Source organism: Lampetra planeri, chromosome 12 (assembly GCF_965212315.1).
Source record: "Lampetra planeri chromosome 12, kcLamPlan1.2.h2, whole genome shotgun sequence".
In the NCBI taxonomy this organism is placed as follows: Eukaryota; Metazoa; Chordata; class Hyperoartia; order Petromyzontiformes; family Petromyzontidae; genus Lampetra; species Lampetra planeri.
Window position 1 is genome coordinate 7910187 of NC_136118.1, and position 144179 is coordinate 8054365.

General features: G+C 48.4%; 1 protein-coding gene and 1 long non-coding RNA gene across 2 annotated transcripts; one reads left to right on the forward strand and one right to left on the reverse strand.

The window, feature by feature from the left end:
• Positions 1–18490: 18490 nt before the first annotated feature.
• LOC144721827 (ventral anterior homeobox 1b-like) lies at positions 18491–59431 on the reverse strand. Its single transcript, XM_078599749.1, has 3 exons — positions 59188–59431; positions 33044–33231; positions 18491–18886 (listed from the first exon to the last, which is right to left on the reverse strand). Exons 1-3 carry the CDS (start codon positions 59429–59431, stop codon positions 18491–18493), a joined length of 828 nt encoding a protein of 275 aa, XP_078455875.1.
• Positions 59432–70891: 11460 nt separating this feature from the next.
• LOC144721828 (uncharacterized) lies at positions 70892–77253 on the forward strand. Its single transcript, XR_013585982.1, has 3 exons — positions 70892–71123; positions 75211–75416; positions 77111–77253. It is a non-coding gene; the product is annotated as an uncharacterized LOC144721828 (long non-coding RNA).
• Positions 77254–144179: the final 66926 nt, after the last annotated feature.

Sequence of the window (144179 nt, forward strand, 5' to 3'; positions counted from 1 at the left end):
GTTTCGCCCTTCTCGAACATCACGAGAAGTTCAAAAAGTCACCATCATCTATATTGCATGTATTTGATAGATCCTTTTCACGATAGAGTTCTGGTTTGGCATACAGAACACGCACGTGCAATGCATACATCAATTAGCACCGTAGTATTATGTTATTTACATACCGAACATACCGAGTACTTATACTCTTGAGCCAGCGGCAGAAACTCCACATTCCTATGAACGGTGTGAGTCACACCATAAGACGACCACTATTGATTTCCCACAATGCATTGCTCGTTTGATCGACCCTACCGGAACCAAGTATATCCGTACACTTGATCGCACATCTACAGACATCGAATCTTATTCTTCTACCCACCTCGGATTATCTTTAAATGTTCGTGGCATGTTTTTATTTTATTTTGGAACGTTAATGGGGAGAGTGGTGGCGCAGTGGTTAGCGCACGGCACCATGAACCCGGCTACGTGAGTTGGATTCCTGGATAACATCAGTGGCACCTGGACATGGCATGCCCCCCACTCGCCCCCCCCCCCCGACACACACTTTGACACCCTGCACCGACCAGGCAGCAGGGTTAAGTAAGGTCAACATCCTTCACGACCGAAGCGTCCATTCCGTAGTGCGTTGACAGAGGTGCTGTCCAATGTGACAACGTATATTTACATATTAAACATAAAATACATTACGTTACAAAGGCCACGAGCGGTAATATGGACGTGGGTTCGACCCGCATACTACGAACTGTTTAAAGTAAGCTTTGTTCTCAGTGAGGGGAGGAGGGCCGGTGAACCCGTTGTTCCCAGCTCGAGTCCCGTTCACGGCTAACATCAGTAGCGAGTAATATCTGAACCGCGATGACGTCTCCACGGCGCTTATGCCAGGCTAGGTGTGCTTTGAGGCCACGTGAAGTGTCGAAGTCTCGCTGGCAGGGCGCCTGGCACTCACGTGGAAACACCCATTCACACAGTGACACTGAAATCACTTTGTGTATTGTCTCCATGGGTGGAGTCGGCGCACGGCTGCGCTGCACACAGTCACACGCAAAGACAACGCTTCCCATGTAGATATACAAAGACTGTTGCGCCAGGTGCCTTTAGCGAGCGCCAATAAAGGCCTGCAGGGCATACAAGGGAGGGGTGGGGGTGGCCGGCACCATTCCCGGCCGTATTTGTCTCCCCACTGCTGATGTTTACGCACCGCACATCAGGTACTCATTTAAGGCTGAGTCAAACTCGGGGAGGCCCAGGTCCGGTCACACACATACGCGTAAAATCTCGTTCAGTGAAAAAAAAATATTGCGCCAACGTTTAAGACAAACGCTTTTGCACTCTGTTGTTTTATCTCATAACATCGAAAACGCTCGTGCCCAAGTGTAACCTTTCCAGCAGATTTAACAACAACAAAAAATCGCAAAAATCTACAAATCAGGGTTCACTTCCAATTGCATGCGAGGAACATTTTATACTTTGGCAACACCAAGAAATAATACCCGACCTCGATGAGTTGCGTTACGCATGGCACTGACGAGTGGGGCGCGTGGAGCCTGAAAATGCGAACGCGCTTAAAAGCGCTTCGTGGGTGACGTTTCCCCCCCACCCCCCCCCCCCACAAAGGTCACTCCGAGGCCCTTTCAATAATTCTCCTCCTTGATAGAGGCCAGAGCGACTGGCTTGCAAAGCGGCGAAGGATGAGGAGGCTGCGTGCGCATGTCTCTCTGCCTGTGAGCAAGCGGTGTTTACTCATGCAAGCACAAGCGAGCTGCACCTTTAGACTGGACGTCTGAAATTGCCTGGGGTCCCTGCACAGAGTAAATACGCGGACGATATGTCTCCTTTACGTATCAGTCTCTCCGCATAAATAATACAAATGTTTCTTGCATAACCCATTAGCCGCGACGGCCTCCTTCCGTGTGGCAGTCCACAATGTCGGCAGCATTTGATTCAAGACAAGCAAACTCGGGACGGTGGTTTCGAACAGAACGGCAGATGCGGGTTTGCGCGACGGCCCCGTAGACTTGAGACGGGGACTCGTGAAAATTGCATTCGTCCAGCAGTCGATCCACTGCTGGACGAAGGCCTTAGATAATCTGTCGCCACCGCCACCTCTCACAATCCCCCGGCGTGAGTCTGTACTCCGCACCTGGCACCGCTGCTTCGCCTCGGTGTGCGTGCATTCGGACACGGCGGTGTCGTGGTCAGCGCTACGCTGCGCTACGAACCCCACCACCGAGTTCGATTCCCGCTCACGGCCAACACCAGTGGCTATTGTCTGAACTGGTCCTAGAACTCCCCTAGGTCGACTCGGTTTCAGATGAGTACCTGTTGCGGTATGTATATAGCGCCACTGGAGAGACAAAGGGGGCCGGGCATGGTGTTGGCCACCCACCCCCTCGTGTGCCGTGTTGGCCATTATAAGGTGCTCGCTTACAGCACTTGCCCCGTAAATTTGTTAAGGCTACACGGGGGATCTTTGTCTTTGTTCCATTCTTTGGCTGCCACGCATATGTCGCCTTGGCCCATCGCGCCATCATCCCGTCTCGCGAAGTGTGCCATTTTATTAACAGTTGAGTTATGTCATTCACCTTAATAGTGCATCAACTTTAATAATAGAGGTGAAATTTATATGCAGTGCATACATACAGTGTGTGCATATATGTGTATGTTTAAAATCAGGTGACAGTCGACTACGTCTGGACTAAAATGATCTCTTGCAAGGGAGAGGCGAGGTACACACGTGACAGGGTCACCACCTGATGTAACATGGCACACGACAAATACACGGCACCTGAACATGAACTAATGTAAAAATAAACCATACCTTATACACATCACGCAATAATAAGCGTAAAGCAAGCAGTATGCAGTTGGAAACGCAACAAAATAAAGTTCGTAAAATATAATTCTAAACATATGTTCAGTGTGCGATGCAGTGGTTAACGCCGCTTGATTGCGCTATGATCCCGGCGATCCGAGTTCGTTTCCCGTTCACGGCTAACATCAGTGGCAAGCAATATCAGAACCCCTCCTCCACCGCCACACACGAGGCCACACTCGCCGTCCCCACGAACCCGCATTGCACCAGCGTGGTGAAGTACGGTCGAAATTTTTTTAAGCAAAAATCCATTGAAACTACCTGGAGACATTTCGATTTAAAGCTTTCGTGACTGCAGGGATTCATCTTCTTGGTTCTTTCGGTAAAGTCACGTAGAATGGAAATAATAAATAATAAAAATGAAACAATAAAATAATTCTCACGACGTTTCGGCCACAATGCAAGCAGCCGTCCTCAGGTGGAGAACAGGTCTGTCGAGACTCTGTCTCCTCTCCTCGACAGACCTGTTCTCCACCTGAGGACGGCTGCTTGCGTTGTGGCCGAAACGTCGTGAGAATGATTTTATTATGTTTACTTTTTATTATTTTATTATTTCCATTCTACCTGGAGACAATGACTTTGAAGTTTCAAAGTCAATTGACGATGTCGTTTATTTGCGAAGAGCTTCGTGGTAGAAACTGTATTTAACCAGGATGGAAACAAATGAGCTCCACTTAAAGTTGTACATGGTCAGCAGACGTAGCCAATTCGCACCGCGCGTAAATACCCCTCGCCATAAATACAGTGTGCGCGTGTGTGTGTAAACATGTGTGTGAGTATAATAGTGTGTGTGTGAAATAGTCCACCTGTCTTTTGTGTTTGCAGGCGAGTATTCATCACGCCGCTGCATTGTGTTGAAGCTAGAAAACAGCGAATCCGGGTCTTGACGTTCTTGGGTGTCATCAGCACTTGAACGGACGCCGCTGGATAATCGGATGTTATTGGCAAGAGAACTCTATATATTAATATATAGGAGACCTTGCTTGACGCAATCAGCGATCCCATAATGGGCGTTGGTTACAGTTATAACCAGATTCGCGTGAAGATAAGACAAATAATGATATTAAATATTGATGCAACATGTGTAAAATGGTCTAACGTGTATTAACGATTTTTTATTGTATTCATTTGGTCTAATTAAATGTAAATGTCATAGATTGTTTAATGTCAATGTGTGGAACACGTGCACCTGCGCCGTTATCACAATTGTAAAATAAAACTAACGTTGGCTTGTCGTGAAATATCCATAATGATTCATGCCCGTTGTATCTTCTGTTTTTATCCACAATTTTATTTTGATATAAAACATGACACGTTCAGTGTTTTGGGTATTAAAGAATATCGATGTATCACTTTAATAACGCGTTTACATTTCACTAACATTATACGCATTTGCAAACGTTTCCAAGAATCGACCCACATTGAAAATAAATTCAACAACGCGGAAGAGGTTGTAAAAAAACAACAACCCGAAAACCACAACGCGCTCAACAAAATCAAATCAAACGACACGCGAGTTGCACATCGATGACTTCGGAACTTATACAACTTTTTGTTTAGCCACGCGAATGTTCAATGTCAGGCCAAAACTTGTTTGCACACACGCACTCAAACACTCACGCTCACGTATACACAGCGAATCACGCACGCGTGCACACACACACTCGCACGCACGCGCAAAGATACAAAGACAAAGATCCCCCCGATAGCCTTTAACAGACTGTTATGGCCTTCAACATACTATTAAGTGCAGTTAGCGAGCGCCTATATGGGCCGGCACAGTACACGAAGGGGTGATTGGCCAGTGCCACGCCCGACCTCCTTTGTCTCTCCAGTGGCAATATTTGGCCATGTGTGGGAGTAGAACCCGTGGCGCCGGGTTCGTAGCGCAGCGCACTAATCGCTGCGCCACCGCTCCCCACACGCACGCATACAAAAATACACAGACGCACTCAAACACTCCCACTCACGCAGACATGTGCATATACTCACGGACGCGTGCACTCAAGCCCTCCCACGCACGCACACAGACACACGCGCGTGTGTGCACAGCACAAAGACAAATACAGTATCCATCGAATACCCTTAACAGATAGTCGGGGCAAGTGCTATTAGCGAGCACCTATGAAGGCCGGCACGGGACACGAGGAAATGGGTGGCCCGAACCACTTGCACAACCACTCACTCACACTCACTCACACTCACAAAGACCCCGCCGCTTATAGCCTGTAACAGGCTGTCGGGGCAAGTGCTGTTAGCGAGCACCTACCAAGGCCGACTCACGGTACACAACCACTCACAGACAAAATCCCTCACGCGGCCAATCTGCCGCTACAGCGCGCGAACCTCCCCGTGCCTTGGCCACAACAGGCGCGGTGATGGTGATGTCGGTGGTGATGCTGATGCCGGTGGTGATGGTGATGCCGGTGGTGATGGTGATGCACCCTCCAGGAGCGAGGCGCATGCGCAACACGCAGACGGCTCGTCCGTATTGGTGCCCTCTCCACGCACCTCGCACCGACCCAGCGGTGAGTCTCTTACTGGTGAGGGGGGGGGGTCTCACTTTAATTAACCACGTGGCTGCCCCCCCCCCCACCAAACCCCACAGCGTTCAACGTACCCCCAACACGCCAAGGTCCCTGCTCACCGCTCCGTGCTCTCTGATCCCCCGATCTCTCTGAGTCTTGTAGCAAGTTGCATCAGCAGCTTATGCGAACGTCTCCCTTGGTTGACACCGATTTAAAGAGTCGCGTGGCGAATGTTGCAACCAACTTGAGTCGCGCCTCGTTCACGCAGCCTGTGCAGCAATGCAATTGCAGTCGCTGCTTGAGTGGAATTTTCTTGCACGCACAATTTTTCTCCTCGCTGTTTACTCTGATGAAGGGTCATTGCCTGAAACGTTGGCCCCTGATTTTTTGCTTGCGCACCACTGCCGGTGCAGTTCCTTGTTTTTTTTGTGTTTACTGGATGCGTCTTCTATGATGTTGAACTGCTTTAGCCAATCGTGCTACTGCGCTGTGTGAACTGCACAATTTCTTCGGAGTCCAATGCGTTTCCGTAGTCTACCTATAGGCGCAATGGTCATTGAAATGTATTCGTCTCATTTCCCACATATTCTGCTGAATAATACATTGAGGGTAGAGAAACATTTCCTAAGCCTGACGAGTGAGAGTATGTACAGCGTGCGTGAATCAGAGTTTGGCACTGAAAAACGTGATCGTGTGTTCTATGCGTGTTCCCATTATTCTTCGCTTCAGGCTTAAGTGGCAGAGTGAGCGAATAGCAAATCGGATTTACGACTTCAAATAGAATATAATTTTAAATTCACAGAGCGCCTTCACTCAAAGGTGCTTGATACAAGTTTAAAACATGGTAATAGAATATAATGATTTAGATGGCAATCGGTGTGTAAGGATTGAGGAATGAGTGACTGGGATGCGGGCTTGGGGATCACGAAAGGGTCGGGGAGGGGAGGGAGGGAGGGTGTGAAGGGGCGAGGGGAGAGAAGAGAATGGGTTGGGGGTTTTTACCGCACGTAATATTTCTGCGGGGTAGATAAAATCAGTACCACTTTGTGGTCGGGTCAGCAATTGGTTATCTTATAGGTAAAATTGCTCCCGCCATAGGAATATGGAATTTCCACAGCTGGTATAAGGGCTGTAAACGGGACACGAGAACCTCATTAATGTCCATTTGAGCATTAAATCGCTTTGTTTTATAATAGCGGTTTGCGCACTGCACTATAAACACAGCCACCTGAGTTCGATTCGGGGCCACGCGATTAAAGTAGCGGCGTTAATGCCGATTAGGCGCTAAGCAACTTCGGCGTCGTGAATGAAGCATGGGGCCTAGAGGGTGGGGAGCGGTGGCGCAATTGTTAGCGCACTGCCATATGAACCCGGCGGCTACCTGAGTTCGATTCCCACTTTAACAACCCGCACTGACCAGGGTGGTGAGGTATGGTCAAACGACTCCTCGCGACCGACACTGCATGGGGAGGCCTTCATCCAGCAGTGGATGTCGAAAGACGTGAAAGTTATTTCGTGTCATTTTTTAGCGAAGAGCTACACATACAGTGCGGAGTGGTCATCGGTGTGCGCCACCACTCCGCATATACACAGATGTATACATATCCTACAGTTTAATCCCGCTAAATTTATACATATTACGTAAAAATTTTATTGAAAAATTAGTTTTCATAAGTTAATAACAATCTTGATTTGAAGCTTTCGTGACTGCAGGAATCCATACTCTGTGATTCTTTAAGTAAAGTCACGTGGGTAGAAAAAATAACTTCTGGATGAAGATTTCCCCCCACCCAGAATAATAAAATCAATGTTTAGTTTTATTTTCTTCTTTTTCTTCTACCTACGTGACTTTACCGAAAGAACAAAGAGTAAGTTAATAACGGCTTTACTGGTATTAAAACAATACAGACGCTAATATGGAAGGAGGAGGACATGGAGCGATGGAATCAGCTCGAGTGAAAAATTCTGGGGGGGGGAGGTCTTCATCCAGTAGTGGATTGATCATGGTTGATGGTTATGAATGTGATTAGGTTTAGGCCTCCATATCGGTTTTTGTTTTGTTTGTGTTGTAACTTTCTGACCCGCCCTTATTGGACATCTGTGAAAAAATGCTTCATTGCTCATCGGATTCTTCCAGTTTAAAGAAATATTTTGAAAGCCATTCATAGAGCATGTACAACCAGGTAACCTATACGGACATCACAATTGTCATCTTCATGATCGGCCATGACCCCCTGCACCTTCCACCAAGTGGTCGCCGTCTCTCACGATTCTGCGATGTAATATCTCATGGCCACCAGATACAAATTTTGGATGTTTAAAATATAAATTTCGATTTTAATTGGTGGTGTGTGTTTTGTAGGATGTGTTAAGTGGTTTCCTGTGCATCATGTAAAACAGAACAAAAAAACACGCGTAACTTTTCGTTTACAGGAACATTTAATTAATGCAGCCGTTCGTGCTGCCGACTCCCCGCCCCTGGTCGAGTATAACAAATATAGCGACTGGCTGGTGAACTTTCGAGTTTACGACTGCCTAATGTGTATCTGCGGGTGCATGAGATGCCTTTCCGGTTATGCGATATCTATTCAATACACAAATGGTATTGCAGAGTTAAATAGTTCCCTACATTTCGTTTTAGTTTGCGAATCCAATACACAGCAGCATGCGGACTACGATGCAGCAACAAAATCACGAATTGCTTTGCGATCATTTAACGGCGTTCATCGACTGCATTGTAATCAGCCATGGTCAATACACTGCTGGATGAAGGCCTCCATCTTTCACGATTCTGCGATGCAACACGACTGCAAACATTGCGCTACAAAATGTTTTTTTTAATACGCAATTAAAAGTAACGAGTGTTAGATGATTCGTATTATTATTAAGACACGCGATGTGTTTTTTTTTTTAAATAGACAAGAAGTGATTCACCGCCGTCGATTCGATTAATCGCCACGATATTATTGAACCATCTTTACTTTTTCGTATCGTTAGACTGTCCCACCTCGTTCGCTCAAGTTAACTCGACGTCCCGTTCGCATTTTGTACAATCTAAATACATAGAGAAGACAAATTAGACCTTTTGCGACTTCCACCCACCCCCTCGTTCGTCTCGACCACGCGGCAGGCATTCTCCTCCCGACGTTCCCTGCACGAGCTCACGTGACGCCGACGTGACGCGTGTACGTTCATCCGCGTGCTCCTCTGCGTGCGTAGCCAAGTGTATGCACAGTCCAATGCCTTCGCGACCGTGTTCATTATGACGACGACGGCGGCTGATTTGCATGCCATCAGTTTTTTTTATCCTTATTACGGGACTCATCAGTGAACCAACGATGCATGAGTATGGCGGCGTAGCTTTCCCGGATAAGTAAACTGAGAATTAACGTGGATAGGACCCCTTGGATTAAAGGGAAAGTTTAGAGAAGCGGAAAAAAGTTGACAAACAGCTAAACGCGTTGACGCGTCTCCCGTGCAGGATAATTCCACCGCAAGACGGCCTCTGGGGGCCCACGTCACCTTATAATTCCGTGCTCCGGTGAGGGAGGGAGGGGACGGAGGGCGCGCGAAGTGCACGGAGATTTGTGAGCACGACTCTTCCTAAAGCAGACCGCACGTTTCTTTCGTATGAAAATGGAGCAAATTATTCCAAAAGGCCGTGCATTATTCATTTCTCCACAAATTCCGCAAACCTCCTACTCCACTCTCCCCATCTCTCCCCCTCCCCTCGGTCTCCCACGACATCGCTGCCTTTCTTTTTGCCCAAAAAATCCCTTCCTTTCTCCGCTCCCTCCCCACCACCACCATCCCCACCACCATCACCACTAGCAATACCACCCACCCACATCCCGCAACCCACCCACCCTCACCACCACCACAACCACCACTAGCACCACCACCACAACCACCACTAGCACCACCACCACAACCACCACTAGCACCACCACTCACCCACATCCAGCACCGCTCCCACCACCACCACCCCCACCATCACCATCACCACCACTAGCACCACCACCACCACTAGCACCACCACCACCACTAGCACCACCACCACCACTAGCACCACCACCACCACTAGCACCACCACCACTAGCACCACCATCACCACTAGCACCACCACCCCCACCATCACCATCACCACCACTAGCACCACCACCACCACTAGCACCACCACCACCACTAGCACCACCACCACCACTAGCACCATCACCACCACTAGCACCACCACCCCCACCATCACCATCACCACCACTAGCACCACCACCACCACTAGCACCACCACCACCACTAGCACCACCACCACCACTAGCACCACCATCACCGCTAGCACCACCACCCCCACCATCACCATCACCACCACTAGCACCACCACCACCACTAGCACCACCACCACCACTAGCACCACCACCACCACTAGCACCACCACCACCACTAGCACCACCATCACCGCTAGCACCACCCACCCACATCCCGCACCTCACGCACCCCCATCACCACTCACTCGCCGCCTTGCTGACAGTCCATGTAAAACACATGGGGGGTGGGGGGGGGAGGAACTAAATGCGTTTTAAATTGCAGTTGCTACTTTGGGAGTCGATGGTAGTTAGGGGCGACCTGCAGCCACTTAGGCGCGTGCATATCGCGCAGATCCCATTGTGACGCGCCGTTGACGCGCCGCATTTAAAACGCACGATTTGAGATCTAAAATGCACTAAATTACACGCACGGAGAGTTACAGAGCCATCGCATTTAAAGTCTATCTCTTGTACTGATGGGGGAAGGGAGGCATTTCATTTTGCCTTAGAGCCGTCCCGTTTATCACATGTAATGTATATATATACCTACTAAAACCGTGCCGTGCTTATATTTGGATATGCGTTTTTTTATATAAATTTTAGCGGATTATGTGAATTTGTTTGGAGGTTATGAAGAAGGATCGTTGCCCGAAACGTCTCCCATTATGTGTTTGTTTTTCTCTTGAGAAGCAGCGTTATTTAGACGAATATTTAGACGAATGTGTCGATTGCTGTTCGACTTTTGGCGTCCTCTGGTCTAACACTGTTTGAGACGAGGCTCTAAAGAAAGCTGTCTCTGGTGTGGACCAATCCGTTTCAAAGACAATGCATAATAAACTACCAGAGTGTGGTTTTTTTGCATGTTTTTTGCAATGCAGACATCATTCCTTGAAAAAGGTTTCAGTTTGGTGTTTTAACATCCTAACACCTCCTGTTTTATTGCCAGAAAGGGTAAAAACCTCTTCTTATCCTGGCAAGGGAGGTCCCATGGCGTGCTATGTACATTGGCCGAAACGTTGCCTATTATTACATATATCCTTTTTAAACTTTTAAGGCCGCAGTGTTATTGATGAATGTCCAGTTTTCCGTTTAAAATGGATTAGTGCGGTGAGATGACCGCTATGCATTACCAAGCCGTTTAGAAAGATACAACCGTCCGTCAGTGTGTCTGTGTGCTCACGCTTGCGTGGTTGTGTGTCTACGTGCGCGTGGACATGTGCGCGTTGTCGTGTGCACGTGTTGTCCCAACAGTCCGCTAAGGCTACTTGCGGGATGTTTGTCTTTGTCCATGTGGGGGGCGGTAGTGTAGCGGTAATTAGCTGCTCGTCGGCGACGTTACGAACCTGGGGACTCGAGTTCAATTCTCGCTCACGTACAACATCACTGACGATCATCAGTGAACCGGTTATGGGCCTCCCCTAGGTCGACTCAGCCTCAAGTGAGTACCTGGTGCGATGTGTAAACATCGCCACTGGGGAGACAAAGGCGGCCGGGCGTGGTGCTGGCCACCCACCCCCTCGTGTACCGTTCCGGTCTTCATAGGTGCTCGCTAACAACACTTGCCCCTAACGTCTGTTAAGGCTATACGGGTGATCTTTGTCTTTTTTTACGTGTGCATATGTGCGTGGGAGTATGTATACGTGCTGGTTGGTGGCGCACTGCCCTACGAACCTGTCAACCTAAGTTCAATTCCAGGCCACGATTAACTTCAAGCGACGAAAATCTATCTGAACCGGTCCTGCCCCAGATCGGACTCAACACTTAAATGAGTACCTGGTGCGGTGAGCAAACATCAGCCTTGGGGAGACAAAGGCGGACGTGCGCGGGGGATAGCGACGCACCATCAGACACTGTCACGTTGCCGTGCCCCATGAGCGCGCGCTCACAGCACTTGCCTCAGGAGCCTGTGCAAGCCTACACCGGGAGGCTTTGTATTTGTGGGCATGTGCGCATTTTCAAAAACGTGGCTTCAAGTGCAGGCCACTGGTCATGACGTGAATTATTAATCTCTCTCTCTCTACCGCCGTTCTTTTCATACCGCCAAAGTTTGCCTTATGCCCGAACTCGCAGAGTTCAAACATTCACGCCGTTCGCGAGTCGTATTTTTAGCTTCCACCTCCAGGGTCATGGCACAGACGGTGGCCCAACCACTCACCCACCCACACATCCACACATCCACACGTAACATACACACTCTAACAAACACATACACACGCGCATACACGTAAACAGACACGCACAGCCACGCATACTCACACACTCGTACAGAATCAGATTCTGTTATTCAGCCACACAGAGACAAATATCACCCGGATAGCCTCAACATACTGCTGGGGCAAGGACCCATTGCGAGTTGTATACCTATGCAGGTCTGCGGCACGCGAAGGGGTGGGTGTGCCAGCACCACGCCCGACCGCCTTTGTCTCCCGAGTGGCGATGTTTACACATTGCGCCAGGTACTCATTTGAGGCCGTGTCGACTTGGAGGGGGCCCAGTACAGGTTCAGATAATCGTCACTGGTTGTTGGCCGTGAGCATGAATCGAACTGGGGTCGCCCGGTTCGTAGAGCGGTGAGCTAACCACTACACCACCGCTACCCACCCACGACATAACACGTGCCGTGCATAGCACACTGGCTCTATGCACACCGAATACATACAATATTCGGTGCGTACACAATGCATGTTATATTAGTGCTCTCATGAAGATGGCCCATCGGCTGAAACGTAAGATTATTATATATGTTTCGGCCTGCCGACTCTTTATCAATTGCCATAATTTACCCACTGCCTCTGCAGGTTTTTGAAGATTAATGCCATGGCATTGCTCACTAAGTGAACATTACGTTCTGATATCTTACAAAGATGCCCCCCCTCCCTCTCCCCCGTATAGTCTCAACAGAATGTTGGGGCAGATGCTGTTAGCGAGGACCTATGTAAGGCCGGCAGGGTACACGAGGGGGTGGGTGGCCAGCACCTCGCCCGGCCGCCTTTGTCTCCCCAGTGGCGATGTTTGCACATCTTGAAGCACACACGCTCACATGGATTGCACGTCGTAATATACATGCGTATACGGTACGCATATACATGTCTATATAGTACAGAGCATGTGCAAAAATGCAGTATACCTTATAGAACTACAGATACAGTACGTTGTATACATAATTTTTATATGCTCAGGCTTTTTACTTTGGATAACTTTGGGCCAGCCCAAAGTCCTTAATTACTTTCATTGTAATAAATACACTTTTAAAATATTAGTAATTAGTCCATCGTGGAGTGTGACGCGAAAGCCTATAGAATGCAGGCAAAGCCCAATACCGGTCATTATAATCATCTCATATAGAGTACGTTTCAATGTTATCTCTCTGTGAAAGTCTACCGCTACCAGCTACCGTATGTGTACGCATGTTCGAGCCATGTATACATCCAGGACATTTGCGAACAGTTACACACAATACCTGTACCTATACTCAATAACCATCCACTGTTCGGATTCATCTCACCCCTTTACGCCATTACTTCACCACGCTGCCCAGTGCAGGTTGATGGAGCTTCAGGTGTGGATGACACGTGACCGTTTTGGATATCTTGCGCCACTGATGTTAGCCGCGGCGGGGAATGGAAATCGTATTTGAGGGTTCATAGCGCTAACTACAGCACCACCTCTCCGTCTACCCGGATACCATCGACACGCGCCTTAACATATATCACCAACCATGGCTTACACACAAAGACAAAGATCCCGCTCATAGCCTTAATCGATTTTGGGGCAAGTGCTGTTAGCGAGCACATATGAAGGCCGGCATCGCACACGAAGGGGTGGGTGGCCAACACCACGCCCGGCAGCCTTTGTCTCCCTAATAGGCGATGTTTACACTCCGCACCAGGTACTATTTTATTGGGTGAGTAGACCTAGGGGGACTCAGCCAGATAATCGTCACCGGTGTTGGCCGCGAGCGAAAATCGATCTCGGGTCGCCGGGTTCGTAGCGCAGCGCGCTAACCACTACACCACCGCTCCCACGTAACGGTGGGTGCACACAACACACACGACACGCAGCACACACGCGACACGCAGCACACACGCACGTCTACTAGGACTGCTTTACACATTAAGGGGATTACGAATTCCCTTAATAATAAGCAAACACCCCTCTAGTCCGACCCACGTGTGCTCTCGTCTGGGAGTTTTTTTTTATGTTATCCTACTTCTGTGCACCTGGAGCCGCCACCGTAGCGATCGCCGCCTTTACCTGACTCAGTTCCCCCGCCCCCCCGTGAACTCTTCACCCCTAAGCCCCATGCTCATGATCTCATGATTGGCAGCTCCCGTGATTCCGTTTTTTTTATTATTAAAGTCGCGAGGCACCGCGGTTTCCGCTCAGCAATGCGACAGCAGATGTAGCCATCGTTAACTTCACGCGCACGCACGAACGCACCCCACCATGATCATCTACCGATGTTAAATCCACTGCTGGATGGAGGCCTCCCCAAGATGAGAACTTCACGCGTACCCCATCATCATTTTAAAAATAATCATCAATCAACGGCAGTCGTGATCAATGTATTGCTGGATGGAGGCCTCCATTCGTTGCTAACTTCACGCATACACCTCAATCATGATCATCAAACAACAGCAGCCGTGATCAATACACTGCTGGATGAAGGCCTCCCCAATCCGTAATTGCACTCGCACACTATAACTGATCAGTCGCAGCGGTCATGGTGATCTCCTCCCAAAAGCTGCCGTCATATTCCACGATCCTGGGATGTAATAATAATTCCACTGAATGCCTGCAATGGAGCTGAATTAATCGCTCCATCTCCCCGGTGGTGCGTCTTCTCCGACGTGTTCACACACGGAGCGGGGGGTGTTGGTCCGTGTGTGTGTGGGGTGCGAACGCTTGTTTGCCGTGTGCATTTCACATTTTCACCGCATATACAGGATCGCCCAAAAGCCAGGACACGTTGGAGTCATTTCATTTATTTTAACACCGGCATTAAAACATTTTTATTGTTTATTCTAAAAGTGAATATTTTTATCTATTCTCATTATAAACTTCTTCCCGTGGGGGTGTCCCTCCAATCCGTCGTTTACAAAACTCGACCAAGAAAGCCTGCGAATGAATTGAGTCAACCAAACACAGTTGATGATGAATGTTCAAATATTACACCTGTAATTATTTTTTTTGAAAGTAATAAATTCATTTCAAAAGAGAATCCATGCACGACGCATGAATGTTAATGGAAGCCAGTCTGAAAATGTGTTAAGATAAACTTAATAACCCGACGTGATTTGTTAAAATAAATATAACAGTCCTATGTGCCCTGACTTTTTGGGCCACCCTGTACGCACTGCTAATACCCGACCCCTGCACAGTCGACATGGAATGCTGGGCTAAGTGCCGGGTTCGTACCACCGGCACCTCCACTCTGCATCAACACTACCAACCTACACAGCCTCGACATGTAGTTTATTGGAATAAGTTGTGTTAGCGAGCACCGATTATGGCCGTCGCGGCGTACGATGGGGTGATGTAGCCAGAGCCACGCACGGCCGCCTTTGTCTCCTCGCAACGTCTACATGTACTCATGGAAAGCTGAGTCTAACTCTAGAAGGCCGGGGGTTCAAAGACTCATCACTGATCATAACCACGGTCAGGTATCGAACTCGGGGTGGCCGGGTTCGTAGCGCATCGCGCTAACCACTACGCCAGCACTCCCCAATTGACAAACGCATACATACGCACATAAACTATACATATACACCAAACATATACACGGACAGACACTCCCTATATATCTAAATATGTACACACACATATACTGTACACCGTACACACGTGCGTATACTACCCGCATGCCGCACTGCCTACGCATTGCGTAAACAAAACATTACACGCAAAAACACATCGAGTGCACATGAATACACTGCGCAACTCCACAAACTATACGAACACATACACACGCCATATATATACACATACAGACACTGTATACATACAATATACACCATATATATATAAACATACGTACGTACACACTCCACACACAGACACATTGCGTGTACAAGCGCGCTCACACACACAAGCACACATCTACACGTGGGTACGCACCATGTGGCCACGAAGCAGGGCCATCGCCCGAAACGTCGCCTATTACATATTTTAAGGTCACACGCAGCGTTACTGACGAATGTGTTAAAGTTTAGTTTGTGAACTGTGCCTAGATCACCATTGCCAACGCAGCACCACCAAACAATTATATCCTGTACACATACGTCGATACACGTGAGCATGCAACAATATATATACACACACACATATAGGACTACACACACGGATACACGCAATATGTATGTGTGTGTGTTTAAGCGATAGTGTAGTGGTTAGCGCGCTACGCTATGAACCCGGCGACCCAAGTTCGATTCCCGCTCACGGCCAACACCAGTGACGATTATCTGAACCGGTCCCGGGCCTCCCCTAGGTCGACTCAGCCTAAAATGAGTACCTAGTGCGATGTGTAAACATCGCCGCTAGGGAGACAAAGGCGGCCGGGCGTGGTGTTGGCCACCCACCCCCTCGTGTGCCGTGCCGGCCTTCATAGGTGCTCGCTAACAGCACTTGCCCCTACAGTCTGTTAAGGCTATACGGGGGATCTTTGTCTTTTGTTTATGCCTACACAGGTGGAGCGGTGGCGCAGTGGTTTGCGCACTGCGCTATGAGCCTGGCCACGGCACCAACCCGCGCTGATCATTGTGGTGAAGTATGGCCAAAATAACCCCCCACACCACGTCCAGCACGATCAGTGGGAGTGATTGCCTTCATCCGGCAGGGAATTTACATAAAGGTGTAGAATCTTCTTGGTTCTTTCGGTAAAGTCACGTAGAATGGAAATAATAAAATAATACAAAATAAAACATAATAAAATTAAATAATATTTTATTATGTAAAAAAAAAACATAATAGATAAAATAAAATAAATAATATTGTAACATAATGAAATAATAATATTTTATTATGTTACAAATAATAAAAATAATAAAATATAATAAAATAAATAATATTTTATTGTGTTTTATTTTTATTATTGTATTATTTCCATTCTACGTGACTTTACCGAAAGAACCAAGAAGATGAATCCCTGCAGTCACGAAAGCTTTAAATCGAGGTGTAGAATATTTTATTATTTAAACATCTGCAAACTTTCCTCCATATAATAACGTATACAACGTACTGTATTTGTAGTTCTAAAGGTATACTGCACTTTTGCACATGTTCTGTACTACATAGACATGTATATGTGTACCGTATACGCATGTATATTACGACGTGCAATGCATGTGAGCGTGTGTGCTTCAAGATGTGCAAACATCGCCACTGGGGAGACAAAGGCGGCCGGGCGAGGTGCTGGCCACCCACCTCCTCGTGTACCCTGCCGGCCTTTCATAGGTATAGGTCCTCGCTAATAGAATCTGCCCCAACATTCTGTTGAGACTGTACGGGGGAGAGGGAGGGGGGGCATCTTTGTAAGATATCAGAACGTAATGTTCACTTAGTGAGCAATGCCATGGCATTAATCTTCAAAAACCTACAGAGGCAGTGGGTCAATTATGGCAATTGATAAAGAGTCGGCAGACCGAAACATTGCGTAATTTTTTTTTTTTAAGTTTAAACACGCAGACAACACAATTTGCCCTGTGGGATATTTACATCGACAAAGATACAATAAATCATTTTATTTCAATGAATAAAAACCACAAAAAAGAAAAAACACGACGTGAACGTATATAGACACCATTTTTCACTGATCACATATTCACCAAAACCAATGCGTTAGCCACAGGGCACGGCTGTTGTGATGTACGTCTGCCTACATTATATTATCTCTTATTCCCCCCCCCCCCCGCCCGGCGCGTTTGTCTATTCATTAAATGCCATCGAGATATACATTATAATATGTACAGTATTTTTTTTCAATTATATTATATGAGGCGTACAGAAGAGAACGCACGCGCTTGCGTCAAAAAAGAAAATATGTAAAACAAAAACGAAATTATAAACACAGAACGCACCAGTTTTTTCATGACATAAATTATAGCAATACATTCATGTGTATGACGGGTTCTGCATGGGATGCAGCTATATTATGCATCTGATATTATACCTGAGCTCGCAACTTGGACACAAACGGCAAAAAATATACATACATAGGCTACTTAACGCAAGTCTCTGTAAACAATGCATGGACATCCGAAGGAGTGCGCGCACTTTTATTAGTAATCAAATTTTTGTTTTTTTGTTCGACAATTTTAATTACACACCATACACAAACCACAGCAAAACGAAAAGTATGCTTTTATCTCAAACCTCAGCCAATTACCGATTCATATTTTATCGTGTTTTTTTCGACTTGGATCAGCATCCTACCCCGACACGGTCCCTCCCGCCCCTCCCCTTCCTCGCCCCACCCCAAACGAACACCCACACACCACACCCCTAAGCGAGACAACACCAATATACAACATCGATTAATGTTTCCGATTATTGGCTATAACAATGTACGGGATACAACATTAAACTGTCCGCCAAATAAAAACGAGCCTTGGGTGCGTGCGTGCGTGCGTGCGTTGCGCTCCGGGCCCATCGTTCGACGGCCAGCCTCACGCAGCCCGCGCTCGCAACTTTGCGAGTGCCGTCCCTTCCTTGTAAGGGGCGAGACAGGGAAGTCAGTCGTTCGGGACGGGAGACACACGGGTCGAGAAGTGTACAACGGTAACGCCCGGTTAGGAATGCCCCTTCTTGTGATTGACGTTCGCGTCGCTCTTGCCGTTGCGCGAGTACGGCTCGAAAGCCGACGTCCCGTGGAGGGGCCGCACAGCCAACTCGAGCGGAAGGCCCACGTGGATGGGCAGCGACGGCATGGACAGAGGGAACACGGGCCCTCCGGGAAGGCCGGGGCAACCCGGGGCGGTGAGGAAGGCCGGCGGGCCTGGCCGTGGGCCGTGTCCAGTCCCGTGCGCAGATGGGGGTCCCGTGGGCTGCAGGAGACGGCCCTGCTCTAAGAGACGCAGCACGCTGCACGTGGCAGCGGACTCTGAGCTGGGAGAGCGGCCCTCGGCGCTGTCCTTGGTCTGGTCTTTCTTGTGCTTCGTGCGCCGATTCTGGAACCACACTTTCACCTGAGGCGTGCCAGGGAGGAGAGGAGATGGAAAGAGGGAGATGCAGAGAGATGAGTGGGAGATTGTGGGAGGAATAGGGAGAAAGCGCGCGTGATTGTTGGAGTCCTGAAACGGGGGTTTCGTGAGCGATAGGACGGTGCGGTTGAGTTGATGCAATCGTTGATAAAGTGGTGCCATTGCATTGCATCATCGTCGTCAGTCATAATCAATCTACTGCTAGATGAAAACCACGATTCACCGTTCCATGATGCAAACAATCCTCCGAGCAGATGAGTGAATCGCTCCATCTCCTCGGACGACGTGCTCTCGGACACGTCACTGTTCTTCACTATGGACCATAATCCGTTTGCACAACGTGTCCTGCCCAAAAGTCCTCTCGTGTTTCTTAACGTGAAAATGTTCTCTAGGCAATTTGTTCCACTCTCTGTCTCTCAATGTAATTGATCATCACGAGACTACGATCGATCCACTGAAATATAAAACCAGTGTCTATTGATTGTCACTCATTGAAGACTAATTTCTTTAGAAATGTTTTTTTTTGTGTTTAGGCTTGGTGTCCTTCGCACGCACCTCCGATTAGCACGATTGTCTAGGTAGGGTGCGAAAGAAGTTCAACATACATGCGGCACTGTCTATTGGAGTATTTTAGCAACAATCTGCTGTAACAACCTTCCCCAAATGTAAGTTTGTTTTGGGTGGGCGTGACCTGACCTGGAGAGTGGGCAAACACGTTTAACGGTGAGTGCCAAGAGCTCGGCGGTCACCGCCTCACTGCCATCTGCGAATCGCAAAGCAATGGGAATTGAGCGAATAGCAGAGAGTGGGTGGGCGTGTGCGTGCTTGGATTAAGGCGGAGACAGGGAGAGTGGGGATTGCACGTCATTCATCGTTAATCTACCGATTGCGGTGAACATAAAACTTGCGTATTCTAATTGTAATGATTAACCCTCTAACCTGTCACGATGCACCGCGATCCATAACAAATGAACACATTACCACGATTCCATCGATTATTAACCCCTATAAATGTTACTGTCTCGGTCGCATGTTTTGCATTATCCCCGTTTTATTAGTACAGTTGCGTTTGCCCCATTATCAACAATGTATAATAGTCGATGGACTTTTACACAAGTTAATTATTTCACAACTCTGCGCTAACTAAACAAATGGGTTGAGCTGAAGGCTATTGCCCGAAACGTTATATTTTGTGCTAATCACGAGAGCGTTTATATTTGTTGTAATGTGTTTGTAGTAAACGTTAAGGCCCAACCTTTCAGCCGTCCGACCTAAACTTTCCCCTTGATAGAGACAACTTCAATGTTTGCACTCTCTAACCGCCTATTCTAATTAACCACATCCAAGTCTGGCATAAATTGATAACGTCCCGTTTGTATTATTATATCGATAAAAAAAATACGACCAATTATATTGAAGTTGAATTATCATAATTCTACTCAACATTATACAGCCGTACAGAAATTGTTACGAGCATCAATGTCCACTGGCGATGATGAATGCAGTATATACAGTATATCCCCCCATATGTCTACATGCGCCTAGATTGCAGGATGCATTTAAGTTCTGAGTCGATACTAATCCGGATCCTTACACCGCAAGCAAGCATCCTCGCATAACAGCTACAGAAAAACAGCTACAGAATAGAAGCAAGAACGATTCGCTCACTTGCACTATGAATACCGAAAGCAGAGTTCAATTCCCGGACACGGCTAATAACACGTGCGGCGAGGGAGATCTGAACCGGTTGAGGGCTCCCCCCCCCTGATTTCACCAACCCACGTCGACCAGCGTGGCGAAGTATGGTCAAACAACCAAACCCGACACGGGCAGGATTTTTTTTTTTTTACCCGGCAGTGGCTTGACCATGGCTGAGAGTGACTTCGTGTATGTTGAATGACATTCACGGGGCAGTTTGACGAACGCCACCGTCTCACATTGCACGGTGCACACATGCACGCTGTTCCGCGACATATGAGCGAGCGTTCGGCGGTGCAAGTCCCATCAAGTTACCCGCGGTGGAGTTGCTGCTCCGACCGGCTCACGCGTCACGGCGTGCATGGCACGGGGCTGCATTGGTCACGCGCAAAATTACCCCGTGGAGAATGCGCGCACGAGCAACGCGTACGGCGTAGAGCCGCGTGCGTTGAACACCGAGAACCCTGGACGCGAGACGTCGACTCGTGAGTTAAACGTTGCGTTATTTTGTGTTCGCGTTTGATGATTTAAACAAAAAATATATTAATGCGAGCTAACGGCGCGAGCTCGCACGTGACAGACAAAGATCCCCCGTGCAGGCCACACAGACTGTTCGGGTTAAAGTGATGTTATCCGGGACGGCGCGCGGCCGCATTTGTCTTCCCGGTGTTCGGTGTTTACACACCGCCCAAAAGGACTCGTTTAAGGATTGTTGAGTAGACTACGAAGAGGCCCAGGATCGGTTCGGATTTTAGCCGCTGATGTTGGCCGTGAATGGGAATGGAACTAAGATAGCCAGGTTCGTAGCGCAGCGCGCAAATCGCTACGCCACCGTTCCAACTTACATACGTACGCATACATACATATATAACTATGTAATGAACAGGTAAAAACTTTAAAAAGTTATCTAACAAATGTGTGACGTGCTGATGAGTGAAAAAAAGCACGAAACGAGAATTAAAATTGCATGTGACGCATCTGTCAGTTTTGACTTTGAAGGCTTGAGAGTATTTTGTCGAACATTTTATCACAGCGAATATCTTGTTTATGTTTGTGTGTATAGACATATACTCATATATTAAACCATCAAACATTCAACCAAGCGTTCATTGAACGTGTCGCTTGCCACATTCAATGTAAAGCCACTCATTAACGTAATGTTATTTAGTAGTTTATTGACGTAGAGTTAGTACGTTTAAATAATTTTAAAACGAATCAACACCCTTCTCCAATGTGACCTAATGATATATAATATCTCGCATGTTCTTAACATGCCAAATACTCTGACCCATGATGTAAGTCAGAGGCCCATATCCATTTAGACTGTACAGACTTCCCTCGCTTTATGCAGTAGTAGATGCGTTTCAAAAAAAGGCGCACAAAACGAAATCGCGTAGATTAACACAAAATATACACCGCACGAAACAGCTGCCTGCCGAGGAGCGCATACAGCCCCAAGTCCGACAGCATAGCCGCATATGAGTTAAAAAAAACGCATATAACGAATTTCGGGGGAAAAAAGGTTAGCCGCATATACGTGAAATCGCACAAACCGAACCGGCACGAAGCGAGGGAAACCTGCAGTATATACAGTATAGACAAACGCTCAAAATACGAAGCGCATATATTTACACATTTATATTGAATCGGGAGCGAGTATCTAAAAACTTCAAACGGCACGCTGACGTTCATTTATTAAAATCACCGTCAAATAGGACACAAACGCACGCGCGTGCTCGGCACGACAGGGTGCCGCCGAAACGTCGCCGCGTCGCGTATTTACGAATACCCACGTTGTGCATTGTGATTGGCACGTGAAACCAGTCTGGCGTTGCTTAAGTGAAAATCCCAGCGCGCTACACATGCTGACAACAGGATCAAGTCTGAGCCAGACAACACGAATCGTAAGCAAACAGCGGTCGAGACTAACGCCGGAGTGGCAGCCAAAGGGAGGGGACGCGCCCGAGGCTGCCGCGGAGATGGAGCAAATCAAATCAGCTCGCGTGCACGTGCCACGTGAATTGCCACGAACATCGCATGGCCGAGAGAGACGGCGACGACTTGGGACGGCCTTTCATCCAGCAGTGGATTGATTGATCGTGGTTAATGATGCTGATGATGATGATGGTAGTGGTGGTATGTCGGTGTATGCAATCGTGCCAAAACAAGATGAGGCTCGCAGAGAAAAATACCCCTCGAGTATGATACGTCATCTAATTAGTCCTGCAAAGATGTCAGTTGCTTTTATCGCTGATAAGCCCACGAGCTGGGTTCAAGCGTCTCGTTCCCCTACCCGTGCACATGCAGTCCCTCTGTACGTGTGCACATACAGTATACATTATATACGAAGATGCCCCGTATATCCGGAACAAGACCGTTGGGGCACGTGCTGTTAGCGAGCACCTATGAAGGCCGACGCGGTACACGAGGGGGTGGGGTGGCTAGCACCACGCCCGACCGCCTTTGTCTCCCTCGTGAGTCGACCGAGGGCGAGGCCCAGGACCGGTTCATATAATCGTCACTGGTGTTGGTCGTGAGCGGTAATCGATGTGCCTCCGCTCACCAAACATTCTATACAGTCTCCCGCCTACACGCGCGCGCGTACAATCTCTCTCGTGCATAAATGAGCAACGTGAGCTCTTTTGTTAAAGATAGTTTAGTCAAATATTATGTTTAGCGAATTGTCTAATTCACAGCCGGCAAGAAGACATCGATCCCCAACATCGTGATGGTTACGGGGGGGGGTTGCTTGACTATACTTCACCACGCTGGTCACTGCGTGCTGGTGAAGTGGGTGGATTGGGGGCGGGAACACAGGACCAGTTCGGAATGTTGTGATGTTTTTCGTGTTTGGGAATCAAATGTCCGTGGCCGAGTTCGCAGCAGCAGGGTGCGCTAACCACTGCGCCACCGCTCCTATGCAAGACGCATCGAAGGAAAATCTCAACATGGCTTCCCAATGCTTAGGGCACGATGATTGTACTGCGTCCATACACAACGCAAACACACAAAGACATAAACACGCACATAGGTGCATGTTTATAGATTTAAAAAAACATTATGCATAATTATACGTTACCATACTTAGTATAATTAAGGGATTGTGTTGGCAGTGGTGAACCAGCTTAGACACAACACATTCACCAGCGTTGTAATGTAACACTACTTTAGAATTATTACTCCTGTATAAGCTAACGTTTCGAGGAATTACCCATTTCAGCTACAAAAATACAAATTTCCCCCGTACATCCTACGCGGCCCATTGAGGCAAGTGCTGTTGACGAGCACCTATTGCAGACCGATCGGCACAAGTCAAGGGGTCGTGGTGACCAGCACCACGCCCGACCGCCTTTGTCTTCCCCGTGCTGCTGTTTACACACCCCCACAGAATATTCGTGTGAGTCAAATAAAGTGAAGGCGCCCAGGTAAGCTTCTGACATCAACAGTGATGTTCGCCCTGGTTGAGAACCACACCATACAACCGCGTCAACTACACACACACTAACCGCATGCCTGCATGCACACAATGGATGTGGTCCCCAGATTTTCGGAAACAATTCGAAAATATCCGAAAACCGGGACTGGATTGCAAGTTTCGGAATGATCCGAAAAGATTTCGTCAACTTCGTATACTTCGCGGTAACGAAACATGCTGTCACGTGACGTCCTTTAACCATGTGTGACGTCACGATCGATCACATTTAAATCTAAAGATCTTCACGTACAATTATAATTTTACTCGACTTAACTTCATATATGTAACATATGCAAAGCTTCATAATGAACATTATTACGATGATTCAATTCAGAGAATAAACAATGACGTTATCTTAAAGATTCATATATATTTTTTTTTATATCCGAAAAGAGGAATTGTCTAAATTAGGTGTAAAATCCGATAACCGAAAACATTTAATCAAAAACTCATTCCCAATGCGCACGTAACATTCATAGCAGTGAAAGCCCAGCGGTAAGCGCGGCTGCACTGTGAGCGAGTTCCATTCCCGGCCACGGCTAACATCAGTGGCCAGTGCCATCTCAGCCGGTCTGAGGCTTGCCCCCACTTCACCCCCACTGGCAACAAGGACGAGAGCCAACACCTCCCGTGACCCAGCACGGGGGAGGGCCTTCATCTAGAAGTGGATTGATAAAAGCCCGTGCATAAGCATAATCATCATCATCATTTATATTAATCGTTGTATATATGCGAGATGTATCTTCAACTAACTACTGTAAAGGCATTGCAGTTAGACGCACGTAACCACAACTCCCACACCTGCCGTCGCGTGATAAAGGCCGCTGAACGCGCTCTGCGACCACACATAGCGATGTTTAATTTACGGATAATGGGTCTGCGGCCCGCACCATCACGGAACGAGGCGCTCCAAACCCGCCTGAGAGCGCTTTGCTGCTCACGCTGCTTGGGACCACTCCGTGATTCTTCACTCGACGCTCCCTCCCCCACCCAAGCAACACGATGCAGGATCGCGAGACGACGGCCTACGTCACCGACGGCTGCTATGTATAATATTAATACGAATAACAATAATCAGCATCATCATATTTTATCAGCATTTGCTGCCCTCTGTCAACGCGCTTGCTGGGTTTGAAGGCCTCTCTCCAAACCGCCATTCATCTCATCACGAGCCTGCGATGTCAATGATGCACCGAGCACGTGCATGCGTGCTCGGTCGATGCATGATCGCGGTGATGATTTTATTGCATCGTATACAGCATCAGCGACACCACCGTGGCCGTGGCTGAGAGCTCCATGAATAATAATAATAATGATGAACAATGTACTTGTACGGTTCCTTTGTCAATCCACTGCTGGATTGAAGGCCTCCCCCCTCCCCTCCTCCTCATTGCAGCGTCTGTCACGGGCAGGGTCGTCTGGGCGTGCACAGGGCAACTTCACCAGGCTGGGCAGTGCGGGTTTGGGGAAGGGTATCCGTGGCTGGGAATCGAACTCAAGTCGCACGGTTTATAGCGCGAGTGCGCTGAACCGTTACACGACACCTCTGCACCCAAATAGCGGCGGTGTAATATGTAACGGCGATGCAATATGTAACGGCGATGCAATATGTAACGGTGATGCAATATGTAATTACAATACAAAGTGCAACGGCAATGCAATATGTAACGACAAAACAAAGTGTAACGATGATGCAATATGTAACGACAATACAATGTGTAACGGCGATACAACACAATACATACTGTAACGCGAATGGAATATGTAACGGCGATTCATTGCTACCAGCGTCAAGGCACCGTCATACCTCCATATAAGGCATCGTTTCACGACAGTCAGCACACAACGGGCTCTCGATTCAGAATGTGACCATCGTGATGATGCGTCGCGAAAATACACACCGCGAATCATCTGCACCGTCTCACGTGCGAGTGCAGGAGCGTACGCAGCGTGCAGCGTCAAGTGCAAGCTCGCTCGTTTGGCCTGCAAATGGTTGCGAGGAGCAGCTGAATGGGCAGCCTTACATACCACCATCGCATCGACGGTACAGTATGTTCGTAGCATCGTGGAGCAGCTTGAGGGATTGTTGCATCGCAAGATCGCGAAAGACGATCACGGCTTGGCGTGCGGTGGCCTTCATCCAGCAGTGGAGAGACCGTAGCTGATGCTGCTGCTGATGATCATGGTGATAATGTTGTGTGTCCTCATAGCACACGTTGTGTGCACACGTAGCAGGAATAACGGAATGCATGCTGCTTTACACAAAGACAAAGATCCCCCGTGTAGCCGTAACAGACTGTTGGAGCAAGCGCTGTTAGCGAGCACCTATGATGGCCGGGCACGGTACACGAGGGGCTGCGTAGCCAACACCACGCCCGACCGCCTTTGTCTCCCCACTGCTGAAGTTGAAATTAATCCCCAGAACGCATCGGGAGGGTCACAACCGCTTCAGCTACCACCTGCCACGAATGATAACCATGGCCGGGAATCGAACTTGGGTCGCCGGGCTCGTAGCGCCGCACCACGGCTCCAAACGCCACCGACTCCACGCCCCCACTCACGAAAAAAAACCGCAGGAAATATAGACAAACATGTTTACCCTTCTAACACACACACACACACGCACATACCGTCCACCCCCCTCTCGCAAAACACAACACCCTAAACACCCCCGTCATGACACAGGTTCAAACGCACAGAGACAAAGATCCCCTCCCCTATAGCCTTGACATACTGTTGGGGCAAGTGCTGTTAGCAAGCACCTAAGAAGACCGACACGACACACGAAGGTGGGTGGGTGGCCAGCACCACGCCCGGCCGCCTTTTGTCTCCCGAGTGGTGATTTTTACGCTCCGCACTAGGTACTCATTCGAGGCTGAGTCGACCTAGGGGAGGCCCATGATCGTTTGCGATAATCGCCCCTAGTATTGGTGTGGCCGTGAGCGGGAACGAACTCGGCTCACCGGGTTTGTCGCGCAGCGCGCTCACCCCTCTGCCTCAACACACACAGACACACACCCCGCTTAAAATACACACACACCCCAAAACACACACCCTTTAAACACGCGCGAACCTTCACACACACACATATACACCCGTCAGAGAACACACAGAGACACAAGAGAATGGACGGGCGCGTTGTGCAGGTCGCTGCTACTGCTTCACAAAACCCGTGGCCGTGCACATTCGGGTGTCGACCACTGTGCAGGTTTTCTAGGAATTCTTCTTCAAAATGAGGCTTTTAACGGGACTTCCGCTTGCATCATCCCACGCAATTTCTCGCGCATGCATAGTTAAACAAAAGACACAAAAGACAAAGATCCTCCCGATAGCAGGATGATGGGGCAAGTGCTATCGGCGAGCACCTAGAAAGGTCAGCAAAGCGCACAAGCGAGGCAGTGTGGCTGGAACCACGCCCGCCCGCCTTTGTCTCGCCAGTGACGATGTTGACACATCGCATCGGGTACTATTTTGAAGACTGATTCGACCTAGGCGTATGCCTTGGACCGGTTCAGATGAATGGCCACTGATGTGATAAGTCGTGGCTTATTAGGTTGCAAGGTTCACATTGTGTTAACCGTTGCAGCACATCTACAGCCTCCTCACTCGCCCCCCACCCCCCCGGATATGAAAGGCACATACACACGCGGACATACACACGCGGACATACACACGCGGACATGCACACGCGGACATACACACGCGGACATACACACGCGGATATACACAGGCACGCATGCCGCTTACGGTCTGGAAGGGGTTGGTAGCGAAGTGTCGTGCTCACAGAGTTCGATTCCCAGGCGCGTCTCAACATCAGTGGCGACTGATATCTGAACCAGGTGTCGCCCCCCCCCTCCCCTTCCCAAACGCACCCCCACCGCACGTTCTTCACCAACGTGGTGAAGTATGGTCAAACAACCCCGCATGACCGTCACGCGGTCATGGGGAGCGACAGGAGACCTCCATCCATCGAGGGCCAACAGTGGATGGACAAAGCGCTGCCGGCGTTATTATTACGACGTGTTGTAAGCTGGCTCTCTGCGTCGCTCGCTCGTGAGCTTGAGCCACTGTGGCTACTGGAGGTGACAAAGAAATCTGGGTGCCCTGCGCGTGAGTGGACACGGCGAGTAAGCGCATTGACTCGCCTCTCACTGCCGCTCGCTCGCTCGCGCGCGCGCGCGCTCAGAGTTAACGACCTGCGCTGCTCTGTCTGGTATGCAGGTGGCTTCATTGTTTCACGAAGCGAAACACCCAAACGCCGCATAACCCACCCACCCCCCACCACCCCCCACCCCACTCCTATCACCATCACAACCGTCATCCAGCTGCGGATATAGCAATAAAGAGCTGCAATTGAAAGGCGGCATTCGCGCGCTTGTGAGCGCGTTGAGCTCATGAGCCCAGCCGGACGGGATACGTGATTTCGCTAAGATCAGCAGTTAGTCATCTGAACGTCCGGTCATGGCATCCCGGTCATTTACCGGCGCCCGCACTGATCAGGATTGGTGGTGAAGTATGGTCAAACGAAAGATTGCACCGACGTGACGTGGGTGGGAGGCCTTCATCGAGAGGTGGATGGATAAAGGGAATGTGTTTAGTTCCATTCGACACAGGATCTCCTGGACGTCATGTAAATGCTATGCAGACTTTGCACGTGATTGAAATCCAAGTGCGTTGAGTGCATTCATTGCGCACGTTGTGATAATAATCGTAGTGATATTTGGCCTCTGTGTATCCAGCAAAACATCGCTGATTCAAGAAACGATGTTTCAGGAAGGTACCTGCCGCATTGGGATTGTTGGCCCCTTCCCGTGTTAGTGGAGCGTATGGCTTCATGTGCGAGGAAAGCAGAGTAGCTCAGATAAAAACAAAAATCCACCACGCATTTGTAAGCGTTAGTTGCAGAAATATATTATTATAGTAATTGTAACGATGGGGGTGGGGGGTAGGGGTGTGGAAGGGGGCCTGCGGTCACTCCATCAACATTCACTGACGAGCGTGGTCAAATATGGTCTAATAACAGCGCGGGGAAGTTCTCATCCAGCAGTGGATTGACAAGAGGAGGGTGTCGACAACGGGGCGAACAAAGCATCGGAGGGACTGTTGGCAGGAAAGGCCACGACAACGCCACACGCTGTTGAGCACAGTTCTCGCAGTACATTGGTAAACCACAGACACGGGCATTTATTGAGATCGAGGTGCCAATGAGACAATGCACCGTCAAGTCTTTTGTGCAAGCTGCAACAACAACAACAATCCACAAACGCTTTCTTTCCGCGCAAGGCATGAAAGCAAACAGCACCCAGCTGTCTTCTTGGTTCTTTCGGTAAAGTCACGTAGAAGGGAAGTCTTCTTCACCTGAAGACGGCTGCTTGCGTTGTAGCCGAAACGTCGTGAGAATTATTTCATTTTATTATGTTTTATTTTTATTATTTTATTACTTCCCTTCTACGTGACTTTACCGAAAGAACCAAGAAGATGAATCCCTGCAGTCACGAAAGCTTTAAATCGAAAAAGCACCCAGCTGGTTAATACGTTTTTTTTCCGTATATAATGGAATATAACTGACATGACCCCAGCCCTAATGTTAACCCTAACTCTAACCTCTAACCCTACATAATTAATGTGAATGGTCCGTGGCCTCTGACAGGGATTTTTTTGAAAGCCTAAGCGTTTGAAGTAAAAAGTTTGACATCCACGAAAAGAAGGTACGGAATGGATAGATATAAACAATATATATATAACAGGTACCCACCACGGTATGGCTGATATCTGACTCACTCTGGTAGTGATTGATATGAAAATAACAGATCAGTGAAACGATAATGTGCGTTTTATACTATCTCTGGCAGCAGAGTATAGGAACTCGACGTTTCGGCCGACTGGCTTTCTTCAAAAACATATTTAGACTTTTTACCCTTTTATCTGGCAACAAAACTGACACCTTTATACAAGGGATCATGTTTGCATTAACCACAACAGTTGCGGTCGGAATGCAAACAAAAATACAACTCTGACAATGTATGCACTGTCCTTGAAATTGATCGGTCCACACCCGAGACAGCTTTTCTTAGAGCCCAGTCTCACACTGCATACATTATCAGAGCTGTCTTTTTTGTTTGCATTTTGACCGCAAGTGTTGTGGTTAATGCAAACATGATCCCTAGTATAAAGGTGTCAGTTTTGTTGCCAGATAAAAGGGTTAAAACCTAATGCTATGTCTTGCTACTGGCAAAGGAGGTCTCATAATATAATATTGAGACTTACCAAAACTCTTTAACATTCTCTCTACATCTAAAACTCAATGTTTTCTGAAAAGGACCAGGAGGCCTAAACGTTGATATGTTTTGACAATTAGTATATTATATTATTATTTTATTATGTTTTATTTTTATTATTTTATTATTTCCCTTCTACGTGACTTTACCGAAAAAACCAAGAAGATAGTATATTGTTATTCATTAACCATGTATTTTATGCAGCAGTTTGAAAGTATTTCACAGATGCAGCAATATAATATAATTGATTGATACCTATAGCCTAAAAAGTTCAACACATTCGTCACTAACACTGCCGTACAATAAATAAAAACATATATATACACACAAGAAGTGACCTTTTGGGCAGTGACCATTTGTCATAGAAGACCCAAAGGCCCCATTTCATATTTGCTATGAAGAATGGCCATTGTACAAAATGTTGTCGGCGATATGTTTTGTTGAGACGGTGTAATTGACGAAGTTGTTGAGTTGTTCGTGTTGTTAATTGAGCTTGTGCACCCCTGCCAACGCTGCTGCAGCAGCATCAAACGATCTGTACAAAGAGACTCGAGAGCTAATAGACCACGTGTTGCGCGGGTGAATGTTGGTGTCGTGGACTTCAAAAGGAAAGCAGCTGTGATGATTTGTCTTTGTTACAAATGCGCCGATCTTCGCTCCGCCTCAACCAGACTCGAACCCCTGCCTCCCTGCCTACAACCCGCACACTGCTACCCTCCCCCCCCACGCTGCCGGCACGTGCTGGCTGGTGGTCGCTCCTTCTCCTCTGCGACCCCTACAGTCTGAATCTCCCTCCCAATTCCTGTTTGATTGAACTGGTGACTCCTTAGATCAGTGGTTCTCAACATTTGTTGGCTGAATTTCGATTTGAAGCTTTCGTGACTGCAGGGATTCGCCTTCTTGGTTCTTTCGGTAAATTCACGTAGAAGGGAAATAATAAAATAATAAAAATAAAACATAATAAAATAATATAATAAAGTAATAATATACTTTTATTATTTTCCTTCTACGTGACTTTACCAAAAGAACCAAGAAGATGTGTTGGCTGCTTTACCTCCTTGTTGAATTTTGTTTCAACCGAGTACCCCCCTTGCCTAACTCAACGTGGAATACATGTATGCATAGTGAACATCAACATTTTAACGAATTGTAACTGCAAGCGGATAAAAACTAATTCAACAAGACGCTCTGCATGTGTCATGTAATTTGTTCGTGCTCGCTGGTTACTTTTGGAAACCACATTGTTTACGATCAATGAGGCTAGAAAGGTATTTTATATTGTTCGAGGTTACCATATGGATTTAAGTGTTATCGAAGTTATTTATATTGGCAGATTCATACATTATTATTCACCAATGACTCTCATGTACGATACAATTCCATGCATTTATAAGTCATCTCACGTACCGCCTGGAACATTACCACGTATCCCGAGAGGTCTGCGTACCCCCGGTTGAGAACCACTGCCTGAGACGACACGTGTCTTCACTCGTGGACTAACTCACAGCCCATGCCGTATTTGACACTCAATCCACAGAACACTGCAGACTGTGTCGTCGTCCCCCGATCCGACTTTCATGTACATGTTGATGATCCATGTGATGGTGGCGATGATGGTAATGATATTTGGCGGTGGTGGTCATGGCGATGATGATGGTGATGATCATGATGTTGATTTTTCTGGATGATGATGATGATGACAATAATGCTGGGCGGTGGTGGCTATGCAAGTGGTCTATAATCCAGCACTGTGATGATGGACGCTTGTGTTGCGCCCGAAACGTCGTGATTTATTTTATTTTATACCCACGTGACTTTAGCGAAATAACCAAAGAGTATGGATTCCTGCAGTCACGAAAGCTTCAAATCAAAATTGATCACACTAATGTTGTGAAACTCCCTTTCCCGTGGGCGTCGAAAAAATGCCATACCCTGGCTCGCCAGGAGAATGCAGTGCAGCAAGTGGACTAATCACCAGCTGTTTCCATCGTTGCGGGGAGACGGGGGGGGGGGATAGAGCGTTGCCCCCTCGCGCGTGTGAGTTTCCTCCGAGTGCTCCGGCTTCCTCCCGCACGTATAAACACTCGTCATTAATTGGCAGACATCTTCGAATAAAACCCCAATGGAGGAACCCAATTGAAAAAAACAGTCATCAGGCTCAGTGTGGCTGGATAAATGAGTAATTACAGTAATAATGTTTGTGTTCGTGGAGCTTGTGATGGTGATTGTGGTTTTCATTATGGCGACGACCACAATAATGGCAACAATGGTGACGATTATGACATTACTATTATCCTCATACCAAAAGACAAAGATCCCCCGTATAGCCTTAACCAACTGTTGGGCAAGTGCTGTTAGCGAGCACCTATAAAGGCCAGAACGGTGGGTAGCCAGCACCACGCCCGGCCAACGTTGCATCCCTGGTGCAGACGTTAACACACCGCACCAGGTACAAATTTAAGGTTGAGTCGACCTAGTGGAGGAGGCCCAGGACCGGTTCAGATAATCGTCACTGTTGTTGGCCGTGAGCGGCAAATCGAACTGGGGTTTCCAGGTCCGTAGCGCGGCGCGCTCACCGATACACTACCGCTCCCCACGTACCACACACACACACGTGGTCCACAACCCCAGCCACATGCCGCAAAATTTTACGTTTCTCGGCGGCTGCCAAGAAGGGGAGGGAGCACGCACCTGAGTCTCGGACAGGTTGAGCTGGCGCGCGAGCTCCGTGCGCTCCCGGCCCACCAGGTACTGGCAGCGCTGGAACTCGCACTCGAGTCGGTAGAGCTGCTCGGCCGTGAACGATGTGCGGGTCCTCTTGGGCCGCTCCAGGTCCAACCCCTTGGGCAGCACGAGCTCGCGGATGGCGCCCTTGGCGTCTGCAGTGCCGCCCCCCGCGTGCGCCACGGCGAAAGCGGCGGCGGCGGCGGCGAGAGAAGAGCGCGCGTCAGGTGCGGCAGTGCGCTCTCGCGTGTGTGTGTAGGCGCGTGTGTGTGTAGGCGCGTGTGTGTGTGGGTGCGTGTGTGTGTGTAGGCGCGTGTGTGTGTGGGTGTGTGTGTAAGTGCGTGTGGGTGTGTGTGTGGGTGTGTGTGTAAGTGCGTGTGGGTGCCTGTGTGGGTGTGCGTGTGGGTGTGTGTGTAAGTGCGTGTGGGTGTGTGTGTAAGTGCGTGTGGGTGTGTGTGTAAGTGCGTGTGGGTGTGTGTGTAAGTGCGTGTGGGTGCCTGTGTGGGTGTGCGTGTGTGGGTTCGTGTGCGAGAAGCGGTAGTGGAGCAGTTCGCGCGCTGTGCTACGAATCCGCCGACACGAGTTTGATTCCCGCTAGCGGCCAACACAAGTGACGATTATCTGAACCGGTCCTGGTGTGGAAACTTCGCCACTAGGGAGACAAAGGGGGCCTGGCGTGGTGCTGGCCACCCACCTCCTCGTGTGCTGTTCCGGTCTTTATAGATGCTCGCTAACAGCACTTGCCCCAACAGTCTGGTAAAGGCTATATGGGGAATATTTGCCTTTGGGGCGTGTGTTTGTGGTGCCACTGGTGTTGGCCATGAGCGGGAATCGAACTCGGGTTGCCGCGTTTGTAGATAACCGGTACACTACCGCTCCCCATAATCTCAACCGGTCCTGGGCCTCCCCTAGGTCGACTCAGCATTAAACATCTCCACTGAGAAGACAAAGGCGGCGGGTGTGGTGTTGTCCACTCACTTTCTCACGTGTCATGCCAGTCTTAACAGGTGCACGTGCTGATAGCGAGTACCGATTTAGGCTAGACGGGGTACTTTTAGTATTTATGTGTGCCAGTGTGTGTGTGTGTGAAAGAATGTGAATGTTTGTATAAGCGCGTGTGTGTGTGTGTGAGAGAGTTGTGTGCAACCGAGGGAGTATACGTGTCTGTGTGTGGCAGAAAGGTGATGTGTGTGTATGTAAGGGAGTTGTGTGTTTGTGTGCCTCGGTGAGTGTGTACATGGGGGTGTGTATGAGGACGTGAATGTGTTAGGGTGTGTGTGTGCGTGTGTGGTGGTTAGTGCGGCCAACACCAGATTATCTGAAGCAGGCATGGACCTCCCCTACGTCGACTCAGCTCCAAATGAGTAATTGGTGTGCTGGGTAAACATTACCACTGGGGAGACAAAGGCCGCCGGGCGTGGTGCTGGCCACCCACCCCCTCGTGCACCGTCCAGGCCTTCATAGGTGCTCGCTAACAGCACTTGCACCCCAACAGTATGGTACAGGTCATACGGATAATACTTGCCTTCACGTGTAAGGGCTGGCAAAACAACCTCGGCCTCCTCGCTGGCTGCAGATCGGTAACGCTGTGGTGGCTGTGAGCATTGCTATTGGGTGAAAGGCCCTTCCTGGCGCTGTTAGCCTCTATGCAGTGGCCAACGGTGGCTCTGGGCCAGGGGCTGGTAACCCCTTCACCTTCAATCAGAAAGCCACGAATTAAATATCAAACTAAGCTTGTGTAGATGCCTTGGGAGGACAGGCGTCCATGACGTCTGGCTGATGAGTCTTATTCCTTAAATAACCTCCTGACACAGGTGCTAGCTAAAGTGACCCCTCGGGATAGAGTGATCATATTGGATGGCTTTAATGTCCAAGCAGGTCATAATTTAGCCACCTGGGCTGGAGTGATTGGAAGGCATGGGCAGATCAGCTCAATAATAGTAGGAAACTGCTCGTCTTCTGTACAGGCCATGGGCTTGTAATCATCAATATGCCGTCCCGTCATTGGCGCATCCACACACCATCATAGATGCACGCCTCGTCCAAGCAAGAACATCTGCTTGACTACGTAGTGATCGAACAACGAATGCAGGCCCTTGTCCTTGATACCAGAACCTCCCGTGGAGCTGGTCAGCCCAGTCATCATCGGCTTGTCATCTGTAAGATACACCTGCCATTCTTCTACTGTGGTGGTGGGTGTCCTCCTGGGACCCCATTCAATCCCACAGCGGCCTGGTCTCAATTAGCTGATGAAAGTTGCAAGTGAGTATTCAGCTGGGGTTGGCATCGCCCCCACCCCTTCTCCTAATGCTTAGAGGAAATGGGTGAGGTTTGGAACTATGTATTACTTGGGTCTTTCGGTAAAGTCACGTAGATAGGTTCAAAGAAAATAACAAAAATTTAACAAAAAACTACGACGTTGCGATCGCAACACAAGTGGTCATCATCAGGAAAAGGGGAGTTAGCTTCTAAAGACAACTTTAACCAAAGACCCAAATAATTTGAATTCCTGTAATCGCGAAAGCTTTAAGTTTAGAACTATGGTTCATGAAGCCCAGAGTTCCACAGAAACCCTGAAAGATGGAGGTGTTCCAGCTAGCTCCCACCGATTACATCATCCCACGTCGAAGAATCAGGAGGTTTGTGACAGCCTTCGCTCAGAGGTTCGTAGAGCCATCCGGCCCTGCGAGGATGAGTGGTGGTGGTTTACAAGAGGAGGTGGTAAATGCTTCAGTAGATCACGACAACGAATAACTCTTTAATGACATCTAAAAGTAACTTCCAGCGCCATCCCTATTACCATGTTTAAGGGAAATAATGGTGATATTATCTCCGACCCCCAGGAACAACTCTGCAGGTTTCATGAGTATTTAAGTGAGGTCTTGGGGTAGGGCAAACCCCTAAGCTCAGATAACATCACGGGGCAAGGTGGGGATGCCCCTGCTGGGGCTGCAGTGTCTCAAATATTGGAATAAATAGCTGGCTGAGGTGCCATCTGTTCAGGAAGTACCAGGAGCGATCCAGTGTCTGAGACCAGGAAAATCGCCAGGCAGAGATGACATCTTCTTGGTTCTTTCGGTAAAGTCACGTAAAAGGGAAGTAATAAAATAATAAAAATAAAACATAATAAAATAATTCTCACGACGTTTCGGCCACAACGCAAGCAGCCGTCCTCGGGTGAAGACCAGGTCTGTCGGGGAGACAGCGTCAGACTGGTCTTCACCTGAGAACGGCTGCTTGCGTTGTGGCCGAAACGTCGTGATAATTAATTTATTATGTTTTATTTTTATTATTTTATTACTTCCCTTCTACGTGACTTTACCGAAAGAACCAAGAAGATGAATCCCTGCAGTCACGAAAGCTTTAAATCCAGAGATGACCTCCCAAGCGAAATGCTGAGAGAGGGTGGTGTTTGTCTGCAGACTGCCCTATATGACATCATTACAGCAGTCTTCACCACAGGACAGGCTATGCAGGATTGGAAGGATGTCCTCCTTCTTAAAGAGGGGGACCGTACTGATTTTAACAACTATTGGGGCATCTCCTTCCTAGTGTGCCGGGAAAGGCTCTGGCAAGGATTATTCAACATCGTCTTGCCAGACATGCTCAGGAGAGGCGTGCAGAGCCCCAGTGGGATTTTAGGCCTGGGCAGTCCTGTATGGATGCCATATTTTCTGTCCGTCTGCTGCAGCAGAGCTATAGGGAATTGCAATGGGGCCTACATCTCTGCTTTATTGATCTGGTCAAGGCCTTATAATACGATCAATAGGCCATGGCTGTGGGTTGTTCTGCATGCTTTCGGAGTCCATGGCTCTGCTCACAATCAATAAAGAACGGCATGATGGTGAGCAGACCCAGTAAAGCTGGTTGGCTGAGAGTCCCACACATTCCCTCTTTACCTTGGGGTGCGACAGGGATATCATCAGGCTCCTAAATTAATGAACACATTTTTCAACCACATAGTTCGAGAAACATTCAATGGCTGTAGTAGAGGACTTTTTTTTTATTTGGTACAGACACAGTGGGAGGCTGATCGATGCCCGGGTGCAGTCCAGGGACGGTTCCCTATTGGTCAACCATGTTATGTATGCTGATTATGTGGTGGTTGCTGCTCACTCTGAGAATTAGTTGGAGGCTCTGCTGCTAAACCTGGAGCGAGTCACGAAGAGATGGGGCTTTAAAATCAGCCCCACCAACACTAAGCACCTGCCTGGATATTTTGCGTCATCAAATGCTCCACTCTCTCAACTCCCAATGAGTTATGGAATAGTTGTGGAGATAGTGGACAAGTGTCCTTACCTGGGCAGTGCGCTTTTGACTAGCTCTGGTTTGGCAGCAGAGATCGTACTCCGAATCAGTGGAGCAGCATTATATTTGCATCAGCTTCGTAACTCAGCGTGGAAGCTACCTGGCCTGCTGCTTCACACAAAGTTGTGGGTCTTCTTGGCCACAGTTATGCCCTCCTATCTATATGCTTGCAAAACGTGGACTCCTCTGAAGGAATATCTGTGCCAGTTTGAAACATTCAGGCTGGCCTGCCGACGATCCATCCTGGCTTTAAACAGGCTAGATTGTGTGAGGAGCATACAAATCCTTGAACGATCTGGATATTGTCCCATCAGTGAGCTGCTCCGGCAAGAGAGGCTGCGTTGGCTGGGTCATGTAATCCGCATGCCCAGCCACCGCATACCCAAGCAGCGTATGTTTGGCCAGATAGAGGGTGCTAAACGGGCGCGGCACGGGCTGGAGAAGAGATTTATTGATGTGTACAGGATGATGTGGAGCTGATTAGACCTGCCGATGACTGGTATCAGCGGTGAAGGATATTACTGGTCAGTTAGAGGCAGTCACCCTCCAACAATAGCGGAGGGTAGAGAAGTGGCACTCACAACAACGAGCGGAGGGCTGGCCGGCTAGATATCGTGAGTTGGCACAGTGGGGAGTACAGTGGGTGCACATATCAACCATCTTAGTCAGCCGACCTATGGCACCTAGGGTCTGGCCCGTGACGTCCTGCCATCGAGCCCTTGCCATTTCACGTGACCTCAAAGCGCACCTAGCCTGGCACGAGCGCCGTGTTGAGTGTGTGGCAAAGGGGGGGGGGTCTTCTTGTGTAAAAATGAGGGTGTGTCCGAGTGAGGGTGTGGATGTGTATGAGTGTAGGTGAGTGTATGTGGGCAAAGTAGGGGGCATAGGTGTTGCAACGGGCCTGTCATCTCAGTCAGTCCACCCATGGCGACCTGGGTCTGCCCCGTGACCTCCTGCCGGCGAGCGATCGACACTTCACGTGGCCTCAACGTGCACGTAGCCTGGCACAAGCGCCGTGTTGACGTCACCGCCACTAAGGCGTTGTTGTTGTTGTATGTGGGGAGCAGTAGTGTAGCGTTTGTGGCGCTACAAAGCCGGCGACACGAGTTCGATTCCAGCTCACGACCAATAATAGTGGCGAATATTTAAACCGGTCATGCGCCTCCCCTCGGTAAGCATCTAGACCCTGGGGGAGACAAAGGCGGTCTGGCGTGTGTCGTGTCGGCCTTCATATATGCTCGTTCGCAGAACTTGCCCCAACGGTCTGTTACGGGCGATATGTATTATTCTCTCTAGGTTTGTGACTGCCAGGATGTTTATTTTTGTAAGAGTGCGTTGGCGGTACGTATTGGGGCGTGTAAGTGTGAGAGCGTGTTTGTAAAAGTAGACCATATGCGCGTGAAAGAGTTACGTGTGGCAGTGTGTGACATGGGTGCCCGCTAACAGCAGATTATACTGGTAGGAACCCACTGGTTCCACCAGCCCACAGGGGCTGGTCACCCCGTGCTGCCCTTATAAAACTCAACGTTTAACCTACTCACGCAGGCTTGTGCCCGCCCACACAGTCGGGCATATTTGCGGAATACACCACGCCGCCGTTGACCCTGGCCATTGACCGAGCAACCCAACGTTCCTACCAGCTCCCTCCGCAGGAATGTGTTAAACAGGGCTAAACAAAGCGACGTTAGTCCTGTGTACGCATGCGTGTGTGTGTGTGCGTGTCGTCTGCAAGGCCTTCATAGGTGCTCGCGAATAGCAACTAAGTCTGCTAAGGCTGTACGTGTCAGTTGAGCGTGCTGCACACACACACGCTGATCCAACAATGTCTATTGATCAGATCGCCTGAATGATGATGTACATACCTATTCGTCTGAGTACAAACTCACGAGTTCTGGTTAAACTCACGAGTTCTGGTTAAACTCCGTTCAGTGTCTCCACGTATGATACCAAATATGTTAGTCCAGATGCATATTTAATGGCATAGAAGGTTATTTATTTATTTATGTAACAGATTTTTTCTTGTTGTTGAAGCTACTCTGGACGAGTTTCAAACCTTTTGGATCTCATCGGCAGTCAGGCTGGTGGAAAATACTTTTCGAGATTCAAACTCGGGTTACCACTCAACGTTGCACTACATCCATGCTACAAACTAAAAGCACACACACAAACCCACATTCACATGGATTACACTCAACAAAGACAAAGATCCCCCGTATAGCCTTAATAGACGTTTGGGACAAGTGATGTTGGCAAGCACACACAACACGCCTATTACACACACACAACACACTTCTTATACACACACAACACCCCTATTATACACACAACACACCTCTTATCAGAGGTGGGACAAAGTCATTGTTATGCAAGTCCAAGTCGAGTCGCAAGTCATCAAATTCATGACTCGAGTCTGACTCGAGTCCAAGTCACATGACTCGAGTCCACATCTCATAGGTGGGACAAAGTCATTGTTATGCAAGTCCAAGTCGAGTCGCAAGTCATCTAATTCATGACTCGAGTCTGACTCGAGTCGAAGTCACATGACTCGAGTCCACACCTCTGCCTCTTATACATACGCACACACCTAACACAGACGCATAGGCACAATAGCCACATAAAGACAATTCACAGACGTGATTGCAGACACAAAACACACACTAGACACGTACACATACAAATATACTTACAAAGCGCACACATATACGCTTAACATATATAAATATAAATGCACACACAATACACATCTTAAATACTGTCAGGACACATACGTATGCATGCATACAGAAACGCACAGCACACAGACAATGCACACAAAACACACACAAAGTATAAAAACACGGACACATTCACACACCCACAAACCAAACACATATACGCACCCAACAAAAACACTTACACACAAACACGTGAATATAACTTACGCACGTAAGTACAAACACAAAACACAACCTCGACATATTAACAATAAACAAATGCACACAGCAGTACCCACACTTGATAATACTCAGCGCACACAAAGCACACGCATACACACACGAGACGGACAACACCACACACTTTTATATATATATATGCGTACGTAACATATACAAAGACAAAGGTTCTTGTGTAGCCCACACAGGCTTCTGGGGCAAGTACTGTTAAAGGTACACGAGGTTGGGTGGTGTTGGTGGGCAACAACACGCCCGGCCGCCTTTGTCTCCCCAGGGGTCGCCGGATTCGTCGCGTCGTGCGCTAACCACTACACTGCAAACAGCACATGCGTACACCCACGCACATGATACATGCATACATACAAACGCGCACACGTTTGTATACATAGCAATAATCACGGTCAGCCATGATCCGTCCACTGCTGGATGAAGTCTCTCCCCTCACCCCTCCCCCCCTGTCACCGCTCACGTTCTCGCGATTCAATTATAATGATATCATCATTCTCCTGCTCACCACGTCATTTCATCGCTCCATCTCTCTCATGCGGTGGGGTCATATATGGGTTTTTTTTCTTCCTGATAAGGGCCACTAGGCAGAAACGTCGGGGTTTTCTCTTTCATCTAGTAAGCAGCAAAAAAAAACACCGCTTTATTTTTTGCATTCTGTTATGATATAGACCACAAGTTGTGTATTATGTTAATCATAATATGATGTTAGTTATAAGAAAATATAACAATGTGCCTTTAGCGTTGAAATCAAAGTGATGAATGCGTATTGGCGTTAACGTGTTCATAGGTTTGAAAATAGCACCGCCTTACGAATACATTATGAAAGGACGTTTACAAATGTAATTACCTAGAAATATGTTATATATTAGTAATTTTAAATAGCTATTACCGTTAGTAATGTGCAGGAATTTGTTCAACGCGATGAAGGTCTCCCCACGCCGCATCGGTCGTGTGAGCAGGGGGGTAGGTTGTTTGACCATACTTCCCCACAACGGTCAGTGCGTGTTGGAGAAGCGGGGTATAGCAGCGCCAGGACCGGTTCAGACACAAGCATAACCACTCGCCACTGATGTTAGCCGTGGTCTGGAATCGAGCTGAAACTACCAGGTTCCATAGGTAGGCGCGCTAATCACTGCGCCACCGCTCCACCCCGCGCGATGCAGTATTTATAAACTGTGCGCGTGTACTGTCTGTGGCGGTGCAATATCGCAAATTCAGAGGCACCTGCGACTTTCGGGTTCACTGTGAAAGCCGCGTAATCTTCACACAATGCGCTCGCTAACCACTCGAATCGCACGGGCGTATACGTTCACGTTACGTTTGGGATTAGTGGGCACGTACCGGTAATCTTCGTAATGTACCGTGATCTCCACGTGACGATCTTCGCAAGGTTACCGTTACATCCATACGTGACTTCACGCAATGAACAATGCGCATAACTAAACCGGCTTAGCACGCGAGTTACATTCCTAGCGACGGCCAACATCTTTGGTGAGTTATATCGAAACGATATTTTGACAGCCCACCCCCTCCACCCTCTCGTGTCACCTTTAACAACGCGCATTAACCAGCGCGGCGCTGTAGGTCAAGAAATACCCACGGATCGACGCGGCAAGTGGAGGCCTTCATCCAGCAGTGGATTGACGAGGGGCTTGTCAACTAATTCTCGTGAGCAATACAGACACAAAGATCCCCCGTATGGCCTTAACCGACTGTTGGGGCAAGTGCTGTTAGCGAGCGCCTATTAAGGACGGAACGGCACACGAGGGGGTGGGTGGCCAGCACCACGCCCGATCGCCTTTGTCTCTCTCGTCACGGTGTTTAGATATCACTCAAGGTACTAATTTAACGCACGCACCTTGATATTTGCAGCGCCGCTACATGTGATGTGAACTGCAGGTAAAACGTAACCACTTGTAAAATGACAGAATACGGAAAAATAACCGACGCCGTACTGATTGAAGACCATCGAACGAAACCTTGACATGTTGTTACGTTACTCTTTGGGTCTTTCGGTAAAGTCACGTAGGTAGAAAAAAAGAATAGATCGCGACGTTTCACCTGAAGACGGTCGCTTGTTGTTGCGATCGAAACGTCGAGATCAATTATTAGTTCTACCTACGTGACTTTACCGAAATAACCAAAGAGTATGGATTCCTGCAGTCACGAAAGCTGCAAATCAAGAATGTTGTTACGTTGTTGCATTTTCCTGGCATTTAAATTCTGCCGATGCTAAATCGAATTATTACCGCCGAAGAAGATACCCGGCACAATGTGTGTGTGTGTCATTGGACCATCAACAGGCAATATTTATATATTATCAGAGCATGTTCACTACAAGAACGTGTGATTAATGAGGACTTGATTCCTCGCAAAAGGTATCTATTTGGTATTTGAACATCTTAATAATTTCGATTTAAAGCTTTCGTGACGGCAGGGATTTATATTCTTGGCTCTTTCGGTAAAGTCACGTAGAAGGGAAATAATAAAATAATAAAAATAAAACAAGAAAATTCTCACGACGTTTCGATTGCAACACAATCCATCATCATCAGGTGACATCATCACGTGACTTTACCGAAATAACCAATACTATTCTTTGGTTCTTTCGGTTAAGTCACGTCTAAAGATAAAATAATGAATTAAAATAATAGCGACGTTTCGATTGCAACACAAGCAATCATCATCAGGCATAAGAGAAATAGCAACAAAAATCTAATTCATTATTTTATCTTTAGACGTGACTTAACCGAAAGAACCAAAGAATAATTCCTGCAGTCACGAAAGCTCCAAAAATTAAGATTGAACCAATACTATCTTAATAATTGTTTTATTGCCAGAACGGTTAAAACCTCTTCTTATTGTTCATAATGTGTGTGTGTGTATTATGCAAATATACATATTGATGGTGATCCATTAATAGGTACCACACTGCGTTATTATGACCCCAACTTTTTCTCAACAGGTGGTTAAACTTTGTGAACGCCGTTTCTCGGTACCCTACTAGGGAGACGTGTTCCTTGACTTGACGCGCGCATTGATATTGGCGGAGGAGGAGACGTGGAGAGGCTTGGAAATTAAAATGTAGTCTTCTCGATCATCTGCCCATATTATTTTAACGGGGTATCTATAAATGGCTCGCTCCTATACCTCTCAATCTACGTGTGTTTTATTTCAAACATGACCGTTTGTCATCGGTGTAAAGTCCTTGTTTAATATTATACAAAACATTTACGCAATAATTATTAAAATTTATATCTTAACATTCATTTTTTATTACAATTAATATATGGGAAATGGTTGGAAACTGCGTTGAACACGCATAATTAAAAATGGTAGATGCAAATTAGCCATATATACCTATTTCGCAGTAAACTGTAATTTGTGCTAATCTATACATGTATTATTCATGTTTGTATCAGTACACGTGATGACCTGAATACACGCAAAACGCTTTGAGGAATAAATATATTCGGGATAATATAATTAATCTTAATTTGAAGCTTTCGTGACTGCAGGAATCCATACTCGTTGGTTCTTTCGGTAAAGTCACGTAGGTATAAAATAAAATAAATCACGACGTTTCGGGCGCAACACAAGCGTCCGTCATCAGGTGGGAAAAGCTTTTCCCATTTTATTTTATACCTACGTGACTTTACCGAAAGAACCAAAGAGTATTATATAATTACACAATTAGGCTGCCCATCGTGCGCAACAGTTCATACACCCAACGACTTTGTACGATGTGAGATCGAGTGCGAACGCCCCCGTCAATAATCCGCCCATATAAAGACATCGCCGGTAAAATGTTAGACATGGGCGCGGGTTTCACCCTCACACAGGCTCATCAGCGAACCATGCCCATCCATCTATCAAAGACAAAGATCCCCCGTATAGCCTTTGCAGACTGTTGGGGCAAGTGCTGCTAGCGAGCACCTATGAAGTCCGGCCAGGGCACACGAGGCGGCGGGGTGGCCATCACCACGCCCGACCGCCTTTGTCTCCCCAGTGGCGATGTTTACACACCGCACCAGGTACTAATTTGATGCTGAGTCGACCTCGGGGATGCGGCCCAGGACCATGTTCAGATAATCGTTCACTGAGTGTTGGCCGTGAGCGGGAATCAAACTCGGGTTGGCCGGGTTCGTAGCGCGGCGCGCTAACCACTACACCACCGCTCCCTATCCAGCTATCGAGCCATTGTGTACACAGGACACACAGACCCCCCCCCCCCCGCGTAACCTTGCTCGACCGCAGGGGGCAAGTGCTGTTAGCGAGCACCGATGAAGTCCGGAATGGCATACGAGGGGGTGTGTGGCCAGCACCACCCCCTACCTACGTAACACCAGGAACTCATTTAACGCTAAATCGACCTAGGATCGGTTAAGATAATCGTCACTGGTGTTGGCCGTGAGCGGGTCGCCGAGTTTGCAGCACTGCGCTAACCACTGCGCCACCGCTCCCTACACAAACGAACACAGACTCGCACACACGACACGTGTGTATGCTGCGAACAAAAGGTCTGGTTGATCGACGCGCCCATGACACAGCAGCCCGGAATGCGCTCGACCTCATCGCATCTCGGATGGTGAGCAGGTTGGAACCTGGTTAGTACTTTGACGGGAGGCTGTATGGCAATACCAGGTGGTGTAAGGGTCAGGTTTGGATGCGGCTTGGAGATTGCACTACGCCAATGCATTCTCTAATCAAGCTGTGCGGAGTTGGGAGTGACGCCCTCCTCGTGTGTTCGCGTTTCCTGCGGGTCGTGCGGTTTCCTCCCCCGACCACCCACGATGGAATTTGTCCCTACATCCCAATGTAGCAGCACCCTCTTGAAAACAATACAAAAAGAGTCTTTCCATGGTAACTAAATAGTTTTATGTTTAATGTAAGGGTGTGGCTCAATGGTAAGCGAACTGCTTTCCGATCCCCGACCACGGCCAGGCAATCGTCAACCCGTGATCTGATCCGGTTCATTGCCTCCCTTCACCGACCAGGCAACTGAGATGGGCTCGAGAAATCCCCACGATCGACACAGCGTGTGAGGTCCTTCGTCCGGAGCCAGTGGATTGATACGGGACTGTGTGTTGCTGATATTATTATAATAATGATCGTATTGCGATAATAGTTTGTGGCGACGGCGACAGACGCGCGTGATATTTCTCACACCACGTGCGAGCGTCATCTGATGGCGCGCTCGAGATTAAAAGTAGCCGCGCTAATGCCCCGAAGCGCAAAGCAACTTCGGCGCAGTGAGACACGGGACCCATCCACTCCTAGTCACGTATCGGGATATAGTAAAACGTCGTCCGGCAACTTACCGCAGCAACGACCTCGGCCATCCGTTATAGCCTGACATGACGATCAATGTCCAATTCTCCTGGACTTTGATCATTGCATTTTAACCGTAACTACAAAGTGCTTTCCCGTCTCGAATGAGCACCGAGGTGGTGCTCTTCTGCCGTTTAACGGCCCCGAGCCAGCGGTGGGTGTTCCACTTTATCGGCCCCGGATGAACGATGGGCCGAGTCATCGCCTCCCACCGCCAACACGCTGCCCAGACGGTCGCTCTCCTGGCCGAGCCACCAGATCGACGAACGTGCAGGTGGATGACCACATCATGTCCAGGTGGATGATCACATCGTGTACAGGCGGATGGTCACATCGTACACAGGTGGATTGCTACACCTCTTTGTGCCTATTAGGTGGCTTGTCACATCGCAGGATCGTGAAAGGTGACTGCGACTGGGGCAGGCCTTCATCCAGCAGTGGATTGACCGAGGTTGATTTTGCTTGTGTGTTATCGTAGTATTCCTATACACGTGGTGGAGAGACGCGGCGCGTTTGTTATCACGCTGGGCTTGTCAACTCGCATGCTTGAGTTGGATTGCCGGTAGGGTTCACGTGAGTTGCGAGCGAGATCCGAAACGGTCCCTCCCACGCTGTCACCAACCCGTACTAACCAGCGGGGTGAAGTATGGTGGAAATGTAACCCCCCTTTTACTGACACAGCCACGGGCGGGAGGGGCCTTCACTGTAAACTAATATTATTTGTTTTAAAAGGCGTTCATTAGACGCGTGTGTTCTTATTGCTAAAACAAAGACTGATTTAATCGTACGTACTTTTCATATCCGTGTGTCAGTCACAAGAGCTATACACGTCGGTGTATTTAAGATTTGCTGGGTTACGACTTTACATTTGACAACAATAAACATCAACAGTGTTGTCACACTTGATGACCACGTTAGTTTGTGTGTATTGGTCAAATGTTGCGTTCGAGTCGCAAACACTCAATGACATTAATCGCGTCCGAATAGCCTCTTACCGCATCACACGCTGCACCGTATACCCCACACTGCACGATTCGTATGTTACGTTAGCGTTGTGTTTGCGCCTATCGCCCCATGATGCCCATGAACTCTGTTGGCCGAAGAATGAGAACACGCCCGAGACGGACGCCCAGCGGTTGAATCGGCCCGTCGTGATAGCGGCTGCTAGCTCGGTCGATTTGTCGTCGCACGGTGACGTGATTTGGGTGAAAGCCTTCACGCAGCAGTGGATGGATCGTGACTAAAGGACGATTATGAGCACGGCTTCTAAGAGTCGCTGTCAAAGCACGGTCCGAGATCCGCCCGCACCACCGCGGAGATGGAGCGATCAAAGCGACTCGATGGCTCGTTGTGTCGTCTCGTGGCCGCGAGGAGTGACGACTGAATCGGGAGTTGGTTCATTCAGCAGTGGAGTGATCCTGACTGATCGGGGATGATGATGACGATGATGACCCACTCGTATCACCTCGGCTACCGGTAACTCTGAGCTAAGCTCAACTCGGGGCTGAGATTAAGTCCAGTTCCAGGCAATGCACTTGGTATTTGACGCAAAGTAGCGGACAAAGAAAAATCAGAGATGCGATTCATGCAGACGACAGCTGACACAAACCCTCACATCCATTGACAGCGATGGAAGCGCGATTTGCGAAGAACATTCTCATCGCGATAGTAAACGTCGCCACACGTTTGTACGTTTGTATCTCATCATCTGCCTTGATCAATCCACTGCTGGATGAAGGCCTCTGCAACCCCCCCCCCCCCCAAGCTCCCCCGAGCCTCCTTTTCGTTTTCCTTTGTTACGGCGTAATTTGTTTAAACGTTGTAACGTTCAAGATGGATTAAAGACAACCACAATGCGCATCACGTGCGTGCAAGGGCGCTGCATTGAGCGGCAGTAGCCTTCAACTGTGCACCGCTGTACATCGTGTTGACTCATGTTGCTTCGTGTCCATGCCAAATCAGAGCTACGACCCCCCTCCCCCCCCCTTGCAGAGCTGCGGCAAGATTTTCGCATGGCATTGCATCTAGAATACATTTTTCGTCGACAGGAAGAGAGGCACACGGATGAGAGAACGTACACTGCTCAAGTGCATCATTCAAACTGTTAAGGTAGTGGCGTGCAGGCTTGGCCAGGAACACTGCGGATGTCGAGAAGGGTTGATGGGCCATGGTGAAGAGAAATGACGGAGCGGCAGTCAAGGAGTGGAACGAGACCGACGGACAGGACTCTTCCATCGGGGAAGATGGAGCCATGAAATCAGCTCGTGTGTTGAGGAAGAAGCGAGGTATGGATTTTTCCACCGTGACATATCGTCGGCTTTGTGGCGATTGGTAACGGCTGACGATGACTGCATATGCAAACATCGCATTAATAAGACGCGCGCAGTGGGATTCCAAACAACGTCCTTGGGTATTTCACAAAAGCACAGCATCCCCCCACATGCAACTCACCGAACGCCTTCCGCCTGCCACAAAAATGAATTAAAAAATTAAACAACATGAGACCTCAGTTGCACTAAGGCCATCGCATTATCTTTGCACCGCACATCCCGCGATCAACAAAAGGGTAGATTCACTTTAAAATGGCCTTGTGCGGGCATTTAAATGCACGCTGCGTCTGCCGCATGCACACGTTAGAGCATCGCCCTTACTTAGTGTAATAGCACGCACACGTGGGTGGGGATATTTCAGTGGCGTTTCAACTGCGCGCATTGAGAAGCCTTGCGGGCCTATCTACTGTACGTGTTATTACTCGGAGTTGTGGTGGTTAGTGGTGGTGGCGGTGGAGGGGTGATAATGAGCCATCGTCGATTCATCGATCGATCGTTATCGATTCCGGAGCTCGCGATGGGGATGGCAGTGCAATGGAGTTGCGTTCCTCCAAACACGTGCCAGGTGTCAGTAGAAAATGATCCAAATCTGGTCTCCCCACACGCAGCCACCTTAACTTTTCGTATTTAAAATACAATAAACTGCATTTTAAAAAGTATTGCGCAATTGTAAAAAAAGACTGCAGAGAGGGGTAGAGTGTTATTAATTATGCTATTTATAGCGGCCCTTTGAGTGCCGATCATCAATAATTTAGCACGATATTCCGAGGCTAGGCAGTCAGTGTACGTAACTGCTATGATCACGCTTCAACTCACACAAGCAAAGCAAACAATAACAAACACGTACACGTACGACTGTCTATTTGTGTTTAGCTATTAACCTTTAAATAAATAAACCTTTAAATATATTAGCATACAACTTATACTAGAGCTTACACGACAGAGCAAATGTGATCATTTACATGCATGCTATATTTCTAATATCCTTCACCATCGGTCCCTTCTTTATCAGCGTGTCCTGGCGAAGCCCAAGAACAGCAACGGACATGCGTCAAAGAGACGGAACGCGTCCGACAGGACGTCCAACCGAGCGAGATGGAGCGATGATGAACTCAACTCGTGTGCCTGGGTTGCTGCTGGGTGGATGTGTCATATTGCAAGGATCGTGATTGGTTGCGGTGAAGGCCTGGCTACGGCCTTCAATCAACAGTGGATTGACAATGGCTGGTGATGATGCCGATGACCCCTTTTTTAACATACGATAGTGTAACAATAATATCGGCGCGTTTGTGGGTGTCATTTAGCACGTGCGCTCGTGAATCGGCGATACCGTGTCTCGCGTGGCGAACACTTCGAATGAAATGCACACATCGTCATACTTCCCCGCGTTTAGTCCCTCTCCGAGCGAACGGTGAAAAACACGCGCTCTACTGCAGTGCACGTGACGTGACGTCATGGGTTCGCGAGGTCACGTGTGCGACATTCATATTTCATTCGCACGTGCCATTATCTGAAGGCACCACCATATGGCAGTAAAAATTCAATACAATCTAGAGAACATTATCTGTTAAACCTGCCAAAGCATACACACTCTTAAATTAGAATTACACGTTTACACGATGCATGGGAAATTTGTTTTGTTAGAGTGTAATATAGTAACGCGATGCGTATTGATCACCCCCCCCCCCCCCCCATGCAGATATTAGAAAGCATCAACCGCTACTGCGAGCAAATACGACCGGGTCCAAACAATCCTACGAATTGGCACATTTCCGAACCCCGCCTCTCAAGATTCCAGCGAGCGCGCAAAGATCTCCATCCAAGGGCACGCGTCGCCGTGGTTGTGGTGTCTAACTTATCGAGCAGTAGACGGATGAGAAATTGAGATTGACGTCCGTGGCTGTAGGGTCACGGAACAGACAGATATGAGAGCCAACTGGAGCTGCAAGGCAGATGCAGACCACGCACACCGGGACCATCCACCGCCTGGCTGGGTCAATTCTGGGGCCCCCTGAATGAATTGCTTTTGGCCATGTCGCCGCTGTCCACCCATGCTGTCCGTCTTTTGCACGTGTTCAGGCGAGTTAGATGGCGTGCGGGCTAGCACGCGGGCAAGGAGGTTGACTCGCCAGCAATGCGAGTAAACAGGCAGGCTAGAATCGCGCAGGAAGGCGTGTTAAGTGGGCAGGCGCGTGGTTTTCACCGTTCGCTCGGAGAGGGACGGGCTAGCGAGCGGGCAGACGGGCAGGAATGGCAAGCAAACGGGCTGGAGGGCTCGATAGTAAACGGGAAAATGGGCAGGCGGGCTGGGTACGCCGGCGCGCGGCCAGTGAGGCTCGGCAGGCGGGCAGGAGAACCAGTAGAAGTGCAGGCGGTAGCAGCGGCCCTCCGCGGTCTTTTGTGCGGCACCTGGAGCGCCCGGCTGACCCAGGGATGACCTCCCCAGCGAGATTGCCCCCTCCCCTTCCCTGGGGCTCTCAAACCAGGTCAGGGCTCGCTAATGAGCGCGCCTCCCGATAGGATGTGGCGGCGTGGCCCTCCCCCACCTCCCCTCCCTCCCTTGCTTCCCCCCGCAACTCCCACCCACCACCTCCCCCCCATTTCCGTCTCGCGCGACGGCTGGGAGTGAGTGTAGGGGGCCTCCGCATGCACACGGGGCGAGCGCGTACAGTGCGTGTTCCGTAAGGAGGGATGTGCAGTATATGGGTCGCGTTCCCGTGCACTCATCGGAGGTGGCATACACATTGTGCCCACACACACACACATAGAGAGAGAGAGTCACTCTGTACTGCACATGTTGTGCACGAGATATATTGGCACAATGTGGACATATAGGGCCGAAACATGCCGTAGAACCAAGTGCTATACGCTATAATACAACACATCTAACACACACGCTTCTATTCACGGACGCATTGCGTTGGTTTATAATTACACGCATATTACGCACGAACGGAACGTGTCCGAGAGGACGTCCTCCAACCGTCGGGGAGATGGAACGATTAATTCAGTCCGTGCGCTGGTGCCAGGTGGAATGTTGCATCGCAGGATTCGTGAAGAACTCCGGCGACTTGTGGAGGCCTTCATCCAGCAGTGGATTGAACATGGGGCTGATGATGATAACGCACACGTTACCTATGACTAAATCGGCCGGAATTCGCCCGATCGCAGCCGCTCTCGGAAGCTAAGCCTAGTTGAGCCTGGATCGTGCGTGTGTGGAGGACTAACACGTACACAAATGTGCTCTAGGCTGCGGCCACTCTACATGTTGGGGAGTACAGGGTAGTACGGCAAAAACATCCATTGTTGTACCGTACGTATATGCTCCCACGTCTGCTCCGCGTGCATTCACTATACACCGTACACTGACCTGGGTGAAGTGTGGTCTAATAACCCACACGACCTCATCCAGCAGTAGATTGACAAAAGTAATGTATACTACATGTGCGCGGGCTACAGATTCTTTATTCGTACGCGTACAACGTATAGACAATGCATAAATACATTCACATGCCGCATTGCATAGGTTCCTCGCACATGTGCGAGCGAATATTACGCTACATAAGGCGTACGTATTTGTAGGACCTACGTTTTGTATAGACGGCTTCATTTTCATTAGGAGCTGTCTGGGGCAAACTTCCGGATTATCGTTTGCGATTAAATAAATAAATGAATCTGTGTGCGTGTGTTTGTGTATACAAGTACATTCGTGCACATGGGCGATGCATACGGATTGTGGCACATGCTATGCACGTGTTATATAGACTGTAACAAACACGTGCGTTAGGATGGGAGGACGGGGCGACCGTGTGATGTGGAAGGCCATCGGTGTTGCTTTGGCAAAGACAATCCCGTGTAACTCGAGAATTTTACAGCGCCATATCAATAAACAAGCGTGAAAAAACAAACGTGATTATTCACACGCGTATATTAGTGTGTGCGTGTGTGCAGTGTGCACGTGTAGTGGTTAGCGCACAGCGCAACGAATCACAAGACCCGAGTTCGTTTCCCGCGACACGGCTAGCATCAAAAATCATTGATAAATATCCGAACCGGTCCTGAAACTACGAATCGGCCTCACGTGATTACTTGGTGAGATGTGTAAACAATATCACGAGGATGACAAAGGCCGCCGGGTGTGGTGCCGGCCACCCACCCCCTCGTGTGCCGTGTTGACCTTCATAGGTGCTCGCTAACAGCACTTGCCCCAAGAGCCTGTTATGGCTATAGGGGGGACCTTTGTGTGCGTGTACAAATACAATACATTCACGCGTGCAGGTCAATTCGCACGTCAATTAATGTATAGTAAACATTCTAGATTTGAAGCTTTCGTGACTGCAAGGGTTCATACTCTTTGATCTTTTCGGTAAAATTACTGTATCTCACTTGATACAGCAATTTTGCTGTGACGGTTCCACCTGAAGACGGAAGCTTGTGTTGCCTCCGAAACGTCGTGATTTAATTTATTTTCTTTTTTTTACCTACGTGACTTTACCGAAAAACCAAAGAGTATGGTAGCAAACAAACACGATTATTATCGTGAAGGATCGTAATAGGTGGTGGCAGCGACTATACTTGGGGAGGCCTTCATCCAGCAGTGGATTGACCATGGCTACTGCTGCATCCTTCCCTACCCGCTGCTGATGATGCAATACATACCTTGGTATACGATACTCGTAAGCGCACACATGTAGCGTACGAGAAATGTGCATTCGCAAATGCCCGTAGCGGTAAAAAAGTTTGGAGAACTGCGTGTAAGAATTATATCAACAAACGCGCCTCTATGCTACAAATACAATTCATTAATGTCCGTCGATTTTGATATTAATTACAGCTCATCATTCAATATATCGACATCTCTCTATTCAGCGATGTTAATACATTACAGCTGATATAAATATATTCGTGACAATCCTCTCTCCGAGTTTTATTACGATACTGTGAAAAGTTAAGGGCATCATCAATTGTGATATTCATTTTTTGTCAAACATTATTTGTCGATAAAACGTTCAGGTGCACCTTAACCGTACCCACGTCACTTTCGCAATGCAAAGATATAATATAGAGTTCGCTGCTAAATCAAGTTAGCATAATATATGTATAACATTAAAACAATCTCACCGCCTATAACAAGTGACGCGCGTATCGCGATTGACGAATGTGCCCGCTGTCGGCACCGGGGTAAAGATGCACTCCCAAATATACGATTTCGAGCTAATATTTTATTGTCTTACTTGCTACCGGAGTAAATACGTACGTGTGTGTGTGTAGTTTACAAGACGCGTGGTAAGGGGTGAGTATTGTTCTAGTTATTATAAACAAGCACCTATCAAGGGAAATATATTCTTTTTAATCAGCAAAGGCGAATGTTTGCTGGTAGTAATATACGCGTACATGACTATTCAATTCATATGTTATGAGTAATGTCTGTAAATAATTATCGATACGATAATTCGTGTGTATATTAGTATAAATATGAATTGTGAAATAAATTAATTTATACTTCATTATTTGAGTCTCAATTGTGAAATATGAAAATTAATATCCGGAATACATTCATCAATGCAAATAGTACGTTGTGTCGTTAAAAATTATTTAATTCGAAAAAATGGAAACAATTAAACACATGGGGATACGGAGATGAAAGTATTATATCACAATGTTAGAATTATTGTTTTAGATCTGGTATGCGCGTATACACACACGCATTTATATTTTACGTATGTTGTATGTATGCGTGATAATAAAACATTTTCACCCCCACCGAAAATGTGAACGCGTATGATGTTATACATGCACATTACGGAGAAACTGATTAGATAGTTACTTATTAATATATCCTTGTACGTGTGATAATTTTAATTACAACATATTTTTTCGGGTAAAACAACAACATAATAAATACACACGTACTATCGTTAAATTAATTTTCACCAAACCGATATAATTACACTTCAAGCAGCATGATGAGAGCGCACGCACCTGTAATTGTGCGGTGGTAAAATAGTTTGTAAAATAACCTTCTAAAATTTCTTGCCATCTAGCGCGCTCTTCCAATCTTCACGGAAGCATGGCAAATGTTCACCTCCAGTACATTGGCAATGTTTGCGCACATTACGAATTCGCACGTCCGAATAAAATTGCCAACGGTTAGGATTCGCATAAAGGAAAAAAAAACATAAGCAGCCAACTGAACTTGCCTGCGTGGCGAGTCAACTAGATCTGAACAATTAATCACGCGTTTCACGCAGTTGACGTTTGGTGCGACGTCGCCACGTATCCCCCAACCATCGCTTAATCCGCTGCGATCTCGGGACGAGCATGCGCATCGACGCGGCGACGCACGCTCTTCGAGTGAGACGAGTGCGTTCGGTGCGGGTTAGGTATCCTCTGCGCAGGTGACGGTAACTACAACTGGCACTTGGAGCAAACAAAACAAAAGGCAACAGACTCGTCAATAAACACCGCCTGCCCTGCAAGGAAACGCTCGTTTAGTACGCGACGTTTCGGGAAGTGGCCTTCGTAGCACAGTGGCGCCTATGCGGTCATTGCCCAATGCGGTATCAAAGGAACGAAACGGTGTTGAAATAAACAGACATTGCCGGAACTATTTTTTGTTTTATTTCGTCGCGATGTTTCAAATCTCTTGTCCCGTTCACGTATTACGGACGCGGATGAGTACGTCGTGGTATACTTTAGTTAGCACAGCGCGGGAGTTTATGTCAGTCTATTTCAGGTCACGGTGGTACACGTACAAAGTTTGATTTGCAAGAGGCGCGCTGTGTTTGTGCTGCACTCTACGCGTGTCGACATCTATGCGTTCAGCCAAGCTCGATTTCGAATCATCGCATGGACCTACAGAGATGACAAAATAATGGAAATACCCTCCCCCCCCAAAAAAAAAATCTTACGTTTATAACAAAAAGTAAATAAACGAACTGAAAAACGAATTGCGAATTAAGCCGATGTAGTTTTGGGCTATAACGTAATCAAGTGAGCGGGCTACGTCCATGCTGCGACGAGCGACTCACACGATCAGGCGCATCAACTCGTCTGTAAGCAGCGACAGACGGACACTCAAAACTCGCTCGCTCCGCTCCCTCGTTCTACATCTCGGCAGGGCCTCGGCTGTCACAATACGGCAGCAAAGAATTATGCGTGGGAGCCCCTTTTCTTATTTCCCTACAAACAAATAAATGCTGGACGAAAAAGAAGAAAACAAAAGTGAGTGTGAGAGAGAGAGAGGAGAGAGAAGGAGGGAGAGTGGATCGAGTTCATAATTACTGCTAATGATTTGCAAACAACTGCCGGGTTCTTTCACGGGCGTCAATCACGCGGGCGCGTGGGCTTTGTCCGCGCGCGCGGGGCCCGCGTCACTCACGCGGCCCGGCTCGAGAGAGGAGGAGTAGGAGGAGGGCCCAGCACTTAAACCATGCTGCTGCTGTGCGATTGATCATCAACATCATCATCATTCTACCCTCTAGCACAGAGCCCTGAGAAATCGGAGTTGGCCTACCCTCGCCACGCACGCACACACACACACACCGTCGCAAGCGCTGTCGTCCGCTGTCGACGACGAGTTATTATTCTCATCCTCGCGAAGGCGTAAAATGGTAGCACGGCTACAAAACAACAGCGGCGATTAACACCAACGATACAACAGCGACTCCAGCCACCGAGTAGGGCCGTCACTAACCCTATTTACGCGATGCAAGTAGGGCGGTACGGGGAGACATGATGCTTGTATTGAGGGCTTCATCATTCTCGCTCGATATGTTGAGGAGCGCTGATAACTTCGGCTGGCTTGGATTATCGGCGTAAGGCACTACCACTGCAATGCGAAGGTACTCCCCGACCATAATCATAAAAATAATAATCCTGTATTACCGTACTGTACTCGATATTCACGTAATTTTACGAGAACAAAATTAGTGTCACGATGACTTAACAAGGCGAGGCGTGTATGTCTGCGTGGTGTATGAGAGGCGAGTGGTGTGCGATCTACGTGTGATGTGTGAGAGGCGAGTGGTGTGTGATATACGTGTGATGTGTGAGAGGCGAGTGGTGTGTGAGAGGCGAGTGGTGTGTGTGTGATCTACGTGTGATGTGTGAGAGGCGGGTGGTGTGTGTGTGATCTACGTGTGATGTGTGAGAGGCGGGTGGTGTGTGATCTACGTGTGATGTGTGAGAGGCGAGTGGTGTGTGTGTGATCTACGTGTGATGTGTGAGAGGCGGGTGGTGTGTGTGTGATCTACGTGTGATGTGTGAGAGGCGGGTGGTGTGTGATCTACGTGTGATGTGTGAGAGGCGGGTGGTGTGTGTGTGATCTACGTGTGATGTGTGAGAGGCGGGTGGTGTGTGTGCGATCTACGTGTGATGTGTGAGAGGCGAGTAGTGTGGGTGTGATCTACGTGTGATGTGTGAGAGGCGAGTGGTGTGTGTGTGATCTACGTGTGATGTGTGAGAGGCGGGTGGTGTGTGTGTGATCTACGTGTGATGTGTGAGAGGCGGGTGGTGTGTGATCTACGTGTGATGTGTGAGAGGCGGGTGGTGTGTGTGTGATCTACGTGTGATGTGTGAGAGGCGGGTGGTGTGTGTGCGATCTACGTGTGATGTGTGAGAGGCGAGTGGTGTGTGTGTGATCTACTTGTGATGTGTGAGAGGCGGGTGGTGTGTGATCTACGTGTGATGTGTGAGAGGCGAGTGGTGTGTGATCTACGTGTGATGTGTGAGAGGCGAGTGGTGTGTGATCTACGTGTGATGTGTGAAAGGCGAGTGGTGTGTGATCTACGTGTGATGTGTGAGAGGCGAGTGGTGTGTGATCTACGTGTGATGTGTGAGAGGCGAGTGGTGTGTGTGCGATCTACGTGTGATGTGTGAGAGGCGGGTGGTGTGTGTGTGATCTACGTTTGATGTGTGAGAGGCGGGTGGTGTGTGATCTACGTGTGATGTGTGAGAGGCGGGTGGTGTGTGATCTACGTGTGATGTGTGAGAGGCGAGTGGTGTGTGATCTATGTGTGATGTGTGAAAGGCGAGTGGTGTGTGATCCGCGTGTGATGTGTGAGAGGCGAGTGGTGTGTGATCTACGTGTGGTGTGTGAGAGGCGAGTGGTGTGCGTCTTCCGTACGTGCGCGTCTGTGAATGGACGCGTTCGACTGCGCGTTGCAATGATCGTTCGTCCCGCGCGATCTTCGTGATTGGGTCACGTTCGGTCGATCGGCCCGTAGCGTCGTCTTGTCGGTAGGCGAGTGTGGAATACGCCGCGATAAAAAAAAATGGTTGCATTTCGTCGGCTTAAATTTGAATCGATAAATACCGCGCGCCCCTCCCTCCCTCCCACACCGCCCCCCGTGACCGAACTTGGCTGAGCGCCGATCAACATGGCGCTTCTTCCATGCAGCTCTCAGAGACAATGATTCGGCGCTGGCCTGGTTCATACACGCGTAAATGTGCGTGTGTGTGTAGCGGTTAGCGCGCTGCGCTACGAACCTGGCGACCCGGGTTCGATTCCCGCTCACGGCCAACACCAGTGACGATTATCTGAACCGGTCCTGGGCCTCCCCTAGGTCGACTCAACATCAAATGAGTACCTGGTGCGATGTGTAAACATCGCCACTGGGGAGACAAAGGCGGCCGGGCGTGGTGTTGGCCACCCACCCCCTCGTGTGCAGTGCCGACCTTTATAGGTTGCTCGCGAACAGCACTTGCCCAAATAGAACATGTTATGGTCGTGAGATATTTGTCTTGTATACACGGATATACGCACGTGGGTGTATCCAGCAGCATGTACACAACAACATATCCACGTGCAGCGGTGATAGGCATAATGGAACACGAACACACTGCTGCGTTAGCAGTTGTGCACAAATACAATTAACAACAACAATACACGGCTTAGGGTGCTGTTGACAATGCCTTTATATATTTAGAGATCCCCGCTTTAACATTCATAGACTTCAGTTTAAAATATTGTTAGCGAGCGCATATTAAGGCCGTACACATGCACACGCATATCCACGTAGGCGTATAAACGTGAATATGCACGCAAGCGTACAAAGATATTACACTACACATATATACACGTAAACACACACCTACAATTTGCATACTACACAAAACACACAAATACACAACATACAACTACTACACATAACATACACACACCTACAGACAAAAACATACACCCCGACACACACACAAGCATACCTAAACACACCTACAAACCTAAACATACACACGTAACAATCACAACAAATGAACACGTGTACGCGTTCAGAACAACCTGCTGCCAAGTTTCTAACAACGGGAGAAAAAATCCAAAACCCCCGAGCTAAGCGAAAGCTTCTTCTCGAACAGTTTTGCTTCTTAAGACATTTCAAATTATTCTTAAAATGTATTTAAAACGCGTAAAATAACGCATTACGAATACGTCTGTGTGTGTCTTTGTGCCGCGCCGGATCTAATTGGTGCTCGCCAACAGCTCTTTTCCCAACAATATATTAAGAGCTATACGGGGGATCTTTGTCTCATCTCGTCGTACGGTGGGTTGCCGTGACGGCGCTGCGCCGCGAACATGGCCATCCAAGTTCGATCCCTGCTCCGGCCAACATCAGTGACGATTATCTCAACCGGTCCCGGCCCCCCCCCCCCTGGGTGGACTCGGCCTCAAATGAGTAGCCGGTGCGGTGCGTAAACATCGCCACTGGGAAGACAAAAGTAGCCGGGCGTGGTGTTGGATATCCCTCCCCCCCCCACTCATCGTTTGCCGTGCCGGCATTCATAGGTGCTCGCTAACAGCCTCAACAATCTGTCAAGGCTATACGGGGGATCTTTGTCTTTGTAGTATCGCAGTGGGGAGCCCAGGTGGTGCGCCTGTCAGTGAGTCAGTCAACATGGCTCTGTCCCGTGACCCTGTCAACAGCGATACATCCAAATGTCACGTGAGGGCCTCAAGGTGCACCTAGCCTGGCACAAGCGCCGCGACGACGTCACCGCCACTTAGCGGCGCACGTCAGCTGCTGTGCGAGCGTGTACGTGTGTGTGTGTGAAATGAATGAATAGACGCTGCAGTTTGAACTTGAGATTCGACTAAAGTGCTGGAGGGAACGCGTTGATGCCCAGGCGAAGTCACCCCCCCCCCCCCCATTATCCCCCCTCCCACCCCCTACCACCACCACAACCACCACAACCAACCCCGTACCTCGCACAAGGATCCTGCGGCAGTAGTCGGGACCGGTGGGATCCGAAGACCCGTCCTTGGCGCAGTCCTGGCCAGAAGGCGGCAGGTCGGGTGAGGATCCCGCCTCCTCTCGCCTTGCTTTCGCTGCAGTGCTCGACCGACCCTGCTGCTGCTGATGATGATGATGTTGCTGATGCTGATGTTGCTGCTGCTGCTGCTGGTGATGTTGCTGTTGTCCCTGCCCCTTGGCGCTTTCGTCTTCCATGTCCCACCGCGCAGGCGCCCCTCACTCACGGGGCATGGGCCCGCCGATTCGCTCGCCGCGATGAGATTGAGCCGAGTTCCCCGCGGGTCCGTGAGCCAAATCGCAGGCAGAGCCCGAGACACGGAGATAACGAGGGCTGTGCGTGCGCGCGCGCGTGTGACAAAGAGAGCGAGAGAGAGAGGGAGAGCGCGCGGGCAAGCGTGAGCGGGCAGAGTTGGCGGAGAGAGCGAGCGAGAGAGTGAGAATGAGAGAGGCGGATAAATTAAAGAGCGAGAGAGAGAGAGCTGAGAGCGGGGGTTTAGTCGTGATGGAAAACAGAGGGCAGACACAGCGCGAGCGGTCCGGCGCTGCCGAGAAGTGAGAGGGAGAGAGAGAAAGCGGCGAGAGAGAGCGGTAATTTGGAATCTTCGCCGGGCCCCGAAGCGTGGTCGACACCGCGCTCAGCACAGCACTGGCGTGCGATGCGGTCGGGGGCACGGCGGGCAAACCCTGCAGGGGCTTCTGCTGCTACTGCTGCACACGCGGCGCGGCAACGGTAGCGAGCGATGAGGCCTCGGCGCGGCCGCTGTGCGCGGTCAGGAGGAGTGCGAGCGGCGATGATGCCGGCTCCTATGATCATCCGCCTTTTGATTGACTGAATAATAGGCCAACTCTGCGAGAGCAAGCGCCTAGCGCCAAGGCAGTATCCCGCCCTTCTCCCTCCCTCTCTTCCCTACCCGAGCCCCCCCCCCCCTCCACTACACCACCCGTCCCCACACCGACTGGACCCCCCCCCACTCTCCCAAACACTGCCCCCCCCCACCTCCACCCATCCCCCTACCCCCCACGACGCGCGCGTCCGCTCCGCGTGACAAACTATAGATCGGAAATAGAGGCGAATATTTCAAGGCGCTTTCTGCTTCTTTTTTGTCTTACGCGCGCGAAGGGAGCTCCGCTTCCCGCAATTCCACCTCCCCCCGCCGTTTCCCCCCCCAATAGCAACTCGGCGTGTGTGGAGGAGAGGCCCGGGCAGCACCAGCGGCAGCAGCAGGGGCAGGTAGACGTGGAGGCGTGCACCGCGCAGCGAGATCGACTCACTCGCAGAGTTCGCCAGCGTGCGCGTCTCTTTCACAACCACAACCACCGCCAGAAGGTCTCCGAGTGCGACAACTCCACGGCCGCGCGTGGATGGAAACCACGAGACACGCCGCCCCCCGCCGCCGCCACCTAAAACTCAACACATCCGTGAATGACACTGCACTAAGATGCATATCTTATGCACAATATGCGACGTTTCGGGCAATGACCCTTTCTTCATGTCAGACTTTTTTTTTCTCAAGAGGCACCTATATAAACATTACAAAAGTGGCGCACGAGACAAAAAAATTGGGGGACGTCGGCAAAATCGCCGTTATTTAATTATTTATAGACTTTGGCCACTCAAAAAAAAACAATGAATGCGTTTAAGGCGATCGCACAAGGGAAGGAGGGGCGAGTTTCGGGCCAGTTATTCCATTGTCAGAACATCGCCCCTTTCTTTCCGCCGATCGGACAATCATCCCCCCCCTATAAGACCATTGAGAGGGTCGGACAATGCGCCAATTCAAGCGAGCGTGGCGGGTGCGAGTGCGAGGCGTGCAGTTTGAGCCTCCCTGGTTCTGCCGGTAACCCCGGCGAGAGAGAGAGAGAGACGCAGACCGAGTGAAGAGTGCCTCGACGAGTGAGTGAGTGGGGGACGATGCGAGAGCGACATAAACTCGACGAGACTCGCTCCGCTCTCGCTCGAGTCGCTCGTATTCCCGACTCCTCGTCGGGTGCGGGAGCCACGCGGCTCTCTTCTTTGTGCTGCGGTCTTTGCGGGGGCGGGTTTCGTGAGTGAACGACCATTACCTAATTGGGTTATTACGGGGCCCCGAGGCCCCTCCGCGTGTGGCTCTTGGGCAGAGATGAATGGTGCCGGAGGGAGCTGGGAGGGGGGGAAAGGTCACGTGTCGAGGCGAGGTTGAGTGACAGGCGTCACACCCCGCGGACCCGCTGCCCGGCCGGCGATCTGTCAGTCAGAACGCGGGACACAGCCCAAAGTTCGTCCTCTCGACACAAAAGCTCCCCTCTCTCTCTCTCTGACACTCTCTCACACACTCTCTATCTCACACGCTCTCTCACACACTCATCGCACTCTGTCTCTCTCTCTCACGCTAGCCCCCACTCACTGTCGTCCTGTCTCACTCACTCTATCTTCCAAGTAACTCTCACTCACTATCATTCCGTAACTTTCTCGTTCGCTCTCACTCACTCTCCAACTTGCCTTCGCTCTCCCCCACACGATCTCACGATCTCGCTATCTCTCTCACTCGCCCTCTCTTTCTCCCACTCTCACTCTTTCACTCCCTCACTTTACTGACCCACCCTATTACTATCACACTTTCACTCTTACTCACGCTCTCACTATCACTCTCTCTTTCTCACCACCACTCTTTATTGCTCTCTTGCTATCACTCCTTCACCCACTCTATCGCTTTATCGTCACCGGTGTTGGCCGTGAGCGGGAATTGAACTCGGGACGCCGGGATGGAACCACAACGCGCAAACCGCTGCACTACCGCTCCGCACAAATAGTATCACAATCATCATCATCATTAGACGTAACTTCACACATGTACAACATCACACACGTACACGTGTACATCATGCCGCTGTTAAATTCGACTCGTTGCTCATAAAATATATTCAATATTTTGTTTCCACCAAATATTTGATTCATCGATGACTCAGATTGTATGCGTTGCAGTGTCAAGAACAATGCTTCAACGATGTCTTTTTTCTCCGGGCTCACTGCCCTTGCAGTAAACAAATTTAACTCACCGGCAAGTCATATTTGGATGGCCCAATAAAAAATAAATTGTATTTTTTTCTAGTTATGATTGTGTTGAATCTAAGCTCTATACCAGAACATTATTAGCGTATTCGCTTTTTTTACAACACTCACACAACTCACCATCACCTAACGAGCTTTGAATAAAAATTCATACACATGCTCATCCTCGTCATCATTAGTCACGGTCAATCCGCTGCCGGATAATAGATGGTCTCCCCAATCCACTGTCACTTCTAGTGTTGTGTGTCGTGATAACTTAGTCTTAAATGTACTTTACAACCCACCTCGTGCATGATATTGTTCATTTATTAAGTTATTTTTCAGCCAGCTCGCCAGGATTAGGCAATAAATGTCGCCCAATTTTTGCCCAGGAAAATGTAAAGCACCGCTGACTATCATTTGTGTTGTTAATTGTATCGTTCGTACGACGTCATCTGGATTCGAATCAACAACTTCCATTCCATATCGCATCGATATGAACAACAATAGAGTAAACCACTGTGGTCTTTGATAATTGGTTTTTTACCCTTCTATCTGGCAACAAAACTGACACCTTTTACAAGGAGTCATGTTTGCATAGACCGCAATACCTGCAGTCATAATACAAACAAAAGACAGGACAGTGCACATTATCAGAGTTATGTCTTTTGTTTGTATTATGACTGCAGGTATTGCGGTCTATGCAAACATGACTCCTTGTAAAAAGGAAGGTGTCAGTTTTGTTGCCAGATAGAAGGGTAAAAAACCAATTATCATATTTTTACTGGCAAATGAGGTTCCCATAGCACTGTGGTCTTTGATCCTTTAGTGTTGGAGGAACAGCAGAACCACACTCCCTCCTAAAGCCCTCTCGTTGTGGCGAGCAGAGCTCCACATTGGCATTTAGCTCCTGAATATATTGTTGCTATCCGCAAGAATAAGACTAGCCTCTGGTCAATGTTAGTCTACGGGCAGTGTTAGTCTACGGGCAATGTAAGCCAATGGGCAATATATTAACCACTGCAGTCTGCGTCCCTTCAATGACGAAATAGCAACACAACACGAACTCTCTTCTGAAGCCCTCTCGTCGTGACTGGCAGAACTCGACATTGGGCATTTGTCTCCTGAACATACCGCTGCCATCACGCGCAAGGCGAGACCGAAACGTGTCGTGCATCCGCGCCGATTGCACGCTACGCAAACGTTCCTCCAAAGATAAACACCAAAATCCTTCCCGCAACTAAGGAGGTGCCACAGTGGCAGATTGACGCGGTCTTCTCCATCTTTACGTCCCCGTGTGCGCGCGTCCACTCGGATGTCATTCGCTACATGAAGGCACGCACGGTGCTCTGTGGACATCAGCATAGGAGCCGAGCGAGACGCTTCAGCCCCAAATGAAACCCTCGAACTCATAAAAAATAAATACTCAAACAGAACGATGCCTCCTTCCAAACATTATTTCTCCAAATAAATACATAATTTCTTTACAACTTTTTTGCACATCCCCATCGGCTGAACAGTCTTCTGGGAGTGCACTTTTTCATCAGCATTTGGATCAATAGAAGCAAAATTCTGCACTGGTTTCGATATTCATTGTCTCATGAGCAGCCTCCGGCTTTGCTTACGCCCACGCTGGTCGATCAACATTCCGTAGGTGCCTCCCAATCACTCAACATTCGCCCGATCTCGTCACATCTCAGAAGCTAAGCGGATTTACGCCTGGAAAGCTTTCGTGACTGCAGGAATTCATACTCTTTGGGTCTTTCTACGTGACTACCGAAAGACCCAAAGAGTTTATTTGGATGGGCCACCACCGAAGATAAACCAGGTGTGTAAGGCTGCTGCTGGGCTACGTTACGGGCAGCAGAGGGCAGTGTAGAAACACATTCTAACATGTGGCTGACGCATGTTAAGCAACGCATCAGCAAGCGTAATCGGCAGCACCGCGTTCTATCCACCGCTCGATGAAGGCTTCTCCACGCCGTCGTCATCCCTCACGGTGCCGCGATGCCGCAATTCATCTCGCTCCTGCGCGCGAGCCGATCCCATCTGCCTTACCCCTTCGACTTCTCCGCTGTGTTCGCCCCATTGGCAGCCAATCCATCACTCGTCTCGTCCATTGGGCCATCATCATCCTGTAGAGCTCGCCGTGTTGGCAAACCGCCTTCTTCGTGTGCCGTGCCGGCCTTCAAAGGTGTTGCTCGCTAGCAGCACTTGCCCCAACAGTCTGTTAAGGTATGTTAGATGAGGGGATCTTTGTCTGGGGGAGTGTGTGGCGAGCGCTTCCGCGCTGCGAACCTGGCATTCCGATGACGATTTCCACTCACGGCCAACATCAGTGGAGAATATCTTAACCAGGTCCGGGCCTCCACTGCGTCGACATTCCTTGACGGTAAAACACGACGTCTCTGATTTGCGTTTATCCCTTGATCCGCGCGCACCTCTTCCCATCTCTCAGCGGGAATTCCGAGCACGCATCTCTCCTCTCTCTCCGTGCTTGTTTGGACAAATTTGAGCGTTTGTGCATCTGACATTGTCAGGGTCGACGTCCCTCCAATCGTTATAAATTTGAAATACGCAGAACGCATTAAAAAAAAATTATTTGTTTCAATCGCTTGCGCCTGTTACGTAAATGAACGAATCAAAGTGTGCACAATAGGACGTGTTGTAATCCACGTTCCTGATACAATTATTTACAGGACGTTGGGAGAGAGAAAAAAGACGTTGGAATTGGCTGAAGATATGAAGGGAAAAAGGCGAGATAATCGGAGGTGGCTGAGTAGCTCAGAGGCCAGGGCACCTGAGCCGACACCGCTGAGTTCCTGAGTTCGCATCTCCGTTGCAGATGTCCTTCCTTAAACCGGAGTCTCAAGTGTGTGGAGCTGATGGTCTCAGCAGGATTACATTTGACCGCACCGAAAATAACATTCCAAAATATTTGACTGTCACCTGGCGAGCAAATATCATTGCGGAGCGTGTCGGAAAGTGCGACTTTTCGTGTGTGAATGATTCAAATGTAACTTGAAGGATAGCCGGGAGGTGGTGACTATACACGCCTGTAATGTAGCAGCGAGGGGTAGTGGATCGCACTGAGGTTGTGAAACTCCCTTCCCGTGGGTGGCGAGGAGGTGCCATACCCTGGCTTGCGAGGAGAATGCTGTACAGCAAAATGTGGACTCCACCTGTTCCATCCTCTGGGTGCTCAGGTTTAAAGGTCTCACATGTGAACACCCGTGAATTGGCCGATCAGACATTAATATATAGATAGGACTGCAGAGCTTGGGGCAATCGTTGTCGCCAAATCACCACGTGGCTGCCTTCCCTGCTTGTCTGTGACTCCTCGCAGCTCTGGGTCGTTCGTTATACCTCTTCGAGGGCGAGCGAACACTGTGCTCTTTACAAGTTGAAATGATTATTTATTAAAGCTGTGTGACAGCCTCCGAAATCTCTTCGTCTCAATCGCAGGAGCTGTTGGCTTTAGCCGAGACCCCAACGCTCACCCCTCCCCCCTCGACCACTCACAGCATTTATCTAAAAGGGGTGCCGCTGCATGCATGAGGCTAGGGATACCGGGGTGTTAGCAATTCGAAATTGCTAACATTGTTAACATTAGAAGGTCCACAATGCTTTGGCTATTGACACATACCGATATGATCGCTGCTTTTAAAAGCAGCGTGTAACAATATGTATTGTATGCTAGTCTGTGTGTATGTCTGTGTGTGTCTGTATATATGTGGTTAGGGAGCGGTGGTGTAGCGGTTAGCACGCTGCTCTATGGACCCGGCTGCCCGAATTTAATTCCCGCTCACGGCCAACGCCAGTGAGGATTATCTGAACCTGTTCTGGAGCATCCCGTATGTCGACTCAGCCTTTAAAAACACATTCCTGCGAAGGGAGCTGGTAGGAACGTTGGGTTGCTCGGTCAATGGCCAGGGTCAACGGCGGCGTGGTGTATTCCGCAAATATGCCCGACTGTGAGGGCGGGCACAAGCCGGCGTGAGTAGGTTAAACGTTGAGTTTTATAAGGGCACCACGGGGTGACCAGCTCCTCACCACCTAGCCCCACCCCTCCCATCCCCCACCCAGCCCCACCTTCCCCACCCAGCCCCTCCCCACCTTCCCCACCCAGCCCCTCCCCACCCTCCCCTCCCCACCCAGCCTCTCCCTCCCCACCCAGCCCCTCCCTGCACGACGGACGGACACAATAATCCCCTGTGGGCTGGTGGAACCAGTGGGTTCCTACCAGTAAAAGATGTATCTTGTGTGGTGTGTAAACCTCACCACTAGGGTGACAAAGGCGGCCTTGCGCGAAGTTGGCCACCCACTCCCGGTGTGCCGTGCTGACCTTCATATGTACTTGCTAACACAGCACTTGCCCCAACAGTCTGCGTAGGCTACATGGGGGATCTTTGTGTGTGATGGAGGGGAGCACAGGTGATGCATCTGCGAGTCATCTCAGCCAATCATCCAACGGTACCTGGCTCTGTCCAGTGACCTATCAGCAGCGAGCCTTCGACACGTCACGTGGTCTCAAGGTGCACCTAGAATGGCACAAGTGCTGTCGTAACATCACCGAACACTTAGTGGCGGAACGGCTTTGTTATAAAAAAAAACAATTAAATGCCAGATTCCATTGCTAAGCCGTGAACATCAGTAGCAAGTGGCATCTGAGCATAGCATGGGCCTCTTCGACGTTGACAAGGTGTTGAGTGATTAATTAAGCGTTGGAGAGACAAAGACCACTCCCCCCCCCCCCCCTTCGGGGTAGCTGGCTTCACCACCCCCTCGTGTGCCGTGTTGACCTTAATAGGTGCTCGCTAACACACTTGTGTTTCGCGTCTACACTGGGGAGGCTGCGTGCTCTTTCGTCCATCAATAGGTCACTTCAAAGATGAGGTCACACAAAAGCCAAATACATCTACAAGCCGTGCGTCTTGGGCTGATCGTATTATTATCACCATCAGCAGCATCGGCATCACGAGTTTGAAGATTCGTTGTTTGTCACAATAACATCAATAGTGCAACTTATGTATCTAGGAAGGCCTCGCTAAACGATGCTTCAACCGCCGTGTCCGACTTCGCAGGACACAATGGATCAGGAGTGTAGCTACAAGATAAGAGATGGTGGGGGGGGGGTTACATATTTGATTGAACTTGTCCAGTTGTCTGTTTATAGTCTTTCAAATCTTTGACGCTTAATATCTTCGGATCTAAGAAGCCTAATGAGGTGATTTTTTTTATACACACACTCGTCTCGCGTGACAATTCAAGATTTTTTTTTTTTAAATGGTCCAGGTCCCATACTCTTAGGGTTTTTTTCGGTAAAGTCACGTAGGTAAAAATAAATAATAAACCTAAATAATAAAAATAATATAAATAATAATAGAAATAAAATAATAAATCACGACGCTTCGGAGGCAACACAAGTCTCCGTCATCAGGTGGGACCGTCACAGCTAAAATTTACTGTATCAAGTGAGGCAAAATTCCAAGAGACAAGCTCTTAAATACAACTTAAGGGGGGAGGGGCTTATCTGAATGTGGTAGCCAGTGAATGGAACGCGTTGGGGGGGTGGTGGGCGGGACTAAAAGAGAACAATCACTGTACCTCGACTTCGGGTTGTAACCGGTGTTGGCTGACAATCCAAATACAAAAAAGGGGAAAATGTCAAAACTGGGTGGTTTTTAACTTTTGCCGACAAAACTGGATCCCAAATGTCAAAACTGGGTGCACTCTGGGTGGCCAAAAACTTGAGTTTTGGACACTCAGGGTGCACCCAGTTTTGACATTTGTCAAATACACTTGATAATTGTATACTAGCACAGTGTGCCAGCACCCCATTCATCCAAACACTTGGTATTTGTATACTGGCACACTGTGCCAGCACCCCATTCATCTAAACACGTGGTATTAGTATGCTGGCACAGTGTGCCAGCACCATATAACTACACACACTTGATATTTGTACGCTGGCACAGTGTGCCAGCACCCCAACGACCAACATTTCAAGCTACGGCTCGGACTCGGAAGTGAGCTCGGGGCGGGCTTGCGACCAGGCGGGCGCACTGCCACCTTGCTCACATTCGAATGGCAACCCTCCACCCCAAGAAGACTTTTACCACGCGCCGCGAGGCCATCCACGGCATCCAAGACTTTGCTTTGCAACAAGGCAAGCGCGCGGTCCTTGACCTCAAGCGAAGCGGCGGACGGCACGTTGCCATCGTCTGCTCTAGTTCAACACCTTGTTCCTTCAAGGTGAAGCTGACGAAGCTCACGGGGGAACGACGCGGCTTCCGCGTCTCAGCGCTGTGCACGGATCACCACGGCTGCACGGGCACTACCAAGATCACGCAGCGCCAAGTGGAGGCGAACACGACAGCCCGTTCGGCCTTTCGCGCCAACCCCCGTACCTCCGCACCGACTGTCATTGCCCAGGTCGCCGACGTTGCTCGCGTCATTGTCCCGACCCGGATGATGTACCGCGCCAAGGACACGTGCATCGCGGCGAACGAGAGTGCGGCCCATGCAGGCTTCGAGTTCATCAACTCGCTGGTGGAGACGTTCGGAAAGCTCAACGCGACGACCTGCAGTGTGCGAGAAGACGCGGGCATCTTCTGGGGTGCGTTCATCTGCAACCCGATCGCACGCTCGTTGCAGCCAAGTCTTCAACGCGTCGTCGGCATCGACGGGTCGCACATGAAGGCGCGCGCCTACAATGGAACCATGCTCGTCCTCGTTGGACGCGACGGCAACAACCGCAACGTCCTTCTCGCCGTGGCGCTGGTGCCGTTCGAGACGGCAGCGGCCTACGACTGGTTTCTCAACTGCTGCACGACCAACGACATCGAGCTCGACGGCACGCCGGTCTTCTGCGATCGTGGCACGGGCATCCTAGCCTCCGACTGGAAGGACCTCATGCTCATCCACTGCACGCGGCATTTGATCTGCAACGGCGTGGACAACATCGGCTCCGCGTTCACGCCCGACCTCCAAGGCATCATCTACGATGCCCAAGGGTGCGCCTCCGAGGCCGCGTTCCGCAGCTCCTTGGGCTGCTTGGGCGTAGCTCTGCCTGCGGCGGCCACGTACTACAACAAGATCGACCCCCACACGTGGGCGCTCTACCCGCACCTGCACACGACGCCATTGTACGGCTGGCGCACGACGAACTTTGTGGAGTCCACGAACAGCGAGGCCCTGCCGGCTCGCGAGATGGACCCCTTCCACTTCCTCATGCACCACATGGAAGACATGATGACGACGGCCTTTGCCCACCGCAGCGACGCCGAGAAGTGGGCCGCTCAAGGGCGTGTCATTACGCCGTACGCTCAAGGACTCATCGACGCTCAGCAGGCGTTGGCCCCGAGGTACAAGGTCTACGAGAGTACCTCGACGGGTGCATACGTCAAGGATCCAGACGCCTACACCTCTGCCAAGCGCCGAGTCGATCTCAGCTCTCGGTCGTGCACGTGCGGGTACATGAAGCAGATGGGCTTGCCGTGTCGGCACTACATTCGTGCCCTCATGGCGTTTGGGCGGATGCCCGAGCTCTACGACGCATGTGCGGTGTGTTACCAAGTCTCTGCCATCAACACGACATGGACCTCGGTTGCCGGTATCGAGCTGCCCATTGCCGAGGAGCTGCAACGCGACAACACCATGATGCCACCTCCTCGCCAGAAGAAGGCTGGCCGCCCAAAGAAGCGTCGGATTCGCAACCGTGGCGAAGGTGGCCCATTGGGCCTCACGCGGTGCTCCTTCTGTCGCGCCAAGGGCCACAACAAGCGCTCTTGCCCGTCGAAGTAGTTATATATATGTAACAAACATGTTTTGTTCTAAGTGTGCAGCACCATACTTCTCGACGCAAACACTATCTACCGTTGTTCTACTGTAGTAGGTGTAGCATGCAAGCTGGCACACTGTACCAGTATACAAATGGCAAGTTCGTGTATGTTCGCGAGCTGAAAGTGTTACTGTAGTTGCAAGCTGGCACACTGTGCCAGTATACATATGGCAAGTAAGTGTTACTGTAGTAGCGAGCTGGCACACTGTGCCAGTATGCAAACGGGAAGTTTGTGGTGCAAGGTATGAAACATGAGCCACGAGAAACATCATTTGGAACGCTCTAAATCTGTGGCGACATATGGATGAATAACGCAAGGACCTAAACGTGTACAAAATGATACATTAAATCGTACACCTTCTTCACCCAGTTTTGACATTTGTCCACATTGAACATCACCCAGTTTTGTCATATCAAAAAGCACCACCCTGTTTTGCCTGTCGTTTTCCAAGACCACCCAGTTTTGACATTTGGGATCCAGTTTTGTCGGCAAAAGTTAAAAACCACCCAGTTTTGACATTTTCCCTACAAAAAAGGCAGTACTGTTAAACGCTGGGGATGTCAACACTCGGTAAAGTAGAATAGCACCTGTCAAATATGATGGTCCAGGTCCCGCCAATCTTGCGAATCTTCGTGTTTTTATTTAAATATTGTAATCGATACTCATACATTCCACCGCGATCGCCCCCCCCCCCTTTTTTATCCCCAGTCACAAATGGTCACGCCCATCTACGAGGGGAAATACTTTGTCCAATCAGAGTGGCTGTTGTTGGGCAGCCTATGACCAATGCAAGGCGCGCTTACAGCGCCGCTCGTCATGGCGCCGGAGCGGCCAATGTGCTGCCCTCTTCCTTGGCGTGAGATCACCAATTACATTATTAAGAATAATTACTACTATTGCTATTCTTAACATACTTACATAATTATAATCGTCATACATTGCATCATCATTTACTTTGTGACGCCCGTTGCGACACGCTGAGGGCAGCATGGTTATGCTGACGTTGAGCGAGCAGGTGAGAGCCGTGCTCATAATTTTGAATTACATGTCCTAATGTTATCCCTATTTTAATTGGCAGAATGTTCAAATTATGAGTGTTGATATAAATATTTTAAATTAAAGTGCCAACTCTGTGCACGTTGAATACGCTGCCGCGATATCTACACTTGTGCATTGTTAAAGCATTGCAGTCCATGTTGTGCCTTGCCGTCTTCCATACACTTCAATACCTAATGATCGCAAAAACGACAATTTAACGCGCGAAACGTATCGCCTTGTTCTAAATGTTATTTCACTAGACTCTAACAGCAACGGTTGACATACCCACGCTATCATTGTCATCTCTACAGGCTCATACAATAGGTTCCACAGGCACAGTCGTCAGTGGTTGTTAAAGATGGCCCCTGTCATAGGAATGAGGAATTGCCACTGGTGGAGATGGGTGCTGCACAATGCCCGTAGAGAGCATAGAGACCTTTTGTCATGCGACTGCCGCATGGGGGCCTCCACACTCCGCGCTGGTTGTGGAGGCCGTTTGACCATACTTCACCTCCGGCTGGTCAGTGCGAATTGCTAAAGGCGGGCAGCATAGACATATAGTACAACAGCATTTTATTACTTCCCTTCTACGTGACTTTACCGAAAGAACCAAGAAGATGAATCCCTGCAGTCACGAAAGCTTTAAATCGAAAGGATTTACATGTGAAAAACTTCTACGGATCTGGTGCTTATTGGAGCAGGGCCCTCAATAACCTGATTGCTCAAATTCACTGCTTGGGGCCACCTCACTACTTCATCAACTTGAGCTGCAATTATCTGCAGTGGATAGACATGATCAAGGCGCTGCTGAAAGCTGATGGGAACAAAGAAAGGCATCTGATGAACCTAACAATAATGAGATTCAATATTTGGTCAATAATTATCCAATTGTCGGCAGTCACCATTTGATGATCTGATTGAATGCATTCATTTCCTACATTACATTGGAGGAAATATTGACTACTGTTGGTGAATTGAGTTCCAGAATTGAGTTTCTCTCCATCTTCACATGGTCATTTGGGTCAAGAAAACTCCTGATTTTGACACCGAACAGGGCATCAATAGGATCGGTGAACTGATTAGATGTGAAATTCAATTGGATACAGTAATTAAGCAGTTAGTGGACACCTTACAAATTCATCGTCATACTCACACATGCAACAATAACTTTTCAACATCTTGCGGATTCAACTTCCCACGCAAAGCTTCTGATTTGGCTACAATTGAAGCTCACTCATCCGATGAATTCATCAGAAACGGTGGTAGGATTTGCACATTGAAACGGCGCAAAGATGAGGAATTTGTCAACAAATACAATACTCCATAATTATGGTTTTTGGATTAGATCGCGTAAATATAAATGTGTCGTTAAACCCACCACCACCCGACACAGACAATTAGTAAGGTTTATCACGGAGTTAACGACACATTTATATTTACGCGATCTAACCAAAAAAAACTATATTATGGATGATATTGGTCGCAAAAGCCTACGTGTTGAAATACAATGCTAATATGTTGAAGCTCTGGAAGGCCAACGTGTATATCCAACCTTGTGGATCCACTTTCTACATTGTAAAGTATATCTCCCAGAACGAGCCATCAGAAAATAATTCAAGTCTATAATATGCGAGCAACCAAATTCGCCGAGAAGAAGGAGATGTATCTCAAAAGCAATTAAAATTTGCATGTCGATGCGGAATCAATGCCAAGTGTATGCTTGTGATTCTGTTTATCGATTGTGCCACCTTAAAACGGAGAAAGTTAATTAAAAATGTGTTTTTTACAGCCGCAAATCTAAGCAGCGCTACAAAGTTCTTGCATTTATCTTGGATGACGAGGCGTCTGGATTTTGTTCCATCATCTTTCATCGTTACGAAAAGCGACCACTTAAGTGTAGTGGTGGTATTGACGTGCGCCGACTGTGACAGTGATGGATCACGGGGCGGCGCGGGGTGCGGGGTTGGGCACGCGTTGTGGGCGTGGTGTGGACGCGCGCGCCGGGAGTGACAGAGGACGAGGCGGCGCGGAGTGAGTGGTGAGGCACGATGAGATGTGGGAAAAGAGGATCGTAGCCAGCACCCGGCGATTGGTCGAATAAGTGGGTGCTCGCAGCAACGTCCGCAGGTGGGGTATAAAGGGGGACGCGCGAGAGCACTCGGGGAGAGTTACCCAGTTGAAGACCCGAAGACGGAGCTGAAGACCTAGTGAAGCCGAGTAGCTCAGTGGCGTTAGTCGCCGAGTAGCTAAGTGGATGTTGGTCATCCGAGTAGCTCAGTGGCGTTAGTCGCCGAGTAGCTAAGTGGATGTTGGTCATCCGAGTAGCTCAGTGGGCGTTAGTCGCCAAGTAGCTAAGTGGGTGTTTGTCACCCGAGTACTAAGTGGATGTTGGTCATCCGAGTAGCTCAGTGGCGTTAGTCGCCAAGTAACTAAGAGGATGTTGGTCATCCGAGTAGCTCAGTGGGCGTTAGTCGCCAAGTAGCTAAGTGGGTGTTTGTCACCCGAGTACTAAGTGGATGTTGGTCATCCGAGTAACTCAGTGGGCGTTAGTCGCCAAGTAGCTAAGTGGGTGTTTGTCACCCGAGTACTAAGTGGATGTTGGTCATCCGAGTAACTCAGTGGGCGTTAGTCGCCAAGTAGCGAAGTGGGTGTTTGTCACCCGAGATACAAAGTAGGTGTTAGTCACCTGTAACCAAGTTTGATAAAATAAAGAGTGTGTTACCCGTGAAGTCGTCTCCCGTGGAGTTACTACATTACAACATAAGCACCCCAACTACGACTTTAACAACATGTCCCTGATAGTTTGCCATGCTTTTCGAGCCCCATTATACAAAGAGGGCAGATCAAGTTGATCAGGATGACGGAAATGCTGATGCTTATCAATAACCGACTGCACAGATCAACATTCAATTGATTACACTGCAAGATAACGGCAAAATGCGAATTAGGACTCGTCCGGCTTTTGTTAGAGTTCCCTACTTTAAATCCTCATCTGATCCAGAGAACTACTACGACAGCTTGCTAGCACAATTGTCTTCTTTCAGGAATGAACACTAACATCTTGAGGGCTTTGAAACAGCTAAGGCAGCATTTATTGCCAAAGAAGAATTGTTGAAGATGTCCAACACTCACATGGTAATTCAACGGCAACAGCATCATCAGTTGCAAAATGATTTTAATCAAGTGCATGCATTTGAAGAGCTGAAACATGAACCACCTGATAATGATAGCATGAATGACAACATGGAGGACATCCCAATGGAAAATGCTTCTTTTTACACAGCTAAGCAAGCTACGAATATTTCGCAAAGTGATTGATACAATTTCATCACCCGTAAGATCCGTGGTTCATTGGAAGATGGGTCATAGGAGAGATTAAAATTGTTCATAAACAGAGGAGCAGGCGCTAGCAAAACCTTTACATTCAAATTTCATTGAAAAACTGTTTTTTAACCTAATGTATTTGTAGGTTGCATTCTCTTTTCAACGCAACCCACAGCAGTATCGACTACATAAACACCCACGAGATTATCAGCTGTTCAGTAGGCACAAGTAATTCATGATCATTCACAGCCCCAGTTTGACTCATACTCTTGCCGCACGCACGCACGCAGTCAAATGATAAGTTCGTTCACGCGCAGGCAATTCAGATAACTTCCGTTTTACGTGAACATGACATTCGCGACTCAGCTCACGGACAAATCACACAAGGCTCCTGCCGTCTTACGTTCTAGATACACCGCGGAGTGATTACTTGAATGAAGTCGGAAACCGTTACGGCAACTCTGACTGTAGCTGAGAGCAGGGCCGTTACTTGGAGGCTGCTGAGATGGGAACTGCACCACCACGCGTCCCCTTAACACAGCCGGGTTCACTCCTTGGTCAGGTTCACTCTCCTTGTATTTGTATGCACATTTGTCACTCTATCTCTCTCTGTTTGTCTGCGATAGTCTCCACTGTCTCAGTCGCTGTTTGGATCACCGCGTGTCTCTGACTCTCTATCCCCCCCCACTCCCCAATGTCCCCCCCCCCCCTCCACTATCCCCCCCACCCCTTCTGAACAGAACGTGACACAGAGACGAGACATCTGCTCTCAGAACCGCTAAAAAACCTCCTGGAAGTCACAAGTGCACCTCCCTGTGAGCACGAGTCTCAGCAGAGCTCCTGCACACCTGCTCTCACTTGTGAAGCGAAAGGGAACAACGCTGAACAACTCTCGCATCTCACGCACGCGGAGTGCATGGGAAATCACGACCACCGCCATGTGAACGTGAGACCCACGCAAAACGCTTGAGACGCGATAATAGTTATTGGATATTGCTACTGCTTCTAAAAAAATATATACGACTCTTTAATCTGTTGCAGACTAGTGACATAGACACTTGGACCGTAAGAGTATTTGTCTGCTCTAAATCTCTACGTGATAAGCCACTTCATTGAGCTGTCATTTGTGGCTGCTTCTGGAAAAAAATCTATACAGCTCAGTGGGCCTTAGCTGCTAGAATAAAACTAGCTTAGTTTTGAAAGAGGTGAACACGTGTAGACACGGAGGCACATCCGTATTTCAAGGATAAAGGTCAAGAGGTCATTATTGGCCGAAGCCGTCAACGTCACCACACCTCGCCGCCAGCATTTGTCCACCCTCCTCCAGACAACAGGGGAGCTGCCTCAGCACGCAGTACAGGCACGCAACCTCCACGATCTGCCCTGGCAGTCTGCCACCATCTGCTTTCAGCTCTTCCCCTTTGTTGCTGGACTCGTGGAGACCACTCCAATGTTAGTGTGAACCATCGACCCTCCACCATCCTACACACACGTTCCACCCTGCGCAGCCGTTTTTGCCTCGTTATTTTGACAAACAATACACCCGCAATGGTGTTCTCTTCCAGATGTCCCCATGGCTTATCCTGTCTTGCCATGCTTTTCCTATCTTTCGAACATGCCTAACAATTCCGGCGAATTACTAACCCACCCACACGTCTCATTCCGGTGCTGCCTCGGCAGAGACCATCTCTGCGAGTGAAGAACGCGCGCGGATCACGCACATTCACAGCACACGCAGTGGTGCCGCATTGTTTTAGACCATCTATCAAGTTTCTCAATTCCAACACTCACCCCACCGTCCACTCCGACACTCACACCACCAGACATTGCTCCGGATAGAACAAAGAGCAAGAGATAAGTCTGTGCACTGCATCATCATCATGATTGTAATTTGCAGCCATGGTCTATCCACTATTGGATACAGACCTCCCCACGCTGGTGCTGTGATTATGTGTGACATGTCATCTAGCGCCCGCACAGAGGCTACTTTAATTGCTCCATCTCCACGTGCATGTAAGTGTACGAAGTTCCGGCGATTCCCTTGGCCAATTCAATAGGATCAGGTCCACAGAAAGCTGGTGTCGTCGCCATGTAAGCTCGCCTTGTCATATCACAAAGAGATTGGGATCCTGGGCTAACGAGTGCACAGGCAGTGCAACTGCACCGGCGGGGACTCAAGGGTCAGAGGGGCCCATGGGACGGGTTGCAAAGAGGGGAGGAAATTGGATCAGGGTGGTCCCGTTTTTAAACTATTAAACTTTTTGATTTGGAGCTTTCGTGACTGCACTCTTTGGTTCTTTCGGTAAAGTCAACCGGGTAAAACCCACTGAGCTATATTAGCTCTCTTTCAGAAGCATCCTGGCCACAAATGATAGCTCAACGAAGTGGCTTATCACGTGGAAATACTCTAAGCGCATGTTTCTAAATGTGGAGGGAAAAACCGGAGGACCCGGATAAAAATCCACGCGATCACGGGGAGAGAGAGAACATGCAAACTCCAAATATACAGGTGTCAGAGTCGGCATCGAACCCATGGTCTCCTATATATATACACCAGGCGAGGTAGTTAACATTTCGCCGCCGTATATTTATTGCACCAGGGACTATGCCAACCACGCAATTATGTCCCACTGCTCCCAGGCACCGTTGAGTCGGGGGGGCTGAGAATTACTCGCGCAAACCTCGGCCTCGTCGTCACTCTCTCGCTCAGCCCAAACATCCACAGCCAAGGAAGATACCTCCAGGCATCACGCAATCACCCTTGTGCTCAAATGACTGCATTAAAAAAATATATATATACGTATGCTTTCTGCATTTCTTGTGCTCCTCGTTTGACATTGACCTATATTCAAATGTTAATGCGAAAAAAAAACAACAACAACAAAAAACCATCTCCACCCACGGGTAAATGAATGAATACATCCCCGAAGGTCGTTACGGTTCTGAGAGCGAAGGTCTTGCCTTTTAAATTGGGTGCAATTGCAAGAGACCCAGTGTGGTGTGCATACAGAGAGAAAGGCCAACCGTCATTTCATTTCCACAATTTGCGCTTTGGAAAGTCTATCGAGACCAATTCATGACGTTCGCATTATTACAAATGTATGCGGACCGGTATTGATATATATTAATATATGAACCGCGTGTGAATAGACAGTCCATCAATAGAAAGCTGAGCTGCAGTATAGCGACGTAGAAAAAAGAAAAGCATCGAGTCAATTGTTGTGTGGTCTTTTAAATTAGTCTCTGTGTGTACACGTGTACCATAATGGTCTATTGACGAGCAATTGCGACGCTAAATTAAAGTTAATGACCATCACCTGGGCAGCGTCAAACCATGCAGCCCGCTCGTCCATTCAATGCCCCCCCCTCCCACCTCAATTGAGCCGTTGATTGTTCGGTTGCTTATTCATTATGGGAAGTCCATTTAAAAAAAAAGCCATACCTTGCAGAGTTAATTAAATGAGCCTGATTATTCATTGCTTTGCACCCCTGATTGATTGACTGGATGCAAGGGATGTCCTGAAGAGTTTAAGAGAATCATGTAGTGTCGTTCCTGGCGCGAGGAATGCTTACATCGAAAAGCTGAGGAATACTCTTAAATAATTGATGAACGCCTTGATGAGGTCAGCCAAGTGTATTGAATGTTTGTATACGGACTTTAAGGAATATGTGAGCCACAGTCTAATATATATTTATTGCAGATGAAGGAACAACTTAACAAAAACATCAGGTCAACTTTTCAGAATTTTCAGCAAATCCAAATTGCTAGTGCCTGTATTTCACTCAGACTGCAACGCTATTTAAGGCAGTATCAATGCATTTGACAGGCAGTGTTGTGTTTATTTTGTTGTCCTTAAGCCGGAACCTCCGATTCGCACGGTTGACTATGTACAGTGCGAAGTTCAACATATACGTCAGACAAAGTGAATTAACTGTCAGGCAGTCTATGTGAATTCTGTGCTGTCCTTAAACAGTCTGATACATTTCAGTTGATTTGCTTCATGTCTTAGAGCGGGGGTGGCACGGTGGTTAGCGCACTGCACTACACACTCAGCCAATCCTAGTTCGATCCATGGCACCTATTCACAAACCCTCCTGCATCAACGCACATTGTTGATTGTGGTACAGTTTGGTTAAAAACACCCCCACACCCATGACTGACACGGTGGTAGATGCATCAATGCAAGAGTGGATTGATGCAGGACAAAGGGATATTGTTATTTGTTGAATCACATGAGCAAGCAATTAAAGGGACGCAATGTCCGAGTGATTCCACCTAAGTACTGCCCATGAAGTTATATTTCACAATATATGGCTTTGTCATTGATGGAATGTTTTTCTTATTAAATGTTAGCTCATTTACTGTAATTTGCAAGAAGTTTGTCATGTACCGACAAAGTTGGCATGCAGGTTAAATTTTGTAGTATAGTACCTCGCTTTCATAGCCCACATATGAAGCACATTCGTTTTCAATATTCATCTAATGGTAATCGTGTATAAATCCCTATCAATACAATGCTGGATAGAAGGCTTCGCATGCCTTCGTGGTGAATGGTAACTGCCTCGCCTGGTATACAGGGGTTGTGAGTGCGACCCCAACCTTGACGATTGTATATTTGGAGTTTTAAATTTCTCCCCGTGGTCGCGGTTCTTCGGTTTTCCCTCTACACTTTAGAATAAACATGCGTTTCGAGTATTTTACTGCAAAACATTTGCACACAGGATAAGCCACTTCGCTGAGCTATCATTTATGATCAGGTCGCTTCTGAAAAATAGCTATATAGCTCAGTGGGCCTTAACTTGTAAAATAAAAATGAGTTCAGTTTTTTGTACAGTTTGATATCAGTCATGAGTGTTTGACAAAACTTAAGCACGCTGGTCAATGCGGGTTGGTGAAGTGAGCACTCGGACCGGGTCAGACAAGATTCGTCAATTCCGTTTAGCGTGGTTAGAAATGGAACCGTGGCAAGCGGGCTTCATCGTGCAGAGGCACGAAGCACCTCTCCACGTCAACATCAGCTGCGTACCGCGCAAATAAACCAACAGTCACTCAACAAAGCCAATCTTTGCAGCTAATTTCAGCGTAGTCTGCTGTATTTTGCACCATGGGTCTACAACCTAAATGTGAAATACCTTCAAATGAGAATACACTCGCGTGAATATCCACGCAGGAGAGCATTGACGAGTGGAGGAACGATTGAAGAGAAGCATCAGTTGCCTAGAATTGCAATGGGTGGTGATGGGTTCATTTGTAAGCGTGAAGTCGGGCCGATTGTAAGGGGGGCTGAGTGAACGTGGAACATATTTGAGCGGAGAGAACTTCCTCTTTTTTTAACCCACCTGGGATTTGATCATTTTTATCCCATTTTCTCGTGCTATTGTGTATCTCTGCATGCCGCGTAGCTGCCCTGTTTTCATACACTCGAAATGTATTTTCAAACGTATTTTTCTTAGAATTGTAGATACTTAATAATGTAAAAAAAAAACGGACACACGCGCATACACCAAATTCAGCCAATGCATCTCGGACATAGTCATTAACTTTTACACAATGAAAACCATAATCACCTTTCTCGAGTGGAATCACTCCGTACATCACTTGTATGACCTTGCGATTATTCTGTTTTTTTTTTACAACCGAATGTCGCATTCGTGTACCCAGGGTGCTTTTTCTTTTTTGCCCACGTATATAAAGCGATCACTTTTCTTCATGAACATTCTTTTTTACCGGCAGTTGCTGGGTCTTTGTCAGATTTTCAGTCCGTGCAATTTCTCGTGTCTATGTAAAAACAAATATTATAACGTGGGTACATTTTCCAGTCCCAAACAATCACAGGCAAAGATTGTTTTGTGTGTGGAAATTGGTTGTGTGGACGCAATCTAAGGAAGATTGCCACTATTCGAGATTGTGCTATATTTTATTTTAACAAAGGAAATGGTCATGTCCTTTACATCATTAATTTACTATGTTATGTACTTGAGGTATATAATTATCATGAGGCACACAATACAAAGATCCCGCCTATGGCCTTAACAGATTGTTGGGGCAAGTGTTGTTAGCGAGCACAAATAAAGGCCTGCACGGCACACGAGGGATGTGTAGCTAGCACCACGCCCGACCGCCTTTGCCTCCCCAGTGGTAATGTTTACCGCACGGGGTACTCGTTTTAGGCTGAGTCGACCGAGGGGAGGCACAGGACCGGTTCAGATAATTCCATCACTGGTGGTGGCCGTGAGCGGGAATCAAACTCGAGACGCCGGGTTTCGTAGTGCAGCTCGCGAAGCACTACACGATTGCTCCAAAGCACAGACTGTCGGGGCAAGTCTTGTTTGCGTTTCCATACCGCTGCCCACACACATGCAGCTACACAAAGCTCGCTGTTGGGCTTTAGAATGTTGAATGCAAGTTCTTTCAGAGAGCACCGAGATAAGTTCGTGGGATATTTGCAGAACCATTTTTTCCCATTGTGTCCTTTCAGCAACGTTCGGGCATTCTCTGTGTCATGCAACGCCGCAGGAGGGCAAACACACAACAATCGTGTGCCGGTTGTCAATAAAGCAATACAAATCTGATCACCCCCCCCCCCCTCCAAACTTTTGCAAACAAAAAAAACCCGTAAAAAAGGTTCGCCTTATTAAATCAGAAAAGGTGTACCATGATATGCAATTTGAAAAAGTATAATCATCGTCAACGGAAGACGAGAATCTACCAAAAAAAACCCCAAACATCTGCATGTTAGACGAGCACCGACCGTATGCGAGGTCGCGTCGCGGTTGGCGCATTTCACTATGGCCCAAGCTCGACAACAGACGATGGCGAACACCGGTGGCGAGTGAAATCTGAACAGGTCATGCCTCGTCCCACCCGCTGCCGCCCTCTCTCCGATATCCTCGGTGGCAGCGTCACTGCGCTCCAGCCTGGTCCAGGATCTCGTACACGAAACTGCTAGATGCACAATTAAATCAGAATGTGTATTTACACTGGAGGAATCCGATGAGCTATGAAGCTCTTTTTTCACACATGCCCAGTAGTTTCACATTTAACGCAATGCGCATCATTACCGGGACACTAAAACCGAAACCAATCCCCTGTTCGCCAGAACTAGGGAGCCATTCTGCCACCAAATATCCGCAGAGATTTGAAAACGGCAGAGACATGCAAACGGGTTTCTTGCCAACTCCAGCAACCCTGCCCACCAACCAAGACCCCAACAATGTACCCCGCCGCCGACTCGTGCCCCGATCCCCCCCTTTCTGGGATCGTGCCGCTGTCACCATCCTAGAATCTCACCCAGATGCAGAAGAACGCTGGCGAGACAGAGTGGAGCAACGCAGGCGCGTCCAGAATGAGCCTCACATTCGAGACACGAACCTCATCGCCCCTCCTGGCTTCGATACCCCTCGTCGAAGACACCGATGGTGGAGCCATCAACCGCATCAGGACATCAACAGGCGGATCCGCACCGTCTCCTTCGTGAATGAACAATTAAAGACAGCAGCCAGAGTCGTGCGATTGTGTCCATGCAACAACCCATACCGCGGACCGAATTGTAAACCACTGCAGGCTGCGCCCCTTTGATCGAGGAGGAATAGCAAAACTACACGAAGTGAATCCTTCTCGTGGCTGGCAGCAAACTTCGACATTGCCATATAGCTCCTGCATAATATTGCCAATCGCAAGAATCGAATAGCACATATGCCTAGCATCCTACGAAGAGATATTGAAAAATGTAAGTGCAGTATTCGTGAGCACAAAACAAGGTGAGATGGATGCGGTATTGCCAAAATAATCACAGGAACAGTTATCCGGACTCCTCCGGCTGAAATTATGAAGCTGAACAAGCACCACCAATCTTAGTGGGTGCACCACACGGGCAACTCCAGGTTCTTGGGATGGCATTACTTACATTTTCATTGACCGGCGTTGTGAAATACGATCAAACAAATCCCCCATAGTTTAGAAGAGGCTTTTTTTCTTTTATGGCAGGCCGTCGGATACAACAACGCCAAGGTAACCTTGAATGACGGCCAGACGTGATCATAACAGGAGGCGGCAGAAAGTAGAGCGATAGAGGTAACTCATTGCCTGGCAGTTTGGACAAAACGCAGGGAAATCGTTTGCGGTGAACAGAGAAAAAGAGAGAGCTCCCCGTGGGGTGATGCCGGAATGTGCGCGTGATAGACTACGTCTCGAGATTGAACGGTTGAAAGTGGAATGGCACCTTGATGGTCGGCAATTGTACTAAACCCTTACATTTATGCTGCGCGCGCGTATGTGTGAATGTATGGGGAGCGGTAGTGTAGCGGTTAGTGCGCTGCGCTGCGCTACGAACCTGGCGACCCGGGTTCAATTCCTGCTCACGGCCAACACGAGTGACGATTATCGGAACCGGTTCTGGGCCTCCCCTAGGTCGACTCAGCCTCAAATGAGTTCCGTGTGCGATGTGTAAACATCGCCACTAGGGAGACAAAGGCGGCCGGGCGTGGTGTTGGCCACCCACCCCCTCGTGTGCCGTGCCGGCCTTTATATGTGCTCGCTAACAGCACTTGCCCCTACAGTCTGTGAAGGCTATACGGGGTAACTTTGTCTGAACAAACACTACCGTGAGAAGTGGTGGTGCAGTGGTTAGCGAGCCACGCTCCGAACGCGACGACCCGAGTTCGATTCCCGCTCACGGCCAATAACAGTGACGATTATATGAATCGGTTATGGGCCGCCGCCAGGTCGGTTCAGCCTCAAATGCGTACCCTGTGTTAACCTCAACGCTAGGGAGACAAAGGCGGCCGGGCGCGGTGTTAGACACCCACTCCCTCGCGTGCACGTGCCGGCCTTCATAGGAGTCTGTTGACAGGACTTGCCCCGACAGTCTGTTAAGGGGGATCTTTATCTTTGTGTAAACAGCCCAATAAAACAACGTGGATTTATTGTAGACGTAATATTTTATTTATTTATTAAATAGCCTCTATACCTCTGCCACCACTCCCAATACATTTTCTCGGCATGTTAACTTTTCTCCGTAAAATGTGGAGCCTTTCTTTGTCGCATTAATTAATGGTCCGTCGACAAGACAATTACAGTGTCATCAGACATCAATGGGGTATCTCTCAACGCATCAGCATATATGTACGTTATGTATTTACAAACTTTGCATTGTAATAGAATCATCCAGTTCTGCTGCATTTGTTTGCTCAAGGTTATTTATTCGCTCGGATGGTTATTAGGTCGGAGATATCGATGGCGAGAGTGTCATCAGAGGAATTCGGATTATTGTCATTCCCACTTCTTCCGATTCGACGAATTGTCACGATTACATTGACTAATCGATTCTCTTTTTTAAACTAAAACTTTTTTGTATTCTACTAGCTAAGGCCCACTGACCTATATATATTTTTATCAGAAGCGACCTCGCCATAAGTGAGAGTTCAACGAAGTGGCTCATCATGTGGAAATGTATAGCAGCCAAATGCTCAAAACGCGTGTTGATTTAAAATTGTGGAGGAAACGGCTGGAGGACCCGGAGGAAAATCCACGCGACCACGGGAAGGATACGCAAACTCCAAACATACAGGCGTCAGGGTCGGGATCGAACCCACGACCTCCTTGCATGCCATAGTTATCATATGGCCACCGCGGCGTCCCTGCGTTAGATGTGGTGGATGTAGCGACGTCACGTGACTGCAAGTGCCAACGTTAACACATTGCGTAAAACTCTGGCTTCGTTTCAGCCTAAGCCGTCCAGGGTTGAGCTCCGGAAACAAATAAATATTTTCGCCTTACGACACGGTTCTGAATTATGTTTGCTTTATTGTTGTTGTCACAATGTCTGCGGCAGTGTAATCCTGTACGTCGGAAGCTGAATATAGGCACATCGTATTTCAGCACAGTTTTGATATATGTTGCAAGCAACGTACGCACACATTACACCGTTTGCTAGGGAGAGACCAGCGCACTAAATCTTGACTTAAAGATTTCGTGACTGCAGGAATTCATATTCTTTGGGTCTTTCTGTAAAGCCACGTAGATAGAAACAATACTAAAATCAAAATCACGACGTTTCGATCGCAACACAGGCAATCGTCTTCAGGTGAAAAAGAGAGAGAAAAGCTATTTTCACCTGAAGACGGTTGCTTGTGTTGCGATCGAAACGTCGTGATTTTTATTTAATTATTTTTTCTATCTACGTGGCTTTACGGAAAGACCCAAAGAATACCAGCGCACTACTTCAGACGTAAGCACAGATGGACTTGCACGCAGGGGGTGTGCTTATATCCAGCTCCGACTGTATGTATATAAGAACATCACACAACCTATGTGTAATGCGTTGGATTAAGCCCATCCCCCACGCCGCATAGAGGTTGTTTGACCATACTTCACCACGATGGTCAGTGCTTGATTGGCGAAGGAGACTGCCCATGATTGGTCCGAGTATCACTCACCACTGACGTTCGTCGTGGCTAGGAGTCGAACTTAGGTGGTCGAGTTCATAGTGCAGTGCGCTAACCACTGCACCACCACTCCACCGCTAATACCTATACAATAACATTGACACACACTAAGCTATGCGAGATGATGGAGAGTGCAGATATAGTGTGATGACTATGAGGGGCGTGACTACGCATCGATTCTTCCATTACATCAACTCTGACGCATGAACACGCAGTCCGTATCAGACATTGTCCTGAGTCAAGATCTTCCCGCGCCGACATCGCTATCGCTCCAGTGATGCCAACAGTCCGTCTCGCTGCTGCTGCTGCTGCCGCTGCCGCTGCTGCTGCTGCTGCCGCTGCTGCTGCCGCTGCTGCTGCACGTGAACTCTGCAAGCTGCCGACCCCGTCTGACACGTCCTCGTTCCTGTTGGGCTGCCATTCTGTCGCCAGTCTCATCCATCAGCCATTAACCTCTTCGGCGCAATGACATGTGCCCTTCTACAAGCCCACGCACGAACCCCTTCTCAGTAAATTCCGCGCGTGACACCCACGGGGCACACACGACTCTCGCGTGTTTTGCTTCAGTGTCAACATACAAGCACATCTGGATGGTGTTTCTTAGCGACAGCGGCGAACATCGGGCGAGTGAAGTAAGTGGAAAGCCAGCAGTAGAGGGTGTATGTGGAGGCACATCAGATACATCGTCGAGTGGGTGAATGCAAATGTGTATACACGCACAAGGAAATAAGAGACACAGTCGAAGCTTGATTTAAAGCACGCTCGTTTGGAGTAAAGCCAAGTGTGCTTATATCCGAAGTGTACTTGTATCCGAAGTCGACCTTGCATTCCCCCGACCTGCGTTATGTAAGGATGTGTTGCTTATATGAGCACTGTGTTTATATAGGGTGTGCTCATAACCAGTTCCTACTCTAGAAACAGCACTCTATATAAAACGCACATTTCACCGTGAACAATACCAGGTTCCCGAATGGGTGCCTTGGTAAGCTTTGCCGGCTCCCAATTAGGTATCAACACAAAGCAATCAGATTAATAATAACGACACAATCATAGCACGACGGCAACTGCGTGCCGATGAAAGCCTCGCCGAGTCTTCGTTTGTTTTCGTTATTGGGGCGCTGTGACTTGAGCAGTTTGCCCACGGAGCATTCATGAGCCGCGTGGCTTCACGTGGGAGGAATCCCGAGACAATCCACCCAGCACATTTATTTATTTGATAAACCTCCTACGACCGGGCGGATATGTGTTGGACTTCTTTTGCACCGTACGTAGCCGACCGCGCTAAGCTAACCTACAATGTCCATTATTAAGCGTGCTATATTTGCCATCCCGCCAACATTCCCCTTTGTTTGTTTGGCACAATTTGTGTTTCCACGTGCTCTGAATGTATGCAGCCGGGGGTCTCCCGCCTGTTCTCTCTGCGAGTCCTTTGTATTTGCCCAGGGCTGCTGCTCTGGAAGAGAGGCCTATTGTCTCAATGGGCCGTCACCTGGTAACATAAAGGCTGCTACCACTACCAACACCGCCACCTCGACTGCTAAATGACCCTATACGCATGTCGCATACAACAACAACAAAAACTTCTTATGCGATGTTGTGGGGAACTTGTGCAATGTAAGCTTTTTTCACAATCCATGTAGGGGTGCCCACACCGTGGCGTTTACGAGAGCTGTCTGATCATACTTCACCACGCTGGCCAATTTAGGTTGAAGTTAACCGTTTATGGGTAGCAAGGTTGAATGTACCTCAAATCGTCGCTCCACACAAAACCAACATTGAGATTACGAGCGTGTTGACTTCTTCCCAAGGCCATGCTTACTATGTATACTGCCGAGCTTCTACATTTGCATCCAAATCATTCCCTTGACCAAGGCGATTTTGAACAAACCACACAAATACACGCACACACAAGTATACCCACACGCACGTACACACGCGCGCACACACGCACACCCCGCGCATGCACACACACAACCAAAATGTATTCTCTGGCGCACAAAAGCTTTGCAGATGGCATTTGACAGTGAAACAGGCCTTTGTGAGTCTCGTCCTGCGTGAATGGAGTTTTGTGTTCAGGGTGTTAATTCAGACTTGCCTGGTTGGCTTAATTAGCCTTCCTGTGGAGAGACAGTTGACGGAAGACATTATAGTTTGGTTGTATAGCAAGGCACGCAGTTATTATGCCTTTAGCCGAGGAGGTGGGTCCCCACCCCCCCACCCTATTTTTTGTGTGGATTGTGCTTTTTCCCCCCCAGCTCCCCACTCCCCCCAACTTCTCCCACCGAGAAGTCCACCACCACCCCCGCCCCCCCTCCAAATCACAGAGACAGGAGATTGCACGTGCGGATAATAACACCAGCGAGACTTCTCCATAATTCTAGGTGTTTCCGACAAGAGGAATGAGAGAGGATTTAAAAAAAAGGTAAGGCAGGATGATGAACACGCACGCGCGCGCGCGAATATAATTTGTTACTTAAAAAGTATAGTTTGTCATCATGAACATCATCGTCATCGTCATCATCATCAGGCATGATCAATCCACTGCTAGGCGAAAGCCTCCTCAAGCCGTGGGCCATCCGACACGGTCCGACGATGACATGCACTGTTTGTATTCGCATAATTATTAATGTGTAATATCTATGTGTCTAGAATGATGCACTTTCACCCGCTCGGTATCATTAAGGGGGACGTTAAACCCGATTGGTAAGACTGGGATGCCTTCTAATGTTGAAACACACGCGCACTCAACACACGCACGTATAACACGCGAATATGTAACGCTCTCAGTCAAATTGCGCGATGCGCGTTTGCATTATTACGGCGCGTCTGCGTGTCTCTTATCCACTGCAGTGAATTGTTTCGTATTAAGAATAGCACTGCGGTAGGCTAACCTAACGCTCTCGTTATCCTCGCCGTCGCGATGAGTATGCACGCAATACGTTGTCGGCATGGGACGATGACGACGGGGCGAATGGTTACCGCTTACGCGTGCGTCGTTGTGCAGAGCGTTGCGTGTGGGCCGCGTGTCAGGCGCGATGGCTGTAGTTAAGTCCCTCCTCGACTGATCCACGTGCGAGTACTAATCACGCACTCATCACGCACTCGACAGATCGTTGAAACACTCGCGGCTGAAAGTTCGGTGCTTAATAAACGCGAAAAGGGTGTGCGAAGAAACGCGGGGAAGAGAGAGAGAGAGAGAAAAACACGCGCGCGTTTGGAATGCGCCATCAGTAGTGGGCTTGGGGCGAGATGCCCGTCGATGGTCAAGGAATCACGACGTAGAGTTGACACCCGAGGGATGGGACACTCCACGATCGAATGGAGGTCGGATTGGGGAAGGCGTTCATCCAGCGGTGGAACGCCCGCGACCAAAGATGACAGTGAATCAATGCTATTTTATATAGACCTTTGCCAATGCACTGCTGGACGAAAACCGCCTCGCGCCGTGTCGGTCGTTTGGCCAAACTTCACCGCGGCGGTTGATGAGGGGGGGCAGGCACAGGACCGGTTCCGATCTCACTCGCCACTGATGATTGTTGCTGTGGCCGCGAATCGAACCGATTCACCCCCCGAGTGCGGTGTTTTGCTGAGGCACTATTACTGTATAAAGGTACGGATTAGTAACACGGTGATGTTAAGTGAACACATGGTGTGCTCAAGACTGTGAGGGGGCGAGTCGTCGTACGTGGGAACGATGCAATTACAACCGCACTCTGCACTAAAAGCAACGACAATTAATATACCAAATCTCTGTGGGCGCTACAAGTTATTCTATCGAGACAACAAGTCTGCATCGATACAATCGATCACTCAAAACAGACACGCACCAAAATACATTTCCTGCCTGTACATAAAACGTGAAACATTCATTTTACACAAGCCAAGAGAGGAGGGGGGGTGGTGGTAGGTCACGTAGGATCTCCTTGAGTTGAGTCCGCGAGTTGACGCCGGTTGCCAACCGGACTTCAGAAGCGTCCACGGTCGAGACAGATCCTCCTCCTTGCTGGCGAACTCATCGCGACTATCGAAAGCAAATGAATCATTGAATAAGCAACACTCCACAGTCTCTTCGTCCACACGTGCATTAAATATATTGTGTAGTCCACCAGCCTGTTGGCTTTTCAGACCAACGCCATCAAGCAACATTTGTTTCTTGCGAAGCAAACTCCGAACGCTCCTGGTGAGTGAGATCCAAAAAGGTCGAAACGGGTGCAGAGTTTGCTTGCTAAAAACAAATGCCGCGTGATGGTATTGGTCTGTAAAGCCAACGGTCAGATGGACTGAAACATGTTTTCTATATATAAGTACATCGGTGCAGAGACAAATGAGATGTCTGCCTATATTTGCCTTTAGCTCTACAATGCATGACGCGTGAGAGAAGCCCAGATTCCAAAGGCTGTCTTGTCTCTACAATTGGGTGAGGGGAGGGGTGGGAGAGAGGGTGGCGAACAGGAGGAGGTAATTAACATAGTTCAAAGGTGCCCGCTGAGGCCATCTGTGAGTCCTCCTAAGACTCCTCGAAAAACTACCCACGAACCTCCATGCCCCCCCCCCTCGGACACCACTATATCACGGCTATGTCCCAAGAAATCCATGCTGCAACATCCACCCAATGATTACAAATCTATTAAAACGATGCATTTGGCGATGTTGCTGCTGCGAGGCGGCTGTATTGGCAGTGGTGCACGAGCACAAACAACAACAACAACATCCGACACATTCGTCAATAACACCGTGGCCTTAAACGTAAACATATCTAATAGGCGACGTTTCGGGAAAATGGCCCTTCTTTCTAGCACATCTTTTGCAATATACACGAAAACATCTGCACGTCGGTTGGACATCACTATCACAACGACGGCCATCATTGGCCGGCAAAGGCGTAGCCATGGAGTGTGCAGGCGGTGCAACTGCACCGAGCGCTGGAGACGTCCAGGCGCCGGTCTACGAAGATGAGAGACATTTGAAAGAGGGGTCCCATTTCTATATTTGAAGCTTTCGTGACTGCAAGGATTCATACTCTTAAGTTTTTTCGGTAAAGTAACGTAAATTGAGTTATTTAAATTTATTATTCTTTTTTTCAACGTGACTTTACCGGAAAAAACCTAAGAGTATAGGGTCCCATTTCACTAATTGTACCAGGGCCCATGCAAACCACGCTACTACACGTCACCGTTAACATCATCCGTGTATTGTTCAATGTTTTCCATCGAACGTGCACCCACGGTCGACAGCAGAATTGTGTATCTCGCCTACAGAGAGGTGGATCGATGTGAACACGTTCTACTAATAATGAGAACCCCATCTTAATATAGGCGAGTTATAAGGAGCGTGGGTGGAAGAGGGGCTTATGGGAAACCACCAATACCATCACCATCATCATGTCCACCACCACCGTGACATTGTCTACGCATTGCTAGATTTGAGGACTGGCTGAACGCCGCAGTTTCACGAGCTCTGGCGAGGACGCCGCAGCCTCTGCAGCCCTGGAGACAGAGTAAGATGGTCCGTGAGCCCGAAGCAGACATTTCACAGTCGGTACCACCAGAGGTGGCAGAACTTTAGCGGTTCCAATGTCTGTACGTGGCCAATAGCATTGAACCAATAACCGTTTGAAATTAGCGGTTTATCAAGTAATTCAATTCCATTGGCCATATACGTCGGTACTCCTAAAGTTGCTCTGCCGTCGGTGGCACCGATTTCTGCTCTGACCCATGAACTATGAGAAATAATGAGGGCATAATGGAAGCAGTTGAATTGGGAATGCCTACACGGACGTGTATTCATATTCATGTCCTTGGACCACATCGCTACCTTTTTTTCAGAGAGTGCAGTCGACGGCGAGAATATATTTATGAAAAAAACATGCAATCCTACCCGCCTCAAATAAAACAAGCAGTCACGTCGAGCGCGAGTTTCTTTTTTTAAAGATCCGTTAATTAGGATGGGTAAAAAAAAAAATTGGAACGTCACGGTCATCAATCGTGTAATTAAGAGCGATCCGGTGACATCATTAGCAGAGGTGAGACAAAGTCATTGTTATGCAAGTCCAAGTCGAGTCGCAAGTCATCAAATTCATGACTCGAGTCTGACTCGAGTCCAAGTCACATGACTCGAGTCCACACCTCTGATCATTAGAGAGCCACGATGATGTGTCTGACCATAAAGAAGTAAATAAATACATGTCCTCGGTGATAATTACAAAAACAAACATCGTTCAACTCGTGTGCGGCAGTCCAGACACGTGGCTATGGTGTCTAACTAGTAGACAATAGCTGCTCGTTTATATATGTTTTTGTTGTTGTTGTTTAGAAAATGTCCACTGTTGCGTCAAAGTCGGAGCTGGAATCTAATTTCGCAGCAGCGTGGAGAGTTGATGAGAGAATGGTGTTTGTAAGGAGAGTCACCGGGTTGATGTGAGTGCCAGTGTCTGGCAACAGAGCGAGAGGCAATGAATTACGAAGGCGAGGATAATGTATGTCAGCGGAAGAAAGCCGAGGCGTAGATATTGAATACGTAGGGTAGACGCCCGTGTCTGATGAGACCCTCTCTCCCGCGGCCCAGGAAATCTATAATTCAATCGAGGCCCCGCGCATTGCACGAAGGTAAAAGCGAGATGAAATGAAGATGAGTAAATTTAAACGAATGAGACGGTCAGCTTAACACGTAGGCTTTCGCCCGATGATGCTGGATGTTTTTACCAGCGAAACGTCGCACTCAAAAATTATACATGTTGTGGATTCACTCTTCAACACACCGGTGTGGCTAAAGTAGTGAACTATTTTGTCTTTTGTCAACGTGACACATTTTTTAAATTGATTGGCCGTGTCGGGTCGTGGAGGGTTGCGACACATTTATAAATAACGCGATCTAAACCCAATAACCGTCATTATGAAATGAGACGGTGTTGGAGTAAACGCTCCGTGTTTTGAGGAACGCATGAGTCAATATGTACGCGCGTGTTAGGGGAGTGGAGAGCGGTGGTGCAGTGGATCGCCGCACTGAGCTACGAATCAAGCCACATAAGTTCGATTCCCGGCCACGGCTCGCATCAGTGGCGAGCGATGGCTGAGACAGTGTTGGAGAAATGGCATTGTTATGCATTGCATCCGAGCAAATATGCACACATTTGAGGAGTGGAGCGGTGGTGCAATCGATCGCGAACGAACTAAGCGACGTGAGTTCGATTCCTAGCCACGGCTAATATCAGTGGCGAGCGATAGCCCCCCTTCGCCAAACCGCACTGGCCACTGTGGTGAAGAATAGTTACTCATCATGACGGACAGGGCAGACATGCAGAGGCCTTCATCCAGCAGTAGATTGGCAACGGGATGTACATTATGATCATTATAATTATGATCGTTATATGGTTCCCAGAAGAGACCATGGGACATATACCGGCCCGATTCACAAATCCGACGAAAGTCGTCACCACAGCGATGCACGGCTCCGCTGCTCCTGTCACAATCATCTGACTCAGTCACGTCAATGTCATTATTAGAGCTGTTCCTCTACATCAACATCAGCCATACAAAAAAGAAGAATACTATTACCTTTCATAACTTGTTTTTGGGGTTATGCCAAATGTTTGTCGTAAGAGCCTCCACCACCCGACACAGATCAACGACATCAACTTGTCACGTCGTACGAGCGATGAAACACTGAAACACAGCACGAGGCTCAACGGAGACTCACATTCCTGCGTATATTGCCACACAGACACGTCTTATATCCAGTCTGTAACGGCAACCAAAGCTAACACCCTTAGTCAACCTGCGTTGCGTTGGAGGCCGCTCCTTCTCTGCTGCTCCTGCTATCGTCTTGAAACGTGACCATCGATTTCACGTGAAATTTCTGTGTTACCTGCCAGTGCCACTCGAACGGTGCACGACTTTCGCGTTCTTTTTCTCGAATGCCTTTCCCGCTCGGTGTCTGCAATGTTTACGATGCATTTGCCGCTGTGACGTCCTTTGTTTTTCACCAAGGCGCTCCGCGGGTTACTCTTGCAAATCAGCTTACGGCTGAATGTTTCTTACCACGTAAACAAGTACCGCACAATCAAGCAATCAACGTGCAATGATCACACCGCCCAGGCACAAGGCTGCGTTAGCCGTTCTCATCGCTCTCCCCATGCGGCGTCTTCATTCACCGCCGCGGTTCCCTTCCCGTTCTCTGCCGGAGTTTATGCCATTCGAGCCACCGTTGCCGCAGCAGCAGCATCATCATCAGCAGTCGCGAGCTATCCACAGCTGGATGAAGGCCTCCCCAAGTCCGTCGCCTTCCCTCGCCGTCTTGCCATGCAACGAATCCGTCCTTAGCGCCTGCTATAGAGGGGGGGAGGGTTTGAGATGATTTCGATACATGTATAATCTTCAAAAGTACGCATACGTTTATACACTTCTCGCCCATTAGAGTCGTAATGTGTCACAATCAGGATCTTTATTTAGACTGGACAAATCCGATGAGCTATGAAGCTCTTTTTCACAGACTTCGAGCCTGGAGAGCGCTGGGATGGGTGACCACCTACACACAGGGTGCCGCGGGGCTGCGGGGCTGTGTCGCTTGCGTGGTGGGTAGCAGAGGGCAGTGCAGCGAGCCACTTGTTGTACTTTACTTCTATGCTTCTACGTCTACGTTGCTGCTACCCCTCCCCCCCCACTTCAGTTCCACAACGCACACTAAACGTGCAGCGTGGTCAAAAATGGTTAAATAACCCCTATTTGATTCGCCGGTCGTAGGGAGGTCCACATCCATCATTGAACTGACAAAACACACACACACGTGTGCGGCGCGTGTAACGTGCACACGCGCGTGTGACACGCGAGAGCTAGATGACGCGTGGCTTGTGTGTGTGTGTACACGCGTGGCCTGTGTGTGTGTGTACACGCGTGGCCTGTGTGTGTACACGCGTGGCCTGTGTGTGTGTGTACACGCGTGGCCTGTGTGTGTGCACGCGTGGCCTGTGTGTGTGTACACGCGTGGCCTGTGTGTGTGTGTACACGCGTGGCCTGTGTGTGTACACGCGTGGCCTGTGTGTGTGTGTGTACACGCGTGGCCTGTGTGTGTGTGTACACGCGTGGCCTGTGTGTGTGTGTGTACACGCGTGGCCTGTGTGTGTGTGTACACGCGTGGCCTGTGTGTGTACATGCGTGGCCTGTGTGTGTGTGTGTGTACACGCGTGGCCTGTGTGTGTACACGCGTGGCCTGTGTGTGTGTGTGTGTACACGCGTGGCCTGTGTGTGTGTGTACACGCGTGGCCTGTGTGTGTACACGCGTGGCCTGTGTGTGTGTGTGTACACGCGTGGCCTGTGTGTGTGCACGCGTGGCCTGTGTGTGTGTGTGTACACGCATGGCCTGTGTGTGTGCACGCATGGCCTGTGTGTGTATGTGTACACGCGTGGCCTGTGTGTGTACACGCGTGGCCTGTGTGTGTACACGCGTGGCCTGTGTGTGTGTGTGTGTACACGCGTGGCCTGTGTGTGTGCACGCGTGGCCTGTGTGTGTGTGTGTACACGCGTGGCCTGTGTGTGTACACGCGTGGCCTGTGTGTGTGTGTGTACACGCGTGGCCTGTGTGTGTGCACGCGTGGCCTGTGTGTGTACACGCGTGGCCTGTGTGTGTGTACACGCGTGGCCTGTGTGTGTGCACGCGTGGCCTGTGTGTGTGCACGCGTGGCCTGTGTGTGTGTGCACGCGTGGCCTGTGTGTGTGTACACGCGTGGCCTGTGTGTGTGTGTGTACACGCGTGGCCTGTGTGTGTGCATGCGTGGCCTGTGTGTGTACACGCGTGGCCTGTGTGTGTGTACACGCGTGGCCTGTGTGTGTACACGCGTGGCCTGTGTGTGTGTGTGTGTACACGCGTGGCCTGTGTGTGTGTGTGTGTACACGCGTGGCCTGTGTGTGTGCACGCGTGGCCTGTGTGTGTGTGTACACGCGTGGCCTGTGTGTGTACACGCGTGGCCTGTGTGTGTGTGTGCACGCGTGGCCTGTGTGTGTGTGTACACGCGTGGCCTGTGTGTGTGTGTACACGCGCGGCCTGTGTGTGTGCACGCGTGGCCTGTGTGTGTGTACACGCGTGGCCTGTGTGTGTACACGCGTGGCCTGTGTGTGTGTACATGCGTGGCCTGTGTGTGTGTACACGCGTGGCCTGTGTGTGTGTACACGCGTGGCCTGTGTGTGTGTACATGCGTGGCCTGTGTGTGTGTACACGCGTGGCCTGTGTGTGTGTACACGCGTGGCCTGTGTGTGTGTACACGCGTGGCCTGTGTGTGTGTACACGCGTGGCCTGTGTGTGTGTACACGCGTGGCCTGTGTGTGTGTACATGCGTGGCCTGTGTGTGTGTACACGCGTGGCCTGTGTGTGTGTGTGTACGCGTGGCCTGTGTGTGTGTACACGCGTGGCCTGTGTGTGTGTGTGCACGCGCGTGTGTGAAATCTAGGATTCGCATGCGGGGTTGCCTGGCACCGATTTGCCATCCACTCCTTGTTTCATTTGCGTCGCCACAACAAGTGCATGACGCTGCGTGCAACGCCGACAGATAGGCGTGGAGATTGCACAGGTATCGCAGTGCGTGAGCCAAAACAATTAGTCGACAATATAATGCGCAACGGGCGGAGCGGTGGCGCAGTGGTTAGCGCACTGTATTATGAAGACGTCTAACTACTATATTTTGCCTTTTTTATGAGCGTGGGTGACCTGAGTTCGATTCCCGGCTCCGGCCAACATCAGTAAGCGAGTGGCATCTGAACAAGTTCCTAGGACCCTCCCTGCCCGTTCATCCATCCGTGTTCACCAGAGTGGCAAAAAACTGCATTCTGCCGGACAGTCAAACAACGGTCGTGACATTACACGGCGTGGAGAGGCATTCATCCAGCAGTGGATTAATATCGCATGATGACTGAAGCGTCATACTCGTGTGGAGCAGCCCATAACACGCAGCCCAGGTCTGGTTCTACAGGGTCACGATAACGATGCAATTATTTTGGCGCCGCGGTGGCGAAATATCAACTACCTCGCCTGGTATGCAGGAGGTCATGGGTGCGAGCCCGACCCTGACGCCTGCTGTATATTTGGAGTTTGCATGTTCTCCCCGTGGTCGCGTGGATTTTTCTCCGGGTTTTCCATCCACATTTAAAATCAACAACACGCGTTTTGAGTATTTGGCTGATTTAAATGTCCACGTGATACGCCAATGTGCGACGCTATCATTTGTGGCCAGGTCGCTTCTGAAAAAGAGCCACATAGCTCAGTTGGGACCTTACCTGGTGGGATAAAAAAAAACAAGTGTAGTTGTTTTAAGTTCGTTTAGTAGAATTCGGTCACGTGTCATAGTTCATCACTGGGCCCGTGAGCTCTAGACACGTCAAGGGGACAAAACGGCAAAGGTGCAGCCCCGCAATGTTCGCTCACGCCACTATAGAGAGCCCCTCTAGAGAGCATTTGGCCTACTCTTCCACGCTGGCCCAGACGTTGAGGAGGAGGTGGGAGTACCCACACTTTACCCCACCACACGTTACCCGCACTTTACTCCACCACACGTGACCCACACTTTACCCCACCACACGTTACCCGCACTTTACCCCACCACACGTGACACACACTTTACCCCACCACACGTTACCCGCACTTTACCACACGTGACCCGCACTTTACTCCACCACACGTGACCCACACTTTACCCCACCACACGTGACACACACTTTACCCCACCACACGTGACCCACACTTTACTCCACCACACGTGACCCACACTTTACTCCACCACACGTGACCCACACTTTACCCCACCACACGTGACCCACACTTGACTCCACCACACGTGACACACACTTTACCCCACCACACGTGACCCACACTTGACTCCACCACACGTGACACACACTTTACCCCACCACACGTGACCCACACTTTACTCCACCACACGTGACCCGCACTTTACCCCACCACACGTGACCCACACTTTACTCCACCACACGTGACCCGCACTTTACCCCACCACACGTGACCCACACTTTACTCCACCACACGTGACCCACACTTTACTCCACAACACGTGACCCACACTTTACTCCACAACACGTGACCCGCACTTTACTCCACCACACGTGACCCGCACTTTACCCCACCACACGTGACCCACACTTTACTCCACCACACGTGACCCACACTTTACTCCACAACACGTGACCCACACTTTACTCCACAACACGTGACCCACACTTTACTCCACAACACGTGACCCGCACTTTACTCCACAACACGTGACCCACACTTTACCCCACCACACGTGACCCACACTTGACTCCACCACACGTGACACACACTTTACCCCACCACACGTGACCCACACTTTACTCCACCACACGTGACCCACACTTTACTCCACCACACGTGACCCACACTTTACTCCACCACACGTGACCAACACTTGACTCCACCCCACGTGACCCACACTTTACTTCACCACACGTGACCCACACTTTACTCCACCACACGTGACCCGCACTCCACCACACGTGACCCGGCACTTTACTTTACCACACGTGACCAACACTTGACTCCACCCCACGTGACCCACACTTTACTTCACAACACGTGACCCGCACTTTACTCCACCACACGTGACCCACACTTTACCCCACCACACGTGACCTGCCGAGTGACTTTGCTGTGACCCATGTATACTGTGCCGGGGGTGGACGGAGGCGCGGCCAAAGAGAAAATTTAATTCTTGGCGATTGGTTTCACAGCCGTACTTCCGAACAACCTCTACACCCGTGCATTCCTTCGCGTGCCTGCCTGTTGTCAATAGCTATGACGCATGCGAGCGAGGGGGTGGGTGGGTGGGCGGCTTTCATATCGAGTCAATAATTCAAGTCGGCTCCGACCAATGAGACAATGCCGAAGGCAGCCGTTGTAGGCATTTCCGTCGGAACAGTCCGGCACGCGATTCCGACGGTTAAACAAGTCAGCTGATGCTGATGCCGCTGCGTTGGCAGTAGTGCACAAGCACAATTAACAAAACATAAAAAAACCACCAAACACATTCGTCAATAACTGCGGTTTTAAAAGATAATATATATATAATCACATAACGTACACATCGTGTGCTATGAACCAACCGTGGCTGATTATTATACATATTTTATTTTAAAGCAGTGTTATGGACGAATGTGTCTCTTAAATGAGTAACAATAGCGCTGCTTTAAACTCACAAAATATAATTGTCAACATTTAGGGCAATATGTATTATGTTGAACTTCTTTCGCACCGTACTTAACCAACCGTACTAATTGGAGGTGCGGGGGAATAACAAGAAACTAAACACAAAAGCAGTTCTAAAGAAATTAGTTTTAAATCTGGATGATTTAAAAGTACATAGCTCCAGTGGCTTCTTAAATATAGGAAGAGCGTTCCAGACGGCCGCAAGAAGCGCATCTGAAAGCGCGCGATGTGGTGACCATCTCTGTTCGATGGCCAGCAGCCAAAAGCCGTCGCTGCGAGGATGAGCGGAGTTCGCCTGATGGTGAATCTTCCTTAACGAGATCAGCGAGGTATCGTGGTTCATTTGTGACAAGCACCGTGTGTGTAATGAGCCTTCGTCGTCGAACATAAAGGGTCAGGGAGCAGAGGAGAGGTGGATACTGCACTCTGGACACCATGGGGCCTGATGGGAATTCCATGCTTACGATGTTTTCTCATGGCCACTTTTCGAATAGGCATATGAAGAGTTACCTAATAGTAGCTATTGAGAACCAGACAGCAACAAAAAATATTATCCATAAGCGTTTTTTTTAATGGATAATATTGGTAGCGAAAGGCCGACGTGTTAAACTAACGAAAAGTATACTCTTTGGTTGTTTCGGTAACATCACGTAGGTAGAAAAATTAAATTAAAATAATATATCACGACGAAAAGTATTACGTCATAAACTCATTCTGATAATTAGTAGCTCGGCGCGCCAGAACAACTATGAATCTATGCATTTAATATAAATACAGATTCTGATTATGAAACATTTGTATATAATCAGTATGTATACACCTATTCATATGATTCCAGGAATATATGATACAATAGCGTAACATTGTTGTGGATATGCACACCTTGTACTGTGGTGGTGGCGATGGTAGTGTTTTACGCCGATAATTCCTCCCTCCAAACAAGACTAGAAGCGTTCCGGAAAATACCCAGTGAGAATTATAACCCTGCTATGGCTCTGAGTTCTGTCAATTATGCAGCCATACACAATGGACATTGATTGCACATTGGCATACGGTCGTACACAGGTGGGAGAGTCCGTTACAAATATGCTGATTAAATTTCAAATACAATTTTATGCAATAGTATAGTCTACAGGTGGTGGACGATTTATGAAATCGTCGGTAGTTAGGTGCCCCATGGACACGTGCGCCAACAATCGACTTGCGGCAGTTTAGCCAGAGTGGTTGTGACGGGATAAAGCGACGCTGTCATTCGTGGGCTATTTAATCGGTTATTATTGTTGATAATTACACGAAGGCAGGGACGATGATGGGTTGCATGGAAATATCACGAAACGCACACAGCGCTGCACAAGTTTCAAATGTCATCATGAGCCGTGATCGATCCACTGCTAGATGAAGGCCATCGACACCAAGCAGCCGCCAACGCCTCTCACGATCTCGCGATCTAACAATCCATGCCACGCGCCTGCACACGGAGCTGATTTCATCGCTCCATCTTCCGCGGCCGATGTCCCCTCGGCGGTGGTTATTTTCTTTGGCAGTCACTTTTTTTTTCTGAACTAACAATTGCTGGAATATTTAGCAGCAACGGCTAACCACGTGACGTTAGCCGTGTCGTATGGTGCGAAAGTTCAACGTACGTGCATGCACCCCGAGGTTCGTCTCGACTACCGGCCGTCATCCCTTCTAGCAACGTGTTCTTCTAAACAGTAATTAAATACATCTACCCTTCGTATGTTCTCTCATCCAAGTGGCTGCTGGTCGAAGGCCTCCTCCCAACCTCGCGTCGATCGTGGGGGTTGTCTGACCATACTTCACCACGCTGGTCACTGCTCGTTGGTAAAAGGGGTGGGGTACGACTTGTTCGGACACCCATCGCACTTGCCATTCATGTTAGCTGTGGTCTGGAGTCGAACTCAGGTCCCCCAGGTTCATAACGGAAATGCGCAAACCGCACAGCCCACCGTTGCACTCTTTAACCATTCGGGCGGTAACGATTCGATGAATTGTCGCGAGTCAGGTTCGCGATTGAAACAAGAATCAAAATCTGAATATTAATTTATACTGGGTGGAATCTGATGAGCGATAAAGCTCTTTTTCATAGATGTCCAGTATCGAAATTTCCCCTAATATGCTCATTGTAGCGGCCTCCAGTGGCAGCAGGGGTCATGTGAACAAATAACATGCGAGGTATACGAATCCAAAATTGATTATTAGACGTACGATTCGAAACGCGTATCGATTGGATACACGTTTCGTTAACGCAAACTATTTAATTTCTATTTATCGGTATGCTGTCATCTGCATAACTGTAACTGCCCGCGTATGGAATTATATATACATACACGATATAATCAGTAAGCTATTTAAATTATATACTCTTTCATCCAATCCGAATATCAATGCTAGATTATATCGAATCCAATTGTCCAATATCTGCATGTATACCCTGGCGTTGCGGTTCGCGTTCCGCGCTATGAACTCGTGACCGCATGAGTTGGATTCCCGGTCAGGGTTAACATCATCAGCGAGTGCTGTAATTCCTGAGCCGGGTCCTGGACACTCACTCCCTCTACCAACCCGCACTGACCAGCGCGGTGAAGTATGGTCAAACAAATCGTACTGGGGGAGCGCTGCATACAGCTTCGTAGAGCGGTGGATTGCTGTTGTTATTATTATGCACGTGCAGATAATGCTAAATAATGCGTTGTTGTTGTTGTTGTTGTTGTTGTTTTTGCGGGGGAGGACAATTCTGCAGCAGGTTTTAACTCATTTACCATCAACTATCATCTATCCACTACCAGATTAAGCCCCCCCCCCCCCACTCCAGGTCGTTATCCCTCCCTGGCGCCGCGTGCGATGGCTCCTACGCACCGCCTGGATTTCGTGGGCTCCTCCAGCGCAGCGATCGTTCCTTTCGGCTGCCATTCCGTCCCGAGTCTCGCCCTTTTCCGGTGCTTTGCGTGCTGCCAGTGCCGGATTATCCTCGGAGCACGAGTAGCTACATATGTAGTAGTTACACATGTAGTAGCTACATACAGTATGTAGTAGCTACATATGTAGTAGCTACATACAGTATGTAGTAGCTACATATGTAGTAGTTACACATGTAGTAGCTACATACAGTATGTAGTAGCTACACATGTAGTAGCTACATAGAGTATGTAGTAGCTACATATGTAGTAGCTACACATGTAGTAGCTACATACAGTATGTAGTAGCTACATATGTAGTAGTTACACATGTAGTAGCTACATACAGTATGTAGTAGCTACATATGTAGTAGCTACACATGTAGTAGCTACATACAGTATGTAGTAGCTACATATGTAGTAGTTACACATGTAGTAGCTACATACAGTATGTAGTAGCTACATATGTAGTAGCTACGGGCCCCGCACTTTCAAGGGCCCCGCGTTAAATGCTTTCAAGCTATCAATTCCGGTTCAGTGATTCTGCACCTGCTCTATTACTATAGTACGATACTGCCTTCAACTTTTATGAACGACTGGGTGTTTAAGATTAGCGATGTGTCGTTTATCCGGCTGTATAGCAAATGAAAAAATACAATTACTTTATTATGCAAACAAAAAATATACGTGTTTTAATATGTACGTGGTTTTTATATTTAGGGCCTCTTTATAACATATGCTACAGGCATTCGCACTAGCTTCTCTCTCTCTCTCCGCTCAAACGCGTTCTTCGCTCCGTCGCTTGATCGTGACGCGCAGCATTCATCTCTCCGTGCTTCCTTGCGCACTTCGTTCACCTGCAGTGTTCGGTCGCCGTAGTCGATGGTCGCATCGACGATTAACTCATTTTATTTTTATTTTACTTTTATTAATTTAAAATGTTTTACCTACGTGACTTTACAGAAAAAAACCTAAGAATATTAATATCATCACGGACGGTTGTGCGGCGCCGGTTGAAGACTTTCACTCACGAGGCATTTCGGGTCGCGTTTCCTTTCCATTGTCAAAGTTGCGCTCCCCTTCCTGTTTCTCGCTCGCCTATGAATTCCATGATGTTGGTCCAGATCCGCCTGCAATGTAGTCCTAGATGTACATTCAGTATACGCATACTCTTGCGTTTGACATTTGTTTCCCTCCCACGATGATTTGCCTTTGTTGGCGAACTTATTACACGTGGGTTGTCTTTGTTCGTAGTTACATTTAGCCACACTTTCCGAATATTTTTTAATAAAGCAATGTCGTTACCTTTCTTGCACGCATGTACTTAGCTGAGTTGAATAACGTGTATTGCTGCGTTAGCTCCCAGATACATGTTATGGGCATAAATATAGTGGAGACCTACTACATACGTATACAGCTCCCTGTCGTCAATCCACTGCTGGATTGATTTCCCCAACGCCGTGTCGGTTGTTTGACCATACTTCACCACGCTGGTCAGTGCGGGTTGAAGTGGTTTGGGTCAGTGTGGGTTCAGATATCCCCCCCCCCCCCCACTGATCTTAGCAATGGCCGTTAATCGAAGTAAGCTTCATCCGGTGCGCTAACGACTGCGCCACCGCTCCGTGTGTACATACAGAAGGCTTAAAATTAATAAAATAATATAATTGTCCAACGAAATAAAAAACGAGCCTTTATCCATTAGATACACAGCACAAATAGTTAAAGAGAACGTCAACCTAAGTACAATTTTTTTTTTTTTCATACAGAAAAGTCCGGAATTTTGTCCCGGTAGTTATTTTAGAGCGCTAAATTAATATCGCTCAATTATGTCCTCATTGTAACCTATATATCCATTTAAACCTCACAGGAATACAGCAATTCAGGATATAGATGAATACAGGGATATAGGATGCGATAATATGTAATTCTACTTGATAGATGCATCTTGTTGTACTCTAGTTGTAGTGCCTTACGCCGATAATCCCGACCCGTAGTTCCGGAAAATATCGAGTGGCAAATGAATCCCCTGCTGAGTGAGCAACGCTGCAGGCCCGATTCAGTCATCCAACAGCCACTCGCAGGGCCTGGACGAGGAGTTCAAGTCATCCCCTGAAGCTCTATTGACGCGTGACTATCCTCCTCGTTGTTGTTGTTGATATCGCGGTGTGTGTGTGTCTCATGACGTCACCGCCACTTAGTAGCGAATGGCGGTTGTTGTTGTTGTGTGTTTTATAAGTTGTATACCTGCGTCATTTGTTGCCACAGAGGAAAGTGTAAACAAATGACGAAATGCGCAGTGGACATGACCCATGGGCTATCTGCCGCCCATGGCTCATGAAGATGGGGTTGTGTTGGTTGCAAAGAGTAACACGGTAGTTTAACACGTGGACTTTCGCGACGAATATAATTCATAATATAGTTTTTGTTGGGTTAGATCGCGTATATAAATGTGTCGTTACACCCGCCACCACCCGACACAGCCAATGGGTTGTCAGGCAAAGAGAACGTACCAATTAATTACTAGGAGAGCACACCGGTCTGCCTCATGCCGATTATCCCGTACAATCTGAGTACGACGTTTCGCCAGTAATTACAACTAGCTTCATCAGGCGACAGCCAGATTTGTTGTAATTACCGGCGAAACGTCGTACTCAGATTGTAAATGTTGTGGATTTACTCTCCAACACACCGGTGTGCTGCACTCGTAACGAATTTACATGTTTTGTTTACGTGACAAACCTTCCTAATTGGCTGTGTCGGGTGGTGGCGGGTTTAACGACACATTGACATTTACGCGATCCAACCCAAAAATAAACTTTATTATGGAGTAACACAGTAACAGCCTTAACTGTAAACCACCGCCGCCTCGCCCTCTCCTCTGCATCCCCCTCCGTTCCCTGACCCGGCACCGCAGCGCAAGAGGTAACAATAACAACAACAGCAGCAGCTTCTCCGTGCAGGTTAACCCTGCCACTCGCAAGGGCGGTTGTTAAACACGAATCCCGCATATATAGCGACCCTCCCCATAATCGCGTACAGCAAGCGCACGTGTTACTGCTGCCCGTCGACTTGACAGCAGCCAGGCTGCTATGTTTGACCTCACTTCGCCACGCTCGTCAGCGCGGGGTTGCTGATGCGGGAGGCGAACGGCGGCGTAGCCGTCGAGTGTGCAGGCGGTGCAACTGCACGTGGTCGCGCGGGCCGGATGGCGGTGGGGGGGGGTTGGGGAGGTGGCGAGGTGCCAGGCTACGAAGAGGTGGTGACTAAACATGGCATCGGCATTGTATCCCTTGCACCTTGCACGAGGGTCAACACCACTGATGTTTGCCGTGTCCGGGAATACAACACAGGTGTCCGTGTTCCATAGCGCACTGCGCTGACCACTGCAACACCGCGCTCTGCCTTCTTCCAACAATTGCGATATCACTAAAGAAGTATCATGGCACGTCTCATGGGCGACTTCATCGACATTGCGGGGTCCACCCCCGTCGCGCAACACGCCCGACGCGCAGTCCGATTCTGCGGCAGCAGTGGGACTAATTCGTCGATGCCGTTATTCAATCGATAAATTCACACCGATTCTTCTCGGCTCGCGAATCGAGCAACTGCGTAGGGGAATGCACGCGTAGTAAGTCTTGGTTTCGCGCAAGCACTCGCGAGCCGCCAGAGGCCGCTACGTCCTCCGCTGTTTAAGAGAGCAAAGCGATCGATTGTTGAATGTAATCGCAAGGTCGCGGCGAATCCTGAGGGTGCTCACCCGAACCCCGTTTACGTGACCACATTTCTCCGTTTCTCTTATCGCTACACCGGCTACACCGGCCTTGAAACGAGTCGAGTTCGCGAGCCTTCTACTTGTATTTGTTTTAAAGCCTCGCACGGGCTGGCACCGCCGTCACACATTTCACGAGTTAATTCATCCGTTCGTCACCTCAAGGTCGTTGAGATCTGCAGACTCCTGCCCTTCTGCGTGTACCTCGATCACGGCTGCGTTGCTGCGGTAAGCGGTCGACTTCGCTGCGTCTGCGCCTCGGTTGTGGAATTCCCTACGGCTGGAAATTCGTTGCACCGATAATGTGGATATTTTTAATTCTCGTCTAAAAAGCGCGTCTTCGTAAGTCAGCTCATTCTACGTAGCTTCTTCGTCTCTCTTGGCCTTTCCTTAATCTTATTCTTACAAGGCGCCTTGGAGCATTAGTGGAAGGCGCCATATAAATAAATGTAAGTGATGAGTATTATTACCCGCGTTACACAGGCAGAGAGACAGGCGTGTGTGTGTGTGTGTATGTTGACATGTCTATGTATAATCAATTGCATGTGTGCAGGGAAGGCATTTAAGATACAGTATGCACATGCAGTATATGATGTATATACTGCATTGCATTTGTGGCATTGACTGAGCGATCCGCATGAGCAAATTGTAAACATTCCCATGTTTTAACATGCACATGTGTATATATATATATATGTGTGTATGTATGTATATATATATGTGTGTATGTATATATATATGTGTGTATGAATATGGGTATAAATAATGTGGAGCCTGCTTCGGTTAGCTAGTTGTGAAATTGGTCGCGTGTTTGTCTTTGTAGTGCGATTGGTATCACGAATGTTGGATTCCATTCGTTAGGGTGGCTTTTGAATTTATTCCAAGTCCTGTATATTATTCCAGCCAGCAAATTCCTAATAATCATGATCATGATCATGCAAATAATATTAATACAATCACTGTTCTTTTGTGTGTCCATGTGCTTTTTTTCGGGGGTAATGTAGCGGTTAGCGCGCTGCGCTGTGAACCCGGCGACACGAGTTCAATTCCCACTCACGGCCAACACCAGTGACGATTATCTTGAACTGGTCCTGAGCCTCCCCTAGGTCGACTCAGCCTAAAATGAGTACCTGGTGCGGTGTGTAAATATTAGTACTGGGGAGACAAAGGCGGCCGGGCGTGGTGCTGGCCATCCACCTCCTCGTGTGGCGTTCCGGCCTTCATAGGTGCACGCGAACAGCACTTGCCCCTACAGTCTGTTAAGTCCATACAGCGGAATCTTTGTATCTGTGATTTTTTTGTTATAGGCCGATGCCCCATTCACTATCGAAACTGTTGTCCGAAAATAACGTTCATTTCGTGAAATTAAACGCGAAGGGAATTAATGCCATTTCCCGTGACAATGTCCATTCGCACGAGCATCGGAGAGGGCCTCATAATTCACACTCATTCTGTCTGGCATTTAATGACACGTCTCTCAACCAGCATTCATCGCCGGACAAATTACCACCTACGTTTCCATTGTTATACGTAAATACAAATTTTTGCCACTATTTTTCCTTTTTTTTTGGGCCGTAGAAGCCTCGCTCGGGCAATCATCATTCGGGGCAATTTGGTTATTAATGAATGAGATTTGGCATTACGGGTTGTTAACATTGGGTGTTTTTTTGGTGCATTAGCGGTAAAACTTCATTGGAAAGAAACCGGTTAAAAAGAAGCGGTTACCGGTTTGCTGCACACGTACTAATACAAATGATGATTTTAACTTTGTTTAACTGCGAGAAACGAATGGTGCTGCTGCTGGTGCTGCCACAGTGGTGTGATGGGTAACACGCTGTGGTCTTTCAAGCGCGAGGTCATCGGCCCGATTCTATCTCCTGGCGCGGCATTTAAAGATATGGTGCGAGTGTCTGAAATCCGTCACTCTCCCCAACCTCCCACCTCCACCGCAGTATTAATATCCACCACAGTGGTGGGGTAAAGTGTGGGTACGCCCATCGTCTCCCAGGACGTCTGGTCAGTGTAGCAGAGGAGATCAAATACCCTCTAGAACTCCCGCTGGCGTGAGCAAGCAAGCAAGCACTTGCAGGGCTCCACCTCTACCTTTTTCACTGAGAAACGAGAGCGCGTCAGTGCCATTCCTTGCTAAAGGCCTAATTTCTGATCAGTATATGCCAAGTTACTCTGAGAATGAGTCCAATGTTAGTAAAATGACAAACGATGTGTTCATGGTTAATGCTACATGTAGATGGGACATTTATTGATCGTAATGAAGGCCTCCTGTCGGATGGCCATACTTCACTGTGCTGGTGAGTGCGGTGTTGACATCACTCCCACCGATGACAACTGTGGCGGGATCGGAGTGGTGGCGAAGTGCCGCTAACCACTGCGCCACCGCTCCACCCCCAGCTTGCAACAACGCATCACGCAACCTGTGATGTGTACGAGGTGGCTCGACATCCATCGGCGATTCGATCCTAAAACAGGTTCTTTTACGCCTCGTTTGTATTGTTTCTTTTGTATTTTCTTTCTATCACCCCCTACGCCTCCCCCCCCCCGTCTCGTTAGCAGAGTTTGGTTTGCTCTCTGAGTATTAACCAAACATTCGTATTTCAGTCGCATGAATAAAACTAATTTCAAAAATATATAATCGATTCTTACAATTGTCCATTCGTCATGTCGTGAGTGTAAATCGTCTGCATGCGATACACTCCGCCGCTCCTGACGCGGTTGTCCGGCTTGACCGCCTGGATGTGAGATTGTAGTGTGTTGCTCTGCATCCACACCGGCCGTACGAAAGAAGACGAATCTATATGCGTCGATGAATCATCGATCGCTATTCACCTCCGTCGCGTTCGCGCAGGTGAGTGTGTGTGTCCCCCACCTCAAATCAAAATGAGCCGATGAACAGCTCACCGGGAATTCGCCGCATCTCCTTTGATCTCAGAATCTAAGCAGGCTGTCTGCCTGCTCAGCGCGTGGATGAGCGACCACCATCGTGCTTAAACGGATGCTGCTTAGGCTGACGCGGGGCTACGTGGCGAACAGCAGAGGAATGGACATTAAAAAAGAAACAATCCGTTTTTATGCCCCACTCCCGTACTCCCACGCCTCCACCAAGCCGCGCGACCCACGCTGCGTGGGTGAAGTATGGTCACCTGACCCCCAGGACCGCGCACGTGGCGGGGAGTCCCTCGTCACAGCAGGTGGGTTGGCAAAAGGTGTGGGGGGTGGGCGGCGTAAGTAGACGAACCTTGCCGGGAGTCACGGCGCGTGAACACAGAATCAGAATATTTATTTTGACTGGAGGAATCCGATGAGCTATGAAGCTTTTCTGCACAGATTTCCAGCGGTGTAACGGTACAAGTTAATCTCTTGGTGCAAGCTCATCCGAGACTAGAACTCGGTGCAAAGCGACTCGAACAACGTCGCATTCATGTGCGACGCGACGAGTGTCGGAAACTGGCCCTCATCCAGCAGTGGATTGACGAAGGTAGTATAGCATAGTGCAAGTACTCACGAAAATGACCAACACTGTCAACGCGTGTGCTCATGCGCAGTATGCACAATGCCAAACCATTGTGTTCATGCAAAATGGAAACAATATAAAGCCATTGTGTCCAAGGGCAGTGGATGAAATACAAAGCCAATGTGTTCATGCGCAGTGTACACAATACAAAGCCATTGTGTTTATGCGTAATGGACACAATGCGAAACCCTTATGCCCACGCACAATGTACACGATACAAAACCATTGTGCTACGTACGGTGCAAAAAAAGTTTAACATACAGACATGTGAAATTGATACGATACAAAACAATTGTGTCCACGCGAAATGCACACAAAAAACTTTTGGTGCTCACGCACTGTGCACGCTATTCAAAGCCACTGTGTTCACGCGTAGTTCACGCAATACAAGCGACTTTGTTCACGCACTGTGCACGCAATACAAAGCCATTGCGTTCACGCGCTCTGTACGCAATACAAAGCCATTGCGTTCACGCACTGTGTACACAATACAAAGCCACTGTGTTCACGCACTGTGTACGCAATACACAGCCACTGTGTTCACGCACTGTGTACGCAATACAAAGCCACTGTGTTCACGCACTGTGTACGCAATACACAGCCATTGTGTTCACGCACTGTGTACGCAATACACAGCTATTGTGTTCACGCACTGTGTATGCAATACAAAGCCACTGTGTTCACGCACTGTGTACGCAATACACAGCCACTGTGTTCACGCACTGTGTACGCAATACAAAGCCACTGTGTTCACGCACTGTGTACGCAATACACAGCCATTGTGTTCACGCACTGTGTACGCAATACACAGCTATTGTGTTCACGCACTGTGTACGCAATACAAAGCCACTGTGTTCACGTGTAGTTCACGCAATACAAAGCCACTGTGTTCACGCACTGTGTACGCAATACACAGCCATTGTGTTCACGCGCTGTGTACGCAATACAAAGCCACTGTGTTCACGCACTGTGTACGCAATACACAGCTATTGTGTTCACGCACTGTGCACACAATACACAGCTATTGTGTTCACGCACTGTGCACGCAATACAAAGCCACTGTGTTCACGCACTGTGTACGCAATACAAAGCCACTGTGTTCACGCACTGTGTACACAATACACAGCCATTGTGTTCACGCACTGTGCACGCAATACAAAGCCACTGTGTTCACGCACTGTGTACGCAATGCACATCCATTGTGCTCACGCACTGTGTACGCAATACACAGCCACTGTGTTCACGCGCTGTGTACGCAATGCACAGCCACTGTGTTCACGCGCTGTGTACACAATACACAGCCATTGTGTTCACGCACTGTGCACGCAATACAAAGCCACTGTGTTCACGCACTGTGTACGCAATGCACATCCATTGTGCTCACGCACTGTGTACGCAATGCACAGCCATTGTGTTCACGCGCTGTGTACGCAATGCACAGCCATTGTGTTCATGCACTCTGTACGCAATGCACAGCCATTGTGTTCACGCACTGTGCACGCAATACAAAGCCACTGTGTTCACGCACTCTGTACGCAATACACAGCCATTGTGTTCACGCGCTGTGTACGCAATGCACAGCCATTGTGTTCATGCACTCTGTACGCAATGCACAGCCATTGTGTTCACGCGCTGTGCACGCAATACAAAGCCACTGTGTTCACGCACTCTGTACGCAATACACAGCCATTGTGTTCACGCACTGTGCACGCAATACAAAGCCACTGTGTTCACGCACTGTGTACACAATACACAGCCATTGTGTTCACGCACTGTGCACGCAATACAAAGCCACTGTGTTCACGCACTGTGTACGCAATGCACATCCATTGTGCTCACGCACTGTGCACGCAATACACAGCCACTGTGTTCACGCGCTCTGTACGCAATACACAGCCATTGTGTTCACGCACTGTGCACGCAATACACAGCCATTGTGTTCACGCACTGTGCGCGCAATACACAGCCATTGTGTTCACGCACTGTGTACGCAATACACAGCCATTGTGTTCACGCACTGTGCACGCAATACACAGCCATTGTGTTCACGCACTGTGCTCGCAATACACAGCCACTGTGTTCACGCACTGTGTACACAATACACAGCCACTGTGTTCACGCACTGTGCTCGCAATACACAGCCAATGTGTTCACGCACCGTGTACGCAATACACAGCCACTGTGTTCACGCACTGTGTACACAATACACAGCCACTGTGTTCACGCACTGTGTACACAATACACAGCCATTGTGTTCACGCACTGTGTACGCAATACACAGCCATTGTGTTCACCCGCTGTGTACGCAATACACAGCCACTGTGTTCACGCACTGTGCTCGCAATACACAGCCACTGTGTTCACGCACTGTGTACACAATACACAGCCACTGTGTTCACGCACTGTGCTCGCAATACACAGCCAATGTGTTCACGCACCGTGTACGCAATACACAGCCACTATGTTCACGCACTGTGTACACAATACACAGCCACTGTGTTCACGCACTGTGTACACAATACACAGCCATTGTGTTCACGCACTGTGTACGCAATACACAGCCATTGTGTTCACGCACCGTGTACGCAATACACAGCCACTGTGTTCACGCACTGTGCTCGCAATACACAGCCACTGTGTTCACGCACTGTGCTCGCAATACACAGCCATTGTGTTCACGCACCGTGTACGCAATACACAGCCATTGTGTTCACGCACCGTGTACGCAATACACAGCCACTGCGTTCACGCACTGTGTACACAATACACAGCCACTGTGTTCACGCACTGTGTACACAATACAAAGCCACTGTGTTCACACACTGTGTACGCAATACACAGCCATTGTTTTCACGCACCGTGTACGCAATACACAGCCACTGTGTTCACGCACTGTGTACGCAATACACAGCCATTGTGTTCACGCACTGTGTACGCAATACACAGCCATTGTGTTCACGCACTGTGTACACAATACACAGCCATTGTGTTCACGCACTGTGTACACAATACACAGCCATTGTGTTCACGCACTGTGTACGCAATACACAGCCATTGTGTTCACGCACTGTGTACACAATACACAGCCATTGTGTTCACGCACTGTGTACACAATACACAGCCATTGTGTTCACGCACTGTGTACGCAATACACAGCCATTGTGTTCACGCACTGTGTACGCAATACACAGCCATTGTGTTCACGCACTGTGTACGCAATACACAGCCATTGTGTTCACGCACTGTGTACACAATACACAGCCATTGTGTTCACGCACTGTGTACACAATACACAGCCACTGTGTTCACGCACTGTGTACACAATACAAAGCCACTGTGTTCACGCACTGTTTACGCAATACACAGCCATTGTGTTCACGCACTGTGTACACAATACACAGCCACTGTGTTCACGCACTGTGTACACAATACAAAGCCATTGTGTTCACGCGCTGTGTACGCGATACAAAGCCACTGTGTTCACGCACTGTGTACACAATACACAGCCATTGTGTTCACGCACTGTGCTCGCAATACAAAGCCACTGTGTTCACGCACTGTGCTCGCAATACAAAGCCACTGTGTTCACGCACTGTGTACGCAATACACAGCCATTGTGTTCACGCACTGTGCTCGCAATACAAAGCCACTGTGTTCACGCACTGTGTACGCAATACACAGCCATTGTGTTCACGCACTGTGCACGCAATACAAAGCCACTGTGTTCACGCACTGTGTACACAATACACAGCCACTGTGTTCACGCACTGTGTACACAATACAAAGCCACTGTGTTCATGCACTGTGTACGCAATACAAAGCCACTGTGTTCACGCACTGTGTACACAATACACAGCCACTGTGTTCACGCACTGTGCTCGCAATACACAGCCACTGTGTTCACGCACTGTGCTCGCAATACACAGCCATTGTGTTCACGCACCGTGTACACAATACACAGCCACTGTGTTCACGCACTGTGTACACAATACACAGCCACTGTGTTCACGCACTGTGTACACAATACACAGCCACTGTGTTCACGCACTGTGTACACAATACACAGCCACTGTGTTCACACACTGTGCTCGCAATACACAGCCATTGTGTTCACGCACTCTGTACGCAATACACAGCCACTGTGTTCACGCACTGTGCTCGCAATACACAGCCACTGTGTTCACGCACTCTGTACGCAATACACAGCCATTGTGTTCACGCACTGTGTACACAATACACAGCCACTGTGTTCACGCACTGTGTACACCATACACAGCCACTGTGTTCACGCACTGTGTACACAATACACAGCCACTGTGTTCACGCACTGTGCTTGCAATAAACAGCCATTGTGTTCACGCACCGTGTACACAATACACAGCCACTGTGTTCACGCACTGTGTACGCAATACACAGCCACTGTGTTAACGCACTGTGTACACAACACACAGCCATTGTGTTCACGCACTGTGTAAGCAATACACAGCCACTGTGTTCGCGCACTGTGTACACAATACACAGCCACTGTGTTCACGCACTGTGTACACAATACACAGCCACTGTGTTCACGCACTGTGTACACAATACACAGCCACTGTGTTCACGCACTGTGCTCGCAATACACAGCCACTGTGTTCACGCACTGTGTACACAATACACAGCCACTGTGTTCACGCACTGTGTACGCAATACACAGCCACTGTGTTCACGCACTGTGTACACAATACACAGCCACTGTGTTCACGCACTGTGTACACAATACACAGCCATTGTGTTCACGCACTGTGTACGCATTGCACATCCATTTTGTTCACACACTGTGCACGCAATACACAGCCACTGTGTACACGCGCTCTGTACGCAATACACAGCCATTGTGTTCACGCACTGTGCACGCAATACAAAGCCACTGTGTTCACGCACTGTGCACGCAATACACAGCCACTGTGTTCACGCACTGTGCGCGCAATACACAGCCATTGTGTTCACGCACTGTGTACGCAATACAAAGCCACTGTGTTCACGCACTGTGCACGCAATACAAAGCCACTGTGTTCACGCACTGTGCACGCAATACACAGCCACTGTGTTCACGCACTGTGTACGCAATACACAGCCATTGTGTTCACGCACTGTGCACGCAATACAAAGCCACTGTGTTCACGCACTGTGTACGCAATACACAGCCATTGTGTTCACGCACTGTGCACGCAATACAAAGCCACTGTGTTCACGCACTGTGTACACAATACACAGCCACTGTGTTCACGCTCTGTGTACACAATACACAGCCACTGTGTTCACGCACTGTGTACGCAATACACAGCCACTGTGTTCACGCTCTGTTTACACAATACACAGCCATTGTGTTCACGCACTGTGCACGCAATACAAAGCCACTGTGTTCACGCACTGTGTACACAATACACAGCCACTGTGTTCACGCTCTGTGTACACAATACACAGCCACTGTGTTCACGCACTGTGTACGCAATACACAGCCACTGTGTTCACGCTCTGTTTACACAATACACAGCCATTGTGTTCACGCGCTGTGTACACAATACACAGCCACTGTGTTCACGCACTGTGTACACAATACCTAGCCACTGTGTTCACGCACTGTGTACGCAATACACAGCCACTGTGTTCACGCACTGTGTACGCAATACACAGCCATTGTGTTCACGCACTGTGTACGCAATACACAGCCACTGTGTTCATGCACTGTGCACGCAATACAAAGCCACTGTGTTCACGCACTGTGTACGCAATACACAGCCACTGTGTTCACGCTCTGTGTACACAATACACAGCCACTGTGTTCACGCACTGTGTACACAATACAAAGCCACTGTGTTCACGCACTGTGTACGCAATACACAGCCACTGTGTTCACGCACTGTGTACACAATACACAGCCACTGTGTTCACGCACTGTGTACACAATACACAGCCACTGTGTTCACGCACTGTGTACGCAATACACAGCCACTGTGTTCACGCACTGTGTACACAATACACAGCCACTGTGTTCACGCTCTGTGTACACAATACACAGCCACTGTGTTCACGCACTGTGTACACAATACAAAGCCACTGTGTTCACACACTGTGTACGCAATACATAGCCACTGTGTTCACGCACTGTGTACACAATACACAGCCACTGTGTTCACGCTCTGTGTACACAATACACAGCCACTGTGTTCACACACTGTGTACACAATACACAGCCACTGTGTTCACGCTCTGTGTACACAATACACAGCCACTGTGTTCACGCACTGTGTACGCAATACACAGCCACTGTGTTCACGCACTGTGTACACAATACAAAGCCACTGTGTTCACGCTCTGTGTACACAATACACAGCCATTGTGTTCACGCACTGTGTACACAATACAAAGCCACTGTGTTCACGCTCTGTGTACACAATACACAGCCACTGTGTTCACGCACTGTGTACGCAATACAAAGCCACTGTGTTCACGCACTGTGTACGCAATACACAGCCACTGTGTTCACGCACTGTGTACGCAATACAAAGCCATTGTGTTCACGCACCGTGTACGCAATACACAGCCACTGTGTTCACGCTCTGTGTACACAATACACAGCCACTGTGTTCACGCACTGTGTACGCAATACAAAGCCACTGTGTTCACGCACTGTGCTCGCAATACAAAGCCACTGTGTTCACGCACTGTGTACGCAATACAAAGCCATTGTGTTCACGCACTGTGTACGCAATACAAAGCCACTGTGTTCACGCACTGTGCTCGCAATACACAGCCACTGTGTTCACGCACTGTGTACGCAATACAAAGCCACTGTGTTCACGCACTGTGTACGCAATACAAAGCCACTGTGTTCACGCACTGTGTACGCAATACAAAGCCACTGTGTTCACGCACTGTGTACGCAATACAAAGCCATTGTGTTCACGCACTGTGCTCGCAATACACAGCCACTGTGTTCACGCACTGTGCTCGCAATACAAAGCCACTGTGTTCACGCACTGTGTACGCAATACAAAGCCACTGTGTTCACGCACTGTGCTCGCAATACACAGCCACTGTGTTCACGCACTGTGTACGCAATACACAGCCATTGTGTTCACGCACTGTGTACGCAATACAAAGCCACTGTGTTCACGCACTGTGTACGCAATACACAGCCACTGTGTTCACGCACTGTGTACGCAATACAAAGCCACTGTGTTCACGCACTGTGTTCGCAATACAAAGCCATTGTGTTCACGCACTGTGTACGCAATACAAAGCCACTGTGTTCACGCACTGTGCTCGCAATACACAGCCACTGTGTTCACGCACTGTGTACGCAATACAAAGCCACTGTGTTCACGCACTGTGTACGCAATACACAGTCACTGTGTTCACGCACCGTGTACGCAATACAAAGCCACTGTGTTCACGCACTGTGTACGCAATACAAAGCCACTGTGTTCACGCACTGTGTACGCAATACAAAGCCACTGTGTTCACGCACTGTGCTCGCAATACACAGCCACTGTGTTCACGCACTGTGTACGCAATACAAAGCCATTGTGTTCACGCACTGTGTACGCAATACACAGCCACTGTGTTCACGCACTGTGCTCGCAATACACAGCCATTGTGTTCACGCACTGTGCTCGCAATACACAGCCATTGTGTTCACGCGCTGTGTACACAATACACAGCCATTGTGTTCACGCACTGTGTACACAATACACAGCCATTGTGTTCACGCACTGTGCTCGCAATACACAGCCATTGTGTTCACGCACTGTGCTCGCAATACACAGCCATTGTGTTCACGCGCTGTGTACACAATACACAGCCATTGTGTTCACGCACTGTGTACGCAATACACAGCCATTGTGTTCACGCACTGTGCTCGCAATACACAGCCATTGTGTTCACGCACTGTGCTCGCAATACACAGCCATTGTGTTCACGCACTGTGCACACAATACACAGCCACTGTGTTCACGCACTGTGTACGCAATACACAGCCATTGTGTTCACGCACTGTGCTCGCAATACACAGCCATTGTGTTCACGCACTGTGTACACAATACACAGCCATTGTGTTCACGCACTGTGTACGCAATACACAGCCACTGTGTTCACGCACTGTGTACGCAATACACAGCCACTGTGTTCACGCACTGTGTACGCAATACACAGCCACTGTGTTCACGCACTGTGCACGCAATACACAGCCACTGTGTTCACGCACTGTGCACGCAATACACAGCCACTGTGTTCACGCACTGTGTACGCAATACACAGCCACTGTGTTCACGCACTGTGCACGCAATACACAGCCACTGTGTTCACGCGCTGTGTACGCAATACACAGCCACTGTGTTCACGCACTGTGTACGCAATACACAGCCACTGTGTTCACGCACTGTGTACGCAATACACAGCCACTGTGTTCATGCACTGTGTACGCAATACACAGCCACTGTGTTCACGCACTGTGCACGCAATACACAGCCACTGTGTTCACGCACTGTGCACGCAATACACAGCCACTGTGTTCACGCACTGTGTACGCAATACACAGCCACTGTGTTCACGCGCTGTGTACGCAATACACAGCCATTGTGTTCACGCACTGTGTACGCAATACACAGCCACTGTGTTCACGCGCTGTGTACGCAATACACAGCCATTGTGTTCACGCACTGTGTACGCAATACACAGCCATTGTGTTCACGCACTGTGCTCGCAATACACAGCCATTGTGTTCACGCACTGTGCTCGCAATACACAGCCATTGTGTTCACGCACTGTGCACACAATACACAGCCACTGTGTTCACGCACTGTGTACGCAATACACAGCCATTGTGTTCACGCACTGTGCTCGCAATACACAGCCATTGTGTTCACGCACTGTGTACACAATACACAGCCATTGTGTTCACGCACTGTGTACGCAATACACAGCCATTGTGTTCACGCACTGTGTACGCAATACAAAGCCATTGTGTTCACGCACTGTGTACGCAATACACAGCCACTGTGTTCACGCACTGTGTACGCAATACACAGCCATTGTGTTCACGCACTGTGCTCGCAATACACAGCCATTGTGTTCACGCACTGTGTACGCAATACACAGCCATTGTGTTCACGCACTGTGTACGCAATACACAGCCATTGTGTTCACGCACTGTGTACACAATACACAGCCACTGTGTTCACGCACTGTGCTCGCAATACACAGCCACTGTGTTCACGCACTGTGTACACAATACACAGCCATTGTGTTCACGCACTGTGTACGCAATACACAGCCACTGTGTTCACGCACTGTGCACGCAATACACAGCCATTGTGTTCACGCACTGTGTACGCAATACACAGCCACTGTGTTCACGCACTGTGTACGCAATACACAGCCACTGTGTTCACGCACTGTGCACGCAATACACAGCCATTGTGTTCACGCACTGTGTACACAATACACAGCCATTGTGTTCACGCACTGTGTACGCAATACACAGCCACTGTGTTCACGCACTGTGTACGCAATACACAGCCACTGTGTTCACGCACTGTGTACGCAATACACAGCCACTGTGTTCACGCACTGTGTACACAATACACAGCCACTGTGTTCACGCACTGTGTACACAATACACAGCCATTGTGTTCACGCACTGTGTACACAATACACAGCCATTGTGTTCACGCACTGTGTACGCAATACACAGCCACTGTGTTCACGCACTGTGTACGCAATACACAGCCACTGTGTTCACGCACTGTGTACACAATACACAGCCATTGTGTTCACGCACTGTGTACACAATACACAGCCATTGTGTTCACGCACTGTGTACGCAATACACAGCCACTGTGTTCACGCACTGTTTACGCAATACACAGCCACTGTGTTCACGCACTGTGTACACAATACACAGCCACTGTGTTCACGCACTGTGTACACAATACACAGCCACTGTGTTCACACACTGTGTACGCAATACACAGCCACTGTGTTCACGCACTGTGTACACAATACACAGCCACTGTGTTCACGCACTCTGTACGCAATACACAGCCACTGTGTTCACGCACTGTGCTCGCAATACACAGCCACTGTGTTCACGCACTCTGTACGCAATACACAGCCATTGTGTTCACGCACTGTGTACACAATACACAGCCACTGTGTTCACGCACTGTGTACACCATACACAGCCACTGTGTTCACGCACTGTGTACACAATACACAGCCACTGTGTTCACGCACTGTGCTTGCAATAAACAGCCATTGTGTTCACGCACCGTGTACACAATACACAGCCACTGTGTTCACGCACTGTGTACGCAATACACAGCCACTGTGTTAACGCACTGTGTACACAACACACAGCCATTGTGTTCACGCACTGTGTAAGCAATACACAGCCACTGTGTTCGCGCACTGTGTACACAATACACAGCCACTGTGTTCACGCACTGTGTACACAATACACAGCCACTGTGTTCACGCACTGTGTACACAATACACAGCCACTGTGTTCACGCACTGTGCTCGCAATACACAGCCACTGTGTTCACGCACTGTGTACACAATACACAGCCACTGTGTTCACGCACTGTGTACGCAATACACAGCCACTGTGTTCACGCACTGTGTACACAATACACAGCCACTGTGTTCACGCACTGTGTACACAATACACAGCCATTGTGTTCACGCACTGTGTACGCATTGCACATCCATTTTGTTCACACACTGTGCACGCAATACACAGCCACTGTGTACACGCGCTCTGTACGCAATACACAGCCATTGTGTTCACGCACTGTGCACGCAATACAAAGCCACTGTGTTCACGCACTGTGCACGCAATACACAGCCACTGTGTTCACGCACTGTGCGCGCAATACACAGCCATTGTGTTCACGCACTGTGTACGCAATACAAAGCCACTGTGTTCACGCACTGTGCACGCAATACAAAGCCACTGTGTTCACGCACTGTGCACGCAATACACAGCCACTGTGTTCACGCACTGTGTACGCAATACACAGCCATTGTGTTCACGCACTGTGCACGCAATACAAAGCCACTGTGTTCACGCACTGTGTACGCAATACACAGCCATTGTGTTCACGCACTGTGCACGCAATACAAAGCCACTGTGTTCACGCACTGTGTACACAATACACAGCCACTGTGTTCACGCTCTGTGTACACAATACACAGCCACTGTGTTCACGCACTGTGTACGCAATACACAGCCACTGTGTTCACGCTCTGTTTACACAATACACAGCCATTGTGTTCACGCACTGTGCACGCAATACAAAGCCACTGTGTTCACGCACTGTGTACACAATACACAGCCACTGTGTTCACGCTCTGTGTACACAATACACAGCCACTGTGTTCACGCACTGTGTACGCAATACACAGCCACTGTGTTCACGCTCTGTTTACACAATACACAGCCATTGTGTTCACGCGCTGTGTACACAATACACAGCCACTGTGTTCACGCACTGTGTACACAATACCTAGCCACTGTGTTCACGCACTGTGTACGCAATACACAGCCACTGTGTTCACGCACTGTGTACGCAATACACAGCCATTGTGTTCACGCACTGTGTACGCAATACACAGCCACTGTGTTCATGCACTGTGCACGCAATACAAAGCCACTGTGTTCACGCACTGTGTACGCAATACACAGCCACTGTGTTCACGCTCTGTGTACACAATACACAGCCACTGTGTTCACGCACTGTGTACACAATACAAAGCCACTGTGTTCACGCACTGTGTACGCAATACACAGCCACTGTGTTCACGCACTGTGTACACAATACACAGCCACTGTGTTCACGCACTGTGTACACAATACACAGCCACTGTGTTCACGCACTGTGTACGCAATACACAGCCACTGTGTTCACGCACTGTGTACACAATACACAGCCACTGTGTTCACGCTCTGTGTACACAATACACAGCCACTGTGTTCACGCACTGTGTACACAATACAAAGCCACTGTGTTCACACACTGTGTACGCAATACATAGCCACTGTGTTCACGCACTGTGTACACAATACACAGCCACTGTGTTCACGCTCTGTGTACACAATACACAGCCACTGTGTTCACACACTGTGTACACAATACACAGCCACTGTGTTCACGCTCTGTGTACACAATACACAGCCACTGTGTTCACGCACTGTGTACGCAATACACAGCCACTGTGTTCACGCACTGTGTACACAATACAAAGCCACTGTGTTCACGCTCTGTGTACACAATACACAGCCATTGTGTTCACGCACTGTGTACACAATACAAAGCCACTGTGTTCACGCTCTGTGTACACAATACACAGCCACTGTGTTCACGCACTGTGTACGCAATACAAAGCCACTGTGTTCACGCACTGTGTACGCAATACACAGCCACTGTGTTCACGCACTGTGTACGCAATACAAAGCCATTGTGTTCACGCACCGTGTACGCAATACACAGCCACTGTGTTCACGCTCTGTGTACACAATACACAGCCACTGTGTTCACGCACTGTGTACGCAATACAAAGCCACTGTGTTCACGCACTGTGCTCGCAATACAAAGCCACTGTGTTCACGCACTGTGTACGCAATACAAAGCCATTGTGTTCACGCACTGTGTACGCAATACAAAGCCACTGTGTTCACGCACTGTGCTCGCAATACACAGCCACTGTGTTCACGCACTGTGTACGCAATACAAAGCCACTGTGTTCACGCACTGTGTACGCAATACAAAGCCACTGTGTTCACGCACTGTGTACGCAATACAAAGCCACTGTGTTCACGCACTGTGTACGCAATACAAAGCCATTGTGTTCACGCACTGTGCTCGCAATACACAGCCACTGTGTTCACGCACTGTGCTCGCAATACAAAGCCACTGTGTTCACGCACTGTGTACGCAATACAAAGCCACTGTGTTCACGCACTGTGCTCGCAATACACAGCCACTGTGTTCACGCACTGTGTACGCAATACACAGCCATTGTGTTCACGCACTGTGTACGCAATACAAAGCCACTGTGTTCACGCACTGTGTACGCAATACACAGCCACTGTGTTCACGCACTGTGTACGCAATACAAAGCCACTGTGTTCACGCACTGTGTTCGCAATACAAAGCCATTGTGTTCACGCACTGTGTACGCAATACAAAGCCACTGTGTTCACGCACTGTGCTCGCAATACACAGCCACTGTGTTCACGCACTGTGTACGCAATACAAAGCCACTGTGTTCACGCACTGTGTACGCAATACACAGTCACTGTGTTCACGCACCGTGTACGCAATACAAAGCCACTGTGTTCACGCACTGTGTACGCAATACAAAGCCACTGTGTTCACGCACTGTGTACGCAATACAAAGCCACTGTGTTCACGCACTGTGCTCGCAATACACAGCCACTGTGTTCACGCACTGTGTACGCAATACAAAGCCATTGTGTTCACGCACTGTGTACGCAATACACAGCCACTGTGTTCACGCACTGTGCTCGCAATACACAGCCATTGTGTTCACGCACTGTGCTCGCAATACACAGCCATTGTGTTCACGCGCTGTGTACACAATACACAGCCATTGTGTTCACGCACTGTGTACACAATACACAGCCATTGTGTTCACGCACTGTGCTCGCAATACACAGCCATTGTGTTCACGCACTGTGCTCGCAATACACAGCCATTGTGTTCACGCGCTGTGTACACAATACACAGCCATTGTGTTCACGCACTGTGTACGCAATACACAGCCATTGTGTTCACGCACTGTGCTCGCAATACACAGCCATTGTGTTCACGCACTGTGCTCGCAATACACAGCCATTGTGTTCACGCACTGTGCACACAATACACAGCCACTGTGTTCACGCACTGTGTACGCAATACACAGCCATTGTGTTCACGCACTGTGCTCGCAATACACAGCCATTGTGTTCACGCACTGTGTACACAATACACAGCCATTGTGTTCACGCACTGTGTACGCAATACACAGCCACTGTGTTCACGCACTGTGTACGCAATACACAGCCACTGTGTTCACGCACTGTGTACGCAATACACAGCCACTGTGTTCACGCACTGTGCACGCAATACACAGCCACTGTGTTCACGCACTGTGCACGCAATACACAGCCACTGTGTTCACGCACTGTGTACGCAATACACAGCCACTGTGTTCACGCACTGTGCACGCAATACACAGCCACTGTGTTCACGCGCTGTGTACGCAATACACAGCCACTGTGTTCACGCACTGTGTACGCAATACACAGCCACTGTGTTCACGCACTGTGTACGCAATACACAGCCACTGTGTTCATGCACTGTGTACGCAATACACAGCCACTGTGTTCACGCACTGTGCACGCAATACACAGCCACTGTGTTCACGCACTGTGCACGCAATACACAGCCACTGTGTTCACGCACTGTGTACGCAATACACAGCCACTGTGTTCACGCGCTGTGTACGCAATACACAGCCATTGTGTTCACGCACTGTGTACGCAATACACAGCCACTGTGTTCACGCGCTGTGTACGCAATACACAGCCATTGTGTTCACGCACTGTGTACGCAATACACAGCCATTGTGTTCACGCACTGTGCTCGCAATACACAGCCATTGTGTTCACGCACTGTGCTCGCAATACACAGCCATTGTGTTCACGCACTGTGCACACAATACACAGCCACTGTGTTCACGCACTGTGTACGCAATACACAGCCATTGTGTTCACGCACTGTGCTCGCAATACACAGCCATTGTGTTCACGCACTGTGTACACAATACACAGCCATTGTGTTCACGCACTGTGTACGCAATACACAGCCATTGTGTTCACGCACTGTGTACGCAATACAAAGCCATTGTGTTCACGCACTGTGTACGCAATACACAGCCACTGTGTTCACGCACTGTGTACGCAATACACAGCCATTGTGTTCACGCACTGTGCTCGCAATACACAGCCATTGTGTTCACGCACTGTGTACGCAATACACAGCCATTGTGTTCACGCACTGTGTACGCAATACACAGCCATTGTGTTCACGCACTGTGTACACAATACACAGCCACTGTGTTCACGCACTGTGCTCGCAATACACAGCCACTGTGTTCACGCACTGTGTACACAATACACAGCCATTGTGTTCACGCACTGTGTACGCAATACACAGCCACTGTGTTCACGCACTGTGCACGCAATACACAGCCATTGTGTTCACGCACTGTGTACGCAATACACAGCCACTGTGTTCACGCACTGTGTACGCAATACACAGCCACTGTGTTCACGCACTGTGCACGCAATACACAGCCATTGTGTTCACGCACTGTGTACACAATACACAGCCATTGTGTTCACGCACTGTGTACGCAATACACAGCCACTGTGTTCACGCACTGTGTACGCAATACACAGCCACTGTGTTCACGCACTGTGTACGCAATACACAGCCACTGTGTTCACGCACTGTGTACACAATACACAGCCACTGTGTTCACGCACTGTGTACACAATACACAGCCATTGTGTTCACGCACTGTGTACACAATACACAGCCATTGTGTTCACGCACTGTGTACGCAATACACAGCCACTGTGTTCACGCACTGTGTACGCAATACACAGCCACTGTGTTCACGCACTGTGTACACAATACACAGCCATTGTGTTCACGCACTGTGTACACAATACACAGCCATTGTGTTCACGCACTGTGTACGCAATACACAGCCACTGTGTTCACGCACTGTTTACGCAATACACAGCCACTGTGTTCACGCACTGTGTACACAATACACAGCCACTGTGTTCACGCACTGTGTACACAATACACAGCCACTGTGTTCACGCACTGTGTATGCAATACACAGCCACTGTGTTCACGCACTGTGTACACAATACACAGCCACTGTGTTCACGCACTGTGTACGCAATACACAGCCACTGTGTTCACGCACTGTGTACGCAATACACAGCCACTGTGTTCACGCACTGTGTACACAATACACAGCCACTGTGTTCACGCACTGTGCACGCAATACACAGCCATTGTGTTCACGCACTGTGTACGCAATACACAGCCACTGTGTTCACGCACTGTGTACGCAATACACAGCCACTGTGTTCACGCACTGTGTACACAATACACAGCCATTGTGTTCACGCACTGTGTACGCAATACACAGCCACTGTGTTCACGCACTGTGTACGCAATACACAGCCACTGTGTTCACGCACTGTGCACGCAATACACAGCCACTGTGTTCACGCACTGTGTACGCAATACACAGCCACTGTGTTCACGCACTGTGCACGCAATACACAGCCACTGTGTTCACGCACTGTGTACGCAATACACAGCCACTGTGTTCACGCACTGTGCACGCAATACACAGCCACTGTGTTCACGCACTGTGTACGCAATACACAGCCACTGTGTTCACGCACTGTGTACACAATACACAGCCATTGTGATCACGCACTGTGTACGCAATACACAGCCACTGTGTTCACGCACTGTGTACGCAATACACAGCCACTGTGTTCACGCACTGTGTACGCAATACACAGCCACTGTGTTCACGCACTGTGTACGCAATACACAGCCACTGTGTTCACGCACTGTGTACGCAATACACAGCCACTGTGTTCACGCACTGTGTACACAATACACAGCCATTGTGATCACGCACTGTGTACACAATACACAGCCACTGTGTTCACGCACTGTGTACACAATACAAAGCCAATGTGTTCACGCGTAGTTCATGCAATACAAAGCGACTTTGTTCACGCACTGTGTACGCAATACAAAGCCAATGTGTTCACGCACTGTGTAAGCAAATACACAGTCTTTGTGTTCATGCGTTCTGTACGCAATACAAAGCCACTTTGTTTACGCGCTGTGTACGCAATACAAGTTTCAAGTTTCATTTATTCGGTATAGCCCTGTGAGCCATTCGGCTCTTGAATCGGGTGCAACCGCAACAAACAAAAAAACAAAAACATGAACAAGAAAACATCTTAACGTGACTATGTGCAAACAGAAAATCCAAGAAAAGACATCAAAATATTGCAGAAAAAGCACCATACAAAGCCATTGTGTTCACGCACTGTGTACGCAATACACAGCCAATGTGCTCACGCGCTATGTACGCACTACACATCCAATGTGTTCACGCGCTATGTACACACCACGAGGCCATTCCGCTCGCGCGAAGTGTGCGCAGTAGAATCCTCAAGCGATCGCCGCTCTTTGTTGCGCGGCCGACTTCTGACGCAATCGACTGTCGGGGGCATTTAGTGGTCTGGAGGCAACGGCCCATGGGCTCCTGCGGCGATTAATGCGATCTGATGACCGATAGCTCTGACCCGGCAATGACCCCTCTCCCCCCCCACCCCAATAAGCAGGGGGCAGTTGAGATTCGTGTTGGCGATTGGAATGTTTTACATCCTTCGCGGGATTTTAGTCGGATTTCATGATGTCGCCGGTGCGTAGGTGTGCAAGCGGTGGGCGTGTGTCTGGGTGTGTCCGTGTGTCTGTGAGGCGCGGTGCTGACCACCCACCCCTTCGTGCGCGCCGTGCCGGCCTTCATAGGTGCTGCTCGCTAACAGCACTTGCCCCCAACAGCCTGGTAAGGCTATACGAGGGATCTTTGTGTCTTTTGCATAGCGATGTGTATGTGTCGTTGCGCGTATCTGTGTCTATTCGTGTTTGTCTTTGTTGTTGTTATTGTTGTTGTTATTGATGTACGTGGGGAGCGGTGGCGCAGTGGTCAGCGCAATGCGCTACGAATCCCAGCACCGTAGTTCGAACGTTAAATCCCGACCACGGCCAACGTCAGTGGAGAATGTCTGAACCGGTCGCTCACTCGCCTCCCTTATATCGACTCGGATTTAAATAAGCAGACGCTTCGATGTGCAGCCGTCAGCACTCTGGGGAGACAAAGGCAGTCGGCCGTGGCTCTGGCCACGCCTGGACCCCCCCCCCCACCGCCCCTCCTGCGCCTTCCCGGCCCTCATCGGTGCCTCGCTAACGGCACTTGTCCCAACAACCTGCACGGGCGATACAATGTTCGTGTGCGCGTGTGTGCGTGTGTGTGTCCATTCGCGTGCGTCAGTGCGCTGCGCTACGAACCCGGCGGCCCATGTTCGATTCCCGCTCACGGCCAACACCGGTGACGATTAATATGAACCGGTGTCTGGGCCTCCCCTAGGTCGACTCAGCCTCAATTGAGTGCCTGGTGCGATGCGTAAACATCGTCACTGGGTAGACAAAGGCGGCCGGACGTGGTGTTAGCCACCCACCCCCTCGTGTGCCGTGCCGGCATTTATAGGTGCTCGCTAAAAGCACTTGCCCCAACAGTCTGTTAAGGCTATATGAGAGATCTTAGGCTTTGTCTTTGTTGTGGTCGTTATATTGCTAATCATATACTATACCTGTCAGCACGTGTGTACTTCCTTTGGTACATAATAAAAAAAAAATACATTTATATAATATTTGTTCTATGATGGTTAAACTGTACTGTACTGTACTGATGAGTGGTAATACAGATTAAACCTATATACGGTTGTATTGTTATGTCAATTTATAAGTAAATTAAAATCAAATATCACAATTTAAGCTATATCGATAAGCTTGTCTTGTACATCATGGGACCTCCCTTGCCAGTATCAAAACATCAGAATAGGTTTTACCCTTTAAGGCACTAAAACAGTTGTGTTAAGATGTTAAAACACCAAACTGAAACCTTTTGCAAGAGATCATGTCTGCATTAACCACATATACTTGTGGTGAACATGCAAACACAAAGAACATGCCCTCATAGTTTATGCATTGTCTTTGAAACGAATTGGTCCATACAATATGCGCGAGAATTATTGTGTCATCTTGCTATACAAAGCATGATGGGTATTTCTAATGGTTATTTTTTGCATTTGAAGACACCTTTGTGCGTACATGTTAACATTTGCCGTACGCTCTTGTTGCTAATGTAAAAAAAATCTTATTGTAATGCATCGACAAATTGTAGTCGGCTAACGTTTCGGGCAGGGGGTCCTTCTTTCGGGGACAAAGAAAAGGAGACAAAAGGGGAAAATCCACGGCTCTTTTATATATATATAGTGTGAAACATCAGTGCGAATTGGCGTGCATTCGTTGTGCATAATTTACCCACCTCTCGTAATGAAACACGCTTGTGGGTGTGTGCGCACTCAGCGTGTACGTGTGCGAGCCTTCATTGGTGCTCGCTAACAACATTGTGAGGAGCGTTCGTTCAGCGCGTTCGCGCCACGCGCTGCGCTCCTGGCGACCCGAGTCAGATTCCCGCTCACGGCCACCACCAATGACGATTATCAATTGAGTTCCTGGACTTACCCGAGATCGACTCAGCGTAGTAAATGAGTACCCGGTGCGGTGTGTAAACATCGCCACTGGGGAGACAAAGGCGGTCGGGCGTGGTGTTGGCCACCCACCCCCTCGTGTGCCGTACCGGTCTTCATTCGTTCTCGCTCACAGCACTTGCCCCAACAGTTTGTCAAGGTTATACGGAGGATCTTTGTCTTTGTACTTGTATTAGTGGAATTTTTTGAAATGCATTTGCAGCCATTAAATATGTGGGGGTTTTCTGGTTTAAACGGTGCATTTTTGCCTTGGGAGGAGGTAATTATTGCCGAGGCAGGTGCAGTTATTTATGGAGGGACACGCGTTGTATAGGTGGATAATTTTCTGAAAGGTTCCTAACCACACATACATACACACACGCACACACACACGGACGAGCGCACGCGTATTTTAGACCACAAAAGCTACATAATGCGTGAGAAGTGTGCGCTTTAGACTGACAGCCACATAGTTTCTGAACAATTCAAGCTGTGACGCAGCGGTTAGCGCACGGTGCTAAAACACACAAAAAAAATCCCGACCTGAGTTCGATATCCGACCACGGCTAACACTGGTCTTGCCCCCTCCACCGACTCGCACTGATCAGTGTGGTGTCGTATGGTCGAACAACTCTGCTCTAGCCGAAGTCCTCATCCAGTAGTGCATTGACAAAGGACTAATACCATAGAATGCTTTAAAAAAATCCTCCTGTTGTTTAATTCCTCGCGCAACACCCTTAAGTGAATAGCATACATGTAAATATTTCGACACGAGCACTAATGTGGACATCCAGTTCACACGCACATATGTCAAAGGCTTACTCAATACACAATTGATACAAATATGTATATATATAAATATCAGCATTCCAATAACGGTTAAATCTCACGTACCCATACCTACGTACATATACATACCCACTCACTCACTATCATTACATTCACACCATGATTACATTTACGATATCGTGCAACAATTGATTCCACGCAGGGCGCACGTCCGATATGCACCGTCGTCGACATCATCGCCAGTCATGATCCATCCACTGCTAGATGGATGAAGGGAACGACTTTCCAAGCCGCGGTCGCGTCTAGCGATGCAACCATCCATCTGTCCCTTCGTGTATGTGCGTAGACTGTGTGGATGTTGATATAGAGTCTACGCACATACAATTATATAGAGAATATTTATACTGGTATCACGCGTAGATTACGATTGTTATTCGTTTATATATGTATAGCGAAAGCGCACTGTGGAATGGAGCGGTGGCGCAAACTTGTTTTCCTGAAGTACGCCATGAACCAAGCGAGCTGAGTTCGATAACCGACCGCGGCTTACACCCGTGGCGAATTCCATCTGAACAGATACGGAGCACACACAGCCCCCCCCCCCCCCCCACTTCTTGACCAACGTGGTGAAGTATGATTAAACAACTCTTCATCCCCAAAGGCGGTAGGAGGCCTTCATTCAGCATTGGATAAAATGTGGTTGTCTACGAGCGCCGTGGGAATAAAAAAAACCCATCATCATCATCACAACAACAGCTCATCTCAAGTCTCCGTCTCGGAGACTTGAGATCCACGGCAGAGGGGTGTCCGTGCGTGACGATCTGTGGGCGAGAATGGCGTGCGGACGAAAGAGGCCACAACGCGAGATCCATCGCTACGATGTGGGTTGTCACAATGGCGGTGGTGATGACGTTTCTGGCCTTAATAGGTACTCGCTAACAGGCGCATTGTTCCAACAATCTACGCGGCAATAGGGAGATATTTGTCTCTGTGGTGGTGGTGGTGGAGATGACGATGGTGGCGATGATGATGACGATGATGATGATATCGATTTCGACAGAAATCGGACGTACGTGAACATTTTCCAGGACGTGAATCGGGCTCGTTATGCTTCTGGTCGTAAATAATGTACTATATTTGTGTTTTATTATAATTATTATTATTTAATCAAATTTATTTATAAATGGCAAACCACCATGAACACCAAACCAAATTTCATCAAGATTTAATTTCACCGTGGAGACGAAAAACCAGACTCACACTTCTATTTGCCAAGCGTCGGTTTATGACGGCGTTTTAAATCACGTAACTTAAACTTAATACCGACCTATAATTGTCTTGCACGTGAATAGAATTTGTTTCACATACAAGAGCACACGCACACACACACGTTTAACTGTGCATGAACTATGCATTCGCTTGTGCTGGCACGTGCACCAATATAACGACGTCGCCACGGTTCGTATCGTGTTTGTGTTGCTGGGTTTGTCGATGTCCGCACGAAAGAAAAGCTCCACACGGCCGCCCACAACATTGCCCCAACAAAGGTGGACAACAAATATAATATAGGTAACGTTTCGGGCGATGGCCCTTCAGCACATCACGTTGCGTGATTGTAATTTTTTTCTTCTCTTTTTTTTACGACCGCAGTGATTTATTGACGAGTTTGTTGTTGTTTACCACTGTCAACACAACGGCAGCATCACCGATTGATAAACAAATCGCACGCTCATGTGTTGGTGAGTCGCTGTCAGAATCTTAAATAGTTGCACATAAAATACAATATATATACTATATTGTGTATATATATATACTGTATACATTCACAGTCAGACAAAACAAGTGCAACCCTGAGTGTGACGTGTACATAATCAGCCCTTTTTATCAAATTCCCCTGCTGGATGAGTAATCGTCACTACATAATGAAGCATTGTTATATAGCGTTACGCATTGTGATTCAATATCATTTATAATCCTTACTTTGTTATCATCGTGTTCTTGTTTATCTTGCATGTAATGTGTTAATGTTTGATAATTTGATGTGCATACAAAGCGTTTGCGGTGTGTATATAAATATATATGTATACATTTTGACTTAAAACTTTCGTGACTGCAGGAATTCATATTCTTTGGTTCTTTCGGTAAATTCACGTACATAGAAGAAATGTTTTAATAAAAAATAAAGTTAATAAAAATAATGAAAATAACAAAAAACACTAATGTAGACTGTAGCCTGGTTCTTAATCGGAGTGAGTGTACAGGCAATCTATAATGGGGACTGTAGCCTGGTTATTCAGTTTGGAGAGTGTACTGGCAGTACATAATATAGACTGTAGCCTGGTTTTAAGCTGGTGAGCGTATTGACAGTCTATAATGTAGACTGTAGCAATAGTTATTAAACTGAGTGAGCGTACTGGCAGTCTATAATGCAGATTGTAGCTTGGTTCTTAACCTGAGTGAGCGCACTGGCAGTCTGTCATGTAGATCTATTCTGGTTCTTTCAGTAATAAAATTTTAATAAGAAAAAAAATTCAATTAAACAAAAACCACGACGTTTTAATCGTAACATCGTCATCAGGAAAAGGGGGGTTAGCCTCTAAAGGCAAACTGTTTATAAAGGTTTAGAGATGGGCGAGGCAGCTAATGTTAATGTAGGAGAAAACCCCATCACCGACAGTAGGTCTACACCAATCAAAGCATTGCACCTCGCTACACAAACCCACACTGTTGACGGTGGATGTTGACAAGAAAACACCAATCAAGTCATGACCCAAAGTGGTTGATAACATCTTTCCAATGATTGCTGAGCATATAACCATCCTCGCGGTTGAAATTGTGTCTGTATATATGGATGGCTTCATGAACGAATCTTTGTTGATAGCCAGTAGGCTTGCAAAGCACCATCGTCTTAGAGAATCAATTTCGTGCGAGCCAGCCGCATTAAAATAATGATCAGCCAAAGCAGAAGTATTGGTCCTACCGTGTTTCAAATCTGACTTATGCTCACGAATATGGTTCGAGACATGTCAATTAGTTTCCTCAATGTAACTGCTGCCGCAGATACAACTTAGTTTGTAGACGCCAGGATATTGTATGTCAGGAATCTTGTCCTTCACAGACGCGATCAGATTACGAATTTTATGTACTGTGTTAAGTCGGATCTGGAAATATTTTGGTTACCCCTGCTATGTATGGCAGTGTGATGGTTTTGATTGGATCCTCAGATGGCTCCTTCCTCACGGTTGGGGTGATGTCTTTGCGGATTGTGTAGTCAGAATATCCATTCGCCTTGAGAGCTTGGTGTACGTATTTTAGTTTACTGGTTAGGTGTTCATGGTCGGATATACATTGAGCTCTTTGATGAGGGAATTCTTCTGGGATGGATGGTGGTGGGAATTAGGTTTAGGTAGGCGTCAATATGGGTTACTTTTCTGTAGACAGAATGGCTCATTGAGCCATCAGGTCTCTTTTTGATGAGGACATCCAAGAAAGGTAGCATGCCATTCTTTTCGACCTCCATGGTGAATTTTATTGCTGTATGGAATTCATGTGGTTGAGGAATTGGTTCAGATCCGGTTGGCCATGTGGCCAGATGACAAACGTGTCATCCACGTACCTCTTCCACAAGGATGGGCGTAGAGTGGATGCCTGTGTAATAATCCTTCTTGAGATGGCTTAGGAATCAGTCCTTTTTATTTCCACTCCACAATACACTTTGCTCACTCACTCTCCGTTGCTGGCAGACAACGGAGAGAGGACAGACTTCGCACTAAGTCCCCACCGCGCACGTGGCACCCAGAGCCCCCGTCCGCGCGTGACCCTGCTCTTGTCGGTTTCCAGTCTGCTCCCGATCGTTCTCTCTCACTCTCTCTTAATCCCTTCGTCACGTGGTCCCCCCAGCCAATCGTTCATGGACAGCTTCGACCATTCTCGATGGTTCCCTGTCAATCCCGGGACCACGCCTCTCATCCGGCTCCCCATTAGCTGGGGCCCCGAATGGCTAGGCCAATCACTCCTGATGACATGCCGTGATCACGCCTGGGCCATGGTCCCTATCTCAACCCTTATTGGCTACAAGCAGGACCGGCAAGCCAATCCCCACGTGAACCCTCTATGGCTGTTATTACACCTGGATGGCATCCTTCTCAAATTTTTCCATGAAAACATTGGCTGCAACCGGAGATAAGGGAGAACCCATTGGGGTTCCTTCAGTTTGTTTGTAGAATGTTCCATTCCAGGTGAAGCATGTATTGGTGAGGCAGTGTCTCACCAGGGCCGGTACATCAGCATTCAATCCTTGTTGGACAAAATCTTCAATGATTGCAATGGTATTGGGGTCAGGAACTTTGGTGAACAAAGAAACTACATCGAAACTAACGAGCAAATCACCTGGGGACAGTGAGATGTCTTTAATTGACGATACCAGAGGAGCTTAGTTAAATACAGAAGAGGTGGTCTTACCAGTGAATGGCTGTAAGGTCTAGACAAATATCGGGCCAGATTGTAGGTGGGTGAGCCAATGGTGGAGACGATAGGACGAAGGGGTGTACCTTCTTCAATGATTTTTGGTAAGCCATATAATCTGCAGACGTGACAAGATCTGAAATCGTTCATGAAGCCATCCATATATACAGACACAGACACAATTTCAACCGAGAGGATGGTTATACACTCAGCAATCATTGGAAAGATGTCATCAACCACTTTGGGTCATGACTTGATTTGTGTTTTCTTGTCAACCTCCACCGTCAGCAGTGTGGGGGTGTGTAGCGAGGTGCAATGCTTTGATTGGTGTAGACCTACTGCCGGTGTCGGGGTTTTCACCTACATTAACATTAGCTGCCCCGCCCATGCTGCTGACACACTTAAGCCACGCCCATCTCTAAACCTTTATAGACAGTTTGTCTTTAGAGGCTAACCCCCTTTTTTCCTGATAACGACTGCTTGTGTTGCGATCGAAACGTCGTGGTTTTGTTTTTATTTAAATTTTTATTGCTGAAAGAACCAAAATAAGTCTACATTATAGACTGCCAGTGCGCTCACTCAGGTTAAGAACCAGGCTACAGTCTGCATTATAGACTGCCAGTACGCTCACTCAGTTTAATAACCATTGCTACAGTCTGCATTATAGACTGCCAGTACACTCACCCAGCGTAATAACCATTGCTACAGTCTACATCATAGACTGACAGTAGACTCACTCCGATTTAGAACCAGGCTACAGTCTACATTAGTGTTTTTTTTATTTTTCTATCTACGTGACTTTACTGAAAGAACCAAAGAATATACATGTATGTATTGGAGTTCGATTCCCGCTCACGGCCAACACCGGTGACGATTTTCGGAACCGGTCCTGGGCCTCCCCAGGGTCGACTCAGCCTCAAATGAGTACCCAGTGTGGTGCGTACACATCGCCACTGGGGAGACAAAGGCGGTCGGGCGTGATTCTGGCCACCCACCCCCTTATGTACGGTATTGGCCTTAATTGGTGCACGCTAATAGCACTTGCCTCAACAGGCTGTAAAGGCTATATGGGGGATCTTTGGCTTTGTTCTTTGGTGAGATGGCGTTCAGTTACGATAGTTGATAAAATCGCAACGTTCCGGGCAATGGCACTTCTTCACAACACATGGAAGGAGGGCCGTTGTCCGAAACGTCGCCCATTGTATTTAATTATTCATAAAGCCACACACTGTTATTGACGAGTGTGTTGACTTTGGGCTCTATGGGAGATCACAAAGGATACAACATTCGTCAGTCAACCTCAGCGACGATTCGGGATAATGACCCTCATTGATATCATACAGAAGAGCCATTGCCCGAAACGTCGCCTACTGTGTGCTTATACTTGTAAGGGCAAAGTATTGTTATCGACAAATGTTTGGTGTTGTTGTTTGACACAGAACGCTATTGTCTACCACTCATACTATTCGCGAATTATAAACGTTATATTATAAATCTACAATCTGTGTACGTACCTATGTCGAACTTCTTTCGCATCGTACGTAACCGTGCTAATCGGAGGTGCGGGATCACACTGATAATGAATATTACAACTAAACCTAATACGATTGTGCATATATGTTATATTATGCATTTACATACGAATACATTATCGATACTGTCATTCCATACCCACACGCGCGCGCGCATAGATATATCAATAATGTGTCGTGATAATCGTACGCAATAAAAAAAACAGTTAATTCCTTATCCAGTGATAATTACATGAGCTGTATTCGACGCTTAGAAACAAGAACAATAATCATGATCATGATTAACAGCACCTGTCAATATACTGCTGGAGGAGTTCACAAACATAGACGTCTACATGTATGCCTGTATGCTTATGGACACCACTGATGTACACACACACACACAGGCGTGTATGTATATATATATACACAGCATATACGTAGAGCCCTTTTGTTAAACTCCACTGCTGGATGAAATGGCCTCTCACCACACCCTCGTGTCGTTCACCGGAATTGATTGACCGACCATACTTCACCACACTGGTTGTGCAGTGCGGGTTGGTCACACTGTACATTGTTATTACTACACGAGGCTTCCCTCGCTTTACGCGGGTTCGGTTTGTGCGGTTTCGCGCTGTATGCGGCTAACCTATTTCGACCCAAATTTCGCTAGGTGGGGTTTAAATTCACTCATACGCAGCTATGCGGTCGGGCGTGGGACAAGATTGTGTGTGTACTGTGTGTATACTGTGTGTATACTATGTGTGTACTGTGTGTATGCACTGTTTGTACTACAGTATGTGTGTACTGTGTGTATGCACTGTGTGTCTGTACTATGTGCGTACTGTGTGTGTACTATGTGTGTACTGTGCGTGTACTGTGTGTGTGTACTATTTGTGTACTGTGTGTGTATACTATGTGTGTACTGTGTGTATGCACTGTGTGTATACTGCAGAGGTGGGACAAAGTCATTGTTATGCAAGTCCAAGTCGAGTCGCAAGTCATCAAATTCATGACTCGAGTCTGACTCGAGTCCAAGTCACATGACTCGAGTCCACACCTCTGGTATACTGTGTGTGTACTATGTGTGTGTACTATGTGTGTGTATGCACTGTGTGTACTGTGTGTGTGTACTATGTGTGTGTTTGTACTATGTGTGTGTGTACTGTGTGTGTACTATGTGTGTGTACTATGTGTGTGTGTACCCTGTGTGTACTGTGTGTGTACTGTGAACTGTGTATGTACTGTGTGTGTACTGTGTGTGTGTAATCGGCAGGCAGCTGTCTCCTCGTGCGGTTTTACTTTTTGCGGCACTTTTCTTGGAGCGCATCTACTACTACAACTACGATTACCACCACGGCATGGGGGGGGGCTGACACGTTCACTCACTCTGTCCTCTCATTGCCTCTTGGGCATCGCCCAGTCTTTCCATATTGAACGGCGCTTTGACTCGCGAATAATATCTGATAACGTCTCCAAAACATTTCACGTGGTGAAGGAGGGGTGGTACGCGGGGAGATGAAGCGCGTCGTTTGATAGTGGAACATATAAATTGCGTAATTGTTGCATTGTCACATTTGCTTGAAACAATAACCTCAAGACGATTGCACGAATATTGCCATGGTTTGTATACAACGGTGTGTGCTGTACATGAGCATGCAGAGCCTATAGATTTGGTGTGTGTGAAATGTGCGCTATGCGTTTGTTGCAGATCACTGGATATCAAAGTGAAAATAAGAATGCTTTCTTTATGTAAATAGACGGATATTTGTCGTCTGTTCATGTGTTTTCTATATATTTCCATTATCATTCGCTTAGACTGTATAGCGTATGCATAGCCTATATATGCTACAAATAAACATTGTGAAATAGCGTTAACTTCGACTTTTTATGGATTAAATTTATAATTTGCTTATAAAGTATATTGCCTTTACAATAGGCGATATTTGCCGTAGCCCAACATGATAACTTTGCACATTGCCTGCACTCTATTTCACACCGACTTACATTTCGATGTGATAATAACATTGGAAGGCGAGTACATTGCTTTAGTTTGCTATTGGCACACATTACAATATTAATAAACAAATAACCTATACACATGTAGGCTACATTTCCTATTTCATACATCCATGTAGCATGCATTTGCTCTCGCATTTAGATCAATATTGCCAATTTCTAAAATAGTCTATAAATTCCCCTTGTATATTTATTTTCTGTAAACTAATAGTGCCGTCTTGCTCCGACCAATACACAAACCACACTTGGCCATAATAATGTCTCAACTGTGGTTATTGGCAATGCTGGAGGTTGCATATTAATGATCAAAAAAGGGCACGTGTTTTGTGTGTGTGTGTGATTTAGTTTCATTTATTACAAAATCTCGTGAAAGGAATAACCAGCACCACGCATGCGTGGGCACGTGTAAGACGCGCACATTGTCGACTGCAAATAATTTCGAACGATGATGATGATTCGTGGTGCGTGTTTTGTTAAAATAAAACAAACTCCAACCCTGGTCGGCATTGAACAGATGAAAGCTCTTCATTCAGATTGTGGTTATGCGTGTCACGGTTGTAGTCTTGAACTATACACATATATATACACACACACGTCGTGTAAAGACGCACGTAACAATACATTGCAAATTTAAATAAACCCTAATTTTTGTTTTTGGTCGATGCTGTTGCCGCGTTGGCAGTGGTGCACAAGCACAACGAACAATAACAACAGAAAACTAAACACATTCGTTAGTAACAATACTGTGGCCCTAATAGGGGAACAAAAATAAATGTAGATGATAGGCGAGTGCTGTAGCGATGGGCCTTTCTTGAAATTGCATTGTGCCGTGACCTTTGGACCAGTGTAAGGATTTTAATGCGTACAAAATTCAAAAATATTATTTTAACATATATAGACTGTATGTACTGCTGCATGATGATGGAGGATTATCTGTGGATAAACGCGTACCAGAGTTCATAAAAAAATATGTATTCTTATTCACAGTTTCTGGAGCGCAGGTCCCATAAAACGTTAAGCGGTCAGAGACAAACAGCACTATCGTGACGGTATCTACAAAGTACGGATATAACGGTGCATGCGTATCTTGGCTTAAACTTCTGTTACAAGATTTGGTAGACGGCCAGTTGAAGATGTTTGTGTTATTCAGCACAGAAGCTTACTCAAATGTACTAACACGTAACGTTTGTTTCCCAAGAGGAGGCGTGTTTAGGTGCATTTTCTATCGGATATACAATACGTTGCGCGTGTATATGCATATTTAATCTTTCTACAGGAATCGTCTGAAAGGTGCACATTGCCTAACTACACATTTGGCATTGACTCCTAGATGCTGTATGCCTACAATACTTGCAGACAGAACAAACCAATGGCACTGAGCAACTTCCCCGTTTATAATGTGGGTTTTTTGTTACAGCTGCAATTTCCTTTGCACTTGTATTTGGGAGTTTAATTGCCTTGGGATTCGCTATCACTGTAGCGCGCGCGCAGCCACGCCAATAGCAACACCAACATCAACCAAACCAACAACAACATGAACATCAGCAGCAACATCAGCAGCAACATGACCAGCAAGACCAGCAGCAACACAAACAAAGTGGCAAATAGAGACCGAATTTGCACGTGAGATACTCGCATTCCTACATAGCGCAGTGGATTTTTTTTGTTCACATCACGAAGGTAGGAGAGCGGTGGGTCGTGGGGGGGGGTGGAGATGGGGGTGGGAGAGAAGGGCCGTGGGGGGGGGGTAGCAGAATAATAGGGCATTTAGGGAGGAAATCCATTCCGGGCGATTATCATAAACACCAGGTTTGGGGGGGAAAAAAAGTCACCTTGAAACACAGCGGAGTGCATGCCTTAATTGTGCGTCCAAGCGAAATGCATTACAGAGAGACCCGCGTGGTTCCGCCCGCCCGCACGCTCGCTCGTCCGCCCGCCCGCCCGCCCGCAGATTGGGCCCACGTTTGGAAATCAGGAGGCCATTGTGCCCGTCACTTGTGGGCGAGTGTCCTCCCACCCTAACCTCGTGTTTGCCTCTCCCCAATTCAGGGCCCGTCAGCGGATTTATATAATGGAGGTGTGCATAATGGGCGAGGGCCGTATCGCCCTTTGAGAAATGACCCTGACCCGAGGCGCGAATGGAGGAGTCTTGTGCGCTCGGACGAAGGAGAAGGAGCCGGAGGAAGGAGGGAGGATGGAGGGAAGGAAGGAGGAGGAGGAGAATGTGATGCGGTCGGATAATGATCGCTTGGGCACCACGCCACGCGGCTGTGCGGCGCTGAGCGAGACGGGCGGATTTGCGCGGCGACCGCGCGTGTGTCCGTGGCGAACAGAATCGATGTAAGCGTCCAGATGAATTTGTCTTGAAACGAATAAAGTGAATGAATCAATGCGTGCGAATTTGTTGTTTTTTTGCGGAGGACAACATTTTAACGCCGCCGTAGTATAATATACGGCTGTCCATAATACGTGCTTATTCATTTGAACTTTAATAGTGCTGAATGCTGCTGGGCGCTTGGAGTTTTTTGGTGGGGGATGGTGGGGCGAGGGGTCTTTGAGCCTGTGCTCAGCAACTGTGATAAAATTGTTTTAACAATTTGCTCCGTTTATTGCGCACGCACACGCAGCGACATTTATGGCTGGAGCGACGGTGACGGCTGCGTGTGTCTCTGTGTGTGTCTCTGTGTGTCTCGATGTGTCTGTGTGTGTATTTGTGTGCCTGTGTGTGTCCGTGTGTCTAAAACATCGTGGGGGTCGGTAGCGTAGCTGTTCGCGCACACCGCTACGAACCCGGCGACCCGAGTTCGATTCCCGCTCACGGCCACCGAAAACCATAGTTTGGGTTGCATGGCATTCCAACCCGTCTGGGTGATGCTCGCTAACAGCGCTCACCCTAACACATTGTTCAGGCTGTGTCTCTTGGAAATTTCGAACTTATTTTTTTACGACTTATTACGCGGTCGAGTTTGCTCGTGTGTTTCTCCCACGTGTCGAGATCCCATCACAATCGCTTCACCTTTCGCCAAATGGTGTGTGTGCATCGTTATAAACACGGTCCAAGAAAAAAACTTACATCATACAAAATTTAAATCAATCTGCCTCGTAATTGATGACGGTGAAGATGATGAAAAAACATGATTGTTTAAAATCCAATATATATTAGCCACCTCTCGCGAAACTAAAACTAAACACGACGTTTCCAGGCACTGACCATTTTTCAAAGCAGAGTTACATCTCCTTAACTAATCGTCGCACGAGTCCACAATGAGCACTGACTCGCCTTTGGCCTGCGGATACGCGTAACCATGAAAGAGGACGCTTTCCTATTTTGTTGGAAATACATCTCAGCGTGTTGATGTCGAGTCGTTATTTGCGGCGTTATTGTTCACGTCAGCACTCTCACGAAGCGAGATTATGGGTATTATGCGTGGCCATGCAACCCAAACTACGGACTATATGTTCAAACCACTACATCAGCGGAGGGGAAAAGCAATACTACACACACTCTCTCTTTCTCTCGAAGCCATCTCGTCGTGGCTAGCAGACTTCGACTTTGGAATTTAGCTACTGAACATATCGCACGAATGGAATGAGTATAACCAGAGCTGAGTTTGAGAAATGTTGTTTTCCAGAACCCCCTACTAGGCTGGCTGTTGAAGTAGGAATTCTCAGGGCAAATGGCACTACCACCTCTCGATGAAAAGGTACCGCCAATACATGATTCGTCTCTATTCATTTACATTGTATTCCTCGAATCTTATTAACAGTTTAGGGGCAAAATACGGCGAGCTGGGTGTGGCTGGAGCGCCAACATCATTCCAGGAACAGCGTTCCGGACCATTTCGGCTGGTCTTTGCGCGGACGTTAACAAATGTAACCATTTTTTAAACGAGTTACATTTTAAGAATCGCTATCATAAATCTGCGAAATTTTTCAAATTGTCCGTTGAGCAAAATTATTTCTTTGAATTGAGTGAAACCATCAGTTACTCTGATGGAGCGTGCAGCTTTTATAAAGACTTGATTCTTGTTATGGAGGTATGTATATATGAAAGATAGAGATCCCCCGTATAGCCTTTGACTGGCTGTTGGGGCAAGTGCCTTTAGCAAGCACCTATGCAGGCCGGTGCGGCGAACACGGGGGATTGTGTTCCCAGCCCCCACGCGCGACCGTCTTTGTCTCCCCAGTGCCGATGTCTACACACCGCACAGACGCTGCCTCTTTAAGTCTGAGTCGACCTTAGAGAAAGGAGGCCCATGACAAATTTAGAGATGATGCGGGAATTGAACCCAGGTTGGCGCCAGGTTTGTAGCGCAACGCGTTAACCGCTTACCCCCCCCACCTTCCACTCCCATACAAAGATCCCCCGTATAGCCTTTAACAGCATGTAGGAACAAGTGCTTTTAGCGAGCATCTATGAGTGTCTAATAGTCGTAGGTGTTGGTACCTCTACCCAATATATGGCTACTCAGGTCCATGAGACTCAAGGCTCCGCTGCTCGTAAAAGCGTCCCATTACAGAAGTGTATGCGTACGGTGCAGTACATGTATATAGCGTGTTGCGTTTCATTGCCGTACAGACTACCGCCGCTAAAGTGTGCCGAAGGACCGCTTCAGATATCACTCATCCATTGACGTTATCCGTGGCACGGAATTGAACTTAAGCGGCACAGTTCAGTGCGACGCGCTACGCGTGCTCCTTTGACAGGTGGGACATTGCTGAGTAACGTATTGGAAATCATCAGGACTTAATTTCTCGAAAATCCACTTGTAGAGGGATTATCGGCGTATATCATCGCTGCCACAGCAAATACGAGGTACGCCGATTCATAATAATAATTATAATCGTAATATTTTTGGTACCCCACTGGCTTTAAAGACATCTGGTCACTCGCCCGAAGCGCTGTTCACGCAGCACCGCACACTTACACAGCCGCAGTGAGGACTGCACAAGGCCAGATGCATGTGGCGTTCTGGACCGTTTCGCTGAAATTTCGCACTGCGGTTAAAACAATGCGATTTGTATTAATTATTGATTTTATGCATAGGCTTAAACGACCGATATTGTGATTCATAATTGTTTTGTTGGGTTCGGTCGTCGTGTAAACATGTGTTGTACACCCTCCACCACCCGACACGGTGAATTAATAAAAGTGTAAAGGGAATCATGCGTGTCAAATGTATTACTCTCCAACGCACCCGATGTGCTGCTGAAGCTTTCATGAATTTAGAAGTTTTTACTCACGCGACACCTGTAAAATTTGCTCTGTCGAGTGGAGGAAGGTTTACGACACACTTTAACAATATGCACCCATGCGGGTCACAACCACACATTGACGAAAGGGCCTAACGCACACAAAGATGGACGTGATCGCCAGTCAGAGAATGTCGTCTTAAGCACTGTTGAGCCTTTTCAGTGTTGGTGATTAGCGGTGCGTACGTGCGCATTTTCTGTATTATATTCGCATCTTATTTTGGTCTGCAGCAACGTCCTTACCGAGTGACGAAGCGACGCGTGAAAGTCGTGTTATTATCTCAGATGTCGCTCTGTTCTGCTTGCACTGTGCATCGGACATAAATGACGGTGATTGTCGTGGTGGCTGCTTTGTCCTCTTGTTGCTAATGGGGGCGTAGTCGCTGAGGTTTATTTTTTTTTCGCCAACAATTCTACCGAAGAAGGAGGGAACGTTCACCAAGGACGCGTGAACACGGCTCTCCGCGTGAGCAACACAGCCACCACGTGGTCATCCTTCGAGTATCTGGAGATGCAGTGAGTGGTGCACAAGCACATTTTTAAAATAACAAATAAATAAACACAACTCAACAAAATCGTCAATAACACCGTGGCCTTGAAATAAAAAAACATCATCGGCAACGTTTGGGACCAACGACCCTTATTCAAAGCACATACAATGTATTGAGAGGTCAAAGAGATCGAGTTAATCAGGATTGGAGACTGCACTTAACACCATTATCACCATACCATAAATATACTGTACTACGCGTAACGCTTCCTTCCACTTAAAATATTCAGAACGGATACAGTGTCGATGAGCCCGGTTGGCTACGTACGGCGCAAAAGAAGTTCAACGTACATATAATTATTATTATTTTATGTTCACACCACGTGACCTTCACGATAATTTCTTGACAACGATTTACGCAACAACAACGGCCCGGAATGACGTTTGAGCGCGGGAGACTCCGCCCCTTGAATGGCCGACACCCAACTCAGACCTTTGAACGCATTCGTCAACGATACTGTCGTTTTATTTTGATTTAAAGCTTTCGTGACTGCAGGGATTCATATTCTTGGTTCTTTCGGTAAATTCACGTAGAAGGGAAATAATACAATAAATATACAGCAATAAAAATTCTCACGACGTTTCGACTGCAACACAAGCAATCATCATCAGGTGTGAAATCCACAGCAAGAAACATTTAATATTTTTTTTCTTCAAATTTTCTTGCTGCGGATTTCACACTTGATGATGATTGCTTGTGTTGCAGTCGAAAGGTCGTGAGAATTTGTATTGTTTTATATTTATATATTTTTATTATTTCCCTTCTACGTGACTTTACCGAAAGAACCAAGAATATGACACTGTCGTTTTAACAGGAAACGTGTATTGTAGGCGACGTTTCAGGAAATTGCCCTTCTTCATATCACATAGAAGAAGGGCCATTGTACAAAATGTCGCCTCTTATATATACTTTTCCGTTTAAGTCAACGTTATTGGCGAATGTGTCTGAGTTTTGTTGTTGTTATTTCCACTTGCAAATTACATTATCTTCTAGATCCGTGCTTGGATCAGTGCTTTGTTGACCCGCCCCTGCTGGACATCTGTGATGAAAGATCTTCACAGCCCATCGGATTCCTCCAGACTAAATAAAGACTCTGACTCTCTTTCTGGATAGGTGCTATGCACGTTTGCGTGGACCTGTGGTCAAGATGCCCTCTCCTCCCACCCACCACGCCCCGCCCCTCGTCGTCTCCCGCCCCCGACAAACAAAGGATCAGTGACCGGTGACGTCAAACGCAGGTGACAAAGGGCGGGAGGAAGGGGTGGAATTCGACCAAACCGAACGGCAGCCAAACCTAACCACGTGCGCGTGGCCTGTGCCCACGATTCACTCGGGCGTTTGTCAAATTCACTGCTGGGATGCAGGTCTCCCGCACGCTGTGCCGGTTGTTTGACCATACCTCGCCACTGTGGTCAGTGCGGCTTGGCGACGGAGGGCCAAGCCCGAGACCCGTTCAGATGCCATTCACCACTGATGTGAGCCGTGGGCTGGGCGTCCACCTCAGCTCAATCGCGTCCATGGTGCAATGCGCCAACCACCGTACGCCACCACTCTCGATTCGTTGCTTAATGTTACTAAAAAGTATAAATGTGCAAGCTTAAGAGTGCGTTAGCTAAAACAAGGTACACCCATTAAACACCCGTGCTGTCGACTCCATGCCCACGTTTAACTATATGCCTCGGGACCATATTCTTAGGTTTTTTCGGTAAAGTCACGTAGGTAAAACATTCCCTCTGTCGTCTGCATATGACGGCTTCTCTAT

Bases quoted from the DNA above. Each gene is read 5' to 3' on its own strand.
- LOC144721827 (XM_078599749.1), bottom strand. From the start codon at position 59,431: ATGGAAGACGAAAGCGCCAAGGGGCAGGGACAACAGCAACATCACCAG. The intron at 33,232-59,187 runs GTACGGGGTTGG...GCGGCACTGCAG, and splicing joins CCGCAGGATCCTTGTGCGAG to ACGCCAAGGGCGCCATCCGC. The intron at 18,887-33,043 runs GTGCGTGCTCCC...GGCACGCCTCAG, and splicing joins TCAACCTGTCCGAGACTCAG to GTGAAAGTGTGGTTCCAGAA.